This window comes from Chenopodium quinoa, unplaced genomic scaffold (genome assembly GCF_001683475.1).
Source record: "Chenopodium quinoa cultivar QQ74 unplaced genomic scaffold, ASM168347v1, whole genome shotgun sequence".
In the NCBI taxonomy this organism is placed as follows: Eukaryota; Viridiplantae; Streptophyta; class Magnoliopsida; order Caryophyllales; family Amaranthaceae; genus Chenopodium; species Chenopodium quinoa.
In genome coordinates this window covers 2,413,318-2,544,817 of record NW_018742205.1, presented here as the reverse complement: position 1 = coordinate 2,544,817, position 131,500 = coordinate 2,413,318, and the positions used below count along the sequence as shown (strand labels likewise).

Below are 131,500 nucleotides of genomic sequence, written 5' to 3'. Positions count from 1 at the left end.
ACTTGTCGAATCGACTAGCTGATCGATCCTCGGCAAGGGATAGAAATCCTTCGGACAAGCCTTATTTAGGTCCGTGAAGTCAACGCACATCCTCCAGGTACCATTGGCCTTCTGAACCATCACCACATTTGCCAGCCATTCTGGATATTGGCAAGGCTCGATGAAGCCTGCCTCCAGCAATTTTTTGACCTCGGCTGCGATGTCTCGGTTCTTATTAGCGGAGTAATTCCGCTTCTTTTGCTTAATTGGTCGACACGTTGGGTCAACATTAAGCTTATGGGAGATGAGGTCTGGACTTATCCCGGGCATATCAGCTGCCGAGAAAGCAAACACATCTCTGTTGTCCCGAAGGAGCTGAATAAGTTCACAACGGGTGTTCGGATCAAGGTCCATCCCGATTGTTACACATTTCTCAACGTCTCCTTCGGCCAACTCAACTGTTTCAGTCTGTTGGTCCATGTCCATTGCTGATGAACTGGACTCTTCAGAATCTGGCCTGCTGCCTATGTCAGCAGGTGTCCCAGTCTTTTTGTTCTTCGGCTGGCTCTCTGAGTCTTGCTGTTCAGCTGAAGAGCTAGCCTTTTCCCTTTCGGGCCCTTTACCTCTGGGTACAGATCCTTGGGCCGAAGCACTTAGGCCTTTCGGCTTTTTGTGCTTGGCTCTCTTTCTTTTTCTTTCTCCTCCTCATCCTTGTCGTCATCTGGGCGACTACTGGATGGCTTGAGGTAGTTGCACCTTCGGGCGTCCTTTTGGTTGCCCTGTATCCTTTCGGGGAAGCCGGCGTCTGAGACGTAAATCATCAGCTGATGATAAGTTGAGACGACCCCTTGGATCTCATGAATTATGGGTCTCCCCAAAATCACGTTGTACACTGAAGGAGCGTCAATGACCAAAAATTCAATCATGACGTTCCTGGCTGCCTCATCGCAGCCGATGGTGATAGGAAGTGTCACCTTCCCATCTGGATAAGTTGAAGCCCCGTTGAACCCGGATACCGGGTAGGGTACCGGCGTAAGGTGCTTGGGCTTCAGCTTGATTTGATTGTAGGCCTTTCGGAACAGAATGTTTGCTCCGCTGCCACCGTCAACAAGGACCTTACTGACGTCGTGGTTGGCCACCGTGGCGATGATCACCAACGGATCCTCGTGAGGGAACGCTACCCGCCGGCAGTCGGCGGCTGTGAACGTCATGTTCGGCACCGGCGATTGGGGAGACTGAATGTCAGCGCTGTTCACCTGGTGAGTCAAAGACCTAAGGTGTCGCTTGTGCTCCCTCCGAGAGCATATTCCTCCCGAGATAACATTGATCGGAGAGAATTTCCCCTCTGGCTTTTTACTGTTCTTCCGAGGGAAGTCGAGGTCTTGCCGAGAGTCCTTTGCTGACTTCTCGAACTCTTTTTTCTCGCGGTGATCCGCGATGTATTTTTTCAAGTATCCCTTCCGGACCATGTCCTCTATCTGGTCCTTCAGTTGGATACACTCCTCAGTGTTGTGTCCCGAAGACTCGTGGAACTCGCACCACTGATTTTTATTTTTTCGCTGATACCACTCTGGGAGTGGTCTCGGCTTTCGGTAACTCTGCTCCTCCTTCGTCACGCTGTAAATTTTGGCGCGTGGAAGAGAGAGCGGAGTGTAGGACTCGTATCTGCCTGTGTATGAGGCAGATTTTTCCTTCTTTGGGTCGCTGGCCGAAGATTGCTCCGAGGCCTTTGACTTTCCCTTTGCCTTATGGCCTTGGCCTTCAGACAAGGGTATTTGTGTTTTTTCCCTCCCCCGAATTGAGGTTAAGTTTTTTCTTTGTTTCATTCTTCGGCTCGGATGAACTTATCCGAGGCATTCAGAGCTTCCTCCAAGGTCTGCGGGGTATGCATGACCATGAAGTCTAGGAACTTCCCGGGCTGAAGGCCATTCTGCATTGCAAAAACGGCTAGCCCCTGGTCCAGCTGAGAGACGCTGGAGGACTCGTTACTGAAACGGGTCAGATAGTCTCGGAGGCTTTCGGTTTCCCCCTGTTGCAGACTCATGAGTTCTGCAGTAGTCTTCTCTCGGCGGTTTGCCGTGGAAAACTTGCTCCTAAATTTGGAGGACAGATCATCCCACCCTGTTATGGAGCCTTGCTTTACTCCCTTTGAGATCCACGCTTGCGCGACCCCCTTGAGAGTGGTTGGGAAATATTTGCACCAAGTCGCTTCGGATCTGGGGCAAAGATGCATATGAGTCTCATACGAGGCCACGTGGTCCTTCAGATCCGAGGTCCCGTCATATGTGATGTGCGACGGTATTTTAACCGTGGGCACGTGCTCTTCCAGTATCCATTGCTCGAATGGCGAACTAGCGGGTAGCATAACGGCCTTGCCCTTGTTCCTGGCCGAAGGGACCGCGCTCCGCCCTCTTAGATAGGTAGGAGTGGTTTTCGTCCCTGGCTGGGAAGTCTGGGCCTCGGCCACAGGGAACGAGAGGCAACTGTGCACGTTCGGTTCCTTGCCGCCGAGTCGGTCGAGGACGCTTCGGCGAACAGTCTCAGGTTGTTCTCGGTGAGTAGATTCTGGCCGAGAAGCTGAGCTGCTGCTCTTATGCGTTTCTGGTCGGGAGGATGAGGATCCTTTGAAAAATTGAGGGTTCTTTTTCCTCTCTTTTTCAGTTTTCCAGGTATCCTCTTCCCACTCTTCCAGTTCCCGGAAGGAAGGAAGCTTCCCACCATCATGGTCTAGCTTCCTCCGTTGATGCCGGGTATGCGGAGGAGTTCGATCACGAGGTGGTGGCATATTTTGTGCCCTCATTGCCTCCATGAGCACTGCCAGCGCTCTTGCCACCTCCTTCGAGCTGGGCCCCGTCAAAGGGGTCCTCGGCCGAGTGTGGGAATGAGAGCGCACAGTCGATGGTTGGCTTTGGGGCACTGAATGTGTCCTATGATCGGACTCACCCCTGCTAGACCGAGAGTGACTCGGCCTATGATGAGAGTTATGAATTACGGGAGAAAGGGAATCCTCCCTGTATGATCCTCCCCCCGAGCTGGCACCCTTGGGAGAGTTCCGGTCCGGCGAGGGTGATGGTGTAGGGGTTTTAGGCTTTTCGCCTGCTCCTTGACGGAGGCCTTTGCTCTTGCGGTTCTTAGCCATTGTTACTAAGATAATTGCAAGATGATCTTGGTTAGAAATTTGGCTTAAAGATTTTTGAAATTCCTCCCCACAGACGGCGCCAAATTGTTTCGGGTGAAAACAATGGGACCTTGTCGAAGGTCCGATGAAGTGGAGAAGACTGGATTCGGTCCAAGTGATGTTGGGCCGAAGGTTTCCTGCACAGTAAACACACGTAAACTAGCCTTGGGGGTGTTGCCGAGGAAGGCCCCTCCGATGCTAAAGTCAGTACAGTGTGTAGAAAGAGAACACTATGCAAGAGAATTAATTGCTTGAGGCTTTTCTTGAATGAATGTACAAATGTAATATTGATGGCTTTTATACCTTTGTATATATGGAGAAGTTGGGCCTTAGCCCAATTGGCTTGCCTTGAGGACTGATCTTTGACTTTAGCACAATTGGAGAGATGAACCTTAACCTTGGGCTTTTAATTGGATCATTTAATGTCTAGGCTCAATTGGACTAAATTGAACCCAAACACGAAGTATACATTTTTAAAATATCAAATTTTTATAATTTTTGAACAAAGAGAGTAAATATGACATTAAATTAATTTACTCAGGATAATAGTCAATCAATCAATAATTTAAACTACTTCGAATTAACAGTCCCTAATCTTAAAAAGGCTCAATTATTCTTTTAAATGTATAACTTTTTTCGATTAATTAATGTTTTAGTTTGTGCATGTGTGTATGTAGTGAGAAAGTAAAAAAGTCTAGCAGGACCCACGGCGTGATCGTGGCAAAAGTAGATACAAACAGCTAACTTGAATTTCTTTAACAATTGAGTTGAATGCGAAACTTAAAAAGCAATACATATATTAGTGATGCTGCTGATTGAGAATAATCACATTCGCATAATTGGTGAGTTGCCTGCATGCCTTTCAAAAAGCCGTGGTTCTTATTAATCTTCCAAAGTACTTTAGATCAACCGTATCAACGTCTATAACCACTAGTAAACTCGTTAGATTATTTCATCTTAAAATCAACTAATTATGATAAGTAGTGTATCTCACTTTTCTTACATGATATGAACTCGTCCTCTCTTGGTTGTGAGACAAACTCATACTTGGACTTTGTAATTTTGTTTACATAATTTAATACTGATCTACATCAGTTTGCTATTAAGAGAATAACTTATATGTGAATTGAGAATAAGTAATCCACTTAATATCATTATTGTTTCACGATCAATGCATGGAATTTTGTGACTTCGTATATGTGACCAGTCTCTCTTGTGGCAAGAGCTGATGTTTAGCCTATTGAAATAATTTTTTTCTTAAATCTTATGGTTTGTGTTTTGCTCATTGTTCTAGCTTAGCTTGCCCGTGCATTTTACACTCATGATCTCATTAATTAATAAATTGATGGAGTGTTTGACTGAGTAAAGACTTTTACATATGTAGATAGCCTTCGCCTATTTTTAAAAAAAAAAAAATCATTTTGCATAGTCTCACAATCTCACTATTCATGTCAATGCGTAATTATGAGTGATTAAAGTTTGTGGCTCTTGAGTTTTTGTAGGAAAAGTATTGTTTTGTGAAACTGAATGGAAAAGTTGATCAATTTATCAAAAGAAGGATATGTTGTCAAGCACTTACATGATTGAAAAGAGAAAAGCATAAAAATAAAATTGAAAAGTATGAAGCATATATATGTGTTTATTTATCTTTGGACAAGATATGTAAGTTTTTATTCAATTGACTTACAATACATCACTATCTTTTTTGATGTTGAAAGAATCACAATAACAAAGAGTGTATATGAAATTTGATGTTCATATCAAGTTTTGGCTATCACCTTGCAAAACTTCTATATGCTGTAATTGAGTTTTTATCTGTAAGATAATTTATTATTCGTAGTTTTTAATTGAAGGGTGCATTATAAACACTACGTACATGTCAACTCTTTGCAAACTTGGATTTTATGTAATTTGAGGAGTAAATGTTGTACATACTATATACATATATCTTACCATATATTTCTCTTATTTCCTAAATATAGCAACATCTCTACTTTCAGCACTATTCACACACTCATATAATCCTATCAAGTACAAATTGTGATTTATATATATAAGGAAAAATATAATCATGTAATATCTTATTAGATTCGTCTTGATCGAATTGATATATACTTTTATAATTCTAATATTTTATAATTCTTAAATTATATAATAAAAAATATTTAAGGTTAAAAATGTACATTGAGATGCGTAATTTCCTAGCACTATAATGATTATGAAATGGAGGAAGTACAAATGTACGAGTACACATTGGAGATTTGGAGTTGATGGAAGAATGTCATGTCCCATTAAAACTTAAAGCTATACGGACTAAAAATAAAAGGAAGGACGACTTAGGCCTTGTTTAGTTCACCTTATTTTTACTTATTTCAGAAAAAATAAGTTCAGATCAGATTAGAAAAAATAAGTTCAGATCAGATCAGATAAGTTCAGATCAATTACAAATTATTATTATTATTATTATTATTATTATTATTATTATTATTTTATTATTATTATTATTATTATTATTATTATTATTTTATTATTATTATTATTATTATTATTATTATTATTATTATAAAATAACAAAAACCTACAAAGTCAAAAGATTTACAAGAAATTAGTGGGGAGCCGAGATACAATCTGGGCCCCCACCCCTCTAGCTATAGCGAACCCAATCCTGTTAAAGATGTGAGCAGCCGCACGAGCTCCAATATCCTGAGTCCTAGCGAACGCCTGAACCCGCTTCAGCAACGCAACGACATCCTTCTCTAATTCCCCCAATGAAGAAAATGAGAAAGGAAGAAAACCATAGCCAATAGCCCTGCAACGCGCCCCATACTTGTCTCGCTTCCGCTGAGCCGCAGCCGACATAACACGACCAGGAACGAAGTCAGACAACCCAGATTGAGTCAATGGAGAAGACCCCGTCAAGTCAACACATACATCTAGGCCTCTATCCCAGGAGTAAAGCAACACATCTGCTGGCCGAAGAGCCCCGTCGTTCCCTCCAGTTAATCCAACGTTGCGTGGACCAACAATACCAGAATTGCCAACAATACCAGAATTGCCAAGAAGCGAAGCCTGTAGACCAGAAGACTGCAAACGCGACGCCTGGAAAGCATAGTGTCGAACATCACCCGCTGAATAGACACCCACTCCTCCATAAGAAAAAGGTAAGGTGGCAAGTCGCCATTGCCAATCACCAAAACCTGGCCCCGAAGCAGTTACAATGCGCTCCACAGAACCTCGAAGGGCCACATCAAAAGAAATCTGGGCCGCTTCAAAAAGACGAGGAGGACAAGTGCACATAGAAAAGTAGAGTTTTGAAACTCCAGTACACGCACGAAGAAATAATAACTCCCATTGGGGATCCTCAAGCTTAGCAATAGCATCCATGAGCACAATGGTCTTCGACACCCTCTGCGAAACAAGCTCGCCACAGAAAGAGGCATCCGCACTGACAGGACCCCCAAGCAACTTAACACCATGAGCAGGACGAGCAATATCTGGAGGAAAGACACCGGCCAGACGGCTACGAGGGTCCTCCGTGGGCCAGAAAACTTCCGTTTTCTCAACGTTAACATGGAGACCGAGACGAGGTCCCTCCACCAAAATCAACTCCATAACCTTCCCTACCACCAAGGTGTCACCAATAATAGTGCCATCATCCAAATACCAAGCCTGCAAACATAAGTCAAAAGAATCCCTAATTTGACAAACCAACGGATGGAGCACCAAAGCAAAAAGCAATGGGCCAAGCGGATCACCCTGCTGCACACCCTGACATGACCTTAAGGTATGCTCCCCATAATAAAGCCTGGCTGGAGTAGAGTAACAGAATTCAACCCAACGCGAAAGAGATGGACAACGGAGACGAACCTACAAACTCTACTATTATAAACACCTACAAAGTCAAACGATTTACAAGAAATTAGTGGGGAGCCGAGATACAATCTGGGCCCCCACCCCTCTAGCTATAGCGAACCCAATCCTGTTAAAGATGTGAGCAGCCGCACGAGCACCAATATCCTGAGTCCTAGCGAACGCCTGAACCCGCTTCAGCAATGCAACAACATCTTTCTCTAATTCCCCCAATGAAGAAAAGGAGAAAGGGAGAAAACCATAGCCAATAGCCCTACAACGCGCCCCATACTTGTCTCGCTTCCGCTGAGTCGCAGCCGCCACAACACGACCAGGAACGAAGTCAGACAACCCAGATTGAGTCAATGGAGAAGACCCCGTCAAGTCAACACATACATCTAGGCCTCTATCCCAGGAGTAAAGCAACACATCTGCAGGCCGAAGAGCCCCGTCGTTCCCTCCAGTCAACCCAACGTTGACCTCCTTCCTTCTAGAAATCCCAGAGCGGAAACAAATATCAACAAGGGTATCACGAACAACGTTGTGCCGATGTTTAATACCCACCATCCCAGCACAAGACACTGCATGATCCCCATAAATATCCCCAGCAAAAACCCTTGAGCAAGCAGAACAAGGTGCCGAGACGGAGAACAAGGGAACACCCAACCGGTAGCAAAGAACACAACGGTAAGTCTTACCATTCATAATCTGAACAAGACCTGATATCGGGACCGCACGCAACCAGGCAGAAGTGTGATCCCCCTGCTGGGACTTCCATAAGGCAACCTGACACGGAGATAAGGAGAAAGTGGATTCTGCAGAAGCAGTGACCTTCGTGAAATATATATCTGCCAATTTCTTCATGAGTTTGGGGGCAGCGATCTCACTAGGGTTACGCAAAAGGTCAGTCTCCACAGTCCTATTAAAAAGACTAAGAGCGTCGTCGAAGGCCGGACCTGGACCAACAATACCAGAATTGCGAAGAAGCAAATATTATTATTATTATTATTATTATTATTATTATTATTATTATTATTATTATTATTATTATTATTATTATAGAAAAGTAACAAAAACCTACAAATTCAATCGATTTACAAGAAATTAGTGGGGAGCCGAGATACAATCAGGGCCCCACCCCTCTAGCTATAGCGAACCCGAACCTGTTGAAGATGTGAGCAGCTGCACGAGCACCAATATCCTGAGTCCTGGCGAACGCTTGAACCCGTTTCAGCAACTAACGCAACAACATGCTTCTCTAATTCCCCCCAATGAAGAAAAGAAGAAAGGAAGAAAACTATAACCAATAGCCCTGCATTGCGCCCCATACTTGTCCCACTTCCGCTGAGCCGCAGCCAACACAACACGACCAGAAACGAAGTTAGACAACCTAGATTGAGTCAAAAGAGAAGACCTCGTCAAGTCAACACATACATCAAGGCCTCTATCCTAGGAATAAAGCAACACATCTGCTGGTCAAAGAGCCCCGTCGTTCCCTCCAGTCAACCCAACATTAACCTCCTTTCTTGCAGAAATCCCAGACCGAAAACAAATATCAACAAGGGTGTCACGAATAACATTGTGCCGATGTTTAATACCCACCATCCCAGCACAAGACACTGCATGATCCCCATAAATATCCCCATCAAAAACCCTTGAGCAAGCAGAACACGGTGTCGAAACGGAGAACAAAGGAACACCCAACCGGTAGCAAAGAACACAACGGTAAATCTTACCATTCATAGTCTGACCCAAACCTAATATCGGGACCGCTCGCAACCAGGCCGAAGTGTGATCCCCCTGCTGGGACTTCCATAAGGCAACCTGACGCGGATATAAGGAGAAAGTGGATTCTGCAGATGCAGTGACCTTCGTGAAATATATATCTGCCAGTTTCTTCATGAGTTTGGGGGCAGCGACCTCACTAGGGTTACTCATAAGGTCTGTCTCCAAAGTCCTATTAAAAAGAGTAAGAGCACCATCAAAGGTCGGTCCTGGACCTACAATACTAGAATTGCGAAGAATCGTAGCCTGAAGACCAGAAGATTGCAAAGGCAATGCAAGGAAAGCTTAGTGCCGAACATCACTTGCTGAATAGACACCCAGTCCACCATAAGAAAAAGGTAAGATGGCAAGTCGCAATTGCCAATCACCAAAACCAGGCCCCGAAGCAGTTACAATGCGCCCCAAAGAAGCCCGAAGAGCCACATCAAAAGAAGTCTGTGCCACTTCAAAAAGACGAGGGGGACAAGTGCGCATAGCAAAGTAGAGTTTGGAAACCCCAGTACACGCACGAAGAAGTAATTAACAACTCACATTGGGGATCATCGAGCTTAGCAACAACATCCATTAGCACAATGGTCTTCTACACTATCTGCGAAACAAGCTCACCATAGAAAGAGGATTTCGCACTGACAGGACCACCAAGCAACTTAAGACAGGACGAGCAATATCTGGAGGAAAGACACCTACGAGACGTCTACGAGGGTCCTCTGAGGGCCAGAAAACTTCTGTTTTTTAAACGTTGACATGGAGGCCGAGACGAGGTCCCTCGGCCAAAATCAACTCCATAACCTTACCTACTACTAAGGTGTCACCAATAATAGTGTCGTCATCCAAATACCAAGCCTACAAGCATAAGTCAAAAGAATCCCTGATTCGGCAAAAATAATAGTGCCGTCATCCAAACACCAATGGATGAAGAACCAAAGCAAAAAGCAAAGAGCCAAGAGGATCACCCTGATGCACTCCTTGACATGAACATAAGGTATGCTCCCCATAAAACAACCTGGCAGGAGAAGAGTAACGGAATTCAACCCAACACGAGAGAGCTGGACAATGGAGACGAACCTCGCGCAACATAGCTGAATGGTCAACCAAATTAAAGGCATTCTGAAAGTCCACCAGCAACATAGAAAGGCCAACATCACCACCACGAGCCTCAACCAAACGATTACCAACATGAAGAATAGCCTCACCACCCGCCGGCACCCCAACACCAAACTGAAGACCTCCTAAATAGCTTCCCAAATGTGGACCAATTAAAGCAGCGCCAACCTTTGAAACTAGACGCCTCCAAACGGTACCCACAACAATAAGCCGAATACCACCACCAGGCTTAACAAGTGGCATGAGAGGAGCACTAGCAATATATTCTCCCAACACAGTGGGACATTTCCCAGAGAGAAAGAGATTAACCACCTACGTAATAGAGTCCGCCAACTCACCTGAAATAGTAACTGCAACACCACTTAAGAAATCCATAAGGTGTTGAGCACGCAAGCCGTCTCTACCACATGACGTACCACGCCGAAAACCCCTAATCTGGTCCAAAACAACAGCAAGAGTAGCAATAAGGTGATGATCAACAGGGATATCTAGTAAGATAGGAGCCGGAAAGGAAAGGTGCTTAGCTTGTAAATCTGCTAGAGTAGCATCATTGTTCGGGGCAAGACCAGAAGACAAAAGAACCCTAACCGCAGCAGTGTAATGTCCGTCACAAATCTTTCTCTTACACTGCTTAATATTACGATCAGACAAATCATGTTCCTCATCAGCAACCAATAAAGGTGGAGACACATCAACCAACGTGTCCCGCACAAGCTGCACAAAACCACTAGGCTCACACCAAGAACGAATAGCAACGGAGATACTCTCTTCCTGCCGCTGATGCCTGATACCCGATGAACACTCACGATTACTCTGCGAAGAAAAGGATTTAAGGACACAAAGAGGCAACACAATCAATTGAACCCAGCAAGAGATGTCATCAGGCTTGCAAATCACCTTATCAAGCGCTCCTTTGAGAACCTTAGAAAAACCCAAGCGACACTTAGGAGGGATAGAATTCACCGAACGAAATCGCTTAGATAGCAAACTATCAAGGAGAGCAACATCGAAAGCAAAATGAGGCTAGCGAGGCACACTAGGAACAAGATCAGATATCTCCGTAGAAGGACCCTGCGGTTTAGGAAAACCATAGAGAACAAACCGAACAACACCATCCCCCGAATCAGGTGGGGCCATAATATCATCAGAACCAGGACCATGCCGACACTTCGTGCGAAAAGTATGTGTCTTGAAACACTCCCCACAAAACCAAATGCCCATACGAGGAAATGTTGACTCTGCCTCTAAGAAAATAGCTAAATTAGAAGTAAGAGAGTTTTGGGTCATATCCCGCGCATCCCCACAATAATGATGGTCACGGAGATGAGTGAGCAAAGAAGTTTTAGTGAGCCCATTACCCCCACCATCCTGACACCCATTAAGACCCACAAACAGACAATGAAATCAAACCATAGGAGGCATAACACCCACCACAACTTGCCACGAGAAGAACACAAAACAACACACCATACACTGCACCAAAACAACACCCGAACTACATACTAAATCCACACCAAAAATGCACCAGAAACTACACCGAAACCACCCCAAAACTGCACCGAAATGACCAGAAAGCTGACCAGAAAACTGCACCCAAACACAAACACCCACAACCTGATGACACAAACTAGCCACAAACAAAGAGCACCAACACCTACCACTGATCACTAGAACCGAACTGATCATGTGAATAAAAACCAAACAGAAAAAAGAACCCGACGAACGAGAAACCACGAACCAGAAATCCACGACAAAGTTCACTCAAAACCAAAGAATTAAACGGTCCAAAAATTTGAAAATACCCACCGCTTAAAAACACGTGAACTGTTACAAAGAACGAAGACTAGACGCCGACGTGTAAAAAGAAGCCACAAAACAAATCTTGCCGGAAAACCCTAACGCCGGCCTAAAACCTCTTAAAAATTCGCCTGAAAACTGCACCAAAAATACCTCAAAACTGCACCAGAAACCGCCTGAAATTGTACAAGAACCTGCCTGTAAAATGCGCTAACGCCTAACCGCAAAACGACGCCGAAATATCTGCCTGAATAGCCGCCTGAAGTAAACATCGAACCGGCCTTAAAATCACCCTGAAACTTCCTATAAACCACCCTAAAACTTCCTATAAATCACCTTGAAACTGCTCGAAATCCGACGCAAGAGCACCCGACCGTGAACCTTTAGCCTGACTTGACACTTCACCGGCGATACTGCCGGAAAATAAACGTGGAAGCCGACAAAGATGCGTAAACCTACCAAGCCCTAATCGCCCCTTTCGAGAGAATTTTTTATTATTATTACATGAGAATTATTATTATTATTATTATTATTGTTATTGTTGTTGTTGTTGTTGTTGTTATTACTATTATTATAAAAATTATTATTATTATTATTAGTATTATTATTATTATTATTATTATTATTATTATTATTATTATTATTATTATTATTATGATGATGATGATGATGATGATGATGATGATGATGATGATGATGATGATGATGATGATGATGATGATGATGATGATGATGGTTATTATTATTATTATTATTATTATTATTATTATTATTATTATTATTATTATTATTATTATTATTATTATTATTATTATTATTATTATTATTATCTCAAAAACAAACAAAGTTATACAACCTACAATAAATTAGTGGGAAGCCGAGAAACAATCTGGGCCCCCACTCCTCTAGCTATAGCAAAGCCTACCCTAGTGAAGATATGAGCTACAGCACGAGCCCCAATGTCTTGCGTCGTCGGGAACCTCTGAACCCGTTTCAGCAACACAACACCCTCCTTCTCTAATTCCCCAAGCGAAGAAAAGGAAAAGGGAATGAAACCATATCCAATAAGCCGACAACTAGCTTCATATTTCACCCGCTTCCGATGAGCCGCATCAACCATAACCCGTCCAGGAACAAAGTCAGATAGGCCTGTCTGTGTCAAAGGAGAAGATCCTGTTAAGTCCACACATACATCGTGACCACGATCCCATGAATAAAGTAACACATTAGCAGGTGTGAGGGCCCCGTCATTCCCTCCAGCCAACCCTATGTCAACCTCCTTTCTTGCTGAAATCCCAGATCTGTAACAAATATCAACAAGGGTATCCCGGACAACATTATGCCGATGTTTAATACCCACAATACCAGCACACGACACCGTGTGATCACCAAAAATATCCCCAATAAAAACCCGAGAGCAAGCAGAGCACGGCGTTGAGACAGAGAACAATGGAACACCCAAGCGGTAGCACAACATACATCGGTAAGTCTTTGCGTTCATCGTCTGACCCAAGCTCGATATAGGAACCGCCCGAAGCCAAGAAGAGGTGTGATCTCCCTGCTGCGATTTCCACAAAGCTGATTGACGGGGAGATAAAGAGAATGTGGATTCTGCAGAATCGGTAACCTTTGTGAAATATATATCTGCCAATTTCTTCATGAGTTTAGGGGCAGCGACCTCACTAGGATTACTTAAAATGTCAGACTCCGCCGTTCTATTGAACAAGCCCAACGCATCCTCAAATGCTCGACCAAGGCCTTAACGCCAGTATGCCGTAGAAGTTGTGTCTGCAACCTAGCAGACTGTAACAGCGAAGCAAGAAAAGCATATTGATGAACATCACCTGCGGAATAAACACCTAGTCCGTCATACGCAAAAGGCAAGGTGGCAAGCCGCCATTGCCAATCGCCAAACCCAGGCCCTGAAGCAGCAACGATACGCTCCAAGGAAGATCGAAGTGCCTCGTCGAAAATGCGCTGAGCCACCTCAAAAGTACTAGGGGGACAAGTACGCAAAGCAAAGTAGAGTTTAGAAACTCCGGTACAAGTCCTAAGCAACAACAACTCGCACTAAGGATCATCAAGCTTAGCAACCCCATCCATAAGCACAATGGTCTTTGTCATCCTCTGCATCACAAGGTCACCTCCAAAACCGGAATCAGAACTAGCGGGACCACCAAGCAACTTAACACCATGCAAGGGTCGAGCAATATTAGGTGGAAAGACACCCACAAGCTTGCTTCGAGGGTCTTCTGTAGGCCAAAAAACTTCAGTTTTTTCGACGTTAAGATGTAACCCAAAACGAGGCTCATCCTCCATAATCAACTACAAAACCTTCCCCACCACCAACGTGTCACCAATAACAGTACCGTCATCCAAATACCAAGCCTGAAGACATACATCAAAAGTGTCTTGGATTTTACACACTAGGGGCTGTAAAACCAAAGCAAAAAGCAAGGGACCAAGGGGATCACCCTGCTGCACCCTCTGAGACGACCATAAGGTGTGGTCCCCGTAATACAATCTAGCTGGATTAGAGTAGCAGAATTCAACCCATCGCGAAAGGCCCGGACAATGACGACGAACTTCACGTAACATGACCGCACGATCAACTAGATTAAAGGCATTTTGAAAATCCACCATAACATAGAAAGACCCACATCGGAACCACGATCCTCAATCAACCGATTCACAGCATGTAGAATCGCCTCACCTCCCGAAAAAACTCCAACACCAAATTGGAGACCATCAAAGTAGCTTCCTAAAGACTGACCAACCATAACAGCACCGACCTTCGAAACCAGACGCCGCCAAACAGTACCCATAGCTATAGGACGAATACCACCACCAGGCTTGACAAGTGGTGTAAGAGGAGCACTAGCAATATACACTCCTAGCTCCATAGGACACTTACCAGCTAGAAAGAGATTAACCACCCGAGAAATAGAATCAACTAACTCATTTGATACAGCCACAGCAGCACTGCTCAAGCAATCCATAAGGTGCTGAGCACGTAACCCGTCCCTACCACATGATGTGCCACGTGGAAAGCTCTTAATCCGATCCAAAACAACATCAGAAGTAGTAACGAGATGAAGGCCATCAACAGGTATATCAGGCAAGGATGGAGCTGGAGAAATAGGGTGTTTAGACTGTAAATCCGCGAGAGTAGCATCATTATAAGGAGCAACGCCCGAAGAAGAAAGAACCCGGACTGCAGCAGTGTAATGGCCGTCACAAATCTTCCTACGACATTGCTTGATATTACGCTCCTCCAAATCAAGGTCCTCGTCACCAACCACCGACAAAGTGGGAGAATCCTCTGCCAAAGTATCCCTCACAAGGTGCAAATTACCACCTGGTGCACTCTAAGAACAAATAGCACGGGAAATACTCTCTTCTTGATGCCGACGTTTTACCAAAGACATAGACTCGGAGCTGCTATGCGGGCGAAAGGTTTTAAGGGTGCAAAGAGGTAACACCAACAAAGAGACCCAACTAGAAATGTCATCAATCCTAGAGATCACCTTATCAAGGGTACCTTTCAGAACCCGAGAAAACCCCAAACGACACTTGGGAGGTATAGATTTCACAGTACGAAACCCCTTGGAGAACAAACAATCAAGGAGAGCCACATCAAAACCACAATGTTGATCTTGAACCAAACCACCTATGCCCCCAAGCTGAGAAGAGGGAGCTTGCGGCTTGGAGAAACCATGAAGCACAAAATGAACAATACCATCTCCTTCATCCGGGGGTGACACAATCTCACTCGGACTATGATGACACTTAGTACGATGCGTATGCGTTTTGTAGCAAACCCCACATAACCAAATCCCCATACGCGAAAAAGTAACTTCAGCCTCAGTATAAACGACCAAATTAGAAGTAAGAGAATGTCGTGTGATATCCCGTGCACCAATACAGAAATGACGATCACAAAGATGCTTGATAAGAGAACTTTTAGTAAGACCATTGCCACTTCCATCTTGACAACCACTAAGACCCACAAAGGGGCAATGAAACTTCACCCGAACAGCCGGCATAGCTACACACGTGCAAACAAGCTGCCACCACACAAAACCAGAATAACTAGCTAAAAACCAGAACAACTAGACAAAAACCGAACCAAAATTGAACCTTAACGACCACCAAAACTCCCAACAACTGCCTCAATTATGCCCGAAAACTGACCAAAACCATCTGAAACTAGAAACTCCCACCAGAATATTCTGCAAACAGCCTGAAACCAGCCCTTAAACCTCCTGCAAAACAACCTTAAAACGCCTGCGAACAACCTGCAAATAGCCTACGAATAGGATAACAAAAACCGCCTCAATTACGCACCAATTACGCCGGAATTTCGTCCAGAAACCTCCCTGAATTTCGCCCAGAAACCTCCCTAAAATTCGCGTAACTACGATCCCAACATCATGCCGGAGAAAGACGATGAAATTACACCAAATGAATCTCGAAATTGCACCAAAAATACGATGAAACTGCACCCAAAAACTGCCGGAAAACAAACCTTGAAAGCTGGCCGCCGACACTTGACCAGAACGGAGAGAGACCAACGCCGGATAAAGCCGGAAAAATCGCCGGAAAGTACCGTGGAAACCCACCCTGTCGCCCAGCCCTAATCACCCCTAAACATGAGTTTTTAGATTCTTTAATATTATTATTATTATTATTATTATTATTATTATTATTATTATTATTATTATTATTATTATTATTATTATTATTATTATTATTATTATTATTATAACAAAAACCTACAAAGTCAAATGATTTACAAGAAATTAGTGGGGAGCCGAGATACAATCTAGGCCCCCACCCCTCTAGCTATAGCAAACCCAATCCTGTTGAAGATGTGAGCAGCCGCACGAGCACCAATATCCTGAGTCCTAGAGAACGCCTGAACCCGCTTCAGCAACGCAACAACATCCTTCTCTAATTCCCCCAATGAAGTAAAGGAAAAAGGAAGAAAACCATAGCCAATAGCCCTACAACGCGCCCCATACTTGTCTCGCTTCCGCTGAGCCGCAGCCGACACAACACGACCAAGAACGAAATCAGACAGCCCAGATTGTGTTAATGGAGAAGACCCCGTCAAGTCAACACATACATCTATGCCTCTATCCCAGGAGTAAAGCAACACATCTGCTGGTCGAAGAGCCTCGTCGTTCCCTCCAGTCAACCCAACGTTGACCTCCTTCCTTGTAGAAATCCCAGAGCGGAGACAAATATCAACAAGGGTATCACGAACAACGTTGTGCCGATGTTTAATACCCACCATCCCAGCACAAGACACTGCATGATCCCCAAAAGTATCCCCATCGAAAACCCTTGAGCAAGCAGAACAAGGTGTCGAAACGGAGAACAAGGGAACACCCAACCGGTAGCAAATAACACAACGGTAAGTCTTACCATTCATAGTCTGACCCAAACCTGATATCGGGACCGCTCGCAACCAGGCAGAAGTGTGGTCCCCCTGCTGGGACTTCCATAAGGCAACCTGACGCTGAGATAAGGAGAAAGTAGATTCCACAGATGCAATGACCTTCGTGAAATATATATCTGCCAATTTCTTCATGAGTTTGGGGGCAGCGATCTCACTAGGGTTACGCAAAAGGTCAGTCTCCACAGTCCTATTAAAAAGACTAAGAGCGTCATCGAAGGCCAGACCTGGACCAACAATACCAGAATTGCGAAGAAGCGAAGCCTGAAGACTAGAAGACTACAAACGCGACGCAAGGAAATTATTATTATTATTATTATTTTTATCTCAAAAACAGACAAAGTCATACAATCACAATAAATTAGTGGGAAGCCGAGATACAATCTGGGCCCCCACTCCTCTAGCTATAGCAAAGCCTACCCTAGTGAAGATATAAGCTGCAGCACGAGCCCCAATGTCTTGCGTCGTCGAGAACCTCTGAACCCGCTTCAGCAACGCAACTGCCTCCTTCTCTAATTCCCCAAGTGAAGAAAAGGAGAAGGGAATGAAACCGTATCCGATCAGCCGACAACTAGCCTCATACTTCACTCGCTTCCGATTAGCCGCATCAGCTACAACCCGCCCAGGAACAAAGTCAGATAGCCCTGTCTATGTCAAAGGAGAAGACCCTGTTAAGTCCACACAAACATCGCGATCACGATCCCAGGAATAAAGTAACACATCAGCAGGTCTGAGGGCCCCGTCATTCCCTCCAGACAACCCTATGTCAAGCTCCTTTCTTGCTGAAATCCCAGATCTGTAGCAGATATCAACAAGGGTATCCCGGACAACATTATGTCGATGTTTAATACCCACAATACCAGCACACGATACCGCGTGATCACCAAAAATATCCCCAGTAAAAACCCGAGAACAAGCCGAGCACGGAATCGAGATAGAGAACAATGGAACACCCATCCTATAGCACAAACAATAAACCATTTGATAATAATTTATTATTATTATTATTATTATTATTATTAAATAGCACAAACAATAAACGATAATAATTAAAATTTCATTATAAGCTCCAAATCATAAACGTTTACAAATATAATATTCATTACAAGAATTTCCAAATTTCTTTCGCTATATTAAGTCGTACTTCGTTCATTACAGCCTTACGATTCTCGTTAAACAAATCCTAATCTGCTCTTGGTTCGATTTCTATACCACTATCAATGGGTATATCCAACTCATGTAATATTCCTACTTGCTCAGCCACAGATATGTAACGACCATTTGATAATAAATTTTTATTTTTCATGCAAGTAACAAGATCCACAAATATATTTCTATCTAATCTCAATTGTTCTTTGCATAAATCAGGATGGGCATGTAGTACTTTGTTTATGTATTCGCTACCAGATTCTCCACCTAACCTTAAAGGCAATTTCTCAATTGGTGTAAGAAGTCTCTTTAGCTCTTCTAATGCGATAATTGTCAAACACAGTGGAAGTGTGTTACCCATTCTACAACATAAATCAACAAAATACCAACATTATTCAATTTCTAAAATAAATCAACAAAAAGTTAAGGTATTTACCTGTTGACGAGATTGTATACGAGCAAGCTACTAAAATGAGCAACAGAAGGACAAAATTTGGGAGAGACTGATGTGGTGTGAGAAATATTGCAATACGAAGGATTATATATATACAAAAAAACTGTAGTATCAAAATACTAATACTCCCATTCAGTTTTTTTGTCGGTCAACCATGCAGAGTAGGTATTTTTTTTTTTTAGAAAAAAAAAAAACAATACTTGATGTATAAAGAAAAAGCTGCCAACCATGCAAATACATGTCGGTATTCATTTCCTAGGATTAATAGAGGTTTGGTCAATGTGTCAATAATTGTCGGTTATCAATTCCTAGTATAAAGTTAATTCCTTTCCTAAAAACTTGTCACCGATTCGTTTCCTAGAACCATCAAGTATTTTTTTAATTAGAAAATATGTTAGTGTGCTTGTATTTTTCAACCACCTTAATGCTTTTACTAAGAAAATATTGCATGGTTGACAGCTTTTAGGACAGTATTATTTCCTAGGATAGAGTTATATTGTCATTTCCTAAAACAATATATTATTTAAGTGAATAAAAATAATATTGTCAATTCCTACAACAACATACTCCCTCCATCCCTTATTGATAGCCCCTTATAGGAAATTTTCACGAGAATTAATAAGCATAAATAAGTAGTAAAAGTACATTGGAAACATAAATTTACATTGGGTATGAAAAAAAAAGTAGACAGAGGGAAAAAACAAATGGGATGAACATTTTGGGACTAAAATTTAGTCAAAAAGGACTATCAATAAGGGACGAAGGGGAAACATAATACTTTGCTTTTTCCTAGAAACAATTCTTCAGATCAAAACAATAATACTTTATCAAGTGGTTTTTAAAAAAAATATTTAAATATCTTCTTACAAAATATTACTTATTCTTGTACCAAGCCTATCGTTTCCTTAAAAATAAAAAATAAAAAAAAATAAAAATAAACCAATAATAAACGAGCCTAATGTTTCCTATAAATAAAAAAATGAATATCTTCGTACAGCATATTATATATTTTTTCATTTTTTTTAATTTCATATTTTGATAACAAGCCTAACGTTTTCCATAAATAAATTTTTTAAAACTTCATATTTTCTCTCCTCTTATTCAGTCAAATACTTTTGCTTTATACAATTTTTTATTCTTCCACCTACCCTACTAGCTCCATATATTATTACGTTCACCAATTTCTCCTAAAACTCCCCGCATGTAGAAATGGAGAAGGTATTTAGAATCGAAGGGAGTATACATACAAGGTTTTCAATAATAATAGCTACGCATTTCTTTAATTGAAATTAGTACAAAGTAACATATAAAATGTTGCCAGTTCAAACAAACGATAAAATCAAATCCGATACATCATAAATCCGATATTATTATTTAAGAACCTCTTAAGGTTGGATTTTCAAATGTCGCCTTTAAATTAGGTAACGACTTCACAAAATACTGATGGATTTTCAATTTTCGCCTTTAAATTAGGTATTGGTCTCTTAAGCAAAAAGTGCTCGCATCTTCTCTACATGAGGTAATGGTCTCTTAAGGAATATTCCAGGTATATCTTTATGTTTCTGCAAAAACAAGATTTAATTTAGATTAAATAAATTTAATAAAGTAACCAACAATGTACCGATAATAATGCAAGAAACTTGTTTAAAATATGTCATACCTTCACAAATAACGTCCACTCATCATCTTGTTCAACTAGAGGAAAACCGGTAATAGAATCAAATATAAGGTCAATCCAATTGATTTTGAATTCTTTCCAATTTTTACGTTCAAAGTACTCACTATTCTATCCCAATTAAGCTTTAAAAATCCAAATTCTTTCATCTCCAAGCATATGTCCAACAATATCTATGTACATTCTTCATACCATGCTACCCTACCAGCCATTACACTATGATAAAGATCACTTTGGAATCAATAGTTTCATAAATTATAGACATTAATGTTGAATTGGCACCAGGATTATTAATCAAAAGGATTCTCATGAAATAAATGAACTGATTCTAAAATATTACTTGTACTTTAGATTTTCATCGATATTACTTGCATTAGGTCAAATGTAATATTCATGAAATCAAATAAATGGATATTTTTCTACATTATCAAAAAATAATGGACAAATGATAAAATTAATGACATAGAGTGTTAAAGTATTTACCTATGATGGAGATTATAGACAAACAACCTATTGAAAAGACGAAGAGAAAAATATTTTAGGAGATTGATTTAGAGTGTGAAAATTATGACACTAAGATGTTGTTTTATAATAGGAAAATAAAGGTGCTAGCCATAGTAGTTCGGAATATTGAAATATGAAATGATAATTTTCAATTCAATTTACTCAACCATTTTACATTACCAAAAAAGTTGTAAAATTCCCTATAACAAAAACAAGTCAAATCTCTTTTTTCTATATAGAAAAAAGCTATGATAAATTTAATCTGTAATTTAGGTTTTTTTAGGATCCCCGTTTTAATACTTTCTTATAAAAAAAATTCATTTATGAAGTGAGATATTGTAAATAATAAAATTATCAAATATTCCAAGTCAATTACCTTGTACTATCTGATAATTTTAATACTTATAGGTTTCTTTAAAAATTTGTAGGTCTACAATATTTTATAATAAAACATTAATACTGATTAAAATTAAAAGTAGAATATTGAAATAATTAAAATAAGTTCAGATAAAATAAAATAAGTTCAGATCAGATCAGATCGGAAAATATAAGTTCAGATCAGATCGGAAAATATAAGTTCAGATCAGATCAGACCAAATCAGATCAGCTTAAATTAGGTAAACTAAACAAGGCCTTAGTCCATATTAGTTTAGCTAGTCCGATCCAACAAAGGCCCAACAAAGTGGTTAGGAGGACCAAAGGCCCCATTTCAAGAGAAACAATAAACAAGAAAAGACCAACTGCCAATCTAGTTAGAAAAGAAATGTTGTACGGAGTAGTTGATCCATCATCCTACCATTTTTTTCACATGCATGTAACTTTGACGGTTTGACCGTTTGACCTATACACTATTTGCAGCTTTAACGAGTTTTGATTTTTTTTTTTTTGAAAAGAGGGGGAGAATATATTAATAATTGTCAAGTTCCGCAAGCTGTAAGACAGTTTTCGGAAAAGACTCAAACATAACTTGTTCAGGTACAGAGGTGGTACAAGATCTAGCAATAAAGTGAGCCACTGTATTCCCTCCCCTCTTTACATGAGAACAAGCAAAAGAATTAAAATTTGGGATTATCTTCACAATGTTATCCACAAACAAGTGCACATAAGAGAGACCAAGTTGCTGTTGCCTGATTTTCTGCACAATGTTTATAGCATCACTTTCCATCCATATATCAGCATACTCAAAGCGTTTAGCGAGCTCCACCCCATAACAGAATGCTGCGGCCTCGATCACAGCAGGATCCCAGCAGCCCTGCATTCTCTTTGCTGCTGTGAACAGAATCGTGCCTTCAGAATTTCTGGCAACTACCCCAACACCAACTTCTGCATTCTGAAATAAGGCAGCGTCAACATTAATTTTGATTGTCCCTGCTGCAGGTTTCTTCCATGTTGTTGCTGTGAGGTTGCTGCCAAAGTTAGGCCCACCAGACACCTTTGTTGAATATGAGTTATAGTCTGCTACATATCTTACCATGCTGCCTGCAAGAGCTTGAGGATCGTGGGCTTCATTTGCATGTATTGTTTTGTTTCTGCTCATCCACAAAGCCCACATGAGAGTAGACATAACACAAAGCTTCTCCCTAGACAAGTCCACAGCCCAACGAGAGAAAAAGGTACAAAAGGGCTCATCCCTCACTGTGGCAACTAAGCTATGAAATGGACTTCTCTGCCAAACAGCCTGTACCGAGCGACATTGAAATAGCGCATGGCTGATTGTTTCTTCCGCTTCATTGCATCTCTGGCAGACCCCATTCTCTCTCAAATGCCTTCTATGCAACTCACTTCCTACCGCTAAAGCATTGTGACAGGCCCTCCAAAGAAAGTGACGCAACTTAAGGGGACCCTTAACAGACCATATGTGCTTCCAAACTTCATTCTGCTGCTGGTTGCTACTGGTATGGGGGCAGACATACCCAGCCAGTAAGCCGTTTTCACCGTAAACATTCCAGAGTTATTAAAACCCCATATGGGAACATCCGGACCCAGAGGTGAATGCAGGGGTAAAGTTAGGATAGAGGAAATATCATCCTCTTGAAAATGTAGCTCCATTTCCTGTTGATCCCATTGTCCAGCCTGGTAGTCAATTAATTGTGCCACCTTTAAGTCATGGTCATACAGCCCATTCGGTGGAGGCGTAGGAATCTCTCTTCCTCTCCCTTTCCACAGCCACTTATCCTTCCATACTTTAATGCATTGTCCATTTCCCACTCTCCAAATCAAGCCTTCTAGTAACAAGGACTTTGCTCCCCAGATACTCCTCCACGTGTAGCTAGGATCGTATCCCCTACTAGCCTCCAGAAAATCAGCATGTTTAAAGTATCTTGCTTTGAGCACAGAATAAAGAAGGGACTCTTTCTCTTGAATTAAACGCCATCCCTGCTTTGCTAATAAGGCCTGGTTAAACACCTTCAAGTTCCGGAAACCCATACCCCCGTTTGCTTTCGGTAGACAGAGAGTGTCCCAAGATTTCTAGTGCATTTTATTAACCCTTCCATTTCCCCACCAAAATCTGGCCATAATGGCATGAATTTCATCCACGAGACCATCCGGTAGTTTGAAGACACTCATCAGATAGGTTGGGATGGCTTGGGCAACAGCCTTGATAAGAACCTCCTTACCTGCCTTCGAAAGTAACCTCTCCTTCCACCCCTGTAATTTCTTCCAGGTCCTACTTTTAATGTTTGCAAAAATCACTTTTTTCGATCTCCCAATAAGCGTTGGCATACCCAAATATTTCTCATGTTACACAACCACATTGATACCAAGTAAGTCACAAATATCCCTTCTCCTACTTTCAGGCACATGCTTGCTAAAAGATACTTCAGACTTACTTAAATTAATTTTTTGGCCTGAAGCATTCTCGTAAATACAGAGGATTTCCGAAATTTTCTGACATTCTTCAATGGTAGCCCTCGCAAATAGAATACTGTCGTCGGCAAAAAAATAAATGGGAAATGCTAGGAGCACCATGACAAATCCTTACCCCATGAATCACCCTCTCATCAACAGCTTTGATCAGGAGTCGAGAAAAAACATCTGCAACCAGTAAAAAAAAATATGGAGATATGGGATCACCCTGTCGGATGCCTCTGCCCGGAATAATATTCCCAAAAATCTCGCCATTTAATTTTACTTGAAAGGAGGCAGCCCATGATTTTACTCACCCAGGAAGCACAAAATCCAAACTTCAGCATTACGTGTTCTAAAAAACCCCATTCAACCCGGTCATACGCCTTCATCATGTCCAATTTAAGGGCCATAGTACCATGTTTCCCATCCCCCTTACGCTTCATATAATGAAAAATCTCAAAAGCAACAAGAGCATTATCCGTTATAAGTCTACCCGGAACAAAGGCACTCTGTTGTTGGGAGATTGCTGATTTCAAAAAAGGCTTGAGACGGTTGGCCATCATTTTTGAGATTATTTTATATAGCACATTACACAAACTGATTGGTCTATATTCTGTAATCTTTCGGGGCTCTTGACATTTCGGAATCAAGACAATACAAGTTTTCCCAATATCCGAAATATCCACATTACAATACCACCAATCAAGAATAAAATTAATAATATCAATGCCAACAACATGCCAAAATTTTTGGTAAAAGAGAGCGTGCATACCATCAATTCCGGGAGCCTTATTAGGGTGCATTTCAAAGAGGGCTCGGTGAATCTCCTCCCCTGTAGGCTCGGCACACAACTTCTGATTCATTTCATCTGTAATAACATTCGAAACTCCAGCAAGTGCCTCATCGATATCCCTACTGCCATCAGATGTAAAGAGGGTGGAAAAATAGCCTAAAATAATGTCTTGCATATCTTTTTTGTCCTGCTTCCATACACCATCGCCATCTTCCAACCCCTTAATACTGTTTTTTCTCCTCCGAGCATTAGCTTTATGATGGAAATAACTAGTGTTCTTATCACCATCTCGTAATTCGTTAGCCCTTGCCCGAGCTTGCCAGTAGGATTCCTCCAACATAAGAAGCTCATCAAGCTCCTGCGATATACTCCAGCATCTATGCAAATTGACACCATCCATTACACCTTGCTGCGTTGCTAGAAGCCTCTCCTCAGCCTTCTTAATTCTTTTCCTTATATCCCCAAAGGTGTTCGAAGCCCACAGACTGAGAGATTCCGCACAATTAGCAATCCTCATATGAATAGGATCAGCCACATTATTGTTCCAGGCAGATTTGACCACACTTTCGCACTCCGATTTTGAGAGCCAAAGTGCCTCAAACCGGAATATCCTTTTTTTTCTTCTATTCTCCTCCCTCAATCCCGCCTTGAGAATAATTGGAGCATGATCAGAATGCTTGACATTTATTGGGAGGTTGTTGACATTGTAATACGGGAATAAACCACACCAACAATCGCATGCCAGGAACCTATCTAACCTCTCCCTGATAAGCGCTGAAAGAGATTGACCACGCTGCCATGTGAACTTACAGCCTTTGAAACCCAAATCTCTAACACCCATAACATTCAAAACTTCCCTAAAGTTATCCATGCATCGCTCACTCCTAGGAATACCGCCTTCCTTCTCTGTATCAATAAGAACTTCATTAAAATCGCCAAAAAAAACCATCGGAATGCTGCAATGTTGCCGTAGGTTCTTCATTAAAGCCCAAGTTTTATGTTTGTTTTCCTTCTCCGGCCACCCATATACACCTACTGCCCTCCAAATTGGGCCGTTATTACAATTTACAATGTCCACAGCAATATGATTGGAAGAGAACGAAACCAGCCTAGCTGAAACATCCCTCCACCATAGACCAATTCCACCCGACAGCCCATTACTACAAACACTAATACCATCTGTGAATCCACATTTGTTACGAATACCCTCTAGTCTACTCGAGTCAATTTTAGTCTCCATAACAAAGACTATATATGGCAACTCTCTCCAGCACAAGTCCCTGAGAACAGAAACTGTACGGGGGTTGCCAATTCCCCGACAGTTCCAGCTTATGATTTTCATGGCTGTTCGCGGGGTGGATTAATGTCCTCCCCCGCTACTTGAAGAAGAGAATTGTTATAGGCACTATCATCCACAGTCACTCTACACTTTTTGCTGCTTAACACCATTTCACCACGGTTCTCATCATCTATCTCCATATTATCCCCGTGCTTTCTTTTCAGACAAAGATCAGGCCTATCTTCACTACAAGCCCCCTCACTACCCATGCCCCCCTTTCTGTCTTTACGTACAGAAAGAGTTTTCTTCCCCATCCTAATTGTGCCTTTCAGCTTGTTCACTACCTCCTTTCTTACCTCTGCAGTACCCCTCTCAAACAATATAGGTGCTGGGACTACTTCACCCTCTCCTTCTACTCTCTCCCCACCTATACCAGTAGTCTCCTTAGTCTTCTGAACCTCCCCATCGACACACGCATCCCTCATATGTGTATGCACCTCTTGAGAACTCCCACACAGTCCAACCGTTCCCCCAATACCCTCCCCTGCACTGCGGCCTCCACTACTATTCCCCTCGCACTCACCCTGCTCACCCTTCTCCACCAAAGTTTTATGCATTTCCCCACCTCCCCTGTGAACTCTCTCCCCCGAAACATCCACTGAGTTTTCAGATTCAGCACATCTCCCTATATCATTTTTTGGAACAAAAACCAGTTTTTTTGCTAGTTTAAGTTCTTTGATTTCATCCCCTTCTACTTTCCTCCCCTTCATTGGTGATGCCTTCAGCCATATTCCCCAGGCATGCCCATTAGCGGCTGAATCATCCTGAGCATTCAGGCAATCTCTCTCACTATGCCCCATTATTCCGCACAAGAAACAGAAGAAAGGTAAACGTTCATATTTAAGTGTTGTACGAACCACATTACCTTCTTTGTTCCTGATATTTTGGAACCTCCGTAGTGGTTTCCTCACATCCAAATTCACCTTCACTCTTCGACTCTTTCCCATCATCAGCATTTCCTCCTCAACCTCCAACACCTCACCTAAATTTGCAGCAATCGCTCTAACCTGTGCGTCAGATCGACAATTAAAGGGCAAATTCTCAATTCGAATCCAAAATGGAGAGTGTGTAAGAGACACCTCTGTGGGTTGCTCATCTCCACTGATTGAATTAAGGAGTAGCAAATTTTGCTCAAAGCACCAAGGTCTGCCTGTCATCACTCTCTCCTTGTCTCTCCAATGGAAAAATTGGAAGGCATATAAATTTATTCCGAGGCTACGGATAACAACCTTCCCTTTCATCATCCACGATTGTATCATCGTCCTCTTGAAAGCTTCGAAATTAACACCTCTGTCCGTTAATAGTTTACCGATTAACAACAACGAAACCCTTGCTTCCTGCTCCGTCGAAGAAACTTCGCTAATGTCAACAATGTTCGATTCTTCTTCATTAATGGACATCTGTGCCCATCTATCCGCGATGTCATCAGCCATTATACACCAGAGAAAAGTCGCCGGACGGTGGGGGCAAAACCTGTCTTTCAAGGTGGGGTTTCCTCTCTTTCAACGAGTTTTGATTATTTACAGTCCAAGAAATATATAATCAATCTCGTGAAATTTGTTAAATTTGCCTTGATTTACTTATACTAGTATAATGTTACATTTTATTTGCTGAAAATTGCCCCCATTAATAACTTTGTAGATTTTAAGAAGATGTTAGAATGTTTCTACACCAAGTCTAAGTCCATAGTACTCGTAGTTTTGTTTGATCTATTTCCATTATCTTCTTTCATCTTGCATTGGACTTCTGCTCCTCGTAGCAACTCAAACCAAAAAATTTGAGACTTTATATCATTGACTATTGAATATGCTATATATATATATACATATAATATAGCATACAATATTTAACGTCTTACTACTACGATAGATGCACTATTTTGACAGCCGAAATGAATTAGACTTAATAGTAGTAATTACAATTACCATAAGGATCTTACGCATCTGAGGCGTTAGATAAGCATTAAAAATACTTTCTAATGTGGTATTAATTTGGAAATGCATGCCAAAATCACGCATCGATCAGTGTAATTAATGTTTCGTTAGCTTTTGCCTTATCATAGTACGACATATATATAAGGTGTTTTAAGCTAATCGGCTTAGATTTAACAGTAATCGCAATTACCTCAATATGATGTGACAATGTTAACCCTAACACTTATCACAATCAGTGAGATTGATCTACAATTCTCTCCTCCTTCCCAAGAGAAAGGGATCAAATCATCAAATACACAATTACGTTTATACTTGTAACTTTTATGATACACATTCTAAAAACTCACCAACTATCCCCATTGATTAAACACCAAATTGAAATTACTATTTACAACCTTAAGAAAATCAAATTTGTTCAACTACCTTAGCTCAACTTTGATTCTGCAATTAACTACTACATTAGAAATTAATTTTGGGAAGCAATTATTGAATCAAGAACACGTATTAGTAAAAAATATTAATATTAACAATCTGCTTAATTAGCATTTAGTAATAATCTCTCCGATACGACCTGTCGGAATTTTCTTTCTTGGTAGAATTTTTGCTGTACAAAAAACCTCTTACAGGTTGCAACAACCAAAATGTGAAAATAAAGAAGAAAGAATGTCAAAAATTAAGTCAATCCTTCTGGGCTGACTAAACAGAAAGACACATTTTTTTTACCCTCTTGAACAAGCCCTCTTATGAACAGGTTAATCTACTGCATTTTTTAAAATCTACGACTATTACGCTTATGTTATCCTTGCTGCCCTTAGCGATGGCTAATTCGGCTAGTAAAACAGCAGCAACTTCTGCGCGATTACTGCTTATTTTACTAATCTGGTTAAAGAACTCTTGCGATTTAATCCTGCCCATAAGGCATCGTCTTACCACTTGACATGCAGTTTCGTTAGAGATAACGTCCCATAAACCATCGCTTGCCAGTATCAAAAATTCGTCAGCTTCCGTTCTTTTGCTGATTGTTACCTCTGGAATAGATGACACATACGGTTTTAGATAACAGTCTCCTGGAATCAAAACAAAGCTAATAGTGTGAGAACCTCAATTTCTGATTGAAGACAATGAAATAAGCGTAGGCTTAAATCCATCATACAATATAAAGGACTAGTAGAGAAAGATGTATATGTACATAATACCTATTGATCTTGAAGTTGCAAGAACTCCTAGAACTCGATGGCCATTCCAGTTGATCACGCGACCACCAGCAGCTTCAATTCTAGCTAGCTCGTCGGGTCTGTCAGGCTAAGAAGAAATTGAACGTTATTAGCACCTAATACTTTAATTATAGGATAGAAACGAAACGAACAACACACTGGAGACAGATATTCAATGATTTGACCTAAACAAATAAAAGCAGGGGGCCTTATTAAGCCACATATATGCAACACAAAGAGACATGCAAACTGATTTTTCATATACGTGTGCTTCGACATTAAATGTACGAAATTGGATGAGACAATAGACTAGATTGTACACAATCTTTTTTGTTCTTCGCATTTACTTTCAGTTTTCAGATAGAGGCCATAGAAGAAGAGGGGAAAGGGGGGACCTTATCATATGATTGATCTTGAATAGTGATCACAAATGCCCATATCTCGGACTTGCCATGCTTCTACATTCTATAGAGATTACACAGGGTCAATTGCGATTACCAACAAAAGTTCTAACAAGGGGATCAAATACACGCAACCTTATTTGTATTATCAAAGCTGGAAATTTCATCGATTACCAATGCTACAACTCTTTATGGAGTGCAGATCCAAATTCCATCGCTTTCGATTTTCTAATTTGCTAAGTGCAAATCAGAAAGAAACCCGCGATATAAGGTAATTTTGTTGTGAATATACTCAACTCTAAGTCTCTAACCGAATCCTAATAGCACACGTAAACAACCGCATATAGTATTTTTTATCAAGGATACAATAAATCTCTATTATTAGATGTCCAAGATTTGCACATTCTTCTTCTGATTTCATTAGTACCTAAAACTATGCTGGCAATTTATAAATAAGAAATCAAATAATAAGATCCCATTCCCATTCCAGCCAATCATATCTCTAGTCTTCTAGTGGCAAAATCTCATAGACAACAAACACCACTTCAAAGTGCAAAGTTTAGCCTTTGTTCCAGATCCTAGTAGCAAACACTCCCCAACCTCAGATTAATGCCAACTGAGTCTAGACAACCACTGCCCCACTAGGGCTGGGGGGTCAAGCCAATCGACTTGCTGATATAAATTCAGGAAAAATAAGTTCGGATAATTTATTCTACCTAGTACCCGTAACAAGCTGTAAATTACAGTGTCAAAAAAAATATTAATCCTAAGTTAGCTCTTCGGTTTTCTCACCACCTATGAGTCACGATTCACCTAAAGACTCTAATCACACCTACAAAATTCCTCTCAAAAACATCATCCTACCAACTTCTTTCTATCTAGTATATTTCATTCTATATCATCGGATCCAAACACGGACTTAAAAAACCAAAAAAATATAAAAAAATAATAATAATTCTTCATAGTTTTGCCAATTTTTTCCATTATTAATTGTAAATTTACCATATTTCAATATACAAAGACTAACAAGGTCCAAGCTTTACCATTTAAAAATTCAAACAGGAAGAACATTCAAAGACAAACGGACATATAAACAACATAAAATTTCAAAAATTTTACAATAACAACAATGAAATACCTTATGATCAAGTGACAAAGGAACAGCAACACCATTGCGACAAATAACAGCTCTCGAATCACCACAATTAGCAACAACAATCTCATCTTTTCCAACAACAGCAACAACAACAGTCGATCCAACCGTCATCTCTTCCACCTTCTCATCACCACCACCACCCACTTCTTCATCCATCCTCTCAAAACACTTCCCCATCACTTTCTCCCAATCAACCCCCTCCACGTCACCACCTCCACACCCACCCTTCTTCCTCCACGTGTCCCATCTCATTATCTCTTCCAGTAGTATCGCATGCATCCTATCCCTACACGCTTCCGCCACGTGGCTTCCTCCGTGACCATCGTACACTCCGAAATAATCGTACTTTTTTTTGCTTAACTCTAGTTCTACTAACTCTTTCTCCATTGTTAACGCATCTTCCATCTCTCTTCTTCTTCCCATCACCGACACCCCCCCGTGTGCCCCGCACGTGTCATCACCATCCTCAACGACGCCGTTTTGTGATTCTCTGCAACTCGATTTCAACCGTTGGATCTCCACTCTTCTTCTCCGAGATGACTTCGCTTTTTGCGGGTCTACCGTAGTAGTATGCGCCGCCGTAGAGGAGATTCCCTCCGGCAACGAGATTTCTCTTAATGTCATTTTTTTTTATAAATAAAAAAATAATGGAAAATATTATAAACCATTGTGAAATGTAAAGATAGGTGGTTATATATACAAAAAGGAAAATAAGAAAAGTGAGATGAAATGTGGGCCGTTGGATTAAGAATGATGTTGATGACACGTGCTTGGCGATACGGCGGTCATTGCTGGGGAAGTGAACCCCAACAGCTGGATTAGCTGACGAAAGACGTGGACGGTTGAGATGGAAGAGGGAAACAAGTGGAGAGTTAATCTGACGGTTTTGATAGTGGGGTTACAAAGTGTGGACCCGTTTAGATTTGTGTGTTGAAAACGTGGCGATTGGGTAGTCGTTAGTATCTTTTGCTTGACCTCTGTTGAGTTTTAATTTTTATGTTTCTTGCGTTTCAAATTCTTTTTTAATTTTTCTACTACTTCTATAGTAAATTCAGTTTTTTTTTTTAAATTTTTCCTTAATTTTCTACCAAAGTATCACTCAGTCAAAGGATTTTTATCAAAAGAAGACATATACACTTGTAAACATTCTTGTTTTGGAATTTAACTTATTGGAACTTATCTATACAATTATATAAAGTGACCTAACTTAGCTTATTGGAAAATATTTCCAAACTTAATTTTAAAACATTCTACATTATTTTTTTTTTTGGTGTTAAGAGAGGCACAAGGGCAGGAGTGAGAATCGATCACAAGATTTTCTGAAATTGAGAAGAAATATCTAACCACTTGAGGTATCCTCACTTTCAAACATTCTGCGTTGTTAAATGTTTCAATACAATTATAGAAAATTTTAAATTATGAAGTGTATGAACACTCAATGATATTTTAAAGATTTTCTTTTACTCTAATAAAATTATTCTGATATATAAATGAGAATCTTTTTTAATCAAAAAAAAAATAATTAGAATCTTTCTATACTTAATTAAGCTTACGTTGTGTTTATCATTCTCATAATTAAAGACTTCTATATGGAATAGTGTTTTGCATTTCATTTGGCAATATAATGTAATTATGCGGGTTTATGTGCGGTACGTTACATGTTCGAATATTCCACGTATATGACTATATGTGTAATTTAGTAATTGGTGTAATTGGCCCATGCAACGCACAGCATATTAATGTTTAGTAAATGGTATGGATTCAAGGGATGTAAAAAAGGAAGGGAGACATGTGACACTTATTTTTGTGATTATTTTGACTAGGTATAGATTATGGTACTTGCCTCATAACTTCATAATAAGCACCTAGATTTAATTTGGCAACAAAGGTGCAAATTTTTATTATTTATTAAATACCATGTGCCAATTGGACCACATCAGACAAAACGATTTTTGTAATTTTATTATTAATGTTGTGTCAAAAAAAAAAAAAATCAAATGAGAGTGAGGGATTGCTCAAGTGGCCTGGTTAAAGCTTCTCTCCCGATTTCAGGTAATCTTGAAATCGATTCTCATTATTCGCCTTTGTAGCTCTCTTCTTACCAAAAAGTAAAAAAAATAAAAAATAAAAAAATAATCAAATGAATGCAATTGAAATGTCAAATCTTGCGTTTTAGAAAAAAAAGAAATGTCAAATCTTGCAAGTTTGAATAAGCGTACTAAACGGTTGAGGAACTTAATGTGTAAATGCCAAATGTAAGCTTGCTATAATCTCTAATTTCGGTTACTAAGAATTCATTTAACTTGCTTATAAGTTTGAAATACCAACCCAAAAAGAAGATTAAATATTAATAAATGATCGATCGATTGCCAGCTACCAGCTAACTCAAAGCTTACTATTCCAAGAATAAAATATCAATCAAGATGCTAATTAAGAGTCAAATTAACTTTCCAAATGTCAAATGTTGACAGGTTAAGTACGAACAGAAATATTGTAAATTTGTAACTCTCTTAAAAGTAATGTCTAGGATACATTTCTTACTCGACAAATCAAAGAATTTTCTAAACACATTAGACAAATACTTTTAGTTGAGCTGGTGGATCAACCTTTCTTTTTTCCTCTATTTTGTAGGATTTTTAGAGTACCGAGAGGTGAAGGTAAATCTATTTTTGGTGTATTATGGGCCACGGAAATATTAAATTAGCGACTTAGTGTAGTTAAGACGTCATTAAATTTTAAATCAGTAAAATATATACTTACAAGAACTTTGCATCAACATTTTTGCTCGTATTTATGAATACTTTCACATTGTAGTATCTTTTGATTGAAACTCTAGAAAAATAAAATTTTAACATGACTTGCAGCTTATATAGCAACTATTGATATCGTTATCTATATTCATCATGATGCTCTTTCTAAATAAAAGTAGGTTACACCATACTCTGTAGTCATTAAGACATAAAAATACGTGCATGCAATGCATAGGATTAAAATCCTCACATTGCATTGTTATTTGCATGCAATTGCGACCTTAGGGATGATGGCCGGGCTAGAACCATAACGCCCCATTACTTTTTAAAATGAATAAAAGATTATTTATCGTCTTAGACTCTTAAGTATATAAGATATTGAGAGATGAATTAGATTGAAACGGAGTTAAGTGTTTAGTGTATTAGTGAGGGAATCTTTAATACTATTTTCAATAACAACTATTCATGTCCTTTTCTACATTGCTAATTAAGTTACCCTATTTCTTTCGTTTTTATTTAATTCATTATATGCTAATTGATACAGAGTAACTTTATTTAGAGAATAATTAAATACAATGAAAGTATTGTTAAGATTCAAATCATTCATAACACGAATCATTCGATAATATATATAATTCTATAATAGAAGCTACCTCTTAATCTAATTTTGATTAAAGCTTGTCCACGTATAACAAAATCAACAAAGAAAAATGTAATTTGGTCCATGAATTCGGTTTTAATAGTACCAAAAGATTAAAAAATTAAAGTGAATAGTTTAGAAGTTAAATTGGATAAACTGACACGAGTGACTTTCGGCATTGGGTTGTCTTCCGTTAGTTGAGTTACGTACGTTAGTTAGATGGTCATATTAATTAGGTAACAATATGAATAACTATCATAATTAGCCCTTTGAAAAGTAATATTGTACGATGTATTTCGTATTATTTTAATCGTAAGATTTTTTTTATAAGATATTTTTGCACCAACATAAATAATTATACGTAGGATATTTTATGATAATGAAATCTGTTGAATTCTTTAAAAGCGGAGTTTTTGATCACTAGGATGAGATTCTGATAATGAAATTTGGATTACGACGCGTAATTAAAAGCTGGTGGGCCCCACATATTAGCTGTGTAATTAAAAAAATTTCGGTGGATAGTAGTTAAAACGACGCGTTTAGGGAAGCAGCGAAGAAGAAGGCGCATCAAAACGACGCGTTTTGGGATGCGTTTTCTGAAGGAAAAAAATAAGTTAGTGGACTAACGCGCGTCAGTCCACGGACGAATAGTATTTCGCCACGTGGCATGTGCAGGCTGCTGGCCAATAAGAAAAATGTAGCTGTTGGCAACGGTTATAATTTTTGTAATGTAAATTCTAAAATAAATATTTATTAAAAAAAAAAAAAATTACCAACGGTCATAAAATTTAATTCTCTATAAATAGACATGCATTTTGGTATAATTTCAGAAATACCATAAATCCTCCATATTCTTTATTTTTCTAAATGTTCCGAAATTTTAGAAGAAGATTTTTGTTGTATTTCACCGATTTTCAGGTAAATATGATTTTTTTTTTTTTTTTTGCAAAATTCAGTTATTTATTAAAATTAGTATATATGTGATTTTTTTGTAAATTAAAAAATGTAGTTCATGTAATGTACTTGCAATTATATATATAATTGTATTTAGAAAGTTGTTGATATTTTGTTCATACATTAATAAATTTGAAGTTAATTTAATTTGAATTTATTTGCCAATTTTTTGGAAATTGGGTTGTTTTGTATATGTGAAGTAATTTGTTATGCTAAATTATATTTATATGTTATTTTTGTATAGGTAGTTAATTCCGTTACATTATATTATGTATTATATGTTTTGTTTATATATTGTTGAACGTGAATGTTGTATATTTAATAAATTAAGTGGTGTTAGATTATATTTTTTGATTTGTTATCATTTTAATTTGTTGTTTAAATTAATCTTTTTAAACATATTTATTTTTTGTTTTGTGATGCAGAATCTTTTAATGGATCCGAACAACCCAAATTTCCGTCAACAATTTTCTGGTTTTAGTGATGATTTCCTAACTAATCCCGAGTTTCAATTGTTCTTGCAAAGAATGGGAAATAAGTCTTCGCAACCACCTCCACAGCATCAGACACCCACTGAATTTCCCCTAGAACACTATGATAATGAAGAAGGTATACCTGAAACTGATCATGGTAGCAACACCCAATTCGATGACAGTGAAGAGGAAAACGTACCAGAGACGCCGCAGTATCTTTCACAAGGTCCCAGAATGCAATCCGACCAGGTTGCTACACGAGCGACTTGTGTTTGGTCTATTGCGAAAGATGAAGCTCTGATTGGGTTGTACTTGCAGATTAGCGAGATGCTATTAAAGGTACGAACCAGAAAGCAACTGACCTATGGTGCAATGTACACACAGCATATCAAATGGCTCATGCGGAGAAGCCGCATATACTTTCCCCAAGACCTATGAAGAGTCTGTCGTCGCACTGGAGAAGGTTGGCAGCAGACACACTACAGTGGATATCTTGCTATGATGAAGCGGGTAGACTTCCGGAGGGAGGGAGTGGTAACAACGAAGCTGACCGTATAAAAAGTGCATCGAAGCTTTTTCATCTGGCCAAAGGTCACAATTTCAGTTTTCCTCACGCAGTTGAAATGCTTAATAAAGATCCAAAGTGGAGGCCAAAGCTGAGATGGTCCTTGTCAAAGAAGGAAAGAAAAGCTGCTTGTGATGTTGAGGAGCAAGGTAGTGCTGGAAGTGGGAAGAGGTCGAGAGATGATGTAGGGGATGAAACCCCTACGGATGGTTTTTCATCTGGAGGAATACGACGACCCGATGGTGTGAAGAAAGCAAAGGCCAAGCGTAAAGGGAAAGCAGTTGCTACTGAAAATGGTTCGTCTGACCTTGGTGAACGAATGAAGGAATTCGCTACAATTCGCGAAAGGGGAGGCCATTCTGAAGGAAGAGAGGATCAAAATTGAAAAGGATAAGGAACAGAGGAAACGGGAGGAACTTGACATTCATAAGATGAGAACCATGTTTGATATGCTGCAAACTCTGAAGAATTCGCCTACGCCACTCACTCCTCAAGAAGAGGCGTACAAGAATTTTTTACTGGGTAAATTACAAGGCTTTTAACCATGTTATTGTAGTAGGTCTACGCTTGTATTACTCAAGTTTTCAATTATGCTATTGTAGTTGGTCTGTGTTTGTATTAGTTAAGTTTTTAATTATGCGCAATGTAGTATTTTATTTTTAACTTGTATTAGTGGTGTGTTTAATTTCAATGTCAGATGTAAACTTGTATTCTGATTTTCCAATATTGAATGACAAGTTGTTTAACAAGTTGATTTCAATTGTCATTGTTACCGACATAATTGCATTCAAATTTTGTCATTGTGTAGTCACTTTTTTCTGAATTCACTGTCAGAATGCTTTAACTTTTTGGTCATTGATACCGACATAATTGCACTCAAGATTTGTCATTGTCAACTAGCATAGTATACCTATTCCGTGGCTGAAAATTTGATTCCTTCAGTTGGTGTGGTCATTCAGATTTGTAACCACATATTCATTTGATATATTTGCTATATATAGTAAGCATGGCACATATCCACAACCACACCAATTCAGAAACTTACATTATTAATACAAGATGTATTCCAGACCATCATCAAGTTCAAGTTCAAGTTCATCTTCTTCAAATACTGAAGAATATGATCAACTCGTTGATGAACTCTTCACATACCAACCCCCAACTTTCCTCATGCCCCAAACACAATCCCAACCCACTACAAAAACACCCAGAGGGGGTACGAATAGAAGATATAGGGAAATGGGACATGTCAGGCTGTTTAATGATTATTTTTCCGATAAACCTGTGTACAACACCAACCGATTTAGAAGAAGATTTCGAATGCAACGACCTTTGTTTTTACGTATAATGAACAAGGTCGTTGAAGGTGATGTTTACTTCCAGCAGCGTAGGGATGCAGCTGGAAGGTTAGGCTTATCACCTCTGCAAAAATGTACAGCCGCGATAAGAATGTTAGCCTACGGCTTGGCTGCAGACGCCGTGGATAAATACGTTCGAATCAGTCAGTCAACCGCTCGAGTTTCCCTTCAACGTTTTTGAGCCGGGGTCATTGATCAGTTCGGAACCGAGTACCTGCGAAACCCTACAACTGATGATTTGGCCCGAATACTGCATCAAAATGAACTGCGTGGTTTTTTAGGCATGATAGGCAGCATTGATTGCATGCATTGGGAATGGAAGACCTGTCCAACGGCTTGGAAAGCGCAGTACGTCGGTAGAAACAAGAAAGCAACGCTAATACTGGAAGCCGTTGCGGATCAGGATTTCTGGATCTGGCATTCCTTCTTTGGTATTCCCGGATCTTGTAATGATCTTAATGTGTTGTACCGTTCACCAGTGTTCGATGAGGTTCTGCATGGTCGAGCTCCTCCGGTAAATTTTACAGTTAACGGCCATGAATACAACATGGCTTATTACTTAGCCGACGACATTTATCCGAAGTGGACAACTTTTATTCAGGGTATCACACACCCTCAACTTCAGAAGGATAAAATGTTCGCTGACCACCAGGCTGCTGCTCGGAAGCACGTTGAAAGAGCTTTCGGTGTTTTGCAAGCTCGATTTGCAATAATACGAAAACCGTCACTGGCGTACGATGAGGACATACTGCATGACATAATGAAAGCATGTATCATTATGCACAACATGATTGTTGAAGATGAGCGCCACAACTACATTCGAGCCGAAGTTCTAAGAAGCTTCTACGAAGAAGATCAACAAGAATTAACACCAGCATCAACGTCTACAACGCCACCGTTTGAATTCAACGTAGGCCGACCTACCAACTTTGACTTTAACTCATTTCTACAACGAAAAGCTTCCCTCTGTGATAGAGAAACTCATCTATCTCTGAAAAGTGATTTAATTGAACATATTTGGTTACAATACGGGCCAACTAATTAGGGAAAAATTAGCACGACTTAAATAAAGCCAAGTACTATGGCCTACCTACTTTTCCGTACGCAGTCGGATTTTTTTTTTAATTGTTTTGTTTATTTTATTCCCTAAGTTTAATTACGCATGACGTTTCAAATGTAATCGGTTTCTAGTACTGTACCGCTTTTTAAAATAAATAAAAACATTGACGAAATTTTTAGCGTTTTGTTACAATTATTTCATCTAATGTACATAATTTAACGACAAATTTTACCGATAAAAACGACACAAATAAAAAAAAATAAGTTACACAAATTTAGACTAGTTTTTATTTATTTGGAGTAATATTGTTAAAATATAAATCAAATTAATAAATAAAGAAGTGTTGTGTAGGAGAGAGAAAGTAATGGTGGGGTATTGAAAATGTAAGAGAGAAAGTGATGGGCAAGCATTATTTTTGCTCACCATTGGGAGAGAAATTGTGAAAAAAAATTACCCATGAGCAAAACTGATTTATTGAGAGAGAAAGTGGGTAGAGAGATATTAGGCAATCATTATTTTTGCCCACCTTTAAAAGTGGTCTTAAATGAACTTATTATACTATCAAAACACTCCCCTTATTATTACAATTCCCAATAATATCTTAATCCTAAACGCTATTCCTCCCATGCCCAGATATCAAACGTCCGGAATTGATGAGAATTGAATCCTACATCTCAATTTTAATAGGTAAAAATGCTATTGACCACTGACCATAACGTTAACCATGTATGATGAGATTCACTTCGTTGATGCAATTTATGGGGAAGTGTCGAATACATTTTCAAACCGTGAAGAGTTAAATGAACTGAACTTATTATGTCACTAAGTAGTGGACAAAAAGCCATAACAGAACTTTTATGTACAGCAATGCATTATATACTCCGTATAAAATGGGAATATACATTAAGGTTATGTTAAATGAACTGACCAAACCTGTGGATACTCCGTACTTCCAATTTCTTTAATACAAGCCGCTTTTTTTTACAATATATATATATATATATATATATATATATATATATATATATATATATATATATAGATAAGGTATGGAGTTTAACTTAAAAGATAAGATAATTTAATAAGATATGGATAATACAACTTGTACTGTTGTATGTACAATTATACAATTTTTAGGTATGGATTGGATTGGAGCAAGTTTTCATATGATTGTATGGTAGTTGCCTTTGAGATGTATTTCATTGTTGTATGACAATCCCTACAAATGCGCAGGTTTTTAAAGATCCTAATAGGTTTCAACCTCTGTGTGCTTATAAGACAATATGCTACAACCAATTTTTCGCTATGCTGTAATAAGTATTTCTCCTTTTTTAGCTCCCTTTCTATGTAATGGAGAACAAGATTTGTATTAGGGAGATAAGCCATCTCCTTAATTTCGTGAATCAACTAATCCAATTTGTCAAATATATCTGTTTTGCTTGAGTATGTGATGTATCCCCCACGAAGAACTTGTGCATTTGGTTTTCAGTCTCAATCCAACTGCATTCAGCTTCTTTAAGGTTAGGGTTAGGGTTTAGGGTAAGGGTTAGGGTTTAGATTTAGGGTTAGGGTTTAATATTAGGGTTTAGGGTTTAGAGTTTAGGATTAAGGTTAATGTTAAGGTTTAGGGGTAAGGGTTTAGGGTTAAGGTTAATGTTAAGTTTAGGGTTTAGGGTTAGGGTCTGGGGTTTGGGGTTTAGGGTGTAGGTTTAGGGTTAGGGTTTATGGTTGAATTACCATTTTGCCCTTGATAATTCAAATCTAAACAACCTATTTGTTTTTATTAGAATAAAAATATAAATATTTATTCTTTGAAAAAACCAAATAACATAGAAATTATTTTTTTAAATAACCTTTGTAAACTTGTTAAAAAAAAGTTATTAAATACGATGTATCAGTTTAAAGATTTGAAAACAGAAGAAGTGGCTACTCCATAAAGTCATAAACCAAACCACTATCCTGAGATTTCTGACCACTGAAAATTCAAATTAAATGAATTAAAAAAAAAACAAAAACAAATAGGGTATTATTGAGAAATTAGGGATTCGTATGAGATTTTTTTTTTAAAAAGGTAAAATAAATATTCTAAACCTAGGATGAGAATATTATGTAGGTATTCTTTATTAATCTTTATATTTATACTCAATCTACTTAGGCATATTTTGCAATTACCATACATAGCTAACAACACAAATACAATTTAGAACTCATTCAAACTACTTAAGAAAATTAGGCTTTGATGTTTAAATATGAGTAATGAAGATCAGGTAAAAAATAAAAAATGATACGAGGACATCGTAGTCTATACAGAACAATTGAACGAGTTTTGTTAAACCCATTACTTCATATTGTAATTAGCTTTCCCTACATATGATCCTAAAAATCTTGACTCCAACTATGTGGGAATTTATATAAGAGTGGAAGGTTAAATATTTGGCATTTGAATGATTCAATGCTAAAAGCCTAAAATAATACTGTATATGCTTTAAGTAGAAAAAATTGCCTTACCAACAAAGAGAATCAACCCTTTAACTTAAATATTGAGCATGAGCCTGATTTTTAGATTAATTAGTCAATAATTATGAGTTTAATTTGTTCGGCATCGAGAAAACAAAAACATACATGAGTATTATTTCAATTCATAGGCTAACAAAATTTTGTACAAAGTACAACCATTTTTCCCATACACTATATATGTACCATATGCACTTTTAAAGACTATGTACAACATGAACCTATCAATCATTATTTTGTGTAGTTTTAGAAGGAGAATTTCGACAAACAGGACAAGAGGCATTCAATTGAAGCCATTCATCAATGCAATCAACATGAAAACAATGGCCACAATCTGGTATCGTCCTTAAGCTTTCCTTTGGCATATATTCACCCAAACATATTGGACAGTACATGTCATCTGCCTTCGGTAGTCTTCGACTTTCACCTAGGACTACTTTCGGGTATGACTCGATTATGTCTCGATTGAGCCCCTGGACAACAGTTTGAGGTTGCGGACCATCTGATTCTGCTAGGGCGAGTGTAGCACCTACAATTCCTCGTCTCTGATTAACCGCCTTGAATATGAAGTATAGCATACATAATGTAACCAACACCAATGGTGTAGCAAATGCCAAGGCAATGGCAATTATTGCTTGTCTTGTTAGTCCTGGAAACAAGTAAAAGGGGTATGAGCTAGCCTTTTGTGAATTTATTAAAAATGTACTCAATCATGAAATCATAATATCTCAATTTTAAACATTCATTAAGTATAAAAAATAAAGTATAACCATAGCTATCATCATCTTTTTTTTTTTTTTTTTTTTTTTTTTTGACAATATTCGACATTTTCTAGCAATGTCATTTGCCCTTTGAACCTGATCTCTCTGAACTTTTAAAATCGTGCATCTGTGAAACGATGGTCCTACTTCCCTTAACTCCTTTAGCAACCAAGTTATTGAGATCTCCCTTCCCTGGTTATCCTGTAAGTTGTTCAGAAGGGAAGTAAAGTCGGTCAAGAGAAGGATTCCCTGCCTGCCTTTAGCTCGAGCCCATCTCATTGCTTCAAGGCAAGCCCAAGCCTCACATTAGATGACTGATGCAGCTGCCCCGTGTTTTCCACCCTCATCGAGGGCATAGCCTTGGAGATTAGACTTAACTGCCCAGCCTATCCCTGCTCTCATCGCCTTCTTATCCCAGGAGCCATCAGCTTCCACCATGAAATCATCAAAACCAAACTTTTCCTGTCCTAGATGAACATGATTGAAACCCGGGGGATCTGATTATCCCTACTTGCAGCCTCCAACTCATTTGTTGAGCTTACTTGTAGATTGAACGTCTCGTGATCTTGCATTGCAAGATTTGTGAATTCCATCACTAAACTTGTTGTCCCCATAGTTCCTTTAAAGCATCTTGCATTCCTAGTTTTCCATAATCCCCATAACGTTGCAAAAAGCACAGCGGTTACTATGCCTACCATCCTCGCTATTAAAAAGCAAGATATAGTGCTGAATCCATCTTTTCAAAGAAATGGACCCAGGAGAGTCAGTGTAAATAGTTAGGGAGCCATTCTCCCAAACTTCCTTTGCCAGATTACAGAACCTAAACAGGTGTTGGCTATCTTTCAAGTCCACCCCACAGTGATCACAAGCTGTATCAACTCGTATCCCCCGTCTAGCCAAATTAACTTTGACTGCAATGCCATCATGAAAAAGCTTCCACAGAAAAACCTTCCACTTCGGCTGAATGTCCAATCTCCAAACCAACTTAACAAACTCCTGATCCCTTGCCAAGAAGGTAGATCGTTCTACCCCCGCTTCCTTTGAGAGGTAGTAGTACCCAGTTTTAACTGTGTACCTACCCGAGGGGTGATATTTCCAGTAGAGAAAATCATCCTCAATTGAATGCGGAAGCTCCATTGACAGAATCGATTTTGCACTATCCCAGTCAAAGCATTCCCGTATCTTCCCTGCGTTCCAAGTTCTAGTTTCTCTGTCAATAAAATCGCTCACTTTCCAATCCAAAGCGGCTCTCAGAGTTTGGCCTGAGTTAACTAGAGGGATATCCCCTTTCACCCAAGGCATGCTGATGGCCTTGATATTATTGCCATTCCCCCACCTTCCAAGCAAAACCCTCCTTAAAAGATTGAGCGACTTTTTGTATACTTGACCTCCCCATTGAAGGATTCCCTTGTCTTATATAAGGGCTAGCTATATTGCATATGCTACACGGTTGAAAACCTTTAGTCATCCATGAAGTAAAGGTAGATTGACAAAACCGACTTGTACAACTAATACATAATTAACTTAATCACCCATGCCACACCCAAAGTAAACTAAAAATTTGTTTTAATTTCTCAAAAACTACCTGAAAAATGATATAGTCGAATAATAATATCTCCTTTAAAAAAATAAAATAATTATCTAATAGCCAAGCTAGTAGACTTAGATAATAAAGTTAAAATCACTTGGAGCCAAACTAGCTAGATCACTAGTTGTTATCACTTGAATATAACTAAAATTGAGTTGAGCTGAACCAAACCAAAAGCAAACAGAATGACTAATTGATCATGATAAGTTAGTGAAAGAAAGTTTTTCAAAACAATCTACCTCACAACGTTAACTTGTACATAGATGGAAAATTGTAATTAATTGAATAAAAAAGGGGAACTCAGTAACTTACCATGGTTAGGAAGATTGAAACATTCCACTTCGGAGTTAGAATTTCTCTTGAACTTACATCGACCATTTCTTTCATAACACTTCGCACATTCATTAGGTTGAGACCAAGTGAGCCTTATATCACTCCTTAAATTTAAAGAATAGTCCTCTTTATTGGGTCCAATAGGAACTTTAATTGGTCCAATTTTAGCACACAAAGAGGAATTACCCTTAACAATTTTGTCCAAAGGACTAGCAAAAACCCCATAATTTGTACTACTTAGACACCCAATTAGTGTAATGTTTAGATTATCCGAAGAATTCAAGAAATCATTAGAGCAATTATAAAACCAATAATCTTGCTCTAAGTAAGGATTAAAAGGAGAATTATTACCCATAAAACTCGAACCATTAATAGAAAGAAGCTTTCTTGGAAGACAATTATCAAGATCATTAAGCCATAACACTTGATTAATATAGTCTATTTCTTCAATAGAAAAAGATCCTAAATTTGGTAGGTTGATTAGTAGCTTATCATTTTCATTGCATATCAAATCAAACCCTGGATACCCACAAAACCAAGGCATGGAATCATTTTTGATCACGAATGGAAATTGAACGTACCGAGAGACCGGTTCTTTGTAGCTACATACTTGTATTTGGCAATGATCAACCACCTCTGAGCTTTCATGATCGGAATTCGTCGTGCCTAAGAACGAAAAAATTATAATTAGGACGAAGAAGATTGAAATTTTGAGGATTTGCATTTGTATCAACTTTGAAGACTTGTTCTTATTCCAGAACATTACAATATTTTGATACTTATCAATTAGTCCTCATATTTTGCTAATTATCATTGACTTTAGTAATATAATGGTTGGTAGAAAACTAGAAATTAAATCAAAAATTTTGTTTAGGGTACGTAGAGGTACAATTAAATCTAGCTAGACATGTTGGCTGACGTGCGATGAACATTAACATTAACAAGGTTTTTTTATTGATTATGTCAATGAAATTGAAGTGGAAAATTAAGATAATGATGTAACAAATGTTAAAGTCTTAATCAATTACAAGTTGATAAATAATGTTTGTATTTTTTAAGTAATTTTGATTTGAAAACAAATGTTCAAAGCTACCTCTTGCACTAATCAATTTAATTTAAGGTTTTAAAACCAAACTTGATTGTCATCCCAAATTCCCCCGATGTCTTTTGCAGAATGCAAAAGATATATAAAAAAGTGATCATTGGAGCACATACATATATATATACTTCTTCAGTTCTTTTTTTAATTTTTTAACTGTATAGTAGGTAACTAAAATATAACAAAAAGAACATAAAAGAAGGTGACACAATCACATATATATTGAAATCAAACATAACACACACGATATTATTTTATATTTTATATCAAAATCAATCTTTCACATTAATCTTACCAAGTTTATAAGAGTTAGGTTGAATATTGTTCAATAATTTTCTAACAACGTAAACAAATATTGCTTGATCTACAAAAACGGATTGAAGCAGCATTGATCCATAGTTTCATTATTCTACATTACAAAAATTGTCTGCTACATAGTCTTGCATTTTTGCTAATCAACTATCTACAATTTGGACTTAAAAGAATTAAGGACAATTCATAATTATGAACAAGTAAGCTGATTAAGCATTATTTTCGGGAATTTGGGAAGGAGAATATCGGCAAACAGGACAAGAAGCATTCAATAAAAGCCATTCATCAATGCAATCAGCATGGAAACAATGGCGACAATCCGGTATCGTCCTTAAAATATCCTTGGCTAAATATTCACCCAAACATATAGGACAACATTTTTCATCCGGCTTTGGCAGTCTCCGACTTTCACCTAGGACTACTTTCGGGTAGGACTCGATTATTGATTGGTCGAGACCATGGATGACATGTTGAGGTTGCGGAGTGACTGTTGAGGTGAGTATAAGACTTGTAAGTCTTGCATTTGTTGCTCTCCTTCTTAAGCAAACCGCCTTGATATAGTAGTATGTAATGCATATAGTAACCAATACTAATGGTGTTGCAAATGCTAAGGCAATAACAATCATTGCTCCTCTTGAAAAACCTAAGATGAATTAACCAATCAAATATAAGAAGAAATAATTAGAACATAGAAAATGACAACAAATAAAAGGTCGAAACCCCCTATCATGCACATCTGACCGTTTTTTTGAGAACCGTAGATCATTTTCACCCTTTAGAACATATGGTAAAACTCGAGTGAGATAGCTTAATACTGATAGTTAAAGAGACTAACCACGACGAGGAAGATTGAAGCATCCCACTTCCAAGCTAGAATTGCTCTTGAACCTACAATTCCCGTCTCTTTTGTAGCACTCCCTACACTCATGAGGTTGAGCCCAAGTGAGCATAATATCATCCTTAAGTTCCGAAGAAGAGTACATACTTTTATTAGACCTTTTTCTTACAGGAACTCTTATAGGACCTATTTTAACACATAAAGAAGAATTACCCTTTACAATATTTTCTAAGGGAGTAGCAAAAACCCCATAACTTTGCCCACTTAGGCACTCGATTGGCTTCGATTGATGATCATCCGAAGAGTTGAAAAAATCATTAGAGCAATTAAAAAACCAGTAATCCTGTTCTAAAACAGGACTAAAAGGAGAATTATTACCAACGAAATTTGAGGCATTATTTAGTGAAAGAAGCCTTTTTGGGAGACAATTATCAGGATCATTAAGCCATAATTCTTGATGGACATAATCTATTTCTTGAACAGAGAACACCCCTGAATTAGGCAGGTTAATTTGTAGCTCATAATCTTTATTACATGACAAATCAAACCCTGGATACCCACAAGACGTTGGAAGGGACTCATTGCTAAGAAGAAATGGAAATTGAACGTATCGATTGACCGGTTTGCGGTAGCTGCATACTTGTATTAAGCAAAGATCAGAAAGATTTGTGTTATTTTCCATGGATTTGGTTGAGATTAAGAACAAAAAAGACAGGAGGAAAAAGATTGGTTTTTTGAGGATTTGCATATTTTTGTAAAGTTGAATGATACAATTTAGCTTCTAATTTTGGAATATATTTTGGTTTTTATGATCATTTGGTGTTTAAACACCATTGACTTTGTGATTAGTTGTAGGTTCTTGTTATTATGTAAACATGATCTAATCTATTTTGTTTTTATTAATGAAGTCAATGGATTGTATAGTTGAAGATTCATGCAACAAATGTTTGTGTCATCATGATTCTCACTTGCATGGAATAATTGTATTATTGTTGCAACTTGCAATTGTTCAATTAGTTTAATTTTGTGTTTTCTAATTCAAACTTGTATTAATAGTCAGATTTTGAAGTTTTTTTTTTTCCTTCTATCATATCCAGACTGAAAACAAGTTTGAAAACTTGTAGATTCTATATATGAAGTATGTTTTATAATTGTACGATCAACTTGCATGACTAGTCAACAATCAAAGATCATAAAAAAAATATCAATCATACAAGATACAACTAGTACTAATTAATTAATTACCAATGCTATCCTAGATTATATCAACAAAATCAGCTCAAAATTGAACAAAAACTCGTAACAATCAAGTTAAACCAACACAATTAGTCATCAAAAAGAAGATATATACATACTCTACTATGAATTTGGAGGAAGAATTCTGCAAATAGGGCAAGTTCTGTTACATCGAAGCCATTGATCAATACAATCAGCATGAAATTTATGCAAACATATAGGTAAGATCCTCAATGTCTCCTTGGGAGTATACTCGGACAAACAAATGGTGCATGTATTATCATGTTGCTTAATCATCCTTCCACTCGCTCCTATCACTATACTCGGGAATGAATCGATTGTTTCCTCGTCGAGGCCAATTACTTCGATTGGTGGTGGTGGTGGTGGTGGATGAGGCTGTAACGTTGTTGGACTGCTTGCTCTCGATCTTGGGGCTATATCAAACACATACATGGTTCGACGACTTTGGCTATTGTTGTTATTTCTTCTTAGGCAGCAACAACAACAAGCATAACATAGAAAGACAGCAAATATAGCAATTGCTGGAATAATTGCAAGATTAACCATGGGTTTAATTAATGTTTTGGCTAGAAAAATGAGAAATTGGGAGTAAGGTATTGTAGTGCATGAGATCCTAATTCCTCGGTGGAAGTAATTTAATTACTAAAAGTTGGATTAAAGTTGATCAACTTGGAGTATATATATATATTGGTCTTATTTTAGTAATCTCCTCAAGACTTAGTATTCAATTTAGGTTTTAAAAATATTTCCAATGGCGAAACAGAGTAACACTGTGAGGTTGAAAATAAAAATTTCGAAAAAAGCAAAATGAATTCATATAAAAAAGAACAATTAATTAATTACACAAATAATTCTGAAATCCATTTATTGTTATTGCCAGATCAAATATCTAATTTTAAAAAGAAGTATAGATATGATATTTTATCATATAATTTTTTTTTTAATGAAGATAAGAATGATTCATATAGGTATAGTTATCGAATACCATTCCAAGGAAATAAACCAAGAATTTTCTTATACTTCTAATTACAACAAAACTAAAGACAAATTTATTGACGTGGCGTGGAATATCCCGATCACTAATTATTTTTCATTAGGAAGAAAAAATATTTTGGATAGAGAAAAACTATAGATAGAAAATATTTGGATTTGAAAATTCTCCATTTTTGTCTTAGAACAAAGGTCGACGTTGAGACCTGGATCAATATCAGTACTAGCATGAATGAAAAAACGAATACTGAATCTACAACTATCAAATTGTTGATAAAATTGATAAGAAAAGTATTTTTTATCGCACAATTTATCAAGAAATCAACCAACCTGATAAATTTTTTTTTTTTGATTGGATGGGAATTAATGAAGAAATACTGAGCACCTGGACCATGATCATTTTATTAGATTTTTAGGAAAATGCAATACTTTAATTTATATATTTTGAAGAATTAGATCAATTTCCTTTTCAATTAACATGTAATTTTACCTTTTACCCCATGTAATAGAAAAATAAAAAAATGATGCCTATGTCTGTGTAACCACTACTTAAACTGATTTTAGAGTTCAAAAGACATCATTGATAGTGAGTATTCGAAAAAAATAAACAACGACATGATTTGGTCAAATTTAGACATTATTAGTCTGAATATATGACTTATATAAAGGTAGGTATAAGTCATTTATTTGTAGTTAGGTCAATTTATGTTGGGTTCGTATTCGGATGAGGAGCTATTCGGGTTACTTTCATGTTTATTGTAAATCAAAGACTAATGTGAATTCTATATCAAATTCAATCATATTCATTTTTTAAGTAGGGTCAATTTTGGCTTATGTCAACTTTTTATCATCTGATTCGGATATGTGCTTGGAAATTAAGAGGGTCGGACCAAATTTGTCAAGCAAGGCAGGGGCTTGGGTTGGCAGTAAGGCTCTCGGCAACATTTGGCCTAGCCCTAGACCTTATTCATTCAAAGTTAGGCCTACGTTTTCACCAATTAAGCCAAATGATAAAATGCACAAACTAAAGAAAACCATCCAATTCATATACAATTTCAATTACACTCCATAATTCAATGTTAATTAGCTTGTACATTATAGTTGTATCATTACACTTTACACCAAAATAGGTTACATTGCGTAGTAAATAGTGTAACACAATTCAAAACTTAAGTAGTATATGGATGACTATGGTGAGGTGGATGCGTTCTACAAACAGGACACGTAGCATTCAATTTAAGCCATTCAACCAAACAATCACGATGAAATCGATGTACACACTCCGGTAGAATCTTCAATACATCGTTGGGAACATACTCGGATAAGCAAATGGAACACGTGTTATCATCATGATGGTTCATCGACAATCCACCCTCTCCAACCACCACCGTTGGATACGAATCAATTGTCTCTTGGTCAAGTCCCTTGTCTTCAATCTGCTGGCTTTCGTTATGGGCCTGGACATGGGCTTGGGCTTCGGGCATGGCAAACGATATTTGAACTTGGATTCTTCTGTTCCGGCAAGTCCAACATAGACTTGAAAGAAGTATGACACCAAGAATTGTAAAAAGTATGGTAAAAACATCGATCATAATTAATTTTGTAGAAATATGATTAGTAATCGTTTTTCTTCAATGGGATTACAAAGGAAATGTTTGTCCTGCCTTTGAATTTATTTACAGAAGAGCTTTGAACACTCATTAATTATTATGACTTGTTTGGCCTATGGTAATATTTATTTCTAAAATTAGCAAGTACCTATTAGAATAGTACTAGTTTTAATGAAGAAGTCAATTTGATTAGATCAGTTCATAGGGTCAACTCTTGCCAAATTGCACACACTTGTATAAAGGTTCAATCTATACTGGTTCGGAATTTATCTGCATCATATTCCTAATAATATTACGACCAAAATCATATAAATTATAATTTTTGAAAGTATCAACATTGAAAGTGTTAGAATATGCCTTTTTTTTTTTTATAAAACAAATCAATCTATTAATCAAAAATCATACGACATTTACAAATGAAATCTAAATCAACAAATACACAAAATTGAATCAAATAAGGGTTTCCTTCATCAAAGCTACGATCGTTGAATAGATCTTGCACTATGGTAAATCTCTCGCACACATCGTTGGAATATACAGCCTTTTCGGAGAGACGGTCTAACGATTTGTTGTAGCAGTAAGGATGATTTTCATCTGATTCACTTGAATGCCTTTGAAGATTTGACAACCGTTGCGATCCCGGACAACTCTCTACCAACGAACTGCTAATAGGCAAAAGATGATGACCTTTTTAATAAACCCTAAAACACAAAAAAAAAAAAAAAACTAAACAAAAATAAACAACAAAACTAACAAAAACTAATGACTCTACCATAGGGAGACACTCCACCATAGGGAGACGGACGAATATCTATACTACTCGTGTAGATTTATTGAAAACTAAATTGCTAAACTAAAGAAAATTAAGGAAAAAGGGTCGAAAATAGTCTAATTTCTTATTTCCGTCCTAAACGGTCAAGAATTTGGAGAAACCTTGGAAGAGAGGAGGAGAGAAAAGGAGAGGAGAGGCGAGAGTTTCCATTTTTTTAATTTAACACATAAATCATCCATTCATAAACATGTATTTTGTTTATTGTACAGAAATGATGTATTGCATATGCCTTAAAACTCCACGGAAATGATAATTACTATAGTTCGTACAAACTTTTCCTAATAATATTACTAATCTAGTACTGTATATACTTTTACCGTAGTTCGTTTTTTACAACAATAATCCCTCCTTTTTTTAAATGCTGCATAGAGATTTTTTGCACTATTTACCACCTGACTAATTTTGATCAATATTAATAATTTACACATAAAAAAATAAAAAAAAAATAAAAAAAAACTTATGGTTATTATTAGTATTTTAACTTATAAAAGCAGGAATTGAACTTGGAAATTCCGCTACATATTATTGTGCCGTTACTACTGATCTACCAACTCAGTTCTACATATTTACCTTATATAATAATTAATAACAATATATATGTAATTTTGGGCCTCGACCCTTTAGGGCCCTGTACGGCCGCACTGGTCGCACCGCCCCAGCGCCGCCCCTGTATAGGAGAAAGGAAGTATCAAACGTATCAGTTGTAATATCAATAGAGATAATATACCACACGTGTTATATAATTGATAAGCGAACAAACTAAATTACGATTAATGAACAGATTAAGTACTCCGCATATCTTATATCTTATGTATGAATGTATGATACAGGCACAATGAAAGTAAAAAAGGCTTCGTTAATTTTAATATGGTAGATAAATTATCACATCTAAATATAACAAAAGAGGTTTCGTGGTGTAGTTGGTTATCACGTCAGTCTAACACACTGAAGGTCCCCAGTTCGAACCTGGGCGAAGCCATATTTTATTTTTGTTCCAAGAAAATTCCAAATTAGCATTTGTCCAATAATAAATTACGTTTATTTTTATTTCATACAAGTATTGTACACAGATGGTTTCGTGGTGTAGTTGGTTATCACGTCAGTCTAACACACTGAAGGTCCCCAGTTCGAGCCTGGGCGAAGCCATTGCATTTTTTTTAAAAAATTTTCGAAATCATTTTCTCAAAATAAGAAAATAGACTTATGCACGGTATAATAGAAAATCCCCATCAAGACCTTATTGAACAAATTATTATACTTAACTAGCCTTTTGGCCCATATAACATACGCCATACGGTGCCTTTTTTTTTTTTTTTTTTTTTTTTTTTTTTTTTTTTAATTGACCGTTATGTGTATTTGGAAAAGATAAATAGGAAAAGACACTTTGTTAAAAGTAGTGTATTAATTATAAAATAATAAGAAAAACATGAGTAATTATTGATCTTAATTTTGCAACTCATACAATTAATGTGCTCATTAGACGATTATGACTCTTTAACAATAATTTGTTTCTGTTTCTATTTTTTCTTGTGCAAAGTAATAACATTTTGATGTTGATACTCATGGGATCGAACACCAATCGATAATTAAAAAGATAGATTAGATAATATTATAGAATCCACATCTTCACGTCATGACTCCATCATCTCTCATGGCATGGTCTTTGACTCTTGAGAAATTTTTGAGAATTTAATTCAAAATGAGGCTTAAAAAAAAGAAGTTGGAGGGAGTAAAATTAAAGAGAGAGAAGAAAAGATTGAATTGAAGAGGGGAGATGAAGATGAAGTGTGTATGGGAGATGGAGTATAGTTGATCGATTTAATTTGGATTATTATTGTCGGTTTTCCAAAAAATAAATTGTAAGAAGACACGTGATACATTGGTTAGGAAAAGAGATCGAGAAGATGGAAAAGTGTAATAAGATGAAAACATGCGTCATTCCTTATTTAAATTTTTAAATACTAAGTATAGATAATAAGATTAACATAAATAATCCACAAAGATCATGCCTAGCTATGTGCAAAGCATTGCACTTATTACATATAAGAGGTAGCTCGTTAGTAGTACATATAAAAAACACAGAACACTTGTGCACCGTGCGCGTATAGTACAACCTTATTAGAAAGTTACGTATTAATTAAGATAAACCTCAATGACAGATCTTGCCCCTAAAATAGGATATATTTTATAGTCACTAAAACCAGCTTTGATGAAGAGCTTTCTCCATTCTTCTTCAGTTCTTTCCTTTGATCCAATGTCAAAAGTCATCATCTTTACGTCAAATAAAAATTGGGTCTTTGAGTAATGGGCTATATTGTAATTTTCACTTTTGTCCTCTACCACTATATCAATGATAATCACCTTCCCTCCTTTGTTTTTGCTAGGAATTGCCTCATTGCACCTTTCGAGTATCTTTATGCAATAATCATCACTCCAATCGTGTAATATCCACTGCAATAATAATTTTGGTTAAGAGTTACACTATTATTATATTATACTTGAAAATATAAAAAGTGAACAAAATTATTATTATTATTATTATTATTATTACTATTATTATTATTATTATTACTATTATTATTATTATTATTATTGTACTCTATACTATGTTCTTCATATGCAATGTATTTCGAGTTCAAATCAACTAGGATTGACATATTTGAATATAGTAAAATGTAAACAAAGACAAGTTATACACTTATGCTATAACTTATGTAACCCTATATATATATATCACATTGTGTCATATAGTTTTATATAAAAAGGCAACATATTTCTTAAATCTAATACTCAAAAAATAATTACGGTGGAGTTGGGCTCTGCCAATCCGAATCATGATCCATCCCTAGTAGTTTGGTTGACTCATAATTACATATTCAGTTATATATAAGTTGTTTGGTTGACACAGTTCTACAAAAAGTAATGCACGATACCCCCATGAAAGGGATGCAATAATGCAAGATAATGAAATTTCTTTAGAATGGTATGAATGAAAGAGTTACCTTGAGCAAAACTGCTTGAGCAGGAGGAATGGCCTTAAACATGTCGCCGCCAACATAAATCAAGTTCGTGCCATTACCGGTGAATCCTTCAACTACATGTGGTTGATCGAGCACGATACATTGCACCCTAGGGAAGACCTCAGCAATAGCCTTACCAATAGCACCATGGCCACCACCAACATCTACTAAAGTTGTAATCCCTTCAATTAAGCCCTTAAACTCATCATTCTTAACCAACAAGCTAGTAACAAATTGAGAGTCACATGTCATAGCTTGGTTAAAATTTTGGTTAAGTTCCGGTACACGAACACAATGTTCCCAAAATCCCCTCCCATGAGAAGCATGGAAAGGAGACTCAACCTCATCGCGAAGCCAACTACTCATGTAGTGTGATGGTTCGGTATTGATAGAATGAAGCGCGTTCACTACAAGAGGAGCTTGAGTGAGCGGGTGATCCTTCAATAGAAGTTGCGAGTTTATAGAAAGACCAAACACTTCTTCTCCATTGAGTAGTTTCTTCATGATGAAGAAGTTGGAGTGAACAAGAAGACGCATTACGCGGTATAGGGAAGGAGCCTTGTTAGGGTGGATACAAAGTGAATTGGCTAGTTCACTAAGAGTCATGGGGTTGCCATTTTTGTGGATGGCATCTGAGATGCCTAGTTGAATTGCACATTTTAAGGCCATGGAATTTAGGAAAGAGTAAATATGATTCCATATGTGAGCTTGTGCATCTAGTAGTTATTTGGCTTGCATCTTGGCTATTGTGCTTGGTTTCATCTAATTTAATTTCATTCATTGGTTGTGTATTTATTAAATTCTGATATATATGATTATAATTGATCATATTGTAATTAATTAGATCGATCTTTCTTTAAGTTTTATTTGGAAAGTTCATTATTTGTTTCTTGTCCATCTCTAAAAGTGCAACTCCCTGGCGAAATGCCCTAATGGTGATTAAGGATTGACAACGAACAGGTACCTTACCTAATTATTTGAGAAAAAACGGATATAATCAACTTTTTTAAAATCATAATTGAGTAAAACTTCATTTGGATGTGTCATACCTAATTTTTATATATGTGACTATTAAGCGATAAGTTGCATGAATAAGGGAAAACAGGAAATGGATACATAGAAACGGTGAAATATGGAAATTAATCGTAAATATCACATAATTAGAAAACATAGGAACGCAAAGACTATGCAGGCCATAAGGAAGATAATTTACCAGACTGGAAATTATGTGTTTCATAAGTATATCCATGCTACATAAATGTTAGGTACGAGTACCTAATTAGTACATCTGATCATAAAATTCCCAAGGAACGACCAATCTAAAACAAAGCTATTTTTTCATCATATATACTAAGGGCCTAATAGGGAAAAGTTTTTAAGAAATGTCCAATTCATAATTTGAACATTTTTGGTGTAAATAGTCTAGAGCAATTGCATGTATGTTGGCCCTTTCATACAATTGACAAACTACTCATGCGTCCAATCGTTCGGGGTAAAAAAAAAAAAAAATAGAAAACCACTATTGATTTATCATGAAAGAATGAAACTTTGTTACATTTGGCTTTGTCATATAATAAGTGATCGAGTCTTGTTTTGAGATATCATATCAATTTGAAGATTTCCACCACAAAAAAAAAAAAAAAAAAAAAAAAAAAAAAAAAAAAAAAAACCAATTTGAAGATAATGTTTCATTTATCAAACCAAGGGTTATAAACAAGAGTTAATAACAAAAAATTAGCTAGTGTCAACTTTTTTGGTGCTGATAATTTTGTACTTGTATGTATATAATATAGTAGACAATTCACAATTGCATGTGGGTTGGTATTTGCCATTTTAAGATCAAGATTAATTTTCTATTTGCTATACTTCAAAATTTTATTTTACCAACACACATTTTTTAGACTTTTAGTTTAATTTGATTACTACGTATTTCACTCTCTTCAAGCATAACTATTGTGCTTGAGTATGTTTCACTGCGTGTCCACCCCCTCAATACATACAATTTTTAAAAATTGATATGTTTAATAATTTATACGAAATTTTTAAAAATTTATATGAAATGTCGAAATACTTTTAGGACAATTAGTTCAATTTTAGATTATTATGCATCAACTTTGGATTAGGCCATCCATCTAAAGTGTTAAGCGGTATGAGTATATAGAAAAGGTTACACTTATATATACTTGGTGCCTAGCCTTGGTGGACTAAGCTAACGGATCACCAAAAGCAGGCTAAATAGAATAATGCATCTTACGTTACCTGATAAATAAATACTTGGTAGTAAGCTAACAAATTTGAAGCTAAAAATCCAACTTATTCCCTTCATAATGAGATAACATATAGAGAAGTATAGTTTAATAGACTAAATAAAGACTTTTAGCTCAAAAAAGAAGCGTAGAAGACCAAAGCAATTCCTTCATTGTACATAGTCAACAAATTACACATTGCAGTCCATAGCAAGACTTAGCACACTTTCTTTCTTGTTGCGAAGAGAGCTCGATCAATGAATAAATCAATTACGTACTCGTATTTTCTAACAACATCCATCCAATATCTTGGTTCTAATAGAAAGTATAAGATATTAAGAATGAGTAGTGGAAGTTTGATAATTTCCATTGAGATCAGTATCTAGAGAAGATATACACTAAGCTTATGATAGACTAAGACTATTAACAATAAGATATACACAAGAGATTGCAACTAAGCTAAGTTAATCTTGGCATAGTCAGTTATAGAAGATCTTTATCTTCAACAGAAAAAACTTCATATTCTATCGATTACAAAAAATAATCAAGTATCAATCGCTGATGAACTAAGGCGAGGTGGATGAGTCCTACAAACAGGACACGTGTCATTTAATTTAAGCCATTCGACCAAGCAATCACAATGAAACCGGTGCACACATTCTGGCAAAACCTTCAATACATCACTTGGATCATATTCACATAAACATATGGGACACGTGTTATCATCTAAATGCAACATATCTCCAACCACGATCGTTGGATAGGAATCGATTGTTTCCTGATTCAGCCCCTTATTGGGCTGCTGTTCGTGGGTCGACTGGGCTTGTTCTTGGGCTTGGGTTTGATCCATGGATACTGGTAATTCGGCTTGGATTCTTGCAATTCTTCTCTTCCAGCAAAACGACCTAAAGAGAAGAAAAACGAGGATGATACTGAAAAACACTGCAAAGGGAACAGCAGGTTTATCAAACATACTTAATTTTTAGTTAGTGTTTAGCTAATGATATCTTGTCTTATTGATCCTATATCTTGCCTTAATATATAATATGAGATTTAATTGTTTAGTATAAAATTACAAGATGTATAAAGGTCAACTTTTGTTTTATATATTGAGTCAACTATTAGCTTAGGAAATTGCTTTGAAACGTCAGGAAATAACGTGTTTCATTGCTTCTTTGAAGATGGGGTAACGGGTACGGTAACTTCCAAGATTATGTTAGGAAATTTACTTTTCTTTTGATTTCTTTGTCTGCTTTGTTAACTTATTCGTATGACAAATAATTTATCAAAAAGTGGATTTAATACAAGTACATGGAATGGAATTTAAGGTTATTTAACCAATGATAAAAGAATTTGTACCAAACAAAGTATTAGCTAGTCAATGAATAGTGAAAACAAAAAGTCAATTACAATTGAGTATCAAATTCGATTAGCTCACTTAATTTACAATTGTGCGTGCAAAGCAAATTACTTAAAACTTGCATATGACAAGAGGACAACACTTTAGACCATTACAATTTTTACAGCCTATGAACAAACATAAGAACTAACTTACAAACATCTATACTTCATCAAAGGTTTGCTATATAGAGACAGCATCAACTCTTAACGACGGTATAGTACATTATTATGGAGTACAACTATCCTTGCTAATTCGTGTCAACAGATGTTCTCCCATTATTGTGATCTGCTGCTCTACGACGAGATCGGGTCGCCTTTTTATAGAGCATCATAGCAATGACTAGAACTGCTGGTACACCAAGGCCTACCGAAAATCCAATTGCATAGCGTGCATTCTTTGAAAGCTCTCTTACTGCATAATAGATTGGAAGAAATATAAGCTACTAGCAAATTCACAGATCAGATATATATATATATATATATATATATATATATATATATATATATATATATATATATATATATATATATATATATATATATATATATATATATATATATATATATATATATATATATATATATATATATATATATATATATAAATGGTCATAAGTATAAAGTACATAATTGAAAAATACAGATTACGTACAGACGGTCCTAAATCCTAATTGACTAAAATGTTATTATTAATTGTAAAATGTTATTATTCGAATAACATTCTGTATTAGTAACGCAATAATCACATACATCATCAAAATCTTTGAGAACTTAGTCCAACACAAAAGATCGAGAAAATTGGTTGCAAGTTTTAAAGCTAAACAGCTTACCAATTGGAGGATCAAAAGCAATGCACGTAGTTTCAAGAGTACTAGTAGTGTCACGTTTGAAAGCACATCGTGTAACATTCCCTTCGCAAAGTCCACAGCTCGGTTTATCCCAACCAAGCAACAATTGTGGTCTTAGACGAGACAACTCGTCGACAGTATCACTTGGAATTCTTATGTTGTTAATTACTTCACACCATGACTCAAACAAAGAAGCAAAGTAATCAGGATCTTTTCCAATAATAGCAAAATTAGGGACTGTACTTAGACAACCGAGTTTATCCCTACGTTCAAAACTGGTATAGTTTTCATTTTTCTCTGAGCAGTTATAGAAGGAAAAATTATTAAAAAGGTAATCTTCTTGTTTGAAAAGGAATGGAGAATGGGAAAAATCAAGGCCGGAAAGAAGTCTTCTAGGTAGGCAATCGTCGGGATCACTAAGTACGATTTGTTGTCTCTGATAATCAATAGCTTGAACTGAAAAGTTACCGGAATTTGGGAGGTGGAGAATGGTCTTGTTAGAGGCATCACAGAATAAGTTGAAGCCGGGGTAGCCACAGGATTCGGGCTGGATGTTTATAAGGCGAAAGGGGAATCGGATGGTAAGATGTCCATTGTGTCGCCCACAAATGGACTCTAAGCACGATTGTTGGGTGTCTGCTGTAATAGATGCAACCATATGGAAATATGGTAGAAGAAAAGAGATCATAAGTTTGATAGTTGTCATTAGTTTGTTCTGATGACTAAAGATTAATGTAGTGCAATTATTGTAATATAAATTTACAGAAGTAATCAAACAGACTTTAATAATTATTCAAAGGAATAATTGAATTGAATTCATCAGCAAATGATACCTTGATGTACTTAGTCTTATATCTCAACGCGTGAGCTCGAGCAAATGGTAATTAACTAATGATTTTGGTTCTTTCATGTTTAAAAAAGAGTTTACAGAAGTATTTTAATATAGCAAGTAGCTTAGCATATACATGTATTGTTTATTTTGAGTCAAATTTGAAATAATCGGATTATGAAGTTTTTAATTCCTACAATGCATCATGTAAAGTATATTGTTGATATTTACTCCGTTCTTAAGCAATAGACGGATAGACCACATATGAATGTGGCCTTGTGTCTCTTGTTACTAAACCGATAAATAATACCATAATAATAATTTTTTTGTCAATGTTCAAAACTTTTACATCTATAGTTCTATAGTATTCTAAATTTGTCTATCTCCAAAGTATATGATACTTCAAAATTTAGAGTACTAATTTAGTAAGTGTTGTAGTCTATTTAGGGATTGGAAGAAATTATAAGACTTATCACAGTTCATAGGATCAATGCAGTAAGATATGATTTGGTTTTGCAAACTACCACTTTAATAAAAAAGTTTAGTCTGATCTAGATCGCGAATTAACTTATTTTGATGTATATATGAATATATAAGAAAAGGTTCACTTTATGCAGTTCCAATCCTCTGCTTGAGAAAAAGGGTAACAACCATTTTTTGTCATACTGATTTTTACATGGCCTGGTTTTGAAGTTTAAAGAGACATATATAGTTCAATAATTCACTTACTTACATATTTGTACATAAAGATAATTATAGCACAATAAACGCATGATGAAAGCGTATTTATCAATGCATTACACACTAACACACTATCAGTAGCAATTCATTCTTGATCTTGGGAGCATGTCTATGTGCTGGATTGACTTGGAACAACTCGACAAATTGGACATGTACCGTCTAGGACAAGCCATTGATCTATGCAAGCATCATGGAAGCGATGTAGACAGTGAGGTAAAATTTTCAAGACTTCGTTCATCTTATATTCCGACAAGCATATTGGACAAGTATTATTATTAGGATAATTTGTAAATTACCACCTAAAAATAGTATCAATTTCTAAATAACCACCCAATTAAAATTTTATTTTAAATTACCACCCATTAAATTAAAAAAACGCTCAAATTACCACCCATTTTGTTTTTCCGGTGGAATTTCCGTCAATGGACCCCACTTTTTTTATTTTTTTCCTTTTTTTTTTCTTCTATTTTCTGGCTTTCTCACTCTCTCTCCCCGATTTTTCACTCTTCTTCTTCCTACCTTCTTTCTTTCTTTTCCCAACCACCACCACCACCATTGCTCCACCTTTCCCCTCCTCTTCCCCCGTCGCGCCTGCCAACAACCCGCAACAACAACATCAACAAACAACCACCAGTTCAGCCACCATAATTACCACCAGTTCGCCTACCGCAAACACCAATACGACAACCTCTGCAGCCCGCAATCACCAATTGGCCCTACTGTAAAGAGCAATTCGGCAGCCAATTACTCCAATTCCAGGATTTAATTGCAGCAATTTGGCAAAGAACATCTTCAATTCGATTTAGGGTTCATGCTTCAATTGAATTGGGGGTTTTCTTAAATTAGGGTTCCTATTTTAAGAAAACCCCCAATTCAATTGAAGAAAACCCCCAATTCAATTGAAGAAAATCCACAAACCGCAAGGTGCTAGTGCTGGTCGTGGTGATAGCGGTTGTGGGTGGCTGGAGAAGTGGAGTGGAGCAGGTGAGGTGGCGAAGGTGGTCAGGTGTGTGCGAAATTGCAGAAGGTTGGAGGTGCATAGGGTGCTGTTGGTGTTGTGGGGTACCGTGGCTGCTCTGATGAGGCCAGTGGCGGAGCCAGGATTTATAATTCGGGGGGACAAATTTTGGAGGTTAAAGTTTCGGCAAAAATCTCAAGAAAAAAATTGATCACCTAAATTGTTTAATATTTATTTGAAATCACATATGCCAATTATTTCTATATGGCAAAAGAGGAATAAAAAAGTTTTATTGTATATTAAGAAAATTATCCAACAAAAATGAATAAATTTATGTTTGTAAATCCCGTTATGTAATCACATAATTGATATATACGAATTAATTACCTTATCATAAAGTCAAATAATTATCGTTAGAACAAATTGATGGTAGATATGAAGGGTCTGGGTTTGAGTTACATTCGAAAAAATAAACTCAACTTTCTCAAATCAATCATATTATTACATATGTATTTCGTATGTATTAATAAAAGTTAAAACACAGTTACAAACAATTAATTAATAGTAATCTATTTATTAGAAATGTAAAAAAATAGAGTTTAAGCACATAATAAAATTAAAAATCCTAAAACAAGAAATAGGAAATGAAAAATAAAATTAAAAAGACTATTGAAAATTAGAGTAATCAAAAAACAAGTAGGGGAAAAAAAAACAAAAAAGCTGAAAAATAGTAGAGTGGGGAATCGAACCTAAGACCAAGGCACAGCCTTACTAAGGACTCAACCACCAAACCATATTCAATATTGTGATATTTACTGTAAGTATATGATATTTATAGCCTTTTACTGTATTTTCTTGATTTTTTTTTTTTAAAAAAAAAAACTTTTTTTTCGAAAATGGGGGGACAACTGTCCCCCCTTGTTCTAATGTGGCTCCGCCAATGGATGAGGCTGGTGTGGTTGCTGAATGTTGCGGTGAGTAGCTTCCACTTGATCTTGAGAATCTTGGTATCCTTTTTCTTATCCCATGATTCAAATATATAGTTCGTCTGGGCAACTGATCTTGATAACTATGTGGCTCTGCTTTCTCTCGGATTGCTGATTCATGGGCCGTGTTCTGTGGTTGTGTTAATTTTTTCCTTTTTTTGTTTTCCTTTTTCTGGTGTAGAATCCAAATATAAGAAGAAAGAATTGGGGAAGAAGAAATGGTGGTGGTGATGGTGATGGTGATGGTTGGGAAGAAGAAAGGAAGAAGTAGAGTGAAATCGGGGAGAGAGAGTGAGAAATCCGTAAAATAGAAGAAAAAAAAGGAAAAAAATAAAAAAAAGTGGGGTCCACTGACGGAAATTCCACCGGAAAAACAAAATGGATGGTAATCTGAGCGTTTTTTTAATTTAATGGGTGGTAATTTGAAAAAAAATTAATTGGGTGGTTATTTAGAAATTGATACTATTTTTGGGTGGTAATTTATAAATTATCCTTATTATTATCAAGAGTGTTCAATTGACCGCCCTCACTAATAACAACAGTTGGATATGAATCTAATATGGATTGGCTGATTCTTGTGGTTGTATGATTGCGCTGCCTCATTATACTGCCCGTAGCTGTTTCATCATTTCTCTGCCTTCGTTGTTGATACCACCGTAACAAACTAAATATAGCCACCAGAAACACCGGCAAACCAATCCCTAAAGAAAGTATAAAAGCCTTGCTACTTGTCTCTGAGTCTAAAACTATTAGATTAGTCGATCAGGCCACCACCACAAACAACGACAACCACCACACAAAAAATTTGTTAATATTTATTTGTACAACTATAAATTTTCAATCAATTAGTACAAACTCTAAAATTAATATAACTAAATCTCAAAGATTTGTGTTGTTAAAGGACCATCTCAACCAAAAACTTAAGCAGTTAAGCTGATGGTTGATGTCTCTAATACTATGTTAAAGGACCATCTCAATCCAAAGCTTAAGCTGATGGTCGAGGCCCAAAAATATGTTTTATGAGCCGCAACCATCAGCTTAAGCTTTTGGTTGAGGTCATGATGTTTTATACTCTATCATGTGCAATTATATTAAATCGTGGATATCAATTAAAAAAAAGCCACAAAACCATGGAGCGGTAAAAGATATAAAATCATAAAAACATTTAATGGTCCATGATTTTGTTTGAAATGTTAGAAAGATATAAGATGTGGGAAAAAGAAAATTAAACATCTTACCACCAGAATAACTTGAATAAATTTCGGACGTGCATTCAATTTCATGAGTAGAATCCCTTCTAACACGACAACGCCGGTTGATTATGTCACACTCTCTACACTTTGGCTCATCCCAATGAAGAGTAAATTCATTGAGAATAAATCCATAAAAAAAATATCCATTATAATCAGGAAAACTAACATTTGCAACCCGGTGGCAAGTTGATAAAAGAGAAACAGCCCAAAGATTGTTTACGGCGTAAACGGTATAACTTAAAAACCACTTAGGCAATCAACTTTGTGTAATTTGTAGTCTGTAATGTTGTTGTACTCCAAGTTTTCAAAATGGCCCGAGCAATTGAAGACTGCGAATTCTTGATAATAAAGGGCGTAAAAGTGAGAGGTGGATAAATCAAGAGAGAGAATTTTCAAAGGCAAGCAACCATCAGGATCGCTGAGATCAACACTTTGTTCATCATAGGAAATTCTATCGATTTCAAATGTGATCGAGTTGGGAAGCTCGAGTGTTGCTTTTGTTCCGTTACAATGAACATCAAATCCGGGGTAACCGCAAGACTTAGGCTGATGATCGACTGCTCGAAATGGGAATCGGATTTCAGGCCCAAATAAGTTTGCATTACATTGGTAGTCTTTACATTTTTGTGCAAGTAAATGAAAATAATGGTACCAAGGTAAGCAAGAACTTATTTGGAATGTTCAAGGAAATCATCATGACTAGTAAATTTAGAAAGAGAAAATCAATGGAATGTTTCATACATGTTTTTGTTTAGAAAGCTTGGAACAAAGTCAACTAGTGAGTTTGTGCATTATTCAACTATTTTTCGTTTATGTTGACCAAATTATGGAATTGATATAAAGCTTAGATGAAATAAGTCCACATGCTCAACACAAAGGCTTTAAAATTTTGTTTTAATTTTTTTTTTTTTTCATTAATGACCTTATTTTGATTTAATTAGATAAATAAAGTTTCATGTTTCCAAGCCCAAAACCATTTTGTTTTTTGGGCCAATTTTAGAGAGGGAAGGGTGGGCTGGGAGCATTGGACTTCATCCTAGATTAAGAACATGGGCTAAACTTGAATTCGATATTTTCGTTTTCATGGATAATTTAAATGTTATCTCATGAAATATTGCTAAATTGGTTTTAAAATATATAAGTATTTTTTAAGTATAAATTTTTGTAAAAAAAATAAATTTTACTAATGAATTTTTATTTATAGATGGTTAGTTTAAACTATTACGTTGATAAATGTGTCCAATCAAAAATAAATTTTACTAATGAATTTTTATTTATAGATGGTTAGTTTAAACTATTACGTTGATAAATGTGTCCAATCAAAAATAAATTTTACTAATGAATTTTTATTTATAGATGGTTAGTTTAAACTATTACGTTGATACATGTTATGTCCTCAAGGATTGTCGAGATTTATGGAGGGGGAAGGGCAGGAAAGAGGAAAGGGGAGGGAAGGGGATTATAGAATGGGAACGGGGATGGGAGGGATGACAGAACGGGAAAAGGGAAAGGGAACGGGAAAGGGAGGGGAATTACGGGATTGGGGTTTTTTTTTATTAATTTTTTAAATTAAAAAAATTATATTTACAGACTAATAAAATGATGACACGTGTCCATATAACCTATTATTCAGGTTACCAACAGGTTACAACTTGTTTAAAACGGACACCCCCAAAGGTCGTATTATTCTGAAATAAACAAAAGGTCGACTTGTTTTTAGCGGACGGGTGAAATGTGGTATTATTTAATGCAATTTTTCCTATATATTTTGAAAGCTAATTAACAATAATATCATTATAAAGTGATACTGTACCAGTGATGGTATAAAGGTACTATATACTTAAAAATTCTTATAATGATATTAAAAATACTTTATATTGGTACACTAAATTTTAAATTGGTATTGACATAATATTATACTTTATCAATACATGATTATATCATAAATTTTAAAGTTAATATAAAACAAAATGTGTTCCACACTCTTGTAAGTAGCCTAAGGGTTGCATGTCTTAAATTTATTTGTTGCATGTCTTAAATCTTATTAAGGGGTCTCTTGATTAGATCATTTAGAATGGGTTGCAATGGAGTTAGAATTCATTCTATCTACTTTTTTTTTTGTTTGGGTGAGTTTTCTAGTAATGAAATCTCACATCCAAGGAGTTCTAACTCTACTCCATACCTATCGAATCCCATACTCACCTCTATCAGCTCCCTAAAAATTATAATCCATTCTATTGATGAAGAATATAATCCATTCCAAGATTAAAACCAAACAACTTTAAACTAGTATGGGTTTTAGAATCCATACCTCTCGTATGAGATTCTATACCAATCTATTCCAATATAATGAGTTGGAATTCTATTTAATGAACTGGTTTAGCTATATATGCAAATCAAGTTCTAAATTCCTTAAAGTTGAGTCAGATTCAGATGTGGAAAATTCCCAGCCTATTAAGAACTGCTCTTAGACCCTATTCTTTAGATCTGCTCTGCTCTGATCTTTAGACGGATTAAATCATCCATTGACTATGTTTTCTCATATATATTACGGAGTATTATATATATTAATAAGAATTTTATGGTCAAAGTTATAAATTATTATTGAAAATGATTGTATGGTCAAAGTTATATATTATTCTAAAATATACCATAGTGATATAAAGATACTTTATATTGGTACACTAATATATATGTAATATATTGTTTGATTGGTTTTAATGTGTATTTTCCAAAAAAAAAAAAAAAAAAAAAAACATAATTTTTATAAGTACAAAATTGCATATAATTCAGGGTAAACTTGTGCATTGGCATGTATGTGTCCGTTAAATCAGGTGAGTGTCTGTTAAATCAGGTGAGTTAATTTGTCAGTCTTGAGTGATGGAGTCTTGACTCAAGACTTTCACATAAAAGACTATATGTTTTTTGCAATAAAGTGGTGCAAGACTATAAGTAGTCTTGAGATCTCATCTTAAGACTCTACAAATTTACAAAAAACAATATGATTTTTTTTGTTGGCCAATGATGAGTTACCAACTCATCAGCTCAAAAAAGTTGTTGATTTTTATAAAAGAAATATATATATGTTATGCATGCATGATATAAATCACTCATGTCAAAATTTGTATAAATGGATGAGATGCATTTTATTCACTCCTTTACTAATTAAATAATTGTCACAGTTAAACCTAACAAGTAGTCAAATTTGTCATACATGTCAATATACTAGGTTGATCTTAGATTTAGATATATATATATATGATTAAGTATTATTAAAAAATATTACTGAGTATAAAGTTGAAATTATGAGATTTTATATTAATACTTATTTACCAATATATTTAATGATAAATTTGTGTTTTATATTATATGTTACTAAAAAATGATGGTTAAAGACTCAAAACGAATAGTGAAAAAAGTCAAAAATGTTAATTATTTAAGAATGAGCTAGGGAAGTATATTATGTTTTCCTAGTCCCTAATAACTATCTTTGCATATTTTTACATCATCAAAGTCAGGGGCTTTTTTGAACCCACTGCTTCTTTTTTAAAAAAAAACATGGAAAAGGGTTAAATAGAATATTTGTATGTATTATGTCAAGAATTAAAGCGGCAGCCAAGCGATTTTTTTACCTCCCACCAAACACGAGGTCGTGGGTTCAAAACCCATAACTCACACTTTTTTTTTCCTTTTTGTTAAAACAGATCCTACAGCTAAAAGGCTCTGTTTTACCACTTTCCTCCAAATTCTCAAACCGACAAACCCTAACTCCTCTAAGAGGCTCGCACAACCCAGACGCCACTGCCCCGCTGCCCGCACGTAGATCGGCGACCGCCTCACCGTTCCCGGCGCTCCGCACGCCAGAACCCGGGTCGGAGTCCAGGCCCTCCACCGTGTCACCGTGAGCTGTTGCGGATTTGCGCCTTTGCGGCCTTGCGTTGCCCACTTTGCCGGTTTCCTTTAAGGCTTTAATTGTATGTCGTCTTCTATCTAGGTTCTATCTGGCCTTCTGGGTTAATAATATATAAAGTTTTTGGTTTCATGATTTTTGTAGATAATTACGTCAATACGTGGTGTTTGAATGTGTGAATGTGTGATGAACTTTAGCTATCAATTTTGGGTTTTTGGGTGACTATTGTCTATTGAAAAAATGGTTGAAATTGGGGTCTTGGGGAAGGAAGTATCTGATTTACATTTACTGATGTAGGGTTTGTGGATTGTAGAAGTAGTTCATTTGTTGAATTGTTGTCTGTTGACTTGAATTAGTGTAATTTGTATAGCCTGTAATTGAATTGTTGTTTGTTGAATACTTGAATTGTTGTCTGTTGAAGTGTTAAATGTTGATTGTCGGTTGAAGTGTTGATTGTCTATTGTTTTAGAGTGTTTATCAATTATTCAATGGAGGTTGTTTTAGAATGTACTACATTGTTCCCATGTTCTGTAATTAGTGTAATCTGTACATTGTTCTTGACTTCTTGTCATGGGTTATCGTCGATTATTGCAGAAGTCGATTAGAAGGGGATAATCAGTGCTCGGTGCTCCACTGCACCGTCATCCACTCATCCATATTTCGTGGCTCTGTAGGTGAATAACTGAATTTTTACTTCTTAATTTCATATGTTTTACATACTATTTGTTTTGATCTTGAATGAATGAATTCTTGATAATAAATTATGATGTATTGATTTTTATTATCTAAAAAAAAATCTGAAAAAAATTTGTATGCAATTGCAAAGATATTCTTCTTCTTAGTTTGCTGTATTGCTGTATGCCTCTATTGCCGTATGCAAAGATATTCTTCTTCTTGAATCTTGATAAATTATGATGTATTGATTTTTATTATCTAAAAAAAAATCTGAAAAAATAATTTTATAGTGATTGTGTGAACTTCTGTATTGCAGTATTGCCGTATTGGTGAGTGGTTTGCTTATTGATATTTTTTGGTTTATTTCTTTCTCGTATCCATTCTTTCCAGTTTCCAGTTAGCCTATTGTTGCTGTATTGTTGCATGTTGCTGTATTGGCGAGTGGTTTGCCGTATCGTTGCTGTTAGCCACTTAGCCTATCATTGAAACTGGCGAAATTCGTTGAGTTACTTTTGGTCTTTACATAATTGTATGCAAATATGCAGTTCGTATAATTGTATGCAAATATGCAATTCGTACATAATTGTATGCAAATATGCAATTCATTCAATTGTAAATTATGATTCTGAACTTTCGAAATTTCAAACCCCCTATTTGGAAATCCTGAAGACGCCACTGATTAAGCATCTGTAATTTGATACCTTTTGGTTGGTTATGTTTCGTTTTCATTTGGTGTGACCTTTGCTTAATTTAGCTAGTTGTTGCTCTTGCTTTTGGGAAATTATATCTCGTGTTCTTGTTAAATTTCATTTTTTTGATATAGATAGAAATCTCATTTTGGATTTGTGTGTATGAGTTAATTACATGTGAAATGGTGTGTGTGTTCCAAACTTCCGAAGTTTCGAGCCCACACTTCGGAAATCCTAGAGACGCCACTGAGGAAAGAATTGTTTTTTGCATAATTTATTGATGCTTATGTGCACTGATTTACATTATTGACTTTTTTCCTGGGTTTTCTGTAGCAATGGCTCAGGAAAATGGCATGTTTATTGTACAACAAACAATTGGCAGTGTTCTATGCTGCAAATGTGGTATCCCTATGCAACCAAATGCTGCCAACATGTGTGTGAGGTGTTTGCGTTCTGAAATTGACATCACTGAAGGTTTGCTGAAGCAAGTGACAATCTTATTTTGCCCTGAATGTGAGACTTATTTGCAGCCTCCGAAGACTCGGATCAGGGCTCAACTAGAATCAAGGGAACTCCTAACATTTTGTCTAAAGAGGTTGAATTTGGATAAAGCCAAAGTCACATTGGTGCATGCTGAGTTTGTGTGGACTGAACCGCATTCTAAGAGGATCAAGGTTAAACTGAGAATTCAAAAGGAAGTACTTCACGGGGCAGTTCTAGAGCAGGCTTATATTGTTGAGTATGTTGTGCACCATAATATGTGTGATTATTGTAATAGGCTCCAGGCAAATCCGGATCAGTGGGTGGCATCAGTTCAACTCCGACAACATGTTCCTCACAGAAGGACTTTCTTCTACCTGGAACAACTTATTCTTAAGCATGATGCTGTGGCCCAGGCTATCAGAATCAAGCAGATGAATAATGGAATTGATTTCTTCTTCTCCAACAGAAGTCATGCTGTGAAATTTTTGGAATTTGTTGGCAAAGTTGCTCCCATCAAGAGTCGCAGTGATAAAGAGCTTGTGTCTCAGGATTCCAAGAGCAACACTTACAATTATAAGCATACTTTCTCAGTTGAGATTTCCCCCATCTGTCGTGAGGACCTTGTATGTCTTCCTCCTAAAGTTGCAGTAAGTGTGGGGAATCTGGGTCCCATTGTGATTTGTACAAAACTGACCAACAGTTTAATGTTATTGGATCCAAACACCTTGAGGTATTGCTTCCTGGATGCTGATCAGTATTGGAGAGCACCTTTCAAATGCCTGCTCTCTAGTAGGCGGCTGGTGGAATACATTGTGCTGGATATCGACAATGTTTCACCTGAAGTTGTTGTTTCTGGCTCAAGGTATGCTTTGGCAGATGCCCAAGTGGCGCGTGTATCAGACTTTGGAAGGAATGATACAATATTTCACATCAGGACACACTTAGGTCATCTTCTAAACCCCGGGGATCATGCCCTTGGTTATGATCTTTATGGGGCTAATCCTAATGACTCCGAATTGGACAAATACAAAGGGCTTGTTCTTCCTGAAGTCATATTGGTTAAGAAGAGCTATGAAGAGAAGCGTCAAAGAAAACGTGGGAAGCCCCGTGCTTGGAAGCTCAAGAACCTTAATATGGAGGTTGATGATGCTGGCAATGCTAAAGTTGACCATGATAAGGCTGCTAATGAATATGAAGAGTTCTTAAGAGACTTGGAAGAGAACCCTGATTTGAGGTTTAATGTATCACTGTACCGCAATAAGGAATACCAACCATCGGAAACAGCTTCTATGACAGACGGTGATGAGTTGCCCTCTGTGCCCCTAGATGAGCTGCTCGCTGATCTTGATATAAGTGACGATGAAGATGAAGCAGGAGGTAGTAACATGAGGGAGTGATGAGCTCTTTTAGAACTCTGTAAAGTTTCTATTTCAATTGCAATTCTGCTTTTGAAAGGTCCTTTTTCTCTCACTTTTTGTTTACCTTCATAGTTTTGTCTTCTTGGACTAAGCCTCCTTTCCGCATACAATAGCCTCCTTTCATGTTTTCTTTTGCACTTGGCTTTTAGCTGTATACTAGGAAAAGGTTTTTGTTTACTTGCGCTGTATCCTGGTCTTTTGCTCCCTGAACTTGTGATTTTGTATTACAGTGATATTAGATGTTCCTTAGCTCTTGAATCATGACCTGAAAAAGAACGGTAACATTACTCTATTGCGGCAAATTCATGGAAATTTTTCGACTAATTATTTAGTGTTTTTAGGAGTATGTATTCGCAACTAATGCAGAATGTTACTCTTTTTTCTTCCTGGTTCCGTAAGATTGTGGCCATCTGAATTTCTCTTTAGAAGAGGCGATATCTATATCTGTTTGAGATGCTCTAGAGCATATATTACTAGTAGCTTATATAGTAGCTTACTTATAATAGCAAACTTATAATACGTAAATATTACTAGTAGCTTATATTTAAACTTATAAGCTACTAGTAATATTTAATAAGCTACTAGTAATATTTATAATGTATTATAATAAATATTACTAGTAGCTTATATTTAAACTTATAATAGCAAACTTATAATAATAAGTTTAAATTAAATACTACCTCTGTTTTTTTTTATTATTATTATTATGTGCAACTTTTGTTATCTTAGTTCGCTTACAATTATATGCAACTTTCTATTTTTAGTAAACAAAAACCGTTAAAATTACAAATTTACCCTTACTTAAAAATTCTGATTTTCTTAATGTTACCCTTATCTTATTTTAATCACAATAACTTTTTTGTCTAATCTAAAATCATTAACCTAATTTTACCCAACCATTTACTCATCTCCTAGACCCACCACCCATTCACCCTGTTCATCTCTGCTCTTCATCTCTTTCACCTTCACCCTCTTCATCTCTTCATCTCTTTCACCCTCCTCCCTCAAGAGTCACGACCACCGCCCCTCCCACCACCATTCTCTCTCCTCCTTCACAACCACCTTCCATCCCACCGGCTTTCTGCTCCCTATGACCACCGACTTGCTCTTTTCATCTTTTTTTTCGTTTTTTTTTTTTTTTTTTGGGTTTCATTTTCAGCCTAACAATGGAGGAAAATGTTCCAGTAAGTTCTAAATACTTCTGCATATATTAATTCCTAAGTGCTCTGTGACTAGTAATTAATTGTTCCGTGTTATTCTTTCCAAATTGTAAAAGTGGTTTTGGTCTATTTTCTTTCTCTCTTCATCTTTTTTTTCTGGGTTAGAGGTGGATCTAGGTGGTGGGTAGTCTGGGTTAGAGGTGGGTTTGGGTGGTGGGATGGTCTGGGTTAGAGGTGGGTTTGGGTGGTGGGGTGGTCTGGGTTGGAGGTGGTTAGGGCTGGTGGTGGAGGGGAATGTTAGATTTCTGGGTTTTTTGATTAGGAAGGGGGCTGCCGGAAAAAGGAGGGAAAGACGTGAGGGTGGTGGTAATATTTAAGAGTACAGTTATAATCGAATCCAACAAGCTTCTATATAATATGTTTGATGTTTATATTAGGTTTAACTGGTCAAAATTTTTAAAAGTAAACAGTAAAAGTCAACGTAGCAAATAAATAGAAATAGAGGAAGAAGTAGCCGTACTTTATCTTGACAATTGTCTACTAATTTCTTATCCTCATTTTTTCCCCCCATTTATGTACTCGGGGCCTCGGGGGCGTGCGAGGCAACATGTTATTGTACATTTGTTCTTGAAAACGATTTTTCATTAATTTGAAATGTAAAGTTAAGTACGGTGTTCCTCGCAGAAGAGTACTGTATCATTATGTCTTTCCAAAGTTGATAACGAAACTTTATCGGTATAAACGGATAATATTCTCCTATATTGAGTGCTATTTCGTATGAGTTTCTAAATATTATCTTCGAGCTTTAAGTAAGTTATCATGCACGGACCGATTTTAAAATTGGTAAATTCAAATTATTATATATTAAAAAACGTTCTTATATATGTGTCATATGTTTATAATTGATAAATTCAATGAATTTATGCTGCACATACAATTAGCAGACTCAATAGCAATAAACATCTTCACAACATGTATTAATGTATACCCCTGTCATTACGACATAATGCCATTTCATATAACTTTTTCATCAAACACTTGTTTCACATAAATTACGAGCTTATAAAAATATAAACAACCGTAATTTACTATAACGCTTAATCGGCTAAGTATGTAGTCTATGACCTCGAGTTCAACAAGAAGCATTTTTACTGTGTCGTTACAGAAATGACTGGGCTATTGATGACATCGATATTATTTGAAGAAAATATGTAGTAGAACATAAATTCAATTCTTAAAAATTTGAAATCTTTAATGTTTAACTTATATTTTTAGTAAAAATAGAATTATATTAGTAATTGGGCTCGGGCAATGTCCTGGATTAATACCTGAGATTAACCATTAATTAGTATATATCTATTATATTAGTGAGAAGCGGTTTTGGGTGATAAATTTCACTTTCCCAAAATAGCTCCTCTCCTTTTCTTCTTTTTATTTTAAAAACTACCATCTTTATAAATAAATTAAAAAAAAAAAGCTATTTTCCTATTTTTATTTTTTTTATTTTTTTTTTGTTTATCATTTTTTATTTTTTTTATTGAGAGAAGTCATAACTTATTTAGCCTCCATAACTTCATCAACATATATTTTTTTAATAACTAATTTTTTTTATTCAAAAAAAATTATTAAAAAAAATTCAACAATTTTTAAACCCACTAATTTTTATTTTATATTATTAGAACAAGGAGGATAACATTCCGAAAAAAAAAAAGAAGAGAGAATCGAGCATGATAAATTATTTATATTGCACACGCACGCATCGTGCAGTGGCGGAGCTAGGGTGGGTTCAAGTGGGCTCATTGAACCCACTGATTTTTTGAAAAAAATTAAAAAAAATTTAAAAAAAAAAAAATCAAAATAGGTTTAAATAGAATATTTGTGTATTATATGACAACAAGTAAAGTTGTAGCCCAGTGGTTATTTTTACCTCCCATCACACAAGAGTTTGTGGGTTCAAAACCCATAACTCACACTTTTTTTAATTTTGTTTCCTGAGCTTTTCCTGCTTCCAGCTTTCCTCTTCCTCATTCCCCCAAATTGCAAAACCCTAACTTCTTCCTCCTTCTCTTAATCTCTTCCCGTTCTTCCTCCTTCAGTCCTTCTCTTCCCGTTCTTCCTCCTTCTCTTCCCGGCGCAACACGGCAGCAGTCAGCAGAACGCCAGAACACGGTGGCAGCGGCAGCGCACCAGCCACTCACCCAACAGGCCAGCAGACCCACCGTCGTCCGTCACAGCACTGCCAGCCTCACAGCCGTGTATCGGTGTATGTAGGTAAGTGAATTTGGGGATTTTTTTTTTGCAAATGTAATTTACTTCTCAATTTGGGGATTTTTTTTTGCTAAATCATTGAATACTTGAAATTCATATGCTAAATAGCTAATATACATTACGAATTGGAAATTTTTTGTAAATTGCTGAAGTTTGGTTATAATTATCTAATTTACTTCTCAAGTTCTCAAGTCATAAGATTTATAAGGATGATCGCGTGAAGGCTATTACTGTCATGTCTACATTTGAATCATTTGAATTTGTATTTATGATACATTTGATGTCCGAAATATTTGGGATTACTGATAAATTGTGTCAAGCTCTGCAAAAGGGGGACCAAGATATTGTTAATGCCATGACATATGTTAAATTGACTAAGGAGGGATTACAACAAATGAGGGACCATGGGTGGGAAGACTTTTTACATCTTGTGGTTTGTTTTTGTGTTAAACATGATGTAGAAGTTCCTACTATGGATGATATGTATGTTCCTCGTGGAAGGTCAAGACGCTTCTTTGCCAAAGTTTCAAATCTTCATCGATTTCGGGTAGAAATATTTATAAGTGTCATTGATTTACAACTCCAAGAGCTCAATAGTAGATTTGATGAAGAAAATATGGAGTTACTTATTTGTGTGTCATGCTTAAACCCGATCAATTCATTTGCGGCATTTGATATGCAAAAGTTGTTGAGACTTGCTGAATTATATCCCAAAGAGTTTCCAACTAATGATATGACGATGACTGCACTTCGTCATGACCTTCAATTTTATATTAATGATGTGCGCCAAGATGCAAAGTTTGGAGACTTGAAGGGTATTCATGAGCTTTCTATGATGCTTGTTGAAACAAATAAGCATACTACTTACAACTTAGTTTACTTGCTTATAAGACTAGCATTGATCCTTCCGGTTGCAACTGCAAGCGTGGAACGAGTGTTTTCCTCAATGACATACGTAAAAAATAAGTTGCGAAATAGTATGGGTGATCAACTATTGAATGATAATTTAGTCACTTTTCTTGAAAGAGATTTATTTTCAAGAGTTAGTGATGATGATGTATTGGAACGCTTCCAAAGTATGAAGACTCGAAGAATGCTTCTGTAGTCTTTTTTTTTTTCATTTTCTATGTGTAATCTATTTGTAATCTATAGTTTGAACTTATTTATGTACTGAATATTTAATTATTGTATTTTTATTCCTTTGTTAATTATGATTTCAAATTTTGGAAGTTTCGAACCCACACTTCGAAAATCCTGGTGACGCCACTGGCATCGTGTGTGTCTCTTAGCTTGTATATTTAATTTATGACTCAATCTTCATATAATTAAATTTTTTATTCACATTTTCATTCACTACATATTAATATTTGGTTTTGAAATGATAACACAAACAATGGCATTAGAGGTTACATGTTAAGACATTTAATGTTAGAATTAGAGGTTACATGTTCGAATCTTGTATGGATAAATATTTATTTTTTAGTTGATGACAAAAAATGAAAAACAAATGGGGGAGAGTGTCACATAGTTTATTTAAAACGGTAATTAATTTATACTACTTAAAAGTTCCGCTTGATAATTTGGCTTTTTGTGAGATAATCATGTCTTGGAGGAAAAAAAAACGTTTAGATACAGGGGATCACCTTTTGTTAAAGAGAGATGAATAATTGCCGTCCATTCATGCATATATCGAGTAGATGACTACGTACCTCACTCGCATCTCAATAGCCTATATAAAGGAACTTAGGATTGCACCAAAGTTCATCACATAAGCAATTCTTTTTCTAATATCTTAACCCTTAATTAATCAATCTCAGCTTGAACAAAAAATTTCTCTTTGGCTAGCGAGATGTGGGGAGTAAAATTGGGAGTGTTGGTGCTAGGGCTTCTAGTTTTGGTGCCCGATCAATCCACACAATTGAACATTGATCACCCTCTCCATAGTGTTGTCCAAAACATTAATCTCGAATTCGGCCCATTTTTAGGGCTGGTAATCTCTAGTGGTAGAGACGAGAACGTCCTTACAAACTCTACTTATTTCACCCCTCACAAACCTATTCCTTCCCTCACTATTTCTGGTACTTCATCCCTCTCCGGCCTTTCGAATTTCAGACACATACTTAACTAGGTTATTATAACCGTAAAAAATCATACAAAGTACTCCCTCTATTTCGTAATAATCGCAACAGTAGGGTTGGCACGAAGTTTTAGGAAAATTATAGGATGGAGACCAAAAAAAGAATTATTTAATGTAATGTATAGTTAGTGGAGATATATGAATTGTTAGTAGGAAAGAGAAATAATAATAATAAAAAAAAAGTAGTGTAAGTGGGTTTGGTAAGAAAGAGAAATAATAAAATATTTGTGGTTCCTTACCAAATAAGGAAGTATTATTGCAATTATTATGAAATAGATGGAAAAAAAAGTATTGCGATTATTATGAAACGGATGAAGTAATACTTAGAACATAATTACGACGTATCTTAATTAAGATCAAACAATGTTTTATTTAAAAAATATTATTTTCTTGTTATTTACTTCTTTGTATTTTAAATTGTTTATGCAGGAAGAAAATTCAACTTTGGGAAGTTCCAAGGCGTACCGGCAATCTATGTTCTTGCTGGGGAGCCATTGGTGAGAAAAATTTGGCAACCTTTTTTTGTTATATATATATATTTTCGGGTTTCATATATATACATATAACTACATACATACGTACTATGATTACTATCTATACTAAATTACTAACAATTTTTGGTGTTTGAAAACTTAGGCAAATGTAGGAGCGACCGTGCAACTTCTTGTCGATTTATTCCCTCTCTATGGTATTGTACACTATGGATCTGCTGCAACTGTAACCCACAAGGTGTTAATTGGAGATGTTGTTGCGCCCTCACAAGTGGCCTTCACCGGTTCATGGAGGTGGCATGTCGGTATTTCGTGAAATTGGATTAATTATATACAGAATAATAGATTAGCCGATTGAAATGGATTATCAATTTTTCAGATAATCAACTCTGTGAATTTTGGGAGGGGTTTTGAAATTGAGAGGAATGAATATATGAAATATAGGACATTTATCTATGAAAATGCAAACTTTGATGGACATATGGATTTAATTAATGTTAGCAAGAGTTGTTATGTTTGGAAACAAGAGAGATTTTTCAGTTACATGCATGCTTTGCTCGAGAAGAAGAAGCAAAAGTGGGCCCTTTGATGATTTGGGCCCTGTGCTTGAGACATTTGAATTGGATGGGAGGAGTAGAGGAAAGACTATAGGTACATAGTATACTTGAACCTGGACTCATTTCATATGTATAATAATTTGAAATAAGTCTCATACTCTCGTTTAAATCTTATAAAAATTCACTTACTTTCTTTGTATTTATATAAATACATCACTTTAAATATCACACATGTCAATGCATAATTTTGACCATTAATTTTCTTTTTTTTTTCGGGACAAAGACCATTAATATCTTAATTTTTCATTAATTCATTAACTTATAAAATTAGAAAATTGGCTTAAATTAATACCAACTATTAACGTTGTGTACAAAATAATACAATCTCAACTATTTGCTATCAACAGTATAACTTTTTGTATTATATGTGCAAAATGGTACGCCAGCTACCAAAGAAGACATTTTAAGGAATATTTCGTTCATATTCAATAATATATTATTTTTATTATTATTTTTTAATATTAAAGCATTTGATTTCAAAATACATTTATGTAAATAATTCCATCTTACCCAAATTTTTCTAATGATTTTTTTTTACTATCAAACAAAAGTAAATAGGGTATTTAAATGCATATTATATTGATATAATTAGTTTCAAAAATGTATTAAGAACCAAAATTAACGTAATATTTTCTTTGTTTTTTATACTTACAACACACCTTTTGACATGTTAAGCTATTTGAAAAAATGATTGGACTATGTAAGCGGATAAATTATGCTATAAGTTTTAATCGTAGCAACTTAACACTTTCTTCTTCATTTTTTAAACATGACATTCTTCTTATTGGTGGTAAAATTTTGTTGATTAATTTGTCCGTTTATCAAGTCTAATATCTCTCTTAAAATATGTGTCATGTCAAATTAGTGTGTTATTGTAAATAAAAATGTAGGAATTATGTATTTTGGAAAAAAATTTAATAATTACTAGTGTAAAAATAATATAATAATAAATATGGACGAAATATTTCTCGAGATGCCTTCTCCGATGGGTGGCGTACCATTTTGCACATATATTACAAAAGGTGGTGCCGTTGAAACTTGAAAACAAATAACTGAGGTCGTATTATTTTGCACCCACCGCTAATAGTTGAGATTATTTTAAGCTAATTTTCCTATAAAATTTGATGTAATGAAAATTTAATACTCCGTATACGAATAAATGAATAATACAAAAGTCAAAGGTTTAGCTTAGGTGCTCAATTTTTATTTTTTAAATTTTTTATTTACAGTATTTTTATTTATTTATTTGTTTAAAAGAGTTGCAAGAGCAGTTAAGTGGAAGGGGTTTAATCTCATGCATGATGCATGGGTACATTCATATTTCATAATGAACCTAGACGCTTAGTTGACCTAGTACCCTAAAATCCCTAATCTAACTCTACTAAATTGAATTAAAAAAAGGACAACTACTAAGACAGAAATAATAGAATAAAATATAATTGTAATTTATCCACGTGAGCCAATTGAGTAAGAGATTCTAGTAGTGTCTGAGAGAAATATGTAACGACCACACATATAATGCCATATTACCAGTGGCGGACCCAGGAATTTCCGACTGGTGAGTCACAATCGATAATCAAGTATCTAAAAAAAAAAATTTACCGAACAACCAAATAATAGTACTAAAAAATACATCCAAATATTCAAAACAGTACAAAATACAACCAAATGTATGTGGAAGATTAGCAAATTCATGTTCACAATCGATAATCAAGTATCCTCTTTCCTGGATCTTGTGGAAGATTAGCAAATTCATGTTCACTTAATCTTTCACCAAAGATTGGGGCATTAGGAGAACATTGGCCTTGTTCATTTTGAGGGGAATTTTGAGTGGAATAATTAGATGGAGATGAATGTTGTTCACTTTCTTGAGGTGGACATATAGTTTGTTCACTCTGTTGAGGTGGAGATATAGTTTGTTCATTTTGTGTGGGATGTGGAAGAGAAGTTGAAGTAGGATTCTTTTTAGCAAAGAAGCTAGTAATGTTTTGCAGTTCATTTGGAGTGCGTTTTCTCTTCATTCTGAAATTTGAATAAATAATCAACTAAAGCAAGCAAAATTCCCCAGAAAAATTATTTACAAAGATCATTTTACCAAACAAACCACAATTCACATAATCACATATTCACATGGTCAAAAAGGTTCAAACTTCATCTAAAACCCAACAACATTATTACATTAAGGTCATTACTCATTAACAAAAGGTTCAAAGTTTACCAAACAAACAAGTGATTGAAGACTTGAAGTGAACAACTAACAAATCAACCAAAGTTTAATAGAATTAACTAATTAGACTTGATTAAATTGAAGATTAGAATTTTAAACTAAAAATTAGAAATCAACTTACTAGCAAAATGAGAATAGGAGATTAGACTTTAGAAGAAGCGACGAAGCGAAGAGCGGTGAGCGCAGAGCACGCTCTCGACTCTCGAGCAGTGGAGCAGGGCAGCAGGCGACTGCCGACTAGGCGAGCAGCAGGCCAGCAGGCAGTATCACAGCTTGAACAATTAACAAATTCACCATTTCACAGCTTGAAATCACAAGCTCACAGGGCAGCAGGCCAGCATCACAGCATCACAGCTTGAACAAGTATGTAAAGTGTCAATTGTCAAACATTTCACAAATTCACCATTCAGAATTTCATTGAACAATTCACAAAATCACAACAATTAGGGATTATTGAAATTGAGTTGATTATTGAACAATTGAGTTGATTATTGAACAATTAGGGATTTAGGGTTCAAAGAATCAAATTTAGTATTACTAATTCATAACTAACAAGTAATATCAATTATCAACAATTAAACAAATTTAGATGAAGACTAAGTTAATTAATTAATTTATGCGAAGAGGAACTGAGGAAGACGAAGAGGAACTAAAGTGTCAAACATTTCACAAATTCACCATTCAGAATTTCATTGAACAATTCACAAAATCACAACAATATATAACAAAATTAACAATTAACAATAATCAGTACTCAGTAGGCGTCTAGGCAGCGTCTAGGGCCACTGGGCGTCTAGCGATTAGCGAAGCAATCAAGCAATTATCAAGACAATCAAGTTATCAAGTTATCAACAATTAAACAAATTTAGATGAAGACTAACTGAGGAAGACGAAGAGGAAGACTAACCTCACCTGAATTTATGCGAAGAGGAAGACGAAGGGTCGAAGGCACGAACTGCGAGTCTGCGAAGAGGAACTGACTAACTGAGGAGTGAGGAAGATGCTTACTTGCGAAGTTGCGAGTTGCGAACTGCGAAGAGGAGGACTGGAGGAGGCGATTATGGAGGTGAATAGGTGATTGATGATGGCGAAGGATTGAAGCCTTGAAGGGAATTAGGGAAGAGGCGAATTGGCTAGGGCATGAAGGATTGAAGGCCATGAACTGAAATACTGAATTCGTGAATTTGGGAAAACTGATTTTTTTTTTTTTTTTTTTTTTTTTTTTAAAATTAACTTAAAATTTTTTTTTGGGCCTGGTGAGTCACTTGACCCACCAGGTCTAAGCCCAAGTCCGCCACTGCATATTACCATGTGTACATTTTAGTACCAATCATCTATCGCTCGTTAATGTCTTATCTTGTCACTGCCTAACTTGTCTTCACTTTTGAGCACTACGTCTTTAGAATTTATTTCTTCCTAAATAGACCGTGATAATTTATATTTAAAAAAGATTAAATAAATAAATAAATATATAAAACGAGAAGAATTATAGAGATGAAAGGAGTAATAAGCATGGAGTATAACTTGAACATTAATGAAATGTAATGGAGTGAATTAAAGCTCAAAGAGAACTTATTTGTATATTGATAAGTCGCATATATTTATTTATATTCTTATTGTCATCATAATAATAGTTGTAATATTAACATTTTTGATAATTTTCTCTATCTTTCTTCCAAAGTAGATCCTTTTTTTTCCTTAAAAATTGTGTTAAATAATACTGATATTGTGAGGGGTGAAGTAAGTTGAGTATATGTCAATAAAGTATATGTCACTTTAATTAATCTCAACAACACTTTTTCATTGTTGTTCCAATAATTGTAGAATTTTTTGTTTGTTTATTTAATAGGCAAACTCTTAACAAAGATTTTCTTAAGAAAAACACTTTTAACAAAGATATTCGTTCCATCCGTATCATAATTGTTATATATTTAAAGTCATTTATTTATGTCTAATTGTGTTTTGAAAAGTGTAAACTTGTTTCATATTTTAATATAATAAAAACGAAGCAAGTACTATAATAAAATGATACTCGCATCATTTTGATTTTGATACAATTTATATGACTACATTTTTATTATGTTACTAATATAAAAAAAATCAAATGCAATTGTGTATGTAATATGATGTTCGATTGGTTTTAATGTGTATTTTCTAAAAAAAAAGTCATAATTTTTATAAGTACAGAATTGCATATAATTAAGGGCAGAATTGACACGTGTCTCTGTTAAATTATTGCGATTATTTCAAAATGGAGGAAAAGTATCAAATTGCCCGTTTATGGCAAGTTCTTTTACTACCTTAGGGATTGTTACCTTATAGTAATTTTTTTCCCTTCATTGATTGAGAGAGATCAATAATTGTCACCCATTCATGCATAGATGACTACGTACATTACTCATCTCAACAGTCTATAAAAGGGCACTTAGGATTGCACCAAAGTTCATCACACAACCAATACTTCTTATAAATCCTTCCTTAATTAATTAGTCTTAGCTTGAACAAAAAATTCTCTATGGCTAGTGAGATGTGGGGAGTGAAATTGGCAGTGCTGGTGCTAGGGCTCCTTGTTTTGGTGCCCGAATCCACGCAATTGAACGTCGACCACCCTCTCTTTAGTGTTGTTCAGAAGATTAACATTGAATCCGGCCCATTTTTAGGGCTGGTCATCTCTAGTGGAAGAGATGAGAAATTCCTCAAAAACTCAACTTACTTCACCCCTCACAAATCTATCCCGTCCTTAACTATTTCCGGTACGCTTCCCTCTCCGGCCTTTCGATAAGTAAATTAAATTGGTTAACCTAAATATATGTTATGTTGTATGTTATGAACATTAAACTTGGAACATAATAACTAAAGAACAAAAAATGTTTTAAATTTTTTTTTGTTCCTTAAATTAAATTGATTAACCTTTGTATTTTAAAATAATGCTTATGCAGGAAGAAAATTCAACATCGGGAAGTTCAATGACGTACCAGCAATCTATGTTTTAGCTGGGGAGCCATTGGTGAGAAAATATGCAAATCTTTTACGGAGTATATATCTTCAGTTTCATATACGTACATATATATAAGACTATAAGTAAATGCTTTATCTACGAAATTACTAACTTATCTTGATGATTGGAAACTTAGGCCAATGTAGGAGTGACCGTGCAAATTCTTATAGATACATTCCGTATCTCGGGGATCATCAACTATGGATCTTCTGCAACTGTAAGCAACAAGGTGTTCATTACTGATGTTCTTGTGCCCTCACAAGTCGCCTACACCGGTTCCTGGACGTGGGAGGTTAGTACTTCGTTCTATATCTCCAAGCCTTGACTAATGGGATCGAATTTGATGACTAACAAAAAAACTGATGAGAACAAGATTAATCGAGTTATCTAATTACCTTTGAAATGTATGCCATGCATGCATGATATAAATCATATAATTGTGTATAAAACAACGAACATCATTTGTGTATGTTATTGTATCAACAGAACTAAATTTGCTAATTTTGAATGTTATTTATTTTTTATTGTTATGCTTATGTTGAAATTTGTATAAATAGATGAGTTACATCATTTTACTATGTTTTCCTAGCCGGCCTAGCTATATGTTTATTTGTACATCATCGAATTAAAATTATTGCACAATCTAATTTTTTTTATGACCACGCACTATCATGTAACAATAAATAGATAAGAGAGTAAACTATGCCGGCCAGTCGATTTATATGTTTGTCACGTGGATTAACTCATTCACATGTGGATTATTTTCTATGAATGTGTATAGTTAAGTCGCATGAGTTTATGTATTTAATACGATTGCAGAAGCACAACTCAGTATTGGTCGCCCCAAGTTTGGATTTTGGAAGATACAATTTGCCGGAAGCGGGAGATAATGCATTGGGTAGTGTTCATTACCAATCAGTGCCAATCTACACATCAACAAGCTCAAAGCAGAAGAAAGCCTTGTTTATTAACGTCCACTCTGACTGGGTTAAGCTTGCATCTGAAATCAATTACGGTGAGCGTCCTACGGTCCACATCGGTCCCGACGTTAAAATTGGTTCTGCTGATGTTTACTTGTTGAACGAGGCTTATGCTAAAGCCCTCAACCAAATTCTTGGTGTCTCCGCCGTGGAAACCGAAAGTGCCGCCGTTGTCACGGTCAGTTTCCTCCTTAAAAATTAAATTTAGTAGTATTAATTTCTGCATGGCCCATTCTAGTAGATGGTACCATTTCGACATGAAAGTAACTCCTTTAATTACTATGATAAATACATAGATATTGACATTGATATAATATATATGGTTACAAAGTTATCAAATACGGAGTATGAAGTATGTAAAGAGTCAGATTCAATTAAAATATGTCACAATAAGTCAATAAGGTACTAGACTTTATCCACGTGATATTTTCAAGCAGTTTTATTAGTTATCACATATAATTGAGATCGACAAAGACACTATGTAATTGAAATAGGTACGATAAAAAAGAATTCACATACGTACTAATAGAATTAATTAGATTTCAAGTTTTCGTTATAATTACTATTATGTAGCCATTAAATATATGTACTCCGTAACATTTTGTAAACTTACGGTGCAGACTGCTATCGCAAACGGAGTTCCACACATAGTGTTCCGTGGTGCATCAAACAGGCCTGGAAGTCCATCAGAAACTAGGTTGTCCGAGGTCACTGCCAAAAATGTTCTCAAGACGGTTGCCAAATTCGTTGACGCCGCGTATCCAGTTGCCATCAAGAACTACGCCATGCCCTACTAAGTTTCATGCTTCTGCAGTTTCCTTGTTGTTTGTTTCTTTCTTATTTATTTTCTTCTGGTTTAATTTGAGTAGAATGAAGTTATTTTATCTACTCAGTTACGCTTGTTAATTACTAAAATAAACAGGGGCCAAAAGGGGGGAAGAGAATGATTATTATGTAGTTTGAGCTTTGGGCTAATGTAACACTTGTATTGAGCTTTTGCTTTGGATTAAATTAATCAAGAGCTTCCATTTTGGTCTCAAATTAAAGGAGCGAAGTGCTACTACATAATACCTCCGTTACATATTATGTGCAACTTTAGAATTTTTTATATCTCACAAATAATACCTAAAAGTTGCACATACATATAAATAATACCTAAAAGTTGCACATACATATAAATAATACCTAAAAGTTGCACATAATATGTAACAGAGGTATGTAGTATATAATTGCATGCTTGCATAAATATATTCAAAATCACAAATTTGCTTGCATTGAGTACACAACAATACGGAGTATGTAGTTATTTTACACAATATTGTAAGGATTGATGCTCATATCGATTGAACTTGGGTTATTCCACTATATTATACGGAGTAATTCATCAGAACTACAAAATACGAAATATATGGTAACTTACAGTTAATATTAAGGTGAACACTATTTTATTAATATTTACTTCTTCTGTTCCATGATATATTTCTTATTTCAATTTTTCATGGTCAAATCTTGAAAATTTTGATCAATAATTCTCATTAATATACACACACACACAAAAAAAAAAAAAAAAAAAAAAAAAATTATGTGATCAGATATTGTTAAATTCGTCTCAATGTGTAAATTTATAGTATCAACTTTTTTTATAATCTTTGTTAATATACAACTAAAGATATTGATGATTAATGATATGTCATTAAGGTCATGTAAATAGAAATTGAAAATATATTATGGAACAAAGGGAGTATAATCAGTATATATAATAGCACATTACTAAAAACTAAGAAAAATAAAGATTTTGAAAGTATCGGTGCATCCAACAAAAGCCCATGTTAATATTTTTGTAGAATTTTTCAATTCTTACTTTTTTTCCCTAATTTTTATCTATATGTAGCAATATTTATGACATCAACTAATTAAATTAAAAAGGGTTATTGTTAAAGTTATTAAAATCGGGATTTTACTTTGAATCCGAAGGGGTTATCAGAATCGAATCTTAGAGCTGTAAGATTCTACCGACATGCATAATCAAGACGTCATATCTAAAGTTAATTAAATATAATAAAATTATGAGTTTGAAACCTAATTATTGATAGAAAATAGTTTTTACCGATTAAGCAACCAATAATTGACAATATATATTTATAAATAACTATATAGGCATGTTTTAAACTTGTAAGGATTTCGCTAGTTAAGAGATATATTTAAAATCGGATAGAATCGTAAATCGAATCGTGTGACGTACCTAATTTGTAGGGTGCGGCATGTTTACTCACGTACTTGTATCTTAAAGTCAAAATAAAATCTAAGATCTGGTTCTCTTCACCTTAAACAATAAAATTCCGTTAAAATTAGATTTTAAGAAATAAGAGTAAATCCTCAATTTTGTTCAGAATAGAACAAAATGTACTAGTGAATCAATAAAGATCAAACTCAATCATTTTATTTCTATTAGATGTAATTAGCCACTAAATTCTAATAAGTAAAATTCAATTTAAACTGTAAAATTAATTTCACCTCGCTATTAATCACACTAAGAAAACAAATCTAATATAACAAATACTTCATAAGTGATCCCAGGTCTTATAATGGTCACGAGAACTATTTAAAAGGTAATGGTCAATAATGTCATCAACCTTAAATTTATTTGAGCAAAACTTATTATCATTGATGAAGAAAATGAACATTGTGATTGTTATTGTTTTATACCTTTATGTATGGAATCCCCTTTAAATTGATTTTATCAAATGTAACATACAATCATCAACTTTTTCCCTAATCTTTTACTTTATACGGATTACGGACTCCGTAATATGGAGTACCTATTTTAAGTTTTATTGTACTCCGTATATGGATAGAATGAAATATCTATCTAAATTACCCACGTGTGCAAGTTGAGTGAGAGATTCGAGTACTGTCCATATCCGAAAACGTGAGAGAAATATGTAACGACCGCACATATAATGCCAAGTGTACATTCATCTAGCACCACTCATCAATTATCGTTCGTTAATGTCTAATCATGTCGTCCCAACTCCCTCTGTTTTTCTAAATTTTAAATACCACTGGCATTGAATTTGACCATTAATATTTGTACCACATATATAATTCCTCCGTTTTATAATAATCATTATACTTTGACCGGCATATATGTCGATGCACAATTTTAAAAATTAATATTTATAATTATATCATTAAAAAGTATTAAAAACTTGATCAAATGCAATGCAAATATACATAAAAACTAATCCAAAAACATATTTATGATAATATATATTTTTTATAAATTGATAAAAAAAATAGAGTCAAAGTAAACATATAAATAGTGCAAAAGTTAAAGTGTTGCGATTATTATGAATTGGAGGGACTATAGATGAATTGAATTTGTTAATATATTACCTTGTGTAAGTGAATAAAAAAATAATCATGGAAAATAAAGGATGTGGTAAGAGAGGAATTATAAAAACCAATGAGTGTAATGGGAGTGGAGATTATGTGTAGAGAGAGATTTATTGAAATAGTGTACTACCTTTGATCCGATTCAATTTACTTGCAATGGACGATGTTTAGTGTACTACCTTCTATCCGATTCAATTTACTTGCAATGGACGATGTGACATTCACCAAAATTTAGTTAAAATTTATTTATGAGTGATAACTGAAGAGAGTAAAATAAAGTTGTATGTGATGAGAAGATAGATAAAAAGAAATGACAAGTAAAAAATGAAAAAATCATTGTTGCAAATAATTTGTAATATTCATTTATATTAAATGTTGCAATTAAATTGAACGGAGGTAGTAATATATTTCCATTTGTAAAAGTGTTCCTTTAAAAACACGACCATGCACTTTAAAAAATGATGCGTTTACAAAAATAACAACGAAGGGAGTACCTCCGTTCTTCTTGCGCACTAGTGCATTACGACAACGTACTCCCTCCTCTCTAAAATTTCATTTTGTCTGGACAATAATCTCCCAAAAAAAAAAAAAGAAAAAAAGAACTCCATAGTTTCTAGAGATAGAAAAAGTAGCATATATATATTTTCTCCGTTTCAATCAATCGTAACAATTTGTTTTTCGCACGATATAGATACATGCTATAATGCGAAAATTTATTGTGATTTTTGTACGTAATTTTAGTCAAATAAGGTTTTGTTTGATTCGTCTTGATATACTTTCATAATATCAACTTTATAATTTAATACTCTGTAATATTTTTTACTTGTAAGCTTGTAGGTAAGTGAAGTAATTTTAAGGTTAATTAAACTATATAGACACGTAGTGCGTGAGGCTCTGATTAAGTGATTGATGCAATTAACTGATCAGAAAGGAGAAATTAGTAAACTTTGGATATTTATGAAATAATATGGAGTGACTAACTAAAGCATAAAGGGAACATATTAATACATTATAAATTCATAGAAATGCACATTTATTTACTCAATTTGTCTCAAAATAATTGTAATACATATATTTTTTATTCCAGAGTACGTCCTTTCTTTCTTAGCTTAAAAATATGTCATAATAGTCTATGACAATTTGATAAGACGGAGGCAATAATTGTCGTCAATTGTCAATACAAAGTATGTCGCTTTAATTAATCTCAACCTCGCTTTTTCAATGTTGGTCCAATAGTTGTAGATTTTTTTTTTATTTTTTTTTTTAATTTTTTTTTTGAATTCAATACACAAATTCTTAACACATATTTGATTTGCATTGAGTGAGCCACATCTTACTGTAATAGTCGTCAATTTTACTAGATCTTATACTTCTTTATACATTATGGTTGTGCTATATATGAGCTACAATCAAATAGTACGTCCTAAATGCAGCTGCATTGCCTCTTTATTTGTTCCATATATAAATGTAGAAAACTATCATTAGTGTGATGTACTTTCCATATCATTTCTCTAACTATGATATATATGCTTACCTATTTGTCTCTCTTGTTTCATTATATGGGAGTGTATATGGATTTTAGACCGTCTCTTAATTTTATTACCTAAGCTAATGCTAGTTAGTATGCATTGATGCACTCATCATGCACTTACACCACAGGCCACTCCACTTGAACGTCGAAATTTCAAGTGTATTAAAGAGTGTTGATGATCTCGATCAATTAAGTCGATACACTTCACATTTTGTAATGTAATTAGTATTAATTTTGGGCGTAATTGACATTTTCAAAGAAAGTGTTAAACGTAACTTATTTCCCCCAAATTTTGCTTGTGACTTTCAGGCACGTACAATAAGTGCAACAAGTAACTTAATCATAGGTCATAAATTAGACCTAAGTCAAATTAAATTTTTACGGTGTATAAATTTTACTCCCTCCGTCCCTTAATTAGATGCCTATTTCTAGCATTTATTACTCACATAATATAAAAAAGTAGGCATCTAATTAAGGGATAGAAGGAGTATGAGATCACATATTACTATATTAGTCATATGTATAGTCTGATTCCTATCAAACGTGTTAGAAAAAAGCTAACAAGTTGTTGGGTCTACCGCTTACCAATAATGTACACAGAGGGCCAAAGAAAGTAATTGAAATTAAATAGATTTGGTCCTATGCAACATTTCAACGTGTTATATATATCAAACATCTGGCCCTACCTATTTAAAGTTATGATGACCTATGAAAATGATTGAGAGCACTCGTTAATCCATGGTAAATTGGTAAGATTTCATCTGTACTAATTACTTCATTGTGTTTACTAGCTGGTTCAAATATATTAGGATTGAACTAACTGAACCAAACTAAAAACAAAATTTGTAGTATTCTCTCCATCTCATTTCGAACAAGGCGTCTTATTAACAAACATTGCATGGCTTGGTTTACTAGTAATTTACTCTCTCCGTATCATAATAATAATCGCAACACTTTGACTGTCACATATGTCAATGCATAACTTTATGACCATTGATATTTGTAATTATCTACTATTAAGAAATATAAAGGTTAACACAATGAAAATATAACTAAAGACTAATCCAAAAATATTTTACATAGCAATTTATGTTTTTTCTATATTGGTAATAAAACATATTATCTAACTAAATAGTACAAAATTTAAACTGTTAAGATTATTATGAAACGGCCGGTAGTATATTTAATAAGATTCACTAATAATCACAAAGTTACATATTAAATCTATTTAGGTCACAATTGTTAAAGTTTATCTAATATTTTCATTAATAAGGTCAAATATATGAATTTAATTTAGACTTTAAAAAGTCAAATGGATACTACTCTCTTTGTTTGTAAATGTTACAATACTTTGGATATACACACGGTTTCCAATCCGCATATTTGATCATTGGTATCTTTAATTATGAATATGTAAAGATTATAAAAGGTAAATTTAATTAATAAGATCACTTTCAAAAATAAAGATGTAGATTGTATTACGTTAAAATTGAACGTTTTTTCCTATTTAACAGAATACTCCAGCACTAATGTTGCATAGCTGTTACTCGGTAGTAGTGATTATAACTTTGTACTCGTACAAAAAAAAAAAAAAAAAAAAAAAAAATTGTACGATGTTGATAAATATAATCCATCATTAAAATATTATAAAAATTTATGAGACAAAGCAATAATAAACGTGTGAGAATTGGAGCCGATTGTAGATTTGCGTAGTACAACCTTTAGCTAATGGCCACTAATTCCTTATCATGTTTATACTTTATATTCACAGTACGTCCTCATTCTTCAATCATATCGGTTTTACACAAACTTCATAAGTATTGGACGTTTATGAAATGGAGCGACGGGGGAGCGTGATATTATTAATTAAGGAAGCAATAATTGGCCTGGTTTTGTTACCATCTACCCTGTATTTTATTATTATTATTATTAATTTTTTTTTTACCGAATACAATAAGTGTTTTTATTGCGTCTATTTCTGAAAGTTCTTAACAATTTTCATTTTACGTAAACTCAAGACTCACGCCACAAAAATCCTCCTCCCCCTCCCCCATAATAACCATCATAAGCACATATACCATCTTAGCTTCTCCGGTGCTTCTCCACCCTAATTCTCTATTCTACATGACATTCCATATAATTCATGTCCTTGCCACATTAACCTAGCTTGCCCCATCGTCATGTTCCCTAAAATTCACTAAGCCACCTAGAAAAGGGTAGCTATATACTTGTATATGTTAGGTTTACAATGCTAAAAATTTTTAGTGCGTGAAATAGTTAGATCATTTGTAGTTATCTAAGTACGTACTATGTGAAATAGTTAGATTAATTGGTAAATAAAAAAATTAAAGCATATACACCTGTGATTTTTTGATACATAGTGAACATCATGCACGTTTTTCCGTGTAGTCAATAATGCTAAACCTAACGTTAACATATGTATGGTTGTTAAAAGTCTGTTTGTACTGAAATTTCACAGTATAGGAGTGCCAATGCTAGGCATTACCTTATAGTGGCAATTGATCGAATGCGAAGCAATGCCACAGCAGTGGCACAGATCGAGTGTTGCCACTCATAAATTAGCATAGCCAAATTGCAGAATCTGACCTCAATCTTATTAGAGTTTGAATACATTTTGTATTCGATTACTGAAGGCAATAGCATCCATATATATAGAAGTACAAGCAACAGAGGATGAAACCCGTAGCTTATACTAAGCCTAAGAATAAGGCTAGATACTAGGAACTAACCTAGGAGACTATTAAAATACAGCCTGGAGGAAAATAACAAATACAAAGATAATGACTAATAACAAATACAAGGATAATTAATAATCTCAAAGGGTCGAGTCATATATTCGTCTGCATAGTCGTGCACTCGTGCCCTTGATAATCCCTTATTGCTCTAATTTGCTACTGAGGATAATACAAGCATCAAGCCATCACATACTTGCTTCACACCTCTTCATTATAATCTCCACACCCCTATAGTACGTTCTTTGTTCTAATATTTAAGACCAATAATTAAAGGAAAAAAAAAAACTATGTTTTCAAACATTTAGTATAGGCAGTACTAATAAAATTATAATAGGAGTAGTACATATTAATTATTTGTTGTGATAGATGCAAGAAAGATTAATGATTTTTTTTTTAATATAGAGTACTTCTAAAACAAAAAGAAATAGGCCCTAGAGATAGGCCCATTTTAATTTAAATTAATGGTTCAAAGAATAAATGATATTGGTAGTACTAGTCTTCTCTTACATGCATCTAATTATATCTTACTCTTATTAATTGACTGAGTATAAAATTTGGGTTTTAATAATTAGTTCAAGTATAAATACAATCCTATGGACTACGATTTTAACCATTAGCGTTTCAAGTTCGAAGGGCTCTCATGCGAAGGGATTAGTCCTCTAGCATTGACCTTATGGAATTATTACTTACAAGACAATAAAACATGCCGTATATCCTAAGTTCCTAACCCTAATAAGAGAGCATATTTTTCAATCAAATATGTCAAATTATAATTGTTAGTAACTTTGAATTTACAAATAAATTTGATGGAGTATAAAACTTAACAACTATATACTCCAAGTAATAATTCTTTCAAAAAAAAAAAAATACTCCAAGTAATAATTATCCACGTTCTATATTATCAACAACAATACCCCGTAAAAAAAATTTAAAAAAAAAAAAAACCAACACATTTTATTTTTAGAATTTTCAAGAGCCACTTAACCCTAACATCTAATTTCTCTATGGAGTATAATAGTTTAAATTAATTTGTTTAAATTGTCAGAAAGTGAACAAGTAGGGCCGACTACAAGTTCTATATAAGCGCGAGCGTTACACTTTTTAAACCACAATAAAGCAGTAAAATTAGCAAAACATAAACACAGTCACTAAAAACAGCACGATGGCTCGTGAGATGTTGGGGGTGGTCTTGGTTATGGGGCTCCTACTTGCAATGGTGCCCAACACCATGCAATCTCGTTTAACCGGCGCCAACCTTGACCGGCGTGGCAGTGCCTACATTGGGCTCATCTTATCGACTGCTCATGATGAGCAGCTACTTTTGGATTCTGGTATGTTTGTCCCAGAAACTTCCGTCAAGAAAGCCGGAAGAGTTTTTAAAGTTGGAACTTTCAAAGGTGTTCCTACCATTTATGTCATTGCTTTAGCACCTATGCTAAGATTTATTTAGTCAATCAGATCACCTTTATTGTTTTATATATATACATGCATGCGTACATCGCTACATGTGAGTTGTTATATAGTGAAAAAGAGATGGAAACTAACCACCTTATGAACATATTGCCCTAATTAAAAGATATTAATCGTTTTTAATAATCAAATGATGTTACTTTATAGAAAAAATTCATGACCAAAACAAACCTTGTTAATAGCAATACTCCAATCAACTATTTGTACTATATAGAAAAAAAAAAAAAAAAAAAAATCATAACCAAAAGCTAAGGTGAGACCAACGCATAGCCTTGGCATAGAGTATATGCCAAATTTTCAAATTAAACGAAGGAAGTATCTTTTATTTACCTCCTGCAATCATATATCAGTTGATCAAATACTTGTTTTGGACCTTCCGACTCTACAAGAATGTTACTTGATTTTTAAATTATTATTACGATTGCTAATAATAATAATATATTTTTTTTTCTCTCATTATTTGTAGGCTCATGTAAGCTCAACAGTCCAAATGATGGTCGACACTTTCCCAATTATAGGGATCATCGATTATGGGAACGCTGCATCTATTAGCCCTTCAGTAAAACTTGCTGATGTTGCAGTGCTTAGTGAAGCATCCTTCATTAGTGCATGGACCTGGGAGGTATATACTACTACATCACCTTTTCCACGTGCAGTAATAACTAAATAATAATTTTGCTATCAAAGTATAAATGATGTTAAAGATTTATAAAAGATAATAACAGGACATATGTGAATGAACTTGTGGTAGTTAAACTTAATATAAGTAACTCCAAGTTAATACTTTATACTATTCTCGCCCAGATTTAACTGTGCAAAAAAAAAATTACATTATCTATGCGATGACAATAAATTACAGCAAAATATTATGATTAAATACCTTCAATGAAGTTGACGTTTTAATACCATCACATGCTTTTTGATCAATTGAAGATCTTGGGCACTCATAAAGTAATCGCACTCAATTTCTGTTCCCTACATAATAAACAAATGTGTGATTTGCGATGCAATTATTTGGCTAACTGTTAGCCACCTAATAAGACCGTTTATTGATTAAACGATCAATCATTGCCACCAGCAATATGAAGGCCGCTCAATGGAAGCGTTGAATGATCTTCCATCATTGAAAATCGGAGACTACAACGTTCCGGAAGCAGGAGATAACAAGCTAGCAAGTTTACAATTCCAAAAGATCAGCAAATACACACCTAAAGGTTCAAACAAGAAAACCTTTTGGTATTACATTGATCCCGAATGGCTTAAAATTGCTTCTCAACTCAAGGTACGTAATGACCCTAAGCATATCCTAATGTACGTACGTACCTTGCGTTACAATACATAGCTATACTTGATCATAATATTTTATAATTCATAGTTTCGGATATATGTAGGAATATTATTAACAGAATTATATGTAAATTGATTGTATGTTATATAATTTCAGGATATTACTCTTGAAAGCTGCATTAACGGAAGGTTGTGCACTAAGGACGTACCAAGTGTTAAATTTGGTGTAAAAGGATCATCTTCGGATTCATATGTGCAAAATGAGGCTTACGGGAAGTCCTTAAACAAGGAACTCGGTGTTTCCACCGTTGATAGGAAAAGCGCCGCCACAGTATCGGTGAGTTTTCTAAGGCTAAGATAATGTGTGATCTAGAGAAGGGGAAATTCCCTATTTCTCAAAATAAGAAACGAAATTTGTTTATCACGAGGACATTTTCGTGAATGAATCAACAACTTTTTCATTATCGTGGACTCCACAATTGAATAAAGTTGAATAAAGTTGTTGATTTATTTACAAAAATGATGTTGAATTTAACCATCTACAAAGTTTTCCTCACCTGTAATATATTCTTTCAAATAATGAGTATAATCGAGTATACTTATTACGATAAAACTAACTCATCATGTAACATAAATATAATTGTTAGGTTTATTTTCAAAAAACCACCCAAAAATGTGTTGAATTTCTAACTAACCACCCAAAAAAAAATTTATTTTAAAATACCACCCATTAAATTAATTTTTTGCTCAGATTCCCACCCAATTTGAAAATCCGGTGGTTTTTTAACTTGTGGGGCCCAGTTCAGTTATTTCCCTTTTTTGTTTTCCTTTTTCTCTCGACTTCACTGTCTTTCACTCTGTTTCTCATTCAATTCTCCCAACTAACCCTATTCTACAATCAAATTTCACTCCTTTTTTCAGCGAATTCCCCCTTTCTTCATAAATTGCTGTGCATTGTTCAATTCAGAACCCTAAATTCGACATTAAAACCCTAATTGTACTTGCAACAGGAATTAATCTAGAGTAATTGCTTGAAGTGGGGTTGTTTAATTGCAAAAAAGTCGCCATCTTTTGCTGTTTACTGGGGACCAGGAGCTTAGGTGAGGAACCTGACAATAGCTCAGTGCAATGGCGCCGAAAGAGGTAAGCAATTTTGTTGTTTGTGTTTAATGTTGAAGGTTGTTGGTTGTTGATGGTATATTTGCAATTATGTGGAAAGTTAGGGTGGTTTGTGTATTTGATTGAGTTATGTATTCTATTACTGTAATTGTTGTTGAATTATTTAATTAGGGATGTACTTAGGAGAGTGAATTAGGCGAATTGTTTACTACTGCTATGTGTAACAAAGTTGCATTTTTTGTGCAAGTGAATTGTGTTGAAAGTGCATAATTTTGCTTTATACAATGAACAAGTTGTTGCTGATGTTGATTATGTAGCTGTTAAGGTTAGACTAGGGGGGGTGTTTGTGAACAAAAAAATAAAGGGGAAGACATTATGTGGGTATGAGGGTGGCTTTGAATATTGGAGGTACAAGTGTAAAGTTAGTGAGATGTCTGTGAACTTTGTTAGGGAATCTTGCATTTGGGGCTTTGTGAAGTTAGATATGCATGTGCCAAGGCTGTTCAATGTTTGGTATAAGATAAAGGGGAGGACTTGGTCAAGTGGGAAAAAGGAGATTGTGAGTGACAGTGATGTCCAAGGCTTGCTAGAGACAATAAACAAGGATAAGGTTGTTATAGTTTATTGTACTAGCCCTGAAGTGAGTATTGTACAACCCACCCAAAAAACAAAAGTCAAACCTAAGCCCAGTGAAGTGAGGAGGAGCCCTAGGTTTAAGCAGCAGTTGGCAATTAAAGACAAAGAGGAGGCAGAAAAAACCAGCAAAGGGGTAGACAAGTTTGATGAGCATACTGAGAACACCACCACCAAAAAGAAACTGTTCTCTGACAGTGTGAAAGGGAAGAACAAATTGGGTGAAGAGGAAGGTACTTCTAGGCAAACAGGGAAGAAGGGAAAGGGAAAAGCAAAAGGGAAAAGGAAGAAGAAGTGTAAGAGTGAGGTGGACTTGGAATCAGACTTTGGATCTGATTCATCAAACTCTGATACTACCATAGAGTGGGAAGTTGGGGAAAAAGATGGGGATTTTGAGGAGGGGGAGTTTCAAGATCTATATGACAGTGTGGGCAAGATATTAGCAGAAGTGAATGCTAGTGTACAATGTGTGCAAGATGACAGTGATAAAGAGTTGCAGCTCCCTGAGTACAACCTTGAGAGTGAACTGTTGAGAAATGAGGTTGTTGTAGAGAGAGAGTTTACATCTGACTCTGAGGAGTTGGATAGCCCTAGAGGTTCTGATGAGGAGCAAGACAATTGCCCAACTTTCCATCCACAGACTGACTTCAAAAAAACCCATTGAATTGGTCAAAGGTCTGAAGTTCTAAAACAACAAAATTCTGAGGAGAGTGTTAAGGGTTTATTAGAAGCTATGGAGCAGGTGGTGCCTTATGCAGACAAAAGGTATTGTGTGAGGCATATATGGGCAAACTTCAAGCTACAATTTAGTGGTGCAACTTTCAAGGAGTTGTTCTGGTCAGCAGCTAGGGCAACAACTTTGGTATGTTTCTACATTGTTATGGGTGTTTAACTGATTAAATCTATGTGTCTGTGTTGTATATCTATGTGTCTGTTTTATGTGTTTTTATGTTGTCTGACTATGTGTATTTGATGGATGTGTGTGGTGTTTCTTGCTTAGTTTGACTTTGAAGTGGCAATGGAATCAATTAAGTTTCTGTCTGAAGAAGCATATGAATATCTAGCTGAGATCCCAGCTCTACACTGGTCCAGACATGCATTTAGTCCATTCCCAAAGTCTAACATGTTGCTCAACAATGTATGTGAGACTTTTAATGCGGTCATCAAAGAAGCAAGGGATAAGCCAATTTTGACTCAGATGGAGTGGCTTAGGAGGTACATGATGAGAAGGAACCATGAGAAATGGGAGAGTTATCAGGAAATGGAAGGTAAGGTTGTTCCTTATGTGAAGAAGACATTTGAAAGGATAGAACCTGCTGCTAGACATTGCATTGTGCAGATTTCAAGGGGTGATACTTATGAGGTAGAGTTGAACTCAGACCTAGTGACAGTTGATCTCAGCAAACAAACATGCTCATGCTACCACTGGGAGCTAACAGGCATCCCATGTGTGCATGCATATGCATGCATCATGGACAAGAGGGCTGACCCTGAAGATTATGTGGATGATGCATATCTTGTGTCCACTTATATGCTTGCACACAGGCACGAAGCGAAAGCTATGCCTGGTCCACATCACTGGGAGAAGGTGAAGCTGAGGCAACCTCTTCCACCAGCAGTAAAAATTCAGCCTGGGAGGCCAAAGTCAAAAAAGAGAAAGTTGGAGAAAGGGGAAGTGGTTGGTGGTAACCAGCAAGAGCAGCAACATTTGAAAAGGAGGAGCACTTGCAAGAACTGTGGGCAATTGGGACACTATGCTAAGACATGCAAAAACCCACATGTGGCTCATGTTGCTGTCTCATCCCCAAAAAAAGAAGGAGGAAGACCTGTTGTGCACAGTGAATGGGTGAATGACCAGAGGAAGAAGAAAGCAGAAAGAGCTTTGAAAGAGGTACAAAATATCCTACATAGCAGTGATTTAGGGTTAGATGTGTTTATTGAGAAGTGTCATCCTAATTACTGTTAATTTGGCTGTGTAGAGTGCCCTTGGTGGTACACTAGGACCCAACAATATTGCTAATAGGAGGTTCCCTCAGGAAGAGCAGCAGATGAAGCAGCACACTACTCAGCAGTCTCAAAGTCAGCAGACTCTGCATCAAGAGCAGCCTCAGAGTCAGCATCAGCAGAGTCAGCAACAACAGTAGACTGACCACCATCAACTGAGCCAGCTCACTCAAGCATCAGTAACAACATCTCCCACTACCTCAGCCAGACCACCCAGAACCAAGATGAAGCCTCTTAGACTTAGGAAGTAGGCTGTTAGCTCAGAGCAGCCTCTTAGAATTAGGAAGTAGCTTATGCTGACCCATATATTTGATTTTGCCAAATGTAATTTTATGTGGCTGTATTTTTATATGAGCTACAAGACAGTTTAAGTATTAGTATTTTGGACATAAATGGTTGGATTGTTAATTGAGTCCCTTATGTTTTGAATTTGACAATAGCACTGATATAGTGCATTATTAGTTGAAATATATGGGTCATTTTGCTGGTTTTTTATACCATTTGCATAGTTATTCAGTTGCTGGTTGTTTAAACCCATTGCATATTTATTCAGTTGGTGGTATTTTAAACTAACAACAACAATAAGACAAACTAAAACAAGTTTTTTTCATTGATAGCATAATAGTACCATTACAAATACTCTTGCTTTAACACCACCTTCCACTTAAACCATTTTATTCATTACAAGATAACCTAGGACAACCAACAAAACAGAACACAACACAACTAAATAAACTTGGAGCTTGTTGTCACAACCACTGCTTCTGATCAATTTCTTCCTATCACCAGTGAGGGCCTTGCATTTCAGTTGTAAGGTGTCAACCTTATTAAGAAAACACCTTCTCTGCCAATCAAGTCATCCACATCCCTTTTCAAAGAGTTGATTTCACCTTTCATCAACTTTTTGTCAAGGAGCAGTTGGTTAATGACAACTCTTTGCCAATCAGTACCATCTTCATTGTCCACCCATTCAAAAGCCTTGCACCCCCTTGTTTCAGTATTAGGGTCATATAACTTGCAAGCCAAAAATTTCCTCCCAGGGTTCTCATTTGTCCAAGAAGTCAATTTTGCTAAAGGTAATCCACAATTGCATTTCCTCTGGTTTGTGGGAGATGAGTTATTCCATGACATCTTCATCCCTGCAATACAGCATAACAGTACTCAGTTAGTTTAACAATTTACATTTACTAAACAAAGATTCAACCACATTAACATATCCTCAGTCACACATACTCACTGTGGTGGTTGCGCTCCATAATGAGGGTAACCAGGGGGGGCCATGTACCATTCTGTTTCATCCTGTACTCCAACATACAGTCAGCCAAAAACCCAGGATCATCTGTGGTCCCAACATGTATGGTGTACACCTCCTTATTAGGTAACCTCCTAATCATCTTGAACACATCCCCATCATCTTCTAAATTCCTAAACTTCCCTTTATACACATACTGGAATGTAGGGTGCAACAGTTCAACTGATCCTTCTAATGGATCATCCATCTCACGAAGTTGATCATCAAATTCTATAGCTGTATCCAACAAGTTACTTCTGCCTATTTTATATTCAATGTCTATAGTTACACTTAAATATTTAAATCTGAGAACAATCTTATTCTCATCCATTTCTACCACAACAATTACAACAACAAACAAACACAAAGAACAAGGTTACAAATAAAGCAAACTTAACTGTAATTGAAAGGAAAAACCACAATTCAGTAACCACATACCCTAATTGACAAAATATCTCAATTAAATCGTGTATATGAAAAAACCCTAATTAATGAATCCACAAATTCCCCCAATTAACATTTTGCAAGAACCCTAATTTTTCCAGATAATTGAGATTACCTTGTGCGAATTCAAGTGATGTCGTTGCTGCAGATGCAAATGCAATTAGAAGCAAGCTTAATTTTGTGTAATTTGGGGAAAAATTTTGTTTAGGAGCAAAAATTGAATAAGGAATACACTTTTATAGGAAAAATCGGGGGAAGAAAACAAATAAAAGCATAAACTAGCCGTTATGTGGGCCCCACAAGCTAAAAAACCACCGGATTTTCAAATTGGGTGGGAATCTGAGCAAAAAATTAATTTAATGGGTGGTATTTTAAAATAAATTTTTTTTTGGGTGGTTAGTTAGAAATTCAACACATTTTTGGGTGGTTTTTTGAAAATTTTCCTAATTGTTATACCACTTGATGTTGCAGACTGCCGTTGCGAATGGAGTGAAGCACATTGTGTTCCGTGGTGCTTCGAACAAGCCGGGAACATCATCAGACAATGAAATTAAAGCCTTGACAAGCAAAAATTTATTCAAAGTGGTTTCGGAGTTTGTTGAGCTACTCGCTAATGAGCTGCCTATGCTTAAGTACAAGTACATCTGAAGTGTTTTTTGTGTATGTTTGCTAGCTACTTTGCCATGTCTAGCTTGTATGTAGGTATGTAATTTTGTAATAAAGTACCAAAATAAAGAGGGCCTAAGCGAAGACAAATCAAGGTTATAGTGTATGAGCTTTGAGCTAAGCATTGTACCCAACTTTAATTTGTAAGATAATAAAATGAATGAAGAGCCTATCCAAATTATTATGGTTGGCCCTAGCTACTTTATCCTATGTTTTTGTGGTTGTTAATAATGTTAAATTAGTTGTCGGCAGTGAAGTTAATTTTTGCTAATATTACAAAAAGGTTGGTTTTATTTTTTTTTAATTTATCTAATCTTATCTGCTATGAAATAATTTTAGTTGAACTCATTAGCTTAGCTCAAGTATAATATATCTAATTATCTTATTATATAAATTTTAATTATTGGAACTTATATATCAACCCTTATCTTATATTTTCTCCGTTTTTTTAATAGTTGCAACAATTTGACTTTTACACTATTCATGTGTTCCACTTTAACTAGATTTGAAGATTTATAACTATGCGAAAATATAATTGTAATACCCAAATTTTTGAGTATATTTAGTCAACGATTTTCTAACATAAACTTTTAAATTAATTATTATTTCCAAATTTATATGTTATAGTAATAAATTTTATAATTATTAATTTCTATTTTCAGATTTAAAAAAAGTTTTTATTTCTGATTTTCAGTAACTGTAAGACGATTCTTACAACTACAAACGTATGGTTAGGCGAGCAAAAATATGGCGGGAAACATGAGAAATTATTATTATATAAAGTTACAAAGAGTTTGGCAGACTTTTTTTTTTTTTTATATTACTTTTTCCTTCTTACGTAATGGTGCACTATTAATGAGCATCAAGTATTAATAATGTTGCCTAACTATTTCGATTAGTATACTAAGATTAACTTGGACCCGCTTATTTGTAGACGGAGGCTGCTAGGTGAACGTTTCGGAGGTTTATTACCTTGAAAATTTACGCACGATCAAGGTAATTTTCAATGTTCATCATCTTTAGAATCCCGTTAGGAAAATTATTTCGATTTATTGTATGTGCTTGTATATGATGAGTGCATTAATTATCGTATGATACTATGGGGTTATGTTTTTGATACTTTTATATTTTGTGTACTAGTATAAGTATATTCGAAAATTTGATTAATTGGTATCGTATGAGTTTTTTTTTTTTAAATAATTGAAAAAAATTTGGAACGGGATGATTAATTATATGTAATTGATGGTCTCCAAGGCCTATCGAAAAACGAGTTGTAATTAGTATGCCAAGTAGAATGACTATGTTCTAATAATACTGAAATTGAAATATTGTTACTTGAGATTAAATTAATTTGTGCAATACTTGTGTGCAATGTGGTCGGACAATCTAATCTATTAAAATGTACATTGAAATTAAGAAGGGAAATAAAACCTGAAAGGGTGAAGAACAGGTTGTCTACTAGTAGTTGTGGTTGCTACTAGTTGGTTTAAATTAACGTATATTGCTGTTTAATCTTCCTCCTAATCAATGGGTATTAGTGAGGAGTGTGCACACTAGGGACTTTCTATTTTATTTCATGGCCATTTGGGGTTACGCATGACCCTTTGCAAAGTAGGTGGTGACAGGGACTAGTTCCGGCTTACCGGTGTTCTCTTTCCCTTTCTTAACCAAAGTAATAAAGTGTTATGTAATAATTGGATATTGGTTTTGTTTCGGGGTTTTCTGATGTCCTGCGGGAGAGTTACAATTCCGAGACTGGAACCGGACGCCTGTACCTGCAAAACAAACGGATGCTCCGGATGATTGGAGATCCGCCTCCGACGGTCAACTTAGTACTTGATTAAGGAGTAATTAATGGGGAAATTAAAGTGATTGGGTCTCTCTAGGTGAGAGTGTTTAATGTGTGTAATCTGCGTTTTTAGCGTAATCTCCCTTAATGAGGATTAAGGGAGGTATTTATAACCTCGGGAAACGTGTCAATCTAGGTTTAGGTTAACCTTGGGCTGATTGGGCTTCCCTCGGAAGTTGGGCCTAGGTGACCGGTTATCCCAGGTGTCATGGGAAGGACATGTGTCGTGTCGTAATTGGTCCATAGTGGACGGATCATTGCTTGACACGTGGCAGGCTCCTATTGGCCCATGTGACGGACACATGGCGGAACCTGATTGGTCCACTTGTCAGATGGTGATTGGTGGGGAAAAATCCCCTAATCATTTGCCCCTCATAGGTGGCACGTGACTGGTCACGTGTTACCTATGACAGGTATCGCCCTGTAACAGGCGACGACCTGCTACAGGTGTCACTCGGCGAGAGGCCGAGAGATTCTCCCGCCAAAATTTTGAATTTTGGAAGTGACCCTTCGCCTTCTCACTTCGCCTATATAAAGGAGTGTTGACTTCGGTCATTTTCACACTTGAAAACTTTGTGAGAGAACATTCGGACCCCTGAACTTGCTCTGACATTTTGGACCCTTTCTGCCTACCGCCTGCTCTGACAAGCCGACTGCAAAGGATTTTCAGAACTTCATCAATCGTCACTCGTTCAGGTAACCGTCGGTTCTCTTACTCTTAATTTTCTCTTTACTTTATTCTTTTTTGAAATGGCACCACGGAAGCACACGACACGACCTAGGTTAGTGATCAGCCGGTCACCGGGGACAGCTGAATCTAGGACTAGGAGTGCCGCCTTCCCTTTTCTGGACCCATCTTTGCCCTTTATACAAAGTCCGACTGTATCTGTGTCTATGCAGAGCATGATGGCCAGAACAAAAAAGACTGTCAGGATCTCAAACTTAGACGGCTCCTCCCACAGGGTGCCGATTAGTGAAACATCTGACCAGGCGCCAGATGTGGAAGTGAAACAAAGCGGCTTGAAAGCCGGCAGTTCTGAGGGAGGAGTCAAAGTGACCCCTTCCCATTTTACAGTTGACAATTCTACATTCTCTCCTGCTCCATTTTACAGTCTTCCTCTTCGGACTCGTCAGAGGACGATTCCGAGTCTAGCTCTTCTGGCCATGCTTCCCTGGACACAGAAGAGAAAAACAGTCGCCTACAAGAGGCGAGGCTTTCTCACGCAGTTGAGAAGGGGGACGATTGGGCGGAGCCATCCGCCTCTCACCGAGAGCAAAATACCCCCTACTACTGCACGGTACCTCGGGGCCGGATCACGGCCATGCAAGAGAAAGTGGAGAGCTTTATCGCAAACCACACAATGGGCCCCGGCTTTTTAGTGTTCGTGCCGGATCCAGAAGACACAGTTGTATGGCCGGCTGGTACCAGTTATGATGGCGCCTGCTTTGGCTGCTACGAGGCGGCCATCAAGGCTGGGATGCGCTTCCCACTACATCCAGCTGTTCAGCGGATCTTGGATGGGTATGAGTTGGGGTTATGGCAGTTAGCCCCGAACTCCTGGGTCAACGTACTCGGCTATGTGTCCGGGTGCGAACTGCACGGGGTGGAGCCGAGCTTCGAGGCTTTCGCCCACATGAACTACCTCAGCCGGACCCCTAAGGCAGGCGGTACCAACTGGTATCAATTGACGAGCCACAGGGGCTACCTCATGACGAGAGGTAAAGCAAACAAATGGAAGGACTGACGGAGCACCTTCCTCATCATTGAGAGTTCAGACACAGAGCTGAACAAGCGCTTCAACAGGTGGAACAGGAATCCGCCCCTTCTTGCAGGCGGCCGCAGCATGCCGCCTGTTCCCCCCAAGGCTAATAAAGAGATCCTAGATAAAGGACTCTTCAAAGTAGAGTCGAAGGTGAACTCTACTTCAGGGGTACGAGAGCAAGTACCCCTGCACTGCGTCCCGAGCTTCAAATGGCTCTACGACGAGTACTTTTTGGCCGCCTGTGGCCTTAGCAGTCGGTGCTCAAGAGGTAGCCGACCTGTCGAATACTCTGTTGTTCCATGCATTTCTTGTTATGACTTTTATTAACTTTGCTATTTGTTTTTGCAGCGGACGCCATGAGAAAAATTACCGCCTCCAAGACTGCGGCGGCCATGTTGCGGGCCTCCATCATGCAACAGTCTTCAACCGACTCCCCCAACAAGGGGGCACCCTTGGTGGGCTTCAAACCTTTCACCCTCTTTTTGGAGTTGTGTTTATGCATATACTGACTCTTTTCTTCTTTTTTAGACGGGCGCTCCAAGAGCTTCTTCTTCCCAACAGCCAGACCCCAAGGCCCGGAGGACGACTGTTGCGAGCTCTCCTGGTTCTGCCAGGAAACATGCGGCGGCTGAGAAACAGCCGACCACTTCTTCTAAAACTCCAGTTGGGCCACCTAGAAGTATGAAATTGTCCTTGTAAATTTTAGACTTGCTCCCTTCTTTACTAGGTCTAATCCGTTTGTTTATGCTTGATGCAGCCGGCCCTCAGGAGCCTGACTTGGTCGAGGTGGCCAAGTCTATGATCAAGGCCGTTCCTCCCGCTGAAAGGGAGGCGGTCAGGGGTGTCGGCACCCTTGACCTAGACGGGATTGCAGGGGTCCTTGCTGAGGTATACTTAGCATATTTTTGAGTATTTGAATTCCAGGACGCCTGTTTTCTTTTTGTTTGGAAACTGACGCCTGTTCCCCTTTTTACTTAGGCCCTGCTCCGAGTGAACGGCCTTCGCAAGCCGCTTGACCGGAAGAACAAAGAGGTCTATGGCCGCCTCTGACTGTGATAAGGCAATGTTTCAAATTGCCCAAAATGAAGTTCTGACCATTGATATTCTTTATTATCAAGCGCAGGCTACCGCCGCTATCCGGGCTCAGTTAGAGGCGGCCCAGAAGAGGAATAACAAGCTGGAGGCGACCATCAACAACCTCAAGGCCGAGCTGAGACCTCTTCGCCAAAAGATGTCCTCATACGAAACCTTGGAGAAATCCTTGGCGAGCGTAAAGGAACGCCTGGTGACCCAGGAGAAAAGTCTTACTTAGGAGCTCTCGGAAAAGGCCGAGCAAGAAAAGAAAGAGCTGGTCCGGGAGATGATGGAAGACTCTGCTCAAATCCAGCGCATGACTTGGGGCCGCCTCTTCCCCAATGCCGACTTTGCCTCATGGGAAAAAACGTACCGCCAGTGTTCTGATAGATATAATCAAGAGATCCTGGCGGCTGCTGAGGAAGAGGCGTTGGAGGAGGAGGAGCAGCCGGTAGTGGCGCTTGTGCCGCTTGGGGGTAATGCATCAAAGAAGGATGCAGCTAAAGCCGAGTCCAACAAGAAGAGTGCTGACCAGGCGGCAGCTGCTGATATTGAAGATCTGCCCCCTTCTTAAGCTTTATGTCTTCTTCCCACGGCCTGTGTGCCGTTTGTTTGTATTTACCCGGCCAGGGGGCCGGGGCTCTGAATATTTTGCCGGTCTTTAATGACCGGCTTCCTTTTAATGAATATTTTTGTTTTGCTTCAAACTTGTTCAAGTATTGAATATTCTGATATCCAATTGTACACTATACCGACTGTTTTACATGGCCGATAGTTGCAGACAGGTACAGATAGTTAGTCACGCCGCCTATGCCCCTGGACGACTGGTCGTCTGTTTCCAGGCTAGACGATCAGTCGGCCATTTATCCAATCGGTATTCGAACCATTTTAAAGACTGGATCCCCTTTAGGCAGGCGGTTCTGTCATATAAAATTAACCAAGTAGGAAAGTGGTTTCCTACTTGTCATGTTTTTAGGCTAGAGACTTTAGGCCGTCTAGGCCGACTGTTCCCTGCCATATTTAATCTAGTGTGAGCCGGTGCTGTATGAACACCTTTTTAGTTTCATACTAAATTTTTAAGGAGTGACCAAGTAAACATGATTGTTACCTAGTCGCCAAGTAACTGAGTAGTAGAGGTATCAAGCGGTGGGTACCGGTTGTTCCCCTTTATTCGCCAATGTTTGTTGGCTTTTAACTCATAGGTTGTTAACCTAGCAGGAGTAGTGGTTGAGAGCCCCTGTTTGCTAAAAACAGGCGGACGACTCATACCTTTTAGGCTCCATACTAAGTTTGAGAGAGTGACTATGAGTTAACTTTGTGTTACTCAGTCGCCGTCATTCCTGCTTGAGTAGTAAAGGTACCAGGCGGCGGAGGCCGGCTGAACCTTTTGATTCGCCAATGTTTGTTGGCTATGAACTCAAGAGGTACCCCCTGCATTTATCCCAAGTAATACAGGCGGTCATCTGACTTAGATGTCAACTGCTACCACTGGTTTGGTTAGTGATAGAGTTATCCTTGTCTCAAAAAAGGCTACGTGGTTGCCCTTGGGGACAGTCGTATAGGTGCCGTGTAATTAGTTTATAGAGCAATGTTCCACCCAAAAGGGAGCTGCTCTCTGCGACGAATTTCATCCGGAGGGATGCCGCCGGACGCCTGCTATGATGTTGGGACAGGTCGTATTAGTTTTGAAGATTGGATCAGTTGGCTTGGCGCCTGGTCTGATCATTCGGCCTGTGGCCTTGGTTAGTTCTTGGTGAACGTAGGTGCTAAGTAAAAGGAAAGTAGCCGCCTGTTTAGGCAGAGGGTCGGCCAGGCCCTGATCATTTTTAGTTAAGTATAAGGGGGGTGGCTGTGTGTTTGGAACCAGTCGGCCCTCTTCTATGGAGAGTAGCCGACTATATGTCCAGACGGCATGCCCCTATGGTGATAGAGTAAAATATTCAATGGAGAGTAGCCGACTGTAAAGGTACAGGCGGCATGCCCCTCTGAAGATAGAGTAAAATACTCAATGGAGAGTAGCCGACTGTAAAGGTACAGACGGCATGCCCCTCTGAAGATAGAGTAAAATACTCAATGGAGAGTAGCCGACTGTAAATGTATAGGCGGCCTGCCCCTCTTAAGTAAGAATAAAAATTAAACATGGAGAGTAGCCGACTGTTTGTCAGCAGGCATGCCCCTCTTATGCAAGAATAAAAACTGAGTATGGAGAGTAGCCGACTGTTTGTTAGTAGGCGTGCCCCTCTTAGTACAAAATTGAATATTAAGTATGCAAACTTTTATTAAGTAGCCCTTGACTATTTACATCATTCAAAAGAAATATTTCTTAAGATTATCTACATTCCAAGTTCGAGGCAACGGTTGTCCGTCTGGTGTTCCCAGACGGTAGGTACCGTCCCTGACCTCTTCACAGATTCGGTAGGGTCCTTCCCAGTTGGGAGTTAGTTTGGCAGACTCATTTGCCCTACCAACTGCTTCCATTTTTCTAAGTACAAAGTCCCCCACTTTGAGTGGACGCCTGTGTACTTTTTTGTTGTATGATCTAGTCATTCTCAGGCGGTAAATTTCATGGCGCAAGACAGCATTGCCCCTCCTTTCAGGAAGTGAGTCTAATGCCAGGCGCATGGCTTCCCAGTTTGCCTCTTCGTCATATAACGTTACTCGAAGAGTCGGCTCGTAGTGTTCTATTGGAAGAACAGCTTCCGCACCATAAGTTAGGAGGAATGGAGTTTCTCCAGTCGCCCTTTTTTCAGTCGTCCTAATGGCCCAGAGAACATGTGGTAATTCATCCGCCCATAGGCCGCCTGCTCGTTCAATATTTTTCTTGAGACCGTCTGAGATGATTTTATTAAAGGCTTCTACCTGGCCGTTTGCTTGTGGACGGCCGACAGATGCAAAGTAGTGTGCAATTCCTTGGTCACCCAACCAGCTTTTGAGAACAGACGTCTCAAAATGGGGACCATTATCAAAAACCATAGACATGGGAACCCCGAACCGAGTGATGACATTTTTCCAAATGAATGAAATTACATCCTTCGTCTTGATTCCCTTTACAGCCTCCGCCTCTACCCATTTAGTGAAGTAGTCGACGGCAACAAGTATGTACCTCCTTCCGCCTGTAGCAGGCGTATATGGACCCAGAATATCCATGCCCCACTTAGCAAACGGTAGTGGGCTATGAATGTTAGTGAGGTCAGTAGCCGGACGGTGAATTAGTTTGCCAAACCTTTGGCACTTGTCACATTTTTTCACCATCTCCATTGCATCTGCTTCTAAAGTAGGCCAAAAGTAGCCCTTCCGCCTTGCCCGTTGAGCAAGCGTCCTACCGCCTATATGGGAAGCACAGTAACCAGAGTGAAGATTGTCCAGTATCTCTCGCCCCTTTTCTGGAGTAACACACTTTAAGAAGGGTTGAAGGTACCCCCTTTTGTGAAGTTCTCCCTTTATTATTTCAAAACTGGTTGCTCGTTTTTTCAGTGCTGCCGCCTGTTGATGATCATCCGGCAGGGTACCATTTGTCAGATATGCCCTGATTGGATCCATCCAGGTTGAGCTTCTATCTAAGATTCCAATAGGTTCTTCCTTAATGCTTCTCCTCTCCATTACTTCCCAAAAAACAGTTCGAGGAGTATCACCGGAGGCGGATGATGCTAATTTTGAAAGTGCATCCGCCTGGTTGTTTTCTGATCTCGGCACTTGGGTCATATGGAAATCCTCAAGGGAGCCGACTGCTTGTCGGACCGCCTGTAAATACTTGATCATGGCCGGATGGGTTGCTTCGTATTCGCCATTGTACTGACTCACTATCAATTGTGAATCGGAACAGGCGTCTATTTTTCTTGCTCCTGCCGCCTTGCACATGCGGATTCCGGCTAGTAAAGCTTCATATTCTGCCTCATTGTTTGAGGCCTGAAAACTGAAGCGTAAAGCATACTCGTACCTGTCGCCCTCTGGCGACTGACATATGACTCCTGCTCCACAACCATTTGAAGTAGAGCTTCCATCCACATATACCTTCCAGACTTGGTCTGTAACTTGAGAGTCCGGAGGACGAGTCATCTCAACAATATAGTCAGCAAAGGCTTGCCCCTTCACTGCTTTTCTAGGCTCGAAAGTAACTTCGAGGCTCTGTATTTCTATGGCCCATTTGATCATTCGGCCTGACGACTCCATGACGGTCAGTGGCCACTTGATAGGTTGGTCTGTATACACGACGACTGCATGTGCCAAAAAGTAGGGCTTCAATTTTTTAACAGCCATGAAGAGTGCAAGACCAAATTTCTCCACTAAGGGATACCTCAACTCGGCATTTTTCAGTACATGACTGACAAAGTAGACCGGGAGCTGACAGCCGTCTCTTTCAGCAAGGAGAACAGCGCTTAACACATGATCAGAGACGGCCAGGTACATGTAGAGTACTTCTTTGGGCAAAGGGCTGACCAGCCTCGGCAAGGAATGCAAGTGAACTTTCAATTTCTGGAAGGCCGCCTCAGCATCCGGCCCCCATTCAAACCTTGCCTTTTTCTTAATTGCCTGGAAAAAGTATAGGCATTTGTCGCCTGATCGGCTTAGAAATCTTCCCAAGGCCGCCAGACAACCTGTTAACTTCTGAACCTCTCGGATGGTACGAGGCGACTGCATGTCAATGACCGCCTGCACCTTCTCAGGGTTCGCCTCTATTCCTCTCTGATTGATAAGGAATCCGAGAAATTTCCCAAACTCAACTCCAAAGACACATTTCTTGGGATTGAGCATGACATGGTGCCGCCTGAGTGTGGCGAAAGTTTCTCGGAGGTCCGACAGATGATCTTTCTGAAGTTTAGACTTGACAATCATATCATCAATATATGCCTCGACATTTCTCCCAATTTGATCAAAGAACACAGTGTTTATCATTCGCTGGAAAGTGGCCGGGGCATTCTTAAGACCAAACGGCATGACCGTGTAACAGTATAACCCCTGATCAGTGACGAAGGCCGTCTTCTCCTGATCTTTCTTCCATAAAGGAATTTGATGGAAACCAGAGTAGGCGTCCTTAAAGCTCATCAAAGCATGGCCGGCTGTTGAGTCGACCAGGTTATCAATTTTAGGAAGAGGGTAACTGTCTTTGGGGCACGCCTTGTTTAATTCTGTGTAGTCTATACACATTCGCCAGGTGCCATTCGGCTTTTTAACAAGCACCACATTTGCAACCCAGTCTGGGAAGTAACATTGCCGAATGAACCCTGCATCAAGTAATTTTTTAACTTCGGCGGCTGCCGCCTGACTTCTTTCTTCGCCATGGTTCCGCTTCTTCTGCCGTACCGGCTTCTTTTTCGGATCCACGGCCAGTTTATGTACCGCCAGATCAGGACTAATGCCTGGCATTTCATGGACTTCGAATGCAAAGATGTCCTTGTATTCTTTCAATAGTTTGTGAAATTCGTCACCCAGGTCCCTTAGAGAAGTCGTCCCAACCTTGATTGTTCTGTCAGGACGCGAGTCATCTAACATCAGGTTCGTATGCTCACCAGCTGGCTGAGGGAGGAATTCATCCGACCGCTCCTCTGCTAATGATTGCTATTTTCTGTCTTTTCTTGCGGCCCCTGTCTGGGATGCCTTTCTCTTCTTTCCGCCTGCTTCTTGAACAGGCGCACTCTCCTTGACATTGTCAAGGTCTATTTTTCCACCACTCGACCCAGTGGCCATAACAGTGAGCTTGACATCCGAGAGATAACACTCTCGGGCCATCCTCTGATCTCCCCTTAGGGACCCGACTGTTCCATTATCCCTCTCAAACTTGAGCAACATAAGAGATGGGATTATAACAGCCTTGGAATTATTCAGGGTTGGTCGTCCCAGAATCATGTTGTAGGCCGAGAGTTCTTCTACTACCAGGAACCAGACTACCATGTGTCGTCCTTCCCCTTTTTTGCCCAGGCGGATGGGTAAATCCACTCGTCCCACTGGGTGGACGACTCCTCCTCCAAACCCTACTAAAGGGTGGGATGCCGGATGTATGCAATCAGTCTGATATTTTAGTTTCGACAGACATTTGCTACTGATGAGATCTGAGGAGCTTCCGGTATCTATGAGGATTCGGCCAACTCTCTGGTTGACCACTTTACATTCAATAACGATAGGGTCGTCATGCGGCCCTCTTACCCCTCCTAGATCTTCTTCAGTGATGACAATCTCAGGAAATGAATATTTGGAGGGTCGTTCTTGGTGAACGGAATTTACATCTAACCGTCTGATATTGTCTTTGTTGCCCCTAATAGTGGGGCCGCCTCCTGAGAAGCCGCCTGCAATGGTGTAGGCAACTGCATCATCTGTATCGGAGCTGTCGACCTGTTGATTCTTTTTGGTCGACTGCTTTTTTGAGGAAGTGTTCCCCGTAGATTTCTTGACATAAGTGTCAAGATCACCTTGCTCAGCCAGGCGGTCCAGATACCGCATGAGACTGATGCATTCATTGGTGTGATGACCAACATCTTCATGATAATCACAGAATTTTTCTTGGTTCCGATTGTTTGCAGAACCCTTCATGGGGACCGGCTTCTCAATTGAGATCCGTCCCTTGATTTCCTTTAGGATAAATTGGCTATCCTTGTTAAACACATACTTTGGGGAGTATGGTTTGAATTCTTTTTTCTTCTTCTGGGACGGCTGTTTAGAGGAATCAGTTGCCCAGACCTCTTTTCTCTTCTCGTCTTTGTTTGACGACTGCTTCTGTCGTCCTTCTCTTTTGTCGGACCTTTTCCCGTCTGACTGTTTTACCGTACTACAAAGATCAGTCGCCTGTATATAGGCTTCCGCTTCAATCAAGGCCTCTTGAAGAGTCGCCACCCTCTTTCGGACCAAATCAAATTTGAAGGTCGACCCGTCTTTGAGACCTCTGAAAAAGTCAGTATAGGCTACTTCATCCGGTAACCCTTGAATTTATATTCTCATCAGGTTAAACCGCCTGATGTAAGAACAAAGCCCCTCCTTCTCGCCCTGCTGAATTGTTCCTAAATCAAGGGTCGTCTTCTTCGCAGGGATGTTCATGGCGAAGTTGGAGGTGAATAAGTAAGCAAGCGTCTTGAAGTTATTTACACAACCAGTCGGCAGGTTGTCGAACCATTGTTGTGCGATTCCTTTGAGAGTCGCTGGGAAACACTTGCACCAAGTGGGATTATCCAACCCTTGAAGGTACATCAAGTTGGTGAATGCCATCAGATGGTCTTCTGGGTTAGTAGTGCCGTCATAGGCGCCTACTAATACATTTTTCACTTTGGCCGGCTGAGCGGCTTCAGTAATTTCCTTGGAGAAGGCCGACGGCTGTTCACCAAGTCTAAGCAACCGTAGCTGCCAGTCCATAGGTTGGACATTTTTTGCTGCATGTCCACCAAACGGAGGTGGCTGTAAAAAATACTGTTGTTGCGGTACAAACGGTAAGTTTGGTACCGCCTGGTCGCTATGAAAGCCGGACTGACGGGAGGTGCCGCCTGACTGACTCTCATGATACGACTGAGTATGCCTCATCGAGGTATTTCGCAGACTGTCTTGGAAGTTTGAAGTAGAGGCCGACTCTGACAATCGGTCACTCTTCTTCTGCTCTAGCAGTAGCCGAGCGTCTGTGTATGTTTTCCTCGACCCGTCCGCCTGAATATGACGAACAGGTTTCCTATTTCCTGGAGTAGGAAAACGGTATTTTGTGAAATCAAGGGCAGGTGGCTCCCACTTCCTAGATTTAGGATGAGGGGTCGCCTCTCGCCCTTGAACTGGTTTCCTCTTCCGTGAAGTGGAGGGTTTCTTAGCCGACTGCTCCTTGTCCAGAGCAGGCGGCTTCTTGTTGATCAACTCTTGAATTTCTCCCTTGAAGTCCCTCATGAAGGTCATGAGTTCGTTCCTTGTGATGGGAGCAGACCCATCAGTTGGCTGCTGCCGAACACGCGGTGCGCCTGCTGACTCGCTTCCAGTTTGAAGATGTTCCCGTTCCCTCCTTTCGGTATGACGGGTACTTCGGGCCCTTAGGGTCCCGTCTGAAGCTGTGTGAGCTGCAACTTCAAATTCATTCTCAGTATCGTGGTCCGACTGAACTAGAGGGTCGTCCAGGGGACGTCTCTCTTCAGGAGCCGGTACAAACGTGGATGCCATCTCAGAAGTACTATCCCCACAGACGGCGCCAAGATGTTTCGGGGTTTTCTGATGTCCTGCGGTAGAGTTACAATTCCGAGACTGGAACCGGACGCCTGTACCTGCAAAACAAACGCATGCTCCGGATGATTGGAGATCCGCCTCCGACGGTCAAGTTAGTACTTGATTAAGGAGTAATTAATGCGGAAATTAAAGTGATTGGGTCTCTCTAGGTGAGAGTGTTTAATGTGTGTAATCTGCGTTTTTAGCGTAATCTCCCTTAATGAGGATTAAGGGAGGTATTTATAACCTCGGGAAACGTGTCAATCTAGGTTTAGGTTAACCTTGGGCTGATTGGGCTTCCCTCGAAAGTTGGGCCTAGGTGACCGGTTATCCCAGGTGTCATGGGAAGGACACGTGTCGTGTCGTAATTGGTCCATAGTGGACGGATCATTGCTTGACACGTGGCAGGCTCCTATTGGCCCATGTGACGGACACATGGCGGAACCTGATTGGTCCACTTGTCAGATGGTGATTGGTGGGGAAAAATCCCCTAATCAGGTTTAGTATTATAATGTCTATGTAACTGTATTATGTATAAAATATTTTCGAACTAAAATTATTTATTTATGGGATGGACTTGGAATTACTCAGTTTATCTGATTATGGGAGTTTTCTCTCTTTTCTTGTTTCTGATTTATTTTGCAGGTTTGGTTAAAGGGTACTCGGTTACGTGTGAGGAGACGTTAGAATAATCACGTATCTAAGACAATTTACTTTACTTCCGAACTTATTTATTTTCCTTTTATTTACTTTATTTAAAATGTTTTACAGTTTGGATGTAATGACTATTTTATGTTGCCGTCACTTAGACCACTTAGTTTATTAAATGGTATTTTGTTTTGCTTTGCATTTGTTTTCTACGGAAAATAAGTGTAGCAGTAATACTCCCAAGGTTCGATGGTTAGGTTTTGAAAGTTAAAAAGGTTACTTTTATTGTTGTATTCAAAGACTCGAATTTTGGGGGTGTTACAATAGTCATGTGAGATCTTGTTAGATTCGTCTCGATTTATACTATTTTAATATCAAATGTTTACAAATTTTCCATATTGATAATTAAAGATATTCACGATTAGAGGTGGGCATGGGCCGTGCCGGCACGCGGGCGACACAGTCGCAACACGGCCCGACACAAACCCGCGGCGTGGGCCACCGTGCCGTGCCGTGAACAAGTTTTTTGGAAATTGATACGGGTACGGCATGACATTATGGCCCGCGTGCCAGCCCACAAGCACAACCCGCAGGCACGGCAATATATATATATATATATATATATATATATATATATATATATATATATATATATATATATATATATATATATATATATATACACATATACATATACATATATATATCAATTCTTTAAATTAAAATAATAATTAAATATAATAAAGTGGCGGCCTGCTGCCCAACACGACAGGCACGTGCGCCGTGCCGTGCCAGAACGTGGCCCGGCACGGCACGGCACGAGCCACCACCAGGCACGGCCCGCTGTGGCACGGCATGATGCCCACCTCTATTCACAATTGAAATCAAGTATCTACAAGCGTGAAAAGAGAATTACAGTGTTGTAACTATAAAGAAACAGAGGAAGTATAATTAAGCTTATTAGTCAAACCTAGTTAAACCAAGCCCAACTCTCTAGCCCAGTCCAAAAAAACCCATATTTAGGCATTTTTAGGTATAATTAAATTTAGGGTCCCATCCCGCCTATTTTCTGAAAAAAAGGGTTTGAGCATAAAAAAAACCATTTTTTTTGTTAATTTTGGCTTGAAAGACCCTCAACTTTTGGCCTAAAATAGTAGATTTGGGTTGGTATTTTCGGCCTAAAGTTGGGCCCAAGTCATCCCAAAGGCTTGGCCCGAAATAGGCTATTATTTTTTATTGGCAAAGCTTGACACGACCCATGATCACCTTACTCATCAACCCTTCTTATCTCATTATCTAAACTTTTTTTTCTTTTTCTTAGGAAAATGTTAGGTAGTAATATTATAAATTAGAATCCGCTAAAAATTCAAGACTCTGCGAAAACAGACCTATACAAACAAATTTTGAGCAATCATTAATATCTCATCTTGCTACAAGATGGGCTACCATGTTATACCTGCCTTCTCATTATCTTAATTTTTTTTATCCCTATTTTTTATCTTATATCCAACTAAACTATATATTTAGAAAACAAAGTTCTAGACTAAGTACTATCTAATAAGTACAATTATTTGATCTCACTAAAAAGGTTTTTTCTATCTCTTCGCCTTATCTATGGCCAGGTGTTATATCTAATTCTTAAAAGTTTTTGGTATTGTTTGTGGCTAACTCATTAATATTACTTTCTAATTTGTTATGAAATTTCTATCTTATAAGAATAAGTAATATAATTCCTTTTTTTTCAATATACATCACTTTAACTTTTATATTATTATTCTCTAGTTTGACTTGATTTATTTTTTAAAACTAATATATAAAAGTATACATGTTATGCATGTAGTATTGCTAAATTAGTCACAATATATACATTTATAATATCAAAATTTAAAATTATAATTGTAACCTACATAATATTAAAAATATTAATGATTAAAGTTGTATCTTAGCAAATGTATTTATCAAAATGAGATATTTAACAGAATGAAAACATAAAGAGTATATTCAATTGGTAGTGGGACCCATGGTAACGTCATTTAGGGGGATTTGGGAAAAGTGGTGGGAATTTTTTTTTATTTATTTTTTTATGAAAAATAGGTGGTAATATACATAAAAAAAACTTGAGGTGGTAATTACTAAAACGTGAATTAGTTGGTAGTATTTTAATTTCAAAATTTCCTAAAGCATATGAGAAAAGCATAATGTACTTTTAACATAATGCGTGATCTGTGCACCCGGGTGCACCATGCACATGGTGCACCTGGTTATTTAAAAAAAAGGCGAAAAGAACATTTAGGTGTTTGAAAAAGAACATGTAGGTTTTTGAAAAAGAATATGTTTGTATTTAACAAAGAACATTCATTATTAAAGAACATAAAAACATTACAAAAAGAACGTGATAAAAACTTTATTAAAATTTTATAAAAAATTACTCATTAACGAAATTTTTTTTACCAAAGATATCATATCCCCAAAAATAGTTTTTTCTTTCTCCAAAAATTCAAATTTCCATAATTATTTAGTTTTCTCTCTCTAAAATATTTTTAACTAAAAAAATTCAAGATTTCATTTTCAAATTAAATTTATAAATTCAAAATAACTTATGTTAAAAGAACATAAGTTATAATGTAAAGAACATATAATTCATACCCGTAGAACACACTAATCAAACTCAAAGAATATACGATAATAAAAAAATGATATATGATAATTCAAAAAAGAATTTGTGTGTCACTCGTTACGTACCTCAAAGAACTTACGAGCCAAATTCAAAGAACATACTTTGTATTATTGAAAACCCAAAAAACATGTTTAATCAACATATGTTAAAGAACATAAGTATAAAAGAACATATTATCAAACATATATGGGTATGTTCTTTGTCAAACATAAGTATATCCTTTGTCAAACACATTATGTTCTTTATTAAACAAACGTATGTTCTTTCCGCCTTTCGGATGCACCATGGTGTACTATCCTATTTTCACTTTTAACATTTAATCTAATAATCAAAGTTCTTCATTTAAAGGCATTGTTCTTAATATTTTTTCTAAATACTCTGACAATAGTATATGATGACATTTTGCTACTACAGTCCGGAAATGAAAGCAACTAAATAATGGAGCTTAACGTTATTCACAACTCGTGTATCACGATTCATGAGACATGTACCTGCAAATTTGCAATCCATCTCAAAAAAGAAGGTATGAGAGATGGGGCCGGGTACGTAAGGGAGTCAATTTGAAGATCATTATGTAACTATGTTTGAAAATTTGAAAATTTAAGGTTTACTCTGGATATAGATATGTATACATATTTTGAAGAAGTAATGAGTCTTATGAGTTATGACTTATGAGTGTATAGGACCCACTATATGTCTATATAAACATATTTGTAGAGTTGCACTTCTCCAACACAAGTTACATAACATGTCAACATAATATTAAAAATATGGTTTATTTTCAAAAAACCACCCAAAAATGTGTTGAATTTCTAACTAACCACCCAAAAAAAATTTATTTTAAAATACCACCTATTAAATTAATTTTTTGCTCAGATTCCCACCCAATTTGAAAATCCGGTGGTTTTTTAGCTTGTGGGGCCCACATAACGGCTAGTTTATGCTTTTATTTGTTTGCTTCCCCCGATTTTTCCTATAAAAGTGTATTCCTTATTCAATTTTTGCTCCTAAACAAAATTTTTCCCCAAATTACACAAAATTAAGCTTGCTTCTAATTGCATTTGCATCTGCAGCAACGACATCACTTGAATTCGCACAAGGTAATCTCAATTATCTGGAAAAATTAGGGTTCTTGCAAAATGTTAATTGGGGGAATTTGTGGGATTCATTAATTAGGGTTTTTACATATACACGATTTAATTGAGATACTTTGTCAATTAGGGTATGTGGTAGTACTGAATTGTGGTTTTTCCTTTCAATTACAGTTAAGTTTGCTTTATTTGTAACCTTGTTCTTTGTGTTTGTTTGTTGTTGTAATTGTTGTGGTAGAAATGGAGGAGAATAAGATTGTTCTCAGATTTAAATATTTAAGTGTAACTATAGACATTGAATATGAAGTAGGCAGAAGTAACTTGTTGGATACAGCTATAGAATTTGATGATCAACTTCGTGAGATGGATGATCCATTAGAAGGATCAGTTGAACTGTTGCACCCTACATTCCAGTATGTGTATAAAGGGAAGTTTAGGAATTTAGAAGATGATGGGGATGTGTTCAAGATGATTAGGAGGTTACCTAATAAGGAGGTGTACACCATACATGTTGGGACCACAGATGATCTTGGGTTTTTGGCTGACTGTATGTTAGAGTACAGGATGAAACAGAATGGTACATGGCCCCCCCTGGTTACCCTCATTATGGAGCGCAACCACCACAGTGAGTATGTGTGCCTGAGGATATGTTAATGTGGTTGAATCTTTGTTTAGTTGATGTAAATTGTTAAACTAACTGAGTACTGTTATGCTGTATTGCAGGGATGAAGATGTCATGGAATAACTCATCTCCCACAAACCAGAGGAAATGAAATTGTGGATTACCTTTAGCAAAATTGACTTCTTGGACAAATGAGAACCCTGGGAGGAAATTTTTGGCTTGCAAGTTATATGACCCTAATACTGAAACAAGGGGGTGCAAGGCTTTTGAATGGGTGGACAATGAAGATGGTACTGATTGGCAAAGAGTTGTCATTAACCAACTGCTCCTTGACAAAAAGTTGATGAAAGGTGAAATCAACTCTTTAAAAAGGGATGTGGATGACTTGACTGGCCAGAGAAGGTGTTTGCTTAATGAGGTTGACACCTTACAACTGAAATGCAAGGCCCTCACTGGTGATAGGAAGAAATTGATCAGAAGCAGTGGTTGTGACAACAAGCTCCAAGTTTATTTAGTTGTGTTGTGTTCTGTTTTGTTGGTTGTCCTAGGTTATCTTGTAATGAATAAAATGGTTTAAGTGGGAGGTGGTGTTAAAGAAAAAGTATTTGTAATGGTACTATTATGCTATCAATGAAAAAAACTTGTTTTAGTTTGTCTTATTGTTGTTGTTAGTTTAAAATACCACCAACTGAATAAATATGCAATGGGTTTAAACAACCAGCAACTGAATAACTATGCAAATGGTATAAAAAACCAGCAAAATGACCCATATATTTCAACTAATAATGCACTATGTCAGTGCTATTGTCTAATTCAAAACATAAGGGACTCAATTAACAATCCAACCACTTATGTCCAAAATACTAATACTTAAACTGTCTTGTAGCTCATATAAAAATACAGCCACATCAAATTACATTTGGCAAAATCAAATATATGGGTCAACAGAAGGTACTTCCTAATTCTAAGAGGCTGCTCTGAGCTAACAGCCTACTTCCTAAGTCTAAGAGGCTTCATCTTGGTTCTGGGTGGTCTGGCTGAGGTAGTGGGAGATGTTGTTACTGATGCTTGAGTGAGCTGGCTCAGCTGATGGTGGTCAGTCTGCTGTTGTTGCTGACTCTACTGATGCTGACTCTGAGGCTGCTCTTGATGCAGAGTCTGCTGACTTTGAGACTGCTGAGTAGTGTGCTGCTTCTTCTGCTGCTCTTCCTGAGGGAACCTCCTATTAGCAATACTGTTGGGTCCTGGTGTACCACCAAGGGCACTCTACACAGCCAAATTAACAGTAATTAGGATGACACTTCTCAATAAACACATCTAACCCTAAATCACTGCTATGTAGGATATTTTGTACCTCTTTCAAAGCTCTTTCTGCTTTCTTCTTCCTCTGGTCATTCACCCATTCACTGTGCACAACAGGTCTTCCTCCTTCTTTTTTTGGGGATGAGACAGCAACAGGAGCCACATGTGGGTTTTTGCATGTCTTAGCATAGTGTCCCAATTGCCCACAGTTCTTGCAAGTGCTCCTCCTTTTCAAATATTGCTGCTCTTGCTGGTTACCACCAACCACTTCCCCTTTCTCCAACTTTCTCTTTTTTGACTTTGGCCTCCCAGGCTGAATTTTTACTGCTGGTGGCAGAGGTTGCCTCAGCTTCACCTTCTCCCAGTGATGTGGACCAGGCATAGCTGCCACTTCGTGCCTGTGTGCAAGCATATAAGTGGACACAAGATATGCATCATCCACATAATCTTCAGGGTCAGCCCTCTTGTCCATGATGCATGCATATGCATGCACACATGGGATGTATGTTAGCTCCCAGTGGTAGCATGAGCATGTTTGTTTGCTGAGATCAACTGTCACTAGGTCTGAGTTCAACTCTACCTCATAAGTATGACCCCTTGAACATTACACAATGCAATGTCTAGTAGCAGGTTCTATCCTTTCAAATGTCTTCTTCACATAAGGAACAACCTTATCTTCCATTTCCTGATAACTCTCCCATTTCTCATGGTTCCTTCTCATCATGTACCTCCTAAGCCACTCCATCTGAGTCAAAATTGGCTTATCCCTTGCTTCTTTGATGACCGCATTAAAAGTCTCACATACATTGTTGAGCAACATGTTAGACTTTGGGAATGGACTAAATGCATGTCTGGACCAGTGTTGAGCTGGGATCTCAGCTAGATATTCATATGCTTCTTCAGACAGAAACTTAATTGATTCCATTGCCACTTCAAAGTCAAACTAAGCAAGAAACACCACACACATCCATCAAATACACATAGTAAGACAACATAAAAACACATAAAACAGACACATAGATATACAACACAGACACATAGATTTAATCAGTTAAACACCCATAACAATGTAGAAACATACCAAAGTTGTTGCCCTAGCTGCTGACCAGAACAACTCCTTGAAAGTTGCACCACTAAATTGTAGCTTGAAGTTTGCCCATATATGCCTCACACAATACCTTTTGTCTGCATAAGGCACCACCTGCTCCATAGCTTCTAGTAAACCCTATTAAAAAAAAAACCAAGGCCTTTAGAATAATGAATCTTTAGAATAACATAAAAATAAATGCAATGTTTAGGAGTATACCTTTTGCCTATCAGACATAAAGGTAAAACCAAGGCCTTGATTTTCATCCTTTAAGGCTTTCATTAAACTCTCTAAGAACCACACCCAAGTGTGTGTGTTCTCAATCTCAACTGTTGCCCAGGCAATAGGATATATGTTATTATTGCCATCTTTACCAACTGCAACTAGTATTTGACCAGGATAAGGGCCTTTCAGATGGCACCCATCAACTCCAATCAGTGGTCTGCAGCCTGACAGGAAACCTCTTGCCATAGGTGCAAGGCAAATGAACATTCTCAGGAATTGAGGAGGCTCAGGCTGGTCAACTCCTTCTACTACAACATTGCACACAGTACCAGGGCTATACTTAATGATAGCCTTCCCATAGTCCCAAACTTTAGCATACTGCTCTGCTGCTGATCTATATATCAGCAACTTAGCCCTAGCCCTAGCCATCCAAGCCTTGCTGTATGTAATTTCAATGCCAGTGTCACCTAGCACCCTCCTCCTGAAGCTCTTTATTTTCCAGCCTGGATCACTTCTCCAATCCTCAAGGTACTTCTCAGCTAAAAATTCAGCAGTTAGGTTTAAATTGCTCCTAACTCTGAAACACTTGTGCTTCAAATTCAGACTCTTAATCTTCCAACAGTCTTGGTTCACAGACCTCCTTGCAACTACCCTAAAGTGACATCTTCTCCCCCCTACACAAGTACACTTAGGTAGCTTACACTTCTTAGCATTCCACTTGCACTGACACCTCCTTCTGCACTGAATAGTTACTTTGGTACTGTCATTGTGCAAATACCAATACTCATACCTATTCTGAATAGCATGAACCCTTAACACTCTCCTCAGAATTTTGTTGTTCTGGAACTTCAGACCTTTGACCAATTCAATGGGTTTTTTGAAGTCAGTCTGTGGATGGAAAGTTGGGCAATTGTCTTGCTCCTCATCAGAACCTCTAGGGCTATCCAACTCCTCAGAGTCAGATGTAAACTCTCTCTCTACAGCAACCTCATTTCAACAGTTCACTCTCAAGGTTGTACTCAGGGAGCTGCAACTCTTTATCACTGTCATCTTGCACACATTGTATACTAGCATTCACTTCTGCTAATATCTTGCCCACACTGTCATATAGATCTTGAAACTCCCCCTCCTCAAAATCCCCCTCTTCTTCCCCAACTTCCCACTCTATGGTAGTATCAGAGTTTGATGAATCAGATCCAAAGTCTGATTCCAAGTCCACCTCACTCTTACACTTCTTCTTCCTTTTCCCTTTTGCTTTTCCCTTTCCCTTCTTCCCTGTTTGCCTAGAAGTACCTTCCTCTTCACCCAATTTGTTCTTCCCTTTCACACTGTCAGAGAACAGTTTCTTTTTGGTGGTGGTGTTCTCAGTATGCTCATCAAACCTGTCTACCCCTTTGCTGGTTTTTTCTGCCTCCTCTTTGTCTTTAATTGCCAACTGCTGCTTAAACCTAGGGCTCCTCCTCACTTCACTGGGCTTAGGTTTGACTTTTGTTTTTTGGGTGGGTTGTACAATACTCACTTCAGGGCTAGTACAATAAACTATAACAACCTTATCCTTGTTTATTGTCTCTAGCAAGCCTTGGACATCACTGTCACTCACAATCTCCTTTTTCCCACTTGACCAAGTCCTCCCCTTTATCTTATACCAAACATTGAACAGCCTTGGCACATGCATATCTAACTTCACAAAGCCCCAAATGCAAGATTCCCTAACAAAGTTCACAGACATCTCACTAACTTTACACTTGTACCTCCAATATTCAAAGCCACCCTCATACCCACATAATGTCTTCCCCTTTATTTTTTTGTTCACAAACACCCCCCCTAGTCTAACCTTAACAGCTACATAATCAACATCAGCAACAACCTGTTCATTGTATAAAGCAAAATTATGCACTTTCAACACAATTCACATGCACAAAAAATGCAACTTTGTTACACATAGCAGTAGTAAACAATTCGCCTAATTCACTCTCCTAAGTACATCCCTAATTAAATAATTCAACAACAATTACAGTAATAGAATACATAACTCAATCAAATACACAAACAACCCTAACTTTCCACATAATTGCAAATATACCATCAACAACCAACAACCTTCAACATTAAACACAAACAACAAAACTGCTTACCTCTTTCGACGCCATTGCACTGAGCTATTGTCAGGTTCCTCACCTAAGCTCCTGGTCCCCAGTAAACAGCAAAAGATGGCGACTTTTTTGCAATTAAACAACCCCACTTCAAGCAATTACTCTAGATTAATTCCTGTTGCAAGTACAATTAGGGTTTTAATGTCGAATTTAGGGTTCTGAATTGAACAATGCACAGCAATTTATGAAGAAAGGGGGAATTCGCTGAAAAAAGGAGTGAAATTTGATTGTTGAATAGGGTTAGTTGGGAGAATTGAATGAGAAACAGAGTGAAAGACAGTGAAGTCGAGAGAAAAGGGAAAACAAAAAAGGGAAATAACTAAACTGGGCCCCACAAGCTAAAAAACCACCGTATTTTCAAATTGGGTGGGAATCTGAGCAAAAAATTAATTTAATGGGTGGTATTTTAAAATAAATTTTTTTTTTGGGTGGTTAGTTAGAAATTCAACACATTTTTGGGTGGTTTTTTGAAAATAAACCTAAAAATATTAATGATCAAAATTGTATCTTAGCAAATGTATTTATCAAATGAGATATTTAACAGAATGAAAACATAAGAGTATATTCAATTGGTAGTGAGACCCACGGTGATGTCATTTAGAGGGGTTTGGGAAAAGTAGTGGGAGTTTTTTTTTATATGTTTTTAAGAAAAGTAGGTGGTAATGTACAAAATAAAAAACTTAAAGTGGTAATTACTAAAACGTGAACAATAGTTAGTGGTATTTGAATTTCAAATTTTCCTAAAGCATATGAGAAAAGCATCATGTACTTTTAATATTTAATCTAATAATCAAAGCTAATCGCCTAATCATTTAAAGGCATTGTTCTTTATATTTTTTCTAAATACTCTGACAATGATATAATAATTTAATCCAACGTTATTCACAACTGGTGTATCACGATTTATAAGAAATGTACCTGCAAGTTTGCAATTTATCTAAAAAGAGAAGGTATGAGAGATGGCGTCGGGTACATAAGGGCCAGTCATTTTGAAGCAGTAAATCTTTGATACTCATTGTGAGAAACGTTTTTGTTTCTCACAGTTTCGTAAATAAAATGTACCACCGTGACTAAAGTGGTACATTTTATTTACGAAACTACCACTGTGAGAAACAAAAACGTTTCTCACAGTGAGTAATGGGGGCGCCCTCATTTTGAAGAGCCTTGTGTAACACATTGTAGTTCCGATTTTGAAAATTTAAGGGTATCCGATTATGCTTACTCTGGATATACATATGTATGCACATTTTGGAGAAGTAATGAGTCTTATGACTCATGAGTGTATAGGACCCACTATATGTCTATATAAACACATTTGTAGAGTTGCACTTCACCAACACAAGTTACACAACAAAGCAAGTTGAGTCTAAGCTAGTAAACTTAGGAAAACATAAAAAAAACACCAAAATGTCTCGTGAGACGTTAGGGGTGGCGATAGTTATGGGGATCCTAGTAGCAATGGTGGCCAACACCATGCAACTCCCCTCAAACCACCCCGACCGTGACATCCCCTTTATCGGGCTCGTCTTGTCCAATGATTTCACTGAGAAGCTCGTCTTTTGGATTCAGGCTTGTACGTCCCTACACCCGAAACTTCTTCAATGCAAATAGCCGGAAGAACATTCAATATTGGTACTTTCAACGGTGTTCCTATCGTCTACGTTGTCTCTCAATCTCCACTCGTAAGAATTACTTAGTACTATACCTTTAATTTCACTGTTTTGGTTATAAAGTTACTACTCCGTATTTTAGTTTTAACTTATTTTGCTATGTTCGTTGTTGTAATTGTAGGCTCATGTTAGTGCAACAGTTCAAATCCTAGTCGATTATTTCCACATCACAGGGGTCATCGATTTAGGAAACAGTGCTGCTATTAGCCCTTCATTGAAAGTTGCTGATGTTGCTGTGCTTGGTGAAACTGCCTTTTCTAGTGCTTGGACTTGGATGGTATACTAGTAAAGCTTTTCAACATTCTTAAACAATTACGTAGCACATTGAAAAGGAAAATCACAAACTACATTTGTTATTCCTCCGTGTTATATAAATACTCCATCCGTCCCTTTATATGTTTCATATTCGAGTAACTTTTTTTACCGATATATATACAATATGAGGTCCCATTATTTACCTTTTCATCAACTTAATAAGAAATATATTTTAAGTAAATATATTTGTTCCTTCTTTTTTAAACCATATATAGATCTAATGCATTTATTAATTTCTTTGGACGATCATCATCAGGAATATGAAGGTAGAACAGAAGCTTCCAATGAGCTACCATCACTGAGAATTGGAGACTACAATGTTCCAAAAGCTGGAGAAAATAAGTTGGGTAGTTTGCAATACCAAAAGATCAAGAAATATACACCTAAAGGTTCAAACAAGGAAACCTTTTGGTATTACATTGATCCTGAATGGCTTGAAATGGCTTATCAACTCAAGGTAATTTCACATTAAAAAAAAAACGAGGACTAATAAGTCTAATACTTTACACTATCTAAAAATAAAAAGATTGTGTGGTTTAATTTCAGAACATAAATCTAGAAAGTTGCACCGATGAGAGGCTGTGCACTAAGGATGTACCTAGAGTTGTGTATGGTGTTAAGGGTGCATCGTCCGATGGACTTGTGTTTAACACGGCTTACGGGAAGTTCCTCTATCAACACCTCAACGTCTCCACTGTCGACAGGAAAAGTGCCGCTGTAGTCTCGGTGAGTATTCTAAGGCTAATAATGTACAGCTAATTTAAGCTACTTCCTCCGCCTCAAAATATTCTTATACTACCTACGTTAGATTATAAGTCTAAGTTCACTAGATTGTCATTATTATTGTTTGTAAGGCCAAATTACACAATTAACGTGACTATATGTATATCTCATCAGTTAGGGAGAGTACAAGGTTATTATTAGCTACCATACTATACACTACCCTCATGGATTTTTATGTATGCCTTTAGCATTGTTCCAAAAAAAATTAGCTAAGGATTTTTTTTAAAGTTCCTAGAGATTGAACCAACTTGTGTAATTTGAATTATTATTAAATATATATACTCTATGATGTTGCAGACTGCTGTTGCAAATGGAGTGAAGCACATTGTGTTCCGCGGTGCTTCGAACAAGCCAGGAGTGCCATATGACCACAAACTTGCTGTTTTGGCAACCAAAAACTCTTTCAAAGTGGCTTCTAAGTTTGTCAAATTACTCGCTAATCAGCTACCTTTAATTAAGTACAAGTACTACTAATGTATTTAGTGTGTTCTTGTTGCTTTGCCAAGCCTAGTAAGTGCTACAATAATAATAAGGGCCAAGAGGATGTCTAGGTTACGGTGTTTAAATTAGAACTTTAAGCTAGGGATTGTACTTTGTTTAACTTTGTATGATATGCTTGAAGAGTCTATGCAAGTTATTGGCACCTTTTTATCTCCAATTACTGTTTTTTTTTTTAGAAAAAAAAAAAAGGTTTTATGTGCTCAAATTTAGTATTCTTGATGAAATTTTGCCAGAAAAAGTGAAAATACATTATTAAGAGACTATATACAATTTGTCCACAAAAGAAAGTTAATTATGATTTTTTCACACTTATGCTATGAAGATATTTTTTATAGCGTCTAAGAAAATAAAACTAAAAAAGCAATATGGAGTTATAATATATTCACATGTCTATAGGCCTATAAGGAGATTTACCATATAATATAAGATCATTAATACTAAGGTTTAAACTTTTTATGTTCTTGTGCTTACTAGATACGTACGTACATGCACTCTTATATAGTCAAAGGTTCTTGTGCTTACTAGATACGTACGTACATGCACTCTTATATAGTCAAAGGTGTACCATGCATAATGTACAAGCTATATAGAAGATTGCAAAAAAACAATCTGTAACACTTAAATTATAGTGAACAAATTAAACTTTACTGATTATGACAATTTACTATGATTTAGAACTAAATAAAATATGGAGTAGTAAGTCCTGTTTACAACAAGCTGTACATATATTCAATTCATTTAACACGACAAAGTTTCCACGGCTAACTCTGATCTATTGTTCTAAGCTAGAGCAGTAGAGGCATATATAGTAAGGGTGATTTTTGGTACCAAGTCTAATTAAGTGCACATGCCAAAGTATTCACAGATATATAAACTTTCCTAAATATATCAAGTCATTAATATAGAGACAGATGCTCGGATGTGGCATGTTAATATTTGGATAGAAGATAAAAATGAGTTCGAATCATAATGGAGTAGGAGAGTTGGACCACATATGATCGTAGAATAGAGTACATATAGTACATACCTCCAACTTCCTCATATCAATTTTAGGTTCAAAGAAACCCCAGATACATTCCCCAATCTAATCATAAAGATTAAAGACAGACTCCATGTTGGTAGTACAAGCATTCAAGCATCCAAGCAAGGCAGAAGAGGAGCTAAAGCAAGTGGTAAAAGACATTATAGCAGAGGCCCATAGGAGAGATTTAGTGATCTGTATCAAAATTGATAGAAATAAAATTAACAAAGCCCATATCCTAGCAACTATACGTAGGATATATGGGTAATCACTGTATCTCGTTTTGTAACCACTGTCATAAAAAAAAAAAAATCAATCTTAGGTTAATAGTTTTCACTTTCTTTTTGAATAAAGGTTAATATTTTCCACTTGTTGTAAGTCTATGTGAACAATATGACAATAACAGTTGTCTATTGATATTTTTACATTTTATGTTGGTATAATATATACCAACATAAGATATAAAGTACCAATATAGGCTTATTGGTATTTTTAGACTTTATGTTGATACAGTTATTTGAATGAGTGTACCATCGGACTTGACAATCCTGTCCCGACCCGAATAATCCGAGCCGCAACCTAAACTAACCCGACCCGAAGTGAAATAGACCCAAATTTGACCAGATTTCCAAATTGACCCGCACGAAATTGATCTGAAGTGACCCAACTTGATTTGAGTTGAATTAATCGACCCGAAGTGACTTGATTCGATACCCGAAATAACCCGAACCAATTACTTTTCACAGTCAAAAACACATTTCAGGAATTGGTATTACTTTAGGATTATCCTTGCATATGGCAATTCCGTTGGTGTACAAGTCTGCAGGCAAGAAGCGAAATAAACTGCGCATACTATGTAATATTATAACCTTCAGGTGCTCCGCGCTGGATCACTAAACAATAGACGTAAGTAAATCCGGTTTTTTTATTTTATAAATATACTACGTGACAGTAACGCTATGTTTTAGAAGTACTATACTTTATGAATTTGTTATATTTGTTTAGTTGTATATTTATAATATTGTTAACATATAAATGACCCGATTCGAACTGATTTGACTCAAAATGACTTGATTTGAATTAGATCCTATAATTAGACCTGCAAATTGACCCGATTCGAAATTAACCCGATCCGAACGATCCGTTTGTCAGGTACTACCATGTATCATGTAACATTACTCTTATAGAGGTGTATAAAAAAAAGTATTAGTGGGCTTGAATGGGAGCTATGAGAAGAGAGTCGTAATAGAATCATAGATTTTTTTGCTAGAAAAGAAAGTGTAACACTAAAAAAGACTGCTGCATTTAATAAGTGCTAGGGTAGCTAACACGCGCGATGTTCGCGCCATATTCTAGAAGTTCTTTCGATTAACCTTATGTCATAAGTTTAGTTGTTGGTATGATAGATAAGAGAAATTATATACTTCCTCCGTTTTGTAATAATTGCAATAGTAGGCCTTGCACAAAGTTTTCGGAAATTATAAGGTAGGAATCATAGGGTGAATTTTATAATATAAAGTATAGTTAGTGGGAATATATTTTATTGCTAGTAGGAGAGATAAATAATAAAAAAAAAGTAGTATAACTGGGGTTTGTAAGAGAAAAAAATAATTAAATATTTATGCAAGTGGGGTAAGCGGAAGAGATAAATAATAAAATAGTAATAGGTCCTTACTAAAATATTAAGTGTTGCAACTATTATGAAACGAATGTAAAAAAAAAGTGTTGCAATTATTACGAAATGGATGGAGTAAACAAATATTTTTAGAAGTACACATGTAATCACACTATTTTTAATAAGAATTCCAAAAAAAGAAGCAATTAACATTAATGAGAGAAAATAAGTAATAAAATATTTTAGAAGGTATAATAGTCCATATACTATTCATAAGAGTTTACTCAAGTTTATTAAAAGGTAATCTCTTTTCCATTTTTTTTTACATTTTCATTTAGGGTATTTCTTTTTATTCTTTATTATTTACATTTAGTTTCTTTTCTTTTTTAGTCCTAAATTTTTTGAAAAAATTACCCTTGCTTTACAATATAAATACTCAATTGTCCCTAATTTTTCATGTGCAATTGTACCTTTTGTCTTATTTTAATGGTTTTTCAATACTCATAAATACTTTCTCTCTCATCTCTCTTCTACTTTTTCTTACTTTGGTATCCCACATGTACAATATTATTATTAATTTTTTAACTAAAATTGTACTTTCAATAATTGATTTTATGCTAATATATTTCAACTTTATACAATTTCTTAAAACCCGCTCATAATTGCAAATGTCAAAAATAAAAGGGAATAGAGGAAGTAGGATAACATTTAAAAAAACACAAAGGAAACAATACGTAAAATGTACAGTACTCCCTCCGTCCCTTATTTACATGCCTACTTTCCTTTTTAGGGGTTTTAAAATTACATGTCTATTTCTATTTTAAGAATATATTTTTTGACAATATTCCCTCTTTTTATGAGTTGTCATTATTTTTCTTTTATTTTCTTTGTATCTTTGACATCATTTTTCAACACTTGTACTCACCATCTCTTTAATAATTACCAACTACATTTTCTTTCTCTTTATCTCTCTTTGACCCCACATGCATATTTGTACTTTTCAATTATGACTTTTAAAGAATCTTTAAGTTCCTTAATTCCCGTGTACTCTTTCCGTTTCGCATTAGTTGCAACACTTTTTGTTTTCGGCTGTTTCATATTAATTGCAACACTATTATATTTGAAAAAGATCCACAATTATTTTATAATTTCTCTCTCCCATTAACTCCACTTTCACAAATATTCTATTATTTTTCTTTCCTACCAACCCCAACCATACTACTTTTTTTTTTTAATTCTATCCCATATTAACAATACTTTATATTATAAGCCTAGTCTATAATTTTCTTAAAGTATGAGTTAAGCTTACTGTTACAACTAATGTGAAATGAAGGAAATAAATAAAAAGTAGGCATGTAAATAAGGGAGGAAGTGAGTAAGAGTTATGAAAAGATGCATGCGCATACGGTAAAATAATGGACGAAATTGCTAAGTCACGAGACATGTCCCAGCTTTAATTAGCTTCTTCCATCTCAAAATTGACTAGACAACTCACTCAGACAGTTGGACTCCAACAAAGGACAAAGGAATACGACAAAGAAATGAAAGTTGTGAGTGCGACCCATTTACAACTGACACACGTGTAAAGTGTTCATTGACCAAATATGACATTTTACCAAAATAAATAAATAAATAATAAAAAAAATTGCAATATAAATGATGTGGACAAGTGGAAAATGAAAAAAAAAAAAAAATCTACTCCGTTCCAATATATAGTTATTTTTTGTGTTATTTTACGGTATTTAAAAAATGAGAGGAAAAAGTGGATAAATTACATTAAAAGTAAAAAAGTTAGACACAAGTACAAGACAAGTAGATAATTTAAAGGGGAAAAAGTGAAAAATTCAATTATAGTTAAAAAAGTTAGAGAGAGAAAGTGGAAAAAAGTACAAGTCAAATGGATAATTTTAGGGTGAATTAGGAAGTTCAATAAATAAAGTTAAAAAAATAAGGGTATAATGGTCTTTACATATTGTTTGGGGTAAAATTATCCATGCCACGTAGTCCAATAGCAAGCTGACACGTGTCATCCCCTTAGAGGCCCAATGTGATCCAATAGGATGCTGACACGTGGCAGAGTAACCCTAATAGGGGAACAGATCTTCTTCTACTATAAATAGAGGAAATGCCTCATTTATTATGGATTCATGCACAGTCATAAATACAAACACAAATACCGAGCAATATTAATTGCAGAATCTCCCGGAATCCGAGAGCCTACTTACTTTCCGCATCCTTACTCACTCAGACGTATTCTAACTTGATCGTCGGAGGCGGAACTCTAACCAACTGGAGTCTCCGTGTTTTTTGTAGGTACAGGCGGTCGGCTACCAGTTCTGGTGTTATAACTCTCCCACAAGACACATAAAAAAACCCGAAACATTGGCGTCGTCTGTGGGGAGAGTACTTCCAGAATGGCATCCCATGAGTTTGTACCACTTAACAACGAGAGACGGCTTCTGGTCGAACCTGAGGTCCATACTAACCAAGATAGTGGCTACGACCAAGAGGTCGAAGTCTATATGGCCCCAGACGGGTCGTTCAAATCCAGGCGCCCCCGTCCCAAAGAAACAAGGGACCGGGATGACAAAGGTCTCAGCCACCCAACCGGCCAAGCCTAGACGGCTGAGGGTGCTGCCGTTGTAACCAGAGATGAACTCATGAAATTCATGAGTAGCTTTAAAGGAGAAATCAGGGACCTGATAAGCAAAAAGGCAGGCTCCCACAAGGGTCAGACGGCCAAAAAACCGTCTCCTTCTGGGAAGAAGCCTACTCCGTCAAGGAGGAAGCTTTCTCCCTCTGGGAAGAAGCCGGTGAAAGACCGGGTCCCAACTCCTCATCCAAAACCGCATGGACCGGATTGACCCATGGTGGATCTCTCAAAATTTCGCTTCCCCAAAGCGGGGAAGAAGAAGCCCATCCGGCAAGTACAACCGGATGGGTCAAAAAGGACATTATCCAATGCTCGGATGTTCCTCCAGCAAAAGAGAAGTCAGCAAATGTCTGAGTCGGCTTCAACGTCGACATTCTCAGACAGTCTCCCTAATACCTCAATGGGGTATTCGGAGACAAACCGAGAGATTCAGTCCGGCGGCATTTTTGCCGGACTGGCCCTCAGATTACCCAGCCGGGTCCGTATGTGCCCCAACAGCCATACTTGCCGTATGGATCTCCTTACATGAAGCCGACCTTCTTTAGGGGTCAGGCGGCACAAAATGTCTAGCTTATGGAATGACAGCTTCGACTGCTGAACCTTGGGGAACAGCCTCCGGCTTTCTCTAGGGAGATAACCGAGGCGGGTCAGCCGGCCAAGGTTAAGAACGTGTTGGTTGGTGCCTATGACGGTACCACCAACCCGGAAGATCACCTTATGGCGTACACCAACCTCATGTATTTGCAGGGGTTGGATGATGCCGCCTGTTGCAGATGCTTCCCGACGACATTGAAGGGCATAGC

General features: G+C 36.8%; 16 protein-coding genes, 2 non-coding genes and 1 pseudogene across 20 annotated transcripts; 12 read left to right on the top strand and 7 right to left on the bottom strand.

Moving 5' to 3' along the window:
• Positions 1-23,950: 23,950 nt before the first annotated feature.
• On the bottom strand, positions 23,951-25,920 carry LOC110726522. The gene is made up of 2 exons (XM_021906007.1): positions 24,100-25,920; positions 23,951-23,971 (listed from the first exon to the last, which is right to left on the bottom strand). Exons 1-2 carry the CDS (start codon positions 25,918-25,920, stop codon positions 23,951-23,953), a joined length of 1,842 nt encoding a protein of 613 aa, XP_021761699.1.
• A 2,435-nt stretch (positions 25,921-28,355) lies between these two features.
• On the bottom strand, positions 28,356-31,324 carry LOC110728959 (probable protein phosphatase 2C 8). 2 transcript variants are annotated; one of them, XM_021908647.1, is made up of 3 exons: positions 30,605-31,324; positions 29,048-29,153; positions 28,356-28,879 (listed from the first exon to the last, which is right to left on the bottom strand). In XM_021908647.1, the coding sequence occupies exons 1-3, from the start codon at positions 31,244-31,246 to the stop codon at positions 28,593-28,595; spliced, it is 1,035 nt and encodes a 344-aa protein (XP_021764339.1). In that variant the 5' UTR covers positions 31,247-31,324; the 3' UTR covers positions 28,356-28,592. The 2 variants fall into 2 exon arrangements, with proteins under 2 accessions (XP_021764339.1, XP_021764330.1); XM_021908638.1 differs by having other exon boundaries at positions 28,356-28,918; positions 30,605-31,323.
• A 4,549-nt stretch (positions 31,325-35,873) lies between these two features.
• Positions 35,874-36,389, top strand: LOC110726515. Its single transcript, XM_021905994.1, has one exon. The coding sequence runs from the start codon at positions 35,874-35,876 to the stop codon at positions 36,387-36,389; it is 516 nt and encodes a 171-aa protein (XP_021761686.1).
• Positions 36,390-37,063: 674 nt separating this feature from the next.
• On the top strand, positions 37,064-37,543 carry LOC110726505. Its single transcript, XM_021905985.1, has one exon. The coding sequence runs from the start codon at positions 37,064-37,066 to the stop codon at positions 37,541-37,543; it is 480 nt and encodes a 159-aa protein (XP_021761677.1).
• A 102-nt stretch (positions 37,544-37,645) lies between these two features.
• On the top strand, positions 37,646-38,407 carry LOC110726494. The gene has a single exon (XM_021905975.1). The coding sequence runs from the start codon at positions 37,646-37,648 to the stop codon at positions 38,405-38,407; it is 762 nt and encodes a 253-aa protein (XP_021761667.1).
• Positions 38,408-41,029: 2,622 nt separating this feature from the next.
• Positions 41,030-44,386, bottom strand: LOC110728953 (putative RING-H2 finger protein ATL21A). The gene is made up of 2 exons (XM_021908626.1): positions 43,598-44,386; positions 41,030-41,585 (listed from the first exon to the last, which is right to left on the bottom strand). Exons 1-2 carry the CDS (start codon positions 44,379-44,381, stop codon positions 41,161-41,163), a joined length of 1,209 nt encoding a protein of 402 aa, XP_021764318.1. The 5' UTR covers positions 44,382-44,386; the 3' UTR covers positions 41,030-41,160.
• Positions 44,387-44,965: 579 nt separating this feature from the next.
• On the bottom strand, positions 44,966-46,966 carry LOC110728941 (putative RING-H2 finger protein ATL21A). Its single transcript, XM_021908614.1, has 2 exons — positions 45,865-46,966; positions 44,966-45,672 (listed from the first exon to the last, which is right to left on the bottom strand). Exons 1-2 carry the CDS (start codon positions 46,613-46,615, stop codon positions 45,239-45,241), a joined length of 1,185 nt encoding a protein of 394 aa, XP_021764306.1. The 5' UTR covers positions 46,616-46,966; the 3' UTR covers positions 44,966-45,238.
• A 4,495-nt stretch (positions 46,967-51,461) lies between these two features.
• TRNAV-AAC lies at positions 51,462-51,535 on the top strand. The gene has a single exon. It is a non-coding gene; the product is annotated as a tRNA-Val (tRNA).
• Positions 51,536-51,628: 93 nt separating this feature from the next.
• Positions 51,629-51,702, top strand: TRNAV-AAC. Its single transcript has one exon. It is a non-coding gene; the product is annotated as a tRNA-Val (tRNA).
• A 908-nt stretch (positions 51,703-52,610) lies between these two features.
• On the bottom strand, positions 52,611-54,334 carry LOC110725657 (trans-resveratrol di-O-methyltransferase-like). The gene is made up of 2 exons (XM_021905134.1): positions 53,559-54,334; positions 52,611-53,007 (listed from the first exon to the last, which is right to left on the bottom strand). Exons 1-2 carry the CDS (start codon positions 54,243-54,245, stop codon positions 52,690-52,692), a joined length of 1,005 nt encoding a protein of 334 aa, XP_021760826.1. The 5' UTR covers positions 54,246-54,334; the 3' UTR covers positions 52,611-52,689.
• Positions 54,335-57,224: 2,890 nt separating this feature from the next.
• Positions 57,225-58,793, bottom strand: LOC110725646 (putative RING-H2 finger protein ATL21A). The gene is made up of 2 exons (XM_021905124.1): positions 58,054-58,793; positions 57,225-57,635 (listed from the first exon to the last, which is right to left on the bottom strand). Exons 1-2 carry the CDS (start codon positions 58,775-58,777, stop codon positions 57,472-57,474), a joined length of 888 nt encoding a protein of 295 aa, XP_021760816.1. The 5' UTR covers positions 58,778-58,793; the 3' UTR covers positions 57,225-57,471.
• Positions 58,794-66,534: 7,741 nt separating this feature from the next.
• Positions 66,535-70,337, top strand: LOC110728932 (60S ribosomal export protein NMD3-like). Its single transcript, XM_021908603.1, has 3 exons — positions 66,535-66,812; positions 67,343-67,422; positions 68,446-70,337. Exon 3 carries the CDS (start codon positions 68,448-68,450, stop codon positions 69,990-69,992), a length of 1,545 nt encoding a protein of 514 aa, XP_021764295.1. The 5' UTR covers positions 66,535-66,812; positions 67,343-67,422; positions 68,446-68,447; the 3' UTR covers positions 69,993-70,337.
• An 842-nt stretch (positions 70,338-71,179) lies between these two features.
• On the top strand, positions 71,180-74,546 carry LOC110726485 (zinc finger MYM-type protein 1-like). The gene is made up of 2 exons (XM_021905965.1): positions 71,180-71,197; positions 73,626-74,546. The coding sequence occupies exons 1-2, from the start codon at positions 71,180-71,182 to the stop codon at positions 74,544-74,546; spliced, it is 939 nt and encodes a 312-aa protein (XP_021761657.1).
• Positions 74,547-75,259: 713 nt separating this feature from the next.
• LOC110725635 (bark storage protein A-like) lies at positions 75,260-76,531 on the top strand. The gene is made up of 3 exons (XM_021905113.1): positions 75,260-75,519; positions 76,008-76,075; positions 76,215-76,531. Exons 1-3 carry the CDS (start codon positions 75,291-75,293, stop codon positions 76,383-76,385), a joined length of 468 nt encoding a protein of 155 aa, XP_021760805.1. The 5' UTR covers positions 75,260-75,290; the 3' UTR covers positions 76,386-76,531.
• A 4,816-nt stretch (positions 76,532-81,347) lies between these two features.
• LOC110728925 (bark storage protein A-like) lies at positions 81,348-83,972 on the top strand. Its single transcript, XM_021908590.1, has 5 exons — positions 81,348-81,666; positions 81,853-81,920; positions 82,048-82,203; positions 82,731-83,069; positions 83,512-83,972. Exons 1-5 carry the CDS (start codon positions 81,429-81,431, stop codon positions 83,686-83,688), a joined length of 978 nt encoding a protein of 325 aa, XP_021764282.1. The 5' UTR covers positions 81,348-81,428; the 3' UTR covers positions 83,689-83,972.
• Positions 83,973-91,678: 7,706 nt separating this feature from the next.
• LOC110728916 (bark storage protein A-like) lies at positions 91,679-99,656 on the top strand. The gene is made up of 5 exons (XM_021908580.1): positions 91,679-92,008; positions 92,510-92,666; positions 93,123-93,326; positions 93,489-93,668; positions 99,294-99,656. The coding sequence occupies exons 1-5, from the start codon at positions 91,737-91,739 to the stop codon at positions 99,468-99,470; spliced, it is 990 nt and encodes a 329-aa protein (XP_021764272.1). The 5' UTR covers positions 91,679-91,736; the 3' UTR covers positions 99,471-99,656.
• Positions 93,688-97,555, top strand: LOC110728887. 2 transcript variants are annotated; one of them, XM_021908564.1, is made up of 3 exons: positions 93,688-94,474; positions 96,084-96,974; positions 97,063-97,555. In XM_021908564.1, the coding sequence occupies exons 1-3, from the start codon at positions 94,460-94,462 to the stop codon at positions 97,225-97,227; spliced, it is 1,071 nt and encodes a 356-aa protein (XP_021764256.1). In that variant the 5' UTR covers positions 93,688-94,459; the 3' UTR covers positions 97,228-97,555. The 2 variants fall into 2 exon arrangements, with proteins under 2 accessions (XP_021764256.1, XP_021764251.1); XM_021908559.1 differs by lacking the exon at positions 93,688-94,474 and adding an exon at positions 95,785-95,945.
• A 19,537-nt stretch (positions 99,657-119,193) lies between the features above and the next one.
• Positions 119,194-119,895, bottom strand: LOC110728904. The gene is made up of 2 exons (XM_021908572.1): positions 119,756-119,895; positions 119,194-119,617 (listed from the first exon to the last, which is right to left on the bottom strand). Exons 1-2 carry the CDS (start codon positions 119,882-119,884, stop codon positions 119,279-119,281), a joined length of 468 nt encoding a protein of 155 aa, XP_021764264.1. The 5' UTR covers positions 119,885-119,895; the 3' UTR covers positions 119,194-119,278.
• A 3,583-nt stretch (positions 119,896-123,478) lies between these two features.
• LOC110725626 lies at positions 123,479-125,628 on the top strand (annotated as a pseudogene).
• Positions 125,629-131,500: the final 5,872 nt, after the last annotated feature.

Bases quoted from the DNA above. Each gene is read 5' to 3' on its own strand.
- LOC110726522 (XM_021906007.1), bottom strand. From the start codon at position 25,920: ATGAAAATCATAAGCTGGAACTGTCGGGGAATTGGCAACCCCCGTACA. The intron at 23,972-24,099 runs GTGAGTAAAATC...TACTGGTTGCAG, and splicing joins TTGGATTTTGTGCTTCCTGG to ATGTTTTTTCTCGACTCCTG.
- LOC110728959 (XM_021908638.1), bottom strand. From the start codon at position 31,246: ATGACATTAAGAGAAATCTCGTTGCCGGAGGGAATCTCCTCTACGGCG. The intron at 29,154-30,604 runs GTATTTCATTGT...ATTTCTTCTTAG, and splicing joins CTTTGTCACTTGATCATAAG to CCTGACAGACCCGACGAGCT. The intron at 28,919-29,047 runs GTATTATGTACA...TTTTGATTCCAG, and splicing joins TGCAACTTCAAGATCAATAG to GAGACTGTTATCTAAAACCG.
- LOC110726515 (XM_021905994.1), top strand. From the start codon at position 35,874: ATGAAGAGTCTGTCGTCGCACTGGAGAAGGTTGGCAGCAGACACACTA.
- LOC110726505 (XM_021905985.1), top strand. From the start codon at position 37,064: ATGTATTCCAGACCATCATCAAGTTCAAGTTCAAGTTCATCTTCTTCA.
- LOC110726494 (XM_021905975.1), top strand. From the start codon at position 37,646: ATGATAGGCAGCATTGATTGCATGCATTGGGAATGGAAGACCTGTCCA.
- LOC110728953 (XM_021908626.1), bottom strand. From the start codon at position 44,381: ATGTTCTGGAATAAGAACAAGTCTTCAAAGTTGATACAAATGCAAATC. The intron at 41,586-43,597 runs GTAAGTTACTGA...ACTTGTTTCCAG, and splicing joins TTTCAATCTTCCTAACCATG to GACTAACAAGACAAGCAATA.
- LOC110728941 (XM_021908614.1), bottom strand. From the start codon at position 46,615: ATGCAAATCCTCAAAAAACCAATCTTTTTCCTCCTGTCTTTTTTGTTC. The intron at 45,673-45,864 runs GTTAGTCTCTTT...AATTCATCTTAG, and splicing joins CTTCAATCTTCCTCGTCGTG to GTTTTTCAAGAGGAGCAATG.
- LOC110725657 (XM_021905134.1), bottom strand. From the start codon at position 54,245: ATGGCCTTAAAATGTGCAATTCAACTAGGCATCTCAGATGCCATCCAC. The intron at 53,008-53,558 runs GTAACTCTTTCA...TTATTATTGCAG, and splicing joins CTCAAGCAGTTTTGCTCAAG to TGGATATTACACGATTGGAG.
- LOC110725646 (XM_021905124.1), bottom strand. From the start codon at position 58,777: ATGACAACTATCAAACTTATGATCTCTTTTCTTCTACCATATTTCCAT. The intron at 57,636-58,053 runs GTAAGCTGTTTA...TCTATTATGCAG, and splicing joins TGCTTTTGATCCTCCAATTG to TAAGAGAGCTTTCAAAGAAT.
- LOC110728932 (XM_021908603.1), top strand. From the start codon at position 68,448: ATGGCTCAGGAAAATGGCATGTTTATTGTACAACAAACAATTGGCAGT.
- LOC110725635 (XM_021905113.1), top strand. From the start codon at position 75,291: ATGTGGGGAGTAAAATTGGGAGTGTTGGTGCTAGGGCTTCTAGTTTTG. The intron at 75,520-76,007 runs GTACTTCATCCC...TTGTTTATGCAG, and splicing joins TCCTTCCCTCACTATTTCTG to GAAGAAAATTCAACTTTGGG. The intron at 76,076-76,214 runs GTGAGAAAAATT...TTGAAAACTTAG, and splicing joins TTCTTGCTGGGGAGCCATTG to GCAAATGTAGGAGCGACCGT.
- LOC110728925 (XM_021908590.1), top strand. From the start codon at position 81,429: ATGGCTAGTGAGATGTGGGGAGTGAAATTGGCAGTGCTGGTGCTAGGG. The intron at 81,921-82,047 runs GTGAGAAAATAT...TTGGAAACTTAG, and splicing joins TTTTAGCTGGGGAGCCATTG to GCCAATGTAGGAGTGACCGT. The intron at 83,070-83,511 runs GTCAGTTTCCTC...CTTACGGTGCAG, and splicing joins AAAGTGCCGCCGTTGTCACG to ACTGCTATCGCAAACGGAGT.
- LOC110728916 (XM_021908580.1), top strand. From the start codon at position 91,737: ATGGCTCGTGAGATGTTGGGGGTGGTCTTGGTTATGGGGCTCCTACTT. The intron at 92,009-92,509 runs GCTAAGATTTAT...TCATTATTTGTA, and splicing joins GTCATTGCTTTAGCACCTAT to GGCTCATGTAAGCTCAACAG. The intron at 93,669-99,293 runs GTGAGTTTTCTA...TTGATGTTGCAG, and splicing joins AAAGCGCCGCCACAGTATCG to ACTGCCGTTGCGAATGGAGT.
- LOC110728887 (XM_021908559.1), top strand. From the start codon at position 95,817: ATGGAGCAGGTGGTGCCTTATGCAGACAAAAGGTATTGTGTGAGGCAT. The intron at 95,946-96,083 runs GTATGTTTCTAC...TTTCTTGCTTAG, and splicing joins CAGCTAGGGCAACAACTTTG to TTTGACTTTGAAGTGGCAAT. The intron at 96,975-97,062 runs GTACAAAATATC...TTGGCTGTGTAG, and splicing joins CAGAAAGAGCTTTGAAAGAG to AGTGCCCTTGGTGGTACACT.
- LOC110728904 (XM_021908572.1), bottom strand. From the start codon at position 119,884: ATGGAGCAGGTGGTGCCTTATGCAGACAAAAGGTATTGTGTGAGGCAT. The intron at 119,618-119,755 runs GTATGTTTCTAC...TTTCTTGCTTAG, and splicing joins CAGCTAGGGCAACAACTTTG to TTTGACTTTGAAGTGGCAAT.